This window comes from Thamnophis elegans, chromosome 3, assembly GCF_009769535.1.
Source record: "Thamnophis elegans isolate rThaEle1 chromosome 3, rThaEle1.pri, whole genome shotgun sequence".
Lineage (NCBI taxonomy): Eukaryota > Metazoa > Chordata > Lepidosauria > Squamata > Colubridae > Thamnophis > Thamnophis elegans.
This window is the reverse complement of record NC_045543.1, coordinates 125,928,196-126,031,924: the sequence shown is the minus strand read 5'-3', so window position 1 is coordinate 126,031,924 and position 103,729 is coordinate 125,928,196. Positions and strand designations below refer to the sequence as shown.

Genomic DNA, 103,729 nt, shown 5'->3' with positions numbered 1-103,729 from the left:
GAACTGTGAACTGTTGTAAGTTAAGGATTACTTGTATTAGTCACCCCTCTCAGCTTTATGTCTAGTATAAGGAAGCTGCCAAGCGTCTGAATTTTGATCATGTGACCCTGGGGATGTTGCAACGGTCATAAGTGTGAAAAACCAGGCATAAGTCACTTTTCTCAGTGCTAATGTAACTGTAAACGGTCACTAAATGAACTGTTGTAAGTTGAGGATTACTTGTATTAGTCACCCCTCTCAGCTTTATGTCTAGTATAAGGAAGAACTCCTGCAGTAGCCTTTGGTTAAGGGCTTACAAATTAAGGCTATTTTCTCCCTAGTGGAAGGAATATTCAGCTATCACTGAACAGAGGTATCAGGCGTTCTAGTTCCAACATGAGGATTGGGTCAGGTCCTACCAGCTGATCCTGTAAACCACTAGTGAGGAAATGGGCAAAAAAAGAGAGAAAGAAACAATGTAGTTTCACTTAGCATATTACTTGTTACAGCGATTGGAATTTGTAATTCACGGTTGATGGCATGTGTAAAAAGCAAAATAATGTGGTTTATATGAACTGTTTTTGTTTTTCATTTTGGGTTCATTTTATCAGTTCCATGGCTGACAGTTTTAGAGGCTTTTTATTTTTAGTTCTTAACTAAAGCTAGGACTTCATAATGTCAATTCCTGAACACATTAACATAGGAAAGGGAGGGACTCATCGAATGGGATCGTACCCATCATAGGAAAATGATTTTTTTTTTTAAAAAAGAGACTTTCAACTCGGGTTTCACTTTCAGGTGAGGGAAGCTTCTTGGGTGAGAAACGAAACTTCTTCAAGCTTCTTGGGTGAGAAACGAAACTTCTTCAAAACAAAGATGTGTCCTGTAACATGAGATCTGGAAGCTTTCAAGAAGAGACTGGACTGCCCTCTGTCAGGAACAGGGTCTCCTGCTTGGGCGGGGTTGGACTAGATGACCTACAAGGTCCCTTCTAACTCTTGTTATTCTGTTAAAAACCTGAAAGTCCAGTTGCCTCTTGGGGAAAAAAAAAGCACCTTTGGGACAACCCTGACTGGCTGGCTGGGAATCTCCATAGACATCCATGAATTTTTGATACTCTTTTTCGAAGAGTATTATTTTTTACGCGGGGGTGGCGGTTCTGTCCTAAATCAACTCTTTTCCAACCTGCATCCCTCAGTAGCCGGGTAAACGAACGGAACGATCCCCCCCCCGTTCCCAAGGAGGGGTGTTCCCGGTTCCCACACAGCCCTTCCTGCTAAACTAGAAAACAAGCCCCATTGAAAAGCGCTGGAGCGAAAAAACACAAACCTCAAGGATTTCAAATCCAGCCGGGTTTGCAGGAAGGGGAGTGATTGTTTTCCCGCCCCCTCCACTCCCTGCCTTACCCGGAGAAGTCTTCCTCCTTTAAAGTCTCCCCCGGAGAAGCCACCTCCTCCTCTTCCCCTCCCGCAAAGAGACGGTGACAGAACCTAAAAGGCTCCCCTTCTTCCCGTTTTGCAGAGGGGAAAGCATATGCGCACTCGGGCGGGTGCAAAAAAAAGAGAGCGAGAGAGAGATAGAGCAGTGTTTCTCAACCTTGGCAACTTGAAGACGTCTGGACTTCAACTCCCAGAATTCCCCAGCCAGCATTCGCTGGCTGGGGAATTCTGGGAGTTGAAGTCCAGACGTCTTCAAGTTGCCAAGGTTGAGAAACACTGAGATAGAGCAAGCCGCGCCATCACGTGCCCTCAGAGACCCTTCGCCCCCCCCTCGCTTTGAAAAAAAGCGTGACGTCGCCTCCCGCCCTTCCTTGCTAGCTCGCCCGCTCGGCCGGCAGAGGTTGGGCTCCCCCGCTCCTTTCACAGCCTTTGAGTTGCCGAAGCCCGGGAGGCTCGCGCTCGCCCGGCCGCCCCGCCCTCTTGGCCCTGGACCTCGCGCTGGCGCGCGGCTCTCCGGCTTTCCCGTCTCGAGCCGGCTAGGAGATCGTCGGCGCAGCTGCCGCCGCCGCGTTTTGCAAGGCTGGGCGCGGAGGCGGTAGGTCGCTTTGCTCTGGTCTCTTGTCTGCTTTTCTGCCTCCGGGAATGGAGGGGAGAGGAGGGAAGGGGAGGGGAAGGCGGCCTGGGGCAAACCGGGGCTCGCTGCGGATGCCCCACGGCTGCAGGAGTGGGGTGGGGAGGCGAAAGCGGGACGATTCCGCCCTTTCGTTCCCTTTCGCGCGAGGGCCATCCCTGTTAGCAAAGCAGCCGCGAGGCTTTCCAGAGGCTTTCTCTGCTTGCATCTCCCACCCGTGCAGCCCAGCGCCCACGAGAGAGGTAACGGGCCGGGTGAGTGGGGAGGAATTGGGGGATCGTGCAGGAAAAAAAAAATCCCATCCATCTCCTGGCTGTGACGAAGCGCAGGACAAAGAGGTTAGTTGTCCCGTTGCCGGCCAGTCGTCGTTCATGCGCATAGCAACGCGGGTTTGGGGAAAGGAGGGGTCGCAACCTGCGGTGACTCTGCCTTCCCTCCCCCCCCCCCCCCCCAAGTTGCAGACGGAGGTAAAACGGCTTCTTCCCCCAACGCTTGTTGGATGCTGCGGGCCCTGAGTCGGGGATCGGTCTTCTCTCGAGGAGGTGCAAGAAGCGGAACTTGTCCTGCCTGCTAAGAAGCCCTGTGGAAAAAAACAATCTCGGTGGGGATCTCTGGGGCGCGTCTGGCTTCGTAGCTGGGCTGGAGGGTGGAAAGGTCTGGCATCCCAACGACGCCTGCAAGAAACTAGGAACGTGCGCGGGTAGCCACTATAGGAATATATCTATAAAAACAGCGTGCCTTCTAAGGAGAGAAAAGTTATTTTTTTATGGGAAGCGGGAGAAGAAAACCAAAGGTAGCAGACGAATGCTGCAGGTGGCAAACCAACAACAACCACCCACCCTCGAGAAAGTCGTGAGAAAGTCACGAGTTTTTCTCCCTGACAGAGGGCAACTAAAGTCAAACGCGGTTGTGTTTGGTGGAGGTCAAACATGCAGTGGGAATGGTGGTAATGACCTTGGTTGAGTTTCCAGACTCTGCCAAACCAATATTTACCTTTACCTATTTAGTGAGTAGAAGAGGCCGTGTAGGAAGAGGCTTTGAAAGGACAACTTGGGGATTCTTCAAGAACTTTTGAGTTTAGGGAGTTCACACCCTTTAATGTTTTGAGATGAATGCTGGAGGGTGGCCATTACATATATTAGGAGGACCTCTTTTGAAATCTTGCTTTAATGAATGCTGTCTGTGAATCTGTCCTGACTTCAAAAGTGGGACAACTTTCAAAGTGTCTTGGAAGGTCTTGAAAGGTTTTAGTTGGGCTTGTACCTCCATGCATAATACTTGGGTGGATGCTTTTGTAGAGGTGTGTGTGTGTATCTTGGATTGAATGTAGATACTATATCTACATTTCTACATGTAAATATAGGTACTCCGAGCTAGTGCAGACAGCCCTGTGTACCCCAATAAAACAGGAAAAGGAAATATGTGCCTTCATGCTATCAGAAATGCAAACCAGGAAAGTGTAATAGGGTATATTTCTGCCAGTACTTCTTTGTGGATAACCAGGAATTTGTGATATAAAAATTTACACTAATTGCTGTCTCCATTCCTATCTCTTAATTGCAATGTTCAGAACTGACTTTAAAAATACAACATATAAAAATGTTGCCCTAAAGCCTTTAGATAGTCGTTGTGAAATCTACTTGTCAACTTTTTAAAAATACTGTTCACAAATTCATGAAGATGAGCTTTAGATGGTATTCTTAACTAGGCTTTTGAAGTAAACACAATGCTTTACATATTTAGGCCCCATAAATGGAAGACTAATTTTAAATTTGCAAGTGCATTCCAAATAATCCCCCAAAATAGTGATAGAATCATTGTTTTTTTAAAATAAAAAAAATCATTGGATGGTTTAAAGATTAAAGCAGGCTGAAACTTCTGTTTCAAGCTTCTGTTTAAAAAATTGGGGAAAATTGAATGAGATTAGACAATGAATGACTGCAAATGGTGTAAGTTAATAGTTCGCAAGCTAAGGCAGCTTTTACAAGTCAATGAATGAACTTGACACCAGTTGGGGATTGACAGGAGCTGTATCCAATCATCTGTGCCTAGGCAGATTATGCACATCCTTGTCTTTAGCAACCAGCCCCCGTGGAGTTTCCTTTGAATGAAGAATTTAGCTTCCTGCATTTGCTGAAGATTTGGTAATGCCTCGTTAGTCAGGACACTAATGTAGGTTATTGATTTAAGAGAATTCTTTTATCTGCCAGCATGTCACTCTTGAGGGCATAGAGGACCACAAATGATCTTAGTTTTCTCTTTGCTGGCAAGAATATCTGTTCTGAATGTGTGAGTACGTGGCAGAAGTCTGTTTCACAGTGTTAGTGTTTTCTATTTATAGCAGTTTCCTTAGAAACTGTTCGTGTTGGTGTTGGAAATGGTTACACATGTATTTCTAGTTGAAATACTATTACTGTCTCTCATTGTTGGGTAGCTATATAATAGCCAGCTTACAATGAATTTATTTCTTAAATAGAAATGTTGTCCATGATTTGATTTGTTTTGAAAGTTTAGAATAATCATGCATTTTCAATGCACAAGCATTTTTATTAGGATTTTTAATAAATTTGAAAATAGATGTGGTAAGTGCATGTTGTATATTGCTAAATATGCAGTATTGTTGATATATAAGTTATCAAGTTATTCTATTCACTATTGTGCTGGCTTTTTATTGCTTGAATTTCTTGTGGGTATGAATACACTGGAATGCTAGATTCCCCTTTAAATCTTTTGAATGTTTATATGGTTAGATTTATGTATTAACCATGCCAACAGTGAAGATTATAATTAGTTTATCTATTATAAAATGCTTGCATTGGCAGTTGTGTAATCGTACTTTAGAATAGCTCAACAGATCTGTACCATTGGCTACCAGCTATGTATGGTTTGTGGTTGTTTTTTTTTTTTTTAAAATTCTTCCTTGCTGTTTGTTTTCACTGTTGTAATTTGTTTAATCTAGCTAACTTGTTTTGGGTTATATACAGTCCAAGTAGATAACCAGAAATATACAGCTGAAGGTTAATAAAGGGATGAAATTTTATCCCTTTTCTAACACAAATAAAATACAGTTTGAAATACATATGTCATGTATTGATAATGTACTATTCCATTTTATCCATACTGTATTTGTTTATTTCAACTAAACCAACAAATACCGTAGTCTTTTGATACTTTAAATTATTGCACTTGCTTTTGAGGAGCAGCTGTTTAAGTAATTTAAATATGAAAATTCAGTCCTAATCTCTGAAATAGTACTATTTCATACACATGCTTATATTTAAATTATCATGAACAACTCTTGGTTTATCTACTGAAAATTAGGAGGAAATCCCAAAGGGCTCAGATACTCTTTTCTACTTTTATTTGACAATGGTACTTTGTACTTTGTACTTGGAATATGTCCTCTATCAACTCTCCTATTGGAATTAGATGGAATTATAGTTACATAATTTTGTATGTTAGCTTACATTTTAACATTGCATCAAAGTAATGATGAAATGCAGTCTTCGTTGTGCTTTGGCGGTCATGTTCTGCACACTTTCTCAAGGTGTGTATTTAAAACAATTGCTAAACTACGTATTCATGGAGAAAAGATCATTTATTTGTCTTGTAAAATTTGCCAAACACATTTTAAAGTCTAAGTCTATTTTGTAACCTTAACCTGGGCTTCTTTATAGCAATGGCACATACTTTTCAAGTTTCATGTGTTATTATTTGCTAGATTGAAAATGGTGTTTTTTTTTTATATAGAGCAGAGCAGCTGTGTGGCATCCTAACGTGTGATCTCCTTGCTGGATTTGGGCAATATGGCAGGCATCCTGCGTACAGTTAGTAATTTCTCCGTTCCCCTTTTCAACAATGTGATATGCCACAAGGTGAAGACTGTGAAGACGCCAAGGGTGAGGCCATTCCTTACCCACCAGGTTCTCTGGTGTAAAGCAGCTACCAAATCAGGTATGTAAACTGGTTCACATGATTTCGGTTCAATTCTGTCTGGTGTTAAAATGTATAAAGGCCAGTCCCAATTTGTTTTTTCTGGTCTCCCAGCATTTATCACGCTAATAATATAAGAAAAAGAATCCAGGATACCGCTGTATTCTGCAAGAATCATAGTTCTTTATCTAAAGATAAGCAGCAGACTTTGACTATGTTCTAATAGAGTTTTTGAAACTTGGTTCACTCATTACAGTAGAGTAGTAGGATGTGAAAGGCCTAGACATTTACGCCTTAAAGAGAACATTTCTGTGTTCCATTTGCGTAAGCCAACTATAGACATTTCTTTAGTATCACACCTTTATTATTTTTACAAATAACTCAAGGCAGTGAACATATCCAACACATCTTCCTCCTTCTATTTTCTTCACAAGAACAACCCTGTGAAGTGGATTGGACAGAGAGTAAACGACTGGCCCAAGATCATCCAGCTGGCTTTCGGGACCTGAACTCAAATAATTGAATAATAGGCATTAGTAATCTGCAGTGCACCATATCTCAGAAAGTTATCGTGTAGCAAGGGGGGAGGAATTAATTTTCCCAAGGGGCCCTGAGAAATTAGGACTGTTGTGGAGGGCCGAACCAATAGGGCTGTGAAGGTCCATAGATATGCATGCACGTAAACCCTGTTTCCCTGAAAATAAGACCTCCCGGATAATAAGCCCAATCAGGCTTTTGAGTGCGTGCGCCAAAAAATAAGCCCTCCCCAAAAGTATTGCAACACAGCAGCAGCCATGAGGTGACCACGCTTGCCACCACCTGCACCTCAAAATCAATAAGATTTCCCCAAAAATAAGGCCAAGTGCTTATTTCAAGGATCAAAAGAAAACAAGACCCTGTCTTATTTTTGGAGAAACACGGCATATATGAATTGAAAACAGTCTCCTTCAAAATAAAAGCAATGCAGTTGCTCACCGATTTCTAATTTGTGATTGACCTCTCACAGGCTGGATAGGAACAAAGGGCCAGATGTGATCCCAGGGCTGTCAAATGCCTAAGTCTGGCTTGATAGTGATGTACTTTCAAAGGAAAACAAAAGACTGCATTTCAGAATTAGCATGTTGAACTTATTCAAGAGCTCCAGTCCACATTATGTCCTTCAGATGTTCTTTGTACTACATTAGCCCTTGTTCTTTGATTGTAACAACTAATACTTTGTTAACAAAGACAATGGTTCTCCTTGAAAGTATGGAATTGTGCTTTAGAAATGTCTTTGTGAATTAACTGATCTGTTAGTTATCCAATTATCTAGAACAGTTCCTAGATGAATGGGTTGTTAGATACATTACACAATGCAGTTTTATTACAAACTGGAGAAATGATAGACTGATAAGACTATCTCCTGAATTAATGTAATGGGTATATGTCGGTGCATGTTTTATAATTTAGCCTGCAGTGGCGGAATTTCCAGAGCGCATTTTTCCACACGTGTGTTTTGAAATGATTTACACAGTTTGGCGTGGGACCTAGAAAAGCATTCATTCATTTTTCTACTCTCGTTTTGTTGCTTCTGCAATTTATTATACTAGATGTATTGCAACTGTATCTCTCACTGTTTGGTTGGGATTCAAAGGGAAATGGCACCATAGATAGTCCTCGATTTAAAAGCATTCATTTAGCAACTGTTTGATATTATAACAGCACTGGAAAAGAGAAGCTGGCCTTAGCATTTATGATGGTTGCAGCCTCCCAAGGTCGGCAATTGCTTTCCCAGCTTACAAGCAAAATCAATGCGGGAAGCCAGATTTGGTTATGATTCACATAACCATGTCAAAAGTCATAAAATTGGGCACAATTCACGTAACCATGTTGATTAGCAACAAAAACTCTGGTCTAAATTGTGGTCATATGTCGAGAACTACCTATACAATCAACACGTGTCTCTTTGACCTTTCTCCCATCCTTATTTTGCAATAGGAGGTATGAAACTTGTATTAGTATATTCTGCAAGTGCTCTTATAGTGTTGTTAATGAAACAGTACAGGGCAGGGGTGTCAAACTCAAGGCCTGTGGGCCAGATCCGGCCTGGAAAAAGCAAAGGACTAGCCTCTGGCAGGCAAAACAGGGTTTGGGGGGCCATGCGCACGCTCCCCACACCCCATTTTTGTCCTGGATCCTGCAGCACTCTGCCAGCCAAAATTGGGCACGTTGGCGATGTGTGACACTCCCCACATTCCAATTTGGCCAGCAGGGTGCTGCAGGAGGCTGTCCAGGCTGAAAACGGGGCACCCCGATGCCCCATTTTGGCCAGCAGGGTGCTGCATCCATCCCATTTCCCCTACCCTGGCTGGCCTGTGGAGGAGAACAACAATGCTGATTTGGCTCTCGAAAAAATCAAGTTTGACACCCCTGGTATAGGGATACACTAATACATCCAGTCTGAATGCACATAAGAAAAATTATATGTTATTTCTTTTATTGTGTTATTTTTTGAGAAAGTAAATTGGAAGGAATCTGAAAACTGTCTTGAATGAGAAGGATTGCCTCTTGGCTATGAAAACTCCATGCTAACTAAATTGCAAGCTGTCAACATGTTTATTAAATCAGTGATGCCTTAAGAGATTACATTTTTCCCCAATACAGAATATATTCAGTTAGGTACTAAGAAGTCTTTCCTTGGTATTTTTAAAATAATAGTAGCTCCATCTGAAATATAACAAGAGCCTTGATTAATATGACTATACCAGCCTGCTTTTAAAAATTCATTAAGTTACATAAGTGGGACAAAAAAAATTACAGTCCTACCTATCAACATTTTTGTAGAATTTATAGGAGCTTTGCAAACTTGAATCTACAAAGTTAAAGCATATTAGTGAATATTTTAGATCTTATCTGAGTAATGTGATTCTCTTGAAGATATTGCATGAAAGAGAACTGTATGGAAATGAATGTTCTTAATGTGACTATATAACTTATTACTTAGAATGGACTTCTAAGTACCATAAAGTTGCATCTTACTACCAGTTTTCTTCCAATCAGATATATATTTGATTATTTTTGATAGTCCAATATTGGTGTTGGGTTTGGTGGCAGAAATTGATGATGAGTATCATCATATTTTGTGTATTTAAGTGTTTATTAAATTTATATATTGCCCTTTACACTGAGGAGACTCTGGGAAGACTTTTGATATAATATAGTTATAATTCATTTTTAAAGGAAGCCAGAGGTTTTAGGGATCAGGGTTAACTAAGGAATTTTGGTCATTGTTTTGGTTTCAAAATCTTTTTTCAGTCTATAAGAATGATTTTGTTTTGGCCATGGTGACCAAACCAAAACTTATCCCACCAAAATTTTGAAGCCTCTGTTAATGTGAATCTGTGTAGACCTGTGTGTTTGTTTCATTCATGGGGATTAAAGGATAGTGATAAGTATTTGTATCTTAAAGAACTTTACCTCTGTATTTTGTCTCTTACTATAAAATGCATAAGAAATAATAGCATGAGTGAAAATCAGTTGGTTTGCCATAAGTTGGCAACATAACCTAGAAATAGAAGGAACAAGAAATTGTAGTATTTCTTATGCAAACTGCAAAAAAGAGAGACTCCCCTCCCCCAAGCTGAGACATTGGTGATGTTTTCTGCAGAAAATAATGGTGAGAAATTTTGGCAGATTGATAAAGAGTGTGCCTAAAAATGATGTTTTAATGAGAAAAAGAATTCTGAAGAAACCCTATTACTGAAGAGTCAGCATGTTTTCCTAGTTATAGTGCATTGAGGAATGCAACTTGTAGTCCTAAAAAAAGCTGAGCTGGTGAAATTGCTGGGGAATAATTTGGTATTGACTACCAGCAGGTAAATACAGAATTCCAGAAAACAATTCAGCAAAACCCACTTTTAATTACTCAGTACATAATTTTATAACTATAATAGCAACTTCAGTCGCTGGAGCTTTGTTAAAGGAAATTGTTTTCTTTGAAGAACATTTAGACTCAGTAGCCAGAAAAAAAAGAGTGGTATTTTCTTCTGATTAAATCACTGAAAGACATGTTTATACACATGCTTAGAACGCCTGGAAGCATGCCTGTCTGGAGATCTCTTGAAGTTTGACACATGGCAGGAGGAGGCGGGATGGTGGTTCTCATTGACTAAGGCTAGCTCTAATAAAAGACTTGGAGAATAAAATGAACATGAAAATTACTGGAATACTAGTATTTTGAAATGGATCCTCTGCTGCTGCTTCTTTTTTTAGTAAAAAAAAGGAGAAACTCAGGATTTTCATTAATTTAATGGTGAGAATTTAATTTAATTTAATGGTGAAAGATATTGAGCTTGTCGATCAGAAAGCTCGGCAGTTTGGTGGCTCGAATCCCTAGCGCCGGGTAATGGAGTGAACTCCTGTTACTTGTCCCTGCTTCTGCCAACCTAGCAGTTCGAAAGCATGTAAAATTGCAAGTAGAAAAATAGGGACCGCCTTTGGTGGGAAGGTAACAACGTTCTGTGCGCCTTCAGCATTTAGTCATGCCGGCCATATGACCACGGAGATGTCTTTGGACAGCGCTGGCTCTTTGGCTTTGAAACGGAGATGAGCACCTCCCTCTAGAGTTGGGAACGACTAGCACATATATGCAAGGAAAACCTTTACCTTTACCTTAATGGTGCAGGAAATATGGATCCTTCACTTTTGCCAGTGGCTAATATGAAAAACTTAAGATCAGGAAAGTGAATTATTCACATGCTAAAAAAAAACCTTTGTACACTAAAAGTTTAATTTAGAATTAATTACCTTTTACACTAAAAAGTTTAATTCGGAATTTTGAGACCATTTAGTGGGTACAGGTAATCCTTGACTGACCACCACAATTGGGATTGCGACTTCCATCAGTAAGCAGTGTGGTTAAATGAGTCACACCAGATTTTATTACTTTTTTTTACCATGGTCTTTAAGCGAATCACATAGTTGCTAAGCAAATCATATTGACTTTGCTTGTTGGAAGCCCTCCAGGAAGATTATAATGGCAATCAACTGAACCCAAGGTGCTGCAAGTGTTGTGAATATATGCTGGTTGCCAAGTGCCTGAATTTTGATAACATGACACTGGGGAATGCTGCAATGGTTGTAAATGTGAGGACTGGTCATAAGTCACTTTAGATAACACTGTTTTCAAAACTTTGAACATTTAATGAATAATTTTGAACATTTAATGAATGTTTGTAAATCTAGAATAGGGTGTCAAACTCAAAGCCTAGCAGCTGAATACAGCCCTTGGGGTGCTTAGATCTGGCCTGTGGGGCTGCCCTGAAAATAATGAAGGATTGGCCCGCAGAGCCTCTGCCAGTGAAAACGGAGCTGTGTTTTTATTGGCAGCGGGTTGTAGGAGGCTGGCGCAGCCGAAAACGGAGCTCAGGAGCCTATTTTCACTGGCAGAGCACTCGGGCCAACACGAGTGATGTCAAGCTGACCACGTCCATCCTGGCCACACCCAGCCCAGTCCCCCAAGGTCAAACACAACCCTGATGTGGCCCTCAATGAAATTTCGATTGACACCCCTGATCTAGGACTACCTGTACAGTAATCAAAATGACTTCTTGGAAGACTTACATCTTAAACTAGATCTCCTGAATTTTTTGTCCTTTTCCTTAAGGGTATTTTACAAATAAATATGTTGTTAGTAATTAGTGTTTTTTTTTAGAATGCTAGCTTTTACGTATGTACATACGTATGTATGTATGTACGTACGTACGTACATACATACATACATACATACATACATGCACAGACATTCAATTATGAGATTACAGGTAGTCCTCAATTTACAACAGTTCATTTAGTGACCAACTTATAATGTCACTGAAAAAAGTGACTTATCACCATTTTCACATGACCGTTAGGATTATCCCCGTGGTCACGTGATCAAAATTCATATTTATGATAGCTGCAGTGTTCTGGGATCATGCGATAACCTTTGGCGACCTTCTGACAAGCAGTCAATGGGGAAGCCAGATTCACTTAACAATTGCAGTGATTCACTTAACAACTGTGGCAAGAAAGCTCATCAAATGGGGAAAAATTCACTTAATTGTGCCACTTAGCAACATAAATTTTGGATTCAATTGTAAGTTGAATCAGAATAATCAATGGTTCTATTGCCTGGCATAATGAGAGTTACATTCTGGCTCATCTTAAAGTTATTGTGTTGGAGGAACTGTGGTTAAAATTAGTGTTCTAATTAACCAATGCATGAAATCCATATTTTTATTTGTTACTAGCTGATAACCGGTTACTGCATGTTTATTTATTTATCCCAATCTTCCTTCCATGAACATTGCTGCAATTTCTAATATTAGATTCCCCCCCCCCCCCTTACCAGAGGGAACTTCCTAGTGGAGTACTGTGAAGCCGCGTGGCAACTTCACAGCGCTGTACAGTAGAAGCCATTTTAAGGCAATACAGTAGAATCCGTTTTAAGCCACAACAAGGCTCTTAACAGAACTCCCTCCCCCCAGCGTGTTAGGGGTGTCTTACCCCCAGAGTATTTGTTTCCAGAGGTTAAGTCATCTGTGTACCAAGTTTGGTTGAAATTTAGCCTTCAGGATCTACGATTACTTTTGGAATTTCTCTAAGCCTCCCACTCATCTAATGGTTGATTACCAGCTTTCACATCTTAAATTTTCTTCTCTCTTTTGTTTCATTTTTGTATTTCTTTTCTTTTCTGTTGCTTCATCTCTCTAATGTAATATGCACTGTATTGAAAGTTGTGTGCTTGTGCATTTTTTATAAGTCTGTTTCCTTTGAAATACAGGTAAATTTGATTGCAAGGATTTCTGTTTTCTCCGTGTTATTCATTGCATTCTTTTGTCTTCATTTCATTTTGCCCTATTAGGCTCTTTGCTCCTCTTCCTGCAGAACTCTGAATAAAGGTGAGCAGCTTCTAGAGCTGTTGATAGAGTAAACCAGTCACGAGGTACCAATTTTGCAGTTTTATACCCCACCTTAGCTTTAGCGAGTAATCTCTGCAACAATTTCTTTTGTAGAGCTCTTAGTTTAGAATGTCCATCACTGATATAAGTGATTATGTGATTTGGTTAGTCTGTCTGCTTTTCTCTTGTGGAAGACCACTAAGGGTCTCACAATGAAGGGCCAACAAAGCCACCTACAGGTAGTCCTCAACTTACGACCACAATTGACCCCAGAAATTCTGTTGTTAAGTGAGTTTTGCCCCATTTTATGATCTTTCTTGCCACGGTTGTTAACTGCACTTGATAAGTTGGTAACCCGGTTGTAAAGTGAATCTGGCTTCCCCATTGATTTTGCTTGTCCAAAGGTTGCAAAAGGGGATCGCATGAGCTTACAACAGTGCCATGGTCATAAAGTAGGAGCCAAGCAACCCTGCTAAACACCTGAATTTTGATAACATGATCATGGGGATGTGACAAAGGTTGTAACTGAAAAATGATTATACATCACTTTTTTTCAGTGCCGTTGTAACTTTGAATGGTCGCTAAATGAACTGTTGTAAGTTGAGAACTACTTGTATTTGCCTGCCTTCAGTTCTGTATTTCTGCTTAATTGTGGGATTTTTTAAGAGTACCTGAAGCTTATTAATTGGGCTGATTCCCAGAAAAAAATGTTTTCATCTTTATTTTTAATAGCTGTGGTTTTTATATCACTTTAATAATACCGTATATACTCGAGTATAACCCGAGTTTTTCAGCCCACTTTTTGGGCTGAAAAAAGCCGCCTCGGCTTATACTCGAGTCTACAACTGGATCCGGCAGTGCTGTTGCCTGTTGGAGGAGGAGGAGGCGAAGCAGCCTGCCATCGCCAGCCACCGCTAGCCCTGCTGCTCTTCCCACCCCCTTCCAAGCCCCACAGTCCAGCGGATGGAGCAGCGAAGCCCCGGGGCTTCGCTACTGCTCCCCGCATTTTCTGCACGGGGATCCCTTGGAGAGGGGATTCCAGCCTGCCATCGCCAGCCACCGCTAGCCCTGCCGCTCTTCCCACCCCCTTCCAAGCCCCACAGTCCAGCGGATGGAGCAGCGAAGCACCGGGGCTTCGCTACTGTTCCCCGCATTTTCTGCACGGGGATCCCTTGGAGAGGGGATTCCAGCCTGCCATCGCCAGCCACCGCTAGCCCCGCCGCTCTTCCCACCCCCTTCCAAGCCCCACAGTCCAGCGGATGGAGCAGAAGCAGCTCCGGGGCTTCGCTGCTCCATCCGCTGGACTGTGGGGCTTGGAAGGGGGTGGGAAGAGCGGCGGGGCTAGCGGTGGCTGGCGATGGCAGGCTGGAATCCCCTCTCCAAGGGATCCCCGTGCAGCAAATGCGGGGAGCAGCAGCGAAGCCCCCGAGCTGCTTCTGCTCCATCCGCTGGACTGTGGGGCTTGGAAGGGGGTGGGAAGAGCGGCGGGGCTAGCGGTGGCCGGCGATGGCAGGCTGGTACGCCTCCTCCTCCTCCAACAGCACTGCCGGATATCCGCCCAACGCTGCGGGGGCGCCAGCGGGAGCTTTGGCGGCTTCACCTCAGCCGCAGCGCTGGGCAGCAAATGTGCTGGTGCTGTTGGAGGAGGAGGAGGCGGCGGCAGCAATAGCACCTGAGGACAGGACAAGAAGCAATGGAAACTTGTCAGAAGGAGACTCAAGCTGGAAATAACGAGAAATCTGACAGTAAGAACAATTAAAATCCTAGGAAAATGTCCTTTCATGAAAAATTACTTTTTCAGTTAACTCTGCCTGACATTAGTTGGGTGAACAGAAATATTAGTTGGCCAATTCTAAAAGGGAGCACCAGAAAGAACTTAAAATATTTTTTAAGAGAGCTGGGTTTTTCATTTATATTATATGTATGAACAGAATTAACACAAATTGCAGATACCAATCAAACATAAAGAAAAAAAGGATGAAATAATGCTCATTTTAAAAAACTCAGTGAAAATAAAAACAATATACCAAGAAGGTGGCATACTGGTTGTGATTTGATCTCTTCGGGGGATCCCGGGGATCCCCTATACAAGTATTTTAATATTGCAGACTTGCAGTATTATAAGTCATACTGATATTATAGAACACTTTAATTAAGCGGGTCCCTTGAATAAACATAACTTTGAGTTTCAAATAACACTGATTTTTTATTTTTGAAATTTACCGTAGCTGCTGCATTTCCCACCCTAGGCTTATACTCAAGTCAATAACTTTTCCAGCTTTTTGGGGTAAAATTAGGTGCCTCGGCTTATATTCGGGTCGGCTTATACTCGAGTATATACGGTAGTTAGCTTTGTAAATAATGCTACACAGTTAAAGGGTTTTCCTGATGAAACAAATGGGAATAACTTCCCATATCTTTTTTTTTTTGACTTGTTATATATCAGAATTATTGCCTTTGTTGCTTGTTTTGCCTTCAGAGAAATAAATTTCAGGTTGTTTTTCTTTCTTTTCCTGATAGGACAGAAGAAGTTAACTATGTGGTTGAATAGAAAGTTTGAGTGATTATAAAATATTGTATGAGTTCCATTTTTTTTTGTTTTCAGGACTGTAACTAATTCTTTATTATGCACAAATGGGAATGGATTACAATAGAAAAGACTAATAAAAGTATGCATCAGCCATATTTTGAGAAAATATTAATGAAGATGGCATACTTAAAAGTTCATTATCTACACAGAACACTTGTATTACAGTAGTTGTCTTCTCCAACAGGTGTCTTCCAGAAATTTTGCCATACTAAGAAAAATATCCATAGGGAAGATGTAGTATTAAGAATCTACATAGTAACATCTTTAGTATGTATAATATTGCTGCTTGAATTTTGGAATGAACTTAAATTGTGTGGGAAAGTGAACTTGTGTGTGCTTTTTCAACTAATAAATGCATGGTTGAACTTCTTCCTAAGAGGTAGTCAATTCTTCTTGTTTAATTACAGGTCCTCCTTGACTTACAACTAGTTAGTTAGTGACCCTTCAAAATTATGATAGACTTCCGCAGAGGTACTTATGACCCAGTTCTGTATTTCCGATGGTTGCTGCCCACCCATATGCCCCCACAGTCAGATGACCCCCTTTACAACTGTAACTGCAGATTCCATTACAGTTGTAAGTGGAGGACTGCCTATGGCTAGTAATGCTTAATGTATCAACATGTGATTAAAAAAAAGTATAATAGCAGTATTAGTAGGGTTTGGGTGCTTCTATGGATACAGAAAGGGACATTGTGGCTCAGTGGCTAAGACGTTGAACTTGTTGATCAGAAGGTTAGCAATTCAGTGGTTCGAATTCCTAGCGCCACGTAATGGACTCAACTCCCGTTACTTGTTCCAGTTTCTGCCCACCTAGAAGTTTAAAAGCACCTAAAAAAATGCAAGTAGATAATTAGGGACCACCTTTGGTGGGAAGTAACAGTGTTCCGTGCATTTAGTCATGCCGGCCACATGACCATGGAGACGTCTTCAGACAGTGCTGGTTCTTCAGCTTGGAAGCAGAGAGGAGTACCGCTCCCTAGAATCGAGAATGACTAGCACATATGTATCTTTACCTTATGGATATAGACTGATGGTTGTTTCAGCAAAGTGAATGCTAAATAGTTAGTATAGGTATTGAGTAAGTTCTGTCCCATGATATGTCATTTTTTTGCCCCAGCTGTTAAAAGCAAATCACTGCAAGTTGCTAAGTGAATCATGCAGTGGTTAAGTGACTCATGCGGTATTTAAGTGAGTTACATGATTGTTAAGTGAATCTGGTTTCCCCCATTGACTTTGCTTGTGGGAAGCCAGTTGGGAAGATTATAAACGTGATCAGATAACCCCAGGACAGTGCATCCATCATAAATACAAACCAGTTGCCAATGGTAGCAAATGGTACTCTGCGATGGCACCATTATTATAGGCTGGATCCCTACATATGTGATAGCCGCAGTTCCCACTATTGTTTTCTATTCTGCTTATGCTTATCCAACACAGAATTTGTGCTGGAACTTTCCTTTTGAGGAAAGATAAAGGAATGAGGGGAACTATGCAATTGGCTTCTTCAATAGAAACGGCTATTGTTAAGCATCCGCCTTTTGAAAGGTGGCAGAGTAGAAATTAGTGTTCTGTCAGCAGTGCTGATAAGTAGATATTGATTCACAACCATTCCTCCCTCACCTCTAATCATGGGTATGTAGTTGGATTGTCTGATGCCTCTGTTGTCTTCAAGGCATGCTTAACCTTTCTCATACTCATAGAAGGTTATTTCCACAGTATGTATACAGAAGAATTTTAATATGTGTCATTCGTATTGCTAGAAGTTAACTTGAACCTTCACAGAGTTGTACATAAAACAGAATCTTTATCGCCAGCAGGGAACTAATGCCTCTCAAGCCCCATTTTTTGTGGTTTCCAGAACCTCTTGACTTTATGCTGAAAACTGACCTCTTGAGATGGAAACATGGAATATTTAGTGTAAACTAAAAAACCCCAAACTGTCAATGCCAGTTATAAACCACTATTCTGGCTTTTGCTCAAAGCACGCATTATGGATCTCCCCCCTCTCTCCCTCCCTCCCCCCCTCCCTCAAATGAATGAACCTCTCAGCTACTAAATAATTGTCTATGCTTGCCTGGGATATTATATTACCTATGTGAATCCAGAATAGCTTTCACATATTGGGGCTACATTGATATTGATGGAATCTCAGATGAACTATGACAACACTTTTAGGCCTTTTAGTCTTCTAGAGCAGTGGTCCCCAACCTTTTTATCGCCGCGGACCAGTCAGACGAGCCTCCCTCGGCCTTCCGGACCGGCGGGTGGGAAGGCGGCCATCCTGGGCGCGCGTTCCGCAGGGCTTCCTTCACGCCAAGGCCGACAGCCCGCGAGGCCGCCCCGCCTCCTCCTCCTCGGCTGCCGGGGGAAGGGAGGGGGAACCGACCCCGCGATCCGCTCGCTCGGGCAGCCCTTTTTCCTCGCTGCAGTTCGGCGGGGGAAAAAGATGGCCCTGTGTCCTACTTCGGGCGGGCGGGCGGCTGGCGCGGCGGAGGCCGGCTGCTTCCGAGGGGGTGGGCCTCCGTGCCGCGCTCCATGAAGGGAAGAGGGGGAGAAGGCGGGCTGCGGCCGAAGGGCCCCCGAGAGCCCCGCCGGCCTGACACAAAAAGCGCTTCGGCGGAGCGGCGGGGGGGAGGGGCGGGAGGCAGGTGACACTCCAGGAGGGGGGGCAGAGCTGCGCCGCGAGTCTTACGTAAAGCCCCCCCTCCCCGGCGGAGGAAAACATCTCCCACCTGGGTGGGGCTGCGCGCGAAGTGCCTCTCGGAACGGCGAAGCTCCCCAAGTTCCCCCGAAACGGCCGCGCTACGCCCCTCCCCCCCGCAACCTTAGTTTCTCCTTGGGAGGAAAATGCAGCGCCGCCGCCCCCTCCTGCCCCCCCCTCGTCATTCCACGGGGCAGGCAGGCCGGGTGAGTCTGCGGACAAAGTTTCGTCTCCCAGGCAGCCTCCGCCAGCAGCATCCCAAGTTCGGGCCGAGGCCGCCGCCGCCCCCTCCCTCCCGGGGCGAGCAGAGCAAGAGGGCGGGGGAGAGATCGGGCCTCCCCTCGCCCCCCCAGCCCCGCACATCTGGGGCGGCGGGGGGGGGCAGAGAAAGGGCGCGTTCATGAGGACTACAAAGTTGCAAATATGGCCCCCGGCCGCTGCAGCGATCATGGCCCCCGGCCGCTGCGCGGCCCGGTGCCAGGTACTCCACGGCCCGGCACCGGTCCGCGGACCGGGGGTTGGGGACCACTGTTCTAGAGGGCTGGGAAGACCTGGTTCTTCCCTCAAGCATTGGGCTAGGATGGGGGTTGAGCCAGGAAGTAATTGGAAGTAGTTGGATCAGTCCAGCCCTTGGTGGGAAAGGATGTCCTGTTTTTATAGATTTTTGTCAGCTATCTAGGATCACTGGGCAGTCATAAAAATCATGCAAATAAATAAATAAATAAACAATAAATAAACAATAAACAAACAAACAAACAAATACTGGTAGTGAATTATGGCTTCAGATGTACTTTATACAGTGATGCACTAATTTGGCCTTAGAAGATGAACTGTGATATTTGTGTTCGTGGAATAAGAGAATAGCCCAAGAAATGGAGATTATAAATGCCATCAAACTTAAATTGCTATGCTGGTGGACGCAAAATAATGCAAATTCACTCTTACACAATATCCACTTGGCTGTGGTCTCTCACAATTATGGGAGTTAGAGACCCAATACATTTGAATTTGCCAGGTAGGGGAAGGCTGGAATAATAAAATTGTACCATGTTATTTTGTGCATGACTTCTGGGCTGTGTTCCTAAAATTTACCATGTTTGAAATAAGAATGCTTTAAATGCTTTTTAAAAATTGATTTACGGTACGTGCAAATAATACTTTGCATAGGATATTATGATATATGTTCAGGCTTTTAACTGTTAGTTCCGACATTGTTTGTATTTCTGCCTTTATAGGTATTCCATATAAGGAATTGACTATAGGTGTTCCAAAGGAGATCTTTCAAAATGAGAAAAGGATTGCCTTGTCACCAGCTGGAGTTCAAGCACTGGTTAAGCAGGGTTTTAATGTTATTGTGGAGTCAAGTGCAGGAGAAGCTGCTAAGTTCTCTGATGACCATTATAGAGAGGCCGGAGCACAGATCCAGGGCACCAAGGAAGTATTGGCCTCTGACATAGTCCTCAAGGTAATAATTATCTGTTTACTATTACTCCTCTGAGATCAGTTTTTCTTAAAAAATAAAGTGTTTTTCCACTTTGTTGTTCCTGATGTGTTGGGGGTTATTGCTCTTTTATTATTATTATTTTTTGTTTAATCCTTGTAAGCAGCCTGGAGTCACTGAAAATGAGTTAGGCAGTCATGTAAGTTTTCTGAAATAAATAAATAAAATTTGAAGACTAAATAATAAGGGTGCACAAAGTGTTTCAAATTCAAAAAGGTAAAATGTATGGATGAAGTCTGTCTTAATGTAAAAGAGTTGCAGGGATCCCAGAAACAAAATCTTAGCATAATTTAAAATCATGATGGTCAGGTATTGCTTATCTACAAGAGACTCGTTTAAGGAAATGGGATAAATCTCTATGAATGAAGGATTAGATGGGACAGATTTGTTTCATAGATATTTCGACTGCATTTTTGGAATTGATAGGAACGCACAGGCACTGGTAGGAGACAAAGCAGCATCAGCTTCCTAAAGGTAAAAAGATAGAAGTCTACAGATGTTTAATGTAAAAAACCAGATATGTGAAAGAGGAATTTCAAGAAAATTCAGTTGAACTCAGAGAGCCTACATATGTAGTAGACCTGGGATAAAGAATACTGTGTTTCCCTGAAATTTGACCCCTGAAATAAGCTCTTGGCCTTATTTTTGGGGAGGTCTTATTATTTTTAAGGTGCAGGAGGCTCCTTAACCTCAACCCGCGGCCCGCGGATCAGCTGACCCAGAGAGAGCTGAACTTCTGTCTCTATTTCTGGCACACTCTTGCCATCCCTAGCGTCGTGGGGCCTACAGCTCTTTGTGGCCGCCAAGAAGAGAAGGGGCGTGGTGGTTAGGGTTTGCAGGAACAGCCTCTGTGAGGCCGTTTCGCATGGATGGCAGGTGCATGTGGGGCGCGTGGGACATGTTTCCCCCTTCCCCCAGGAAATGGTGGGGACCGGCTGCCACATGCGTTCAAATATTTTAGGGGAGGGCTTATTTTAGTGCATGTGCTCAAAAGCCGATTGGGGTTATTATTTGGGGAGGTCTTATTTTTGGGGAAACAGGGTATTAAAGGAAGCCACTGCCACTTTGTCATCAGTTTAGGTGACCCTCACTTTATTGAACATTCAGAGTTATGATGGCACTGAAAAGGTAAAGGTATAATTGGTCCTCACACTTACAACCATTGTAATGTTCCCATAGTCAAGGCATTGCCATTGCCATTCACGGTTGGCTTCCAATGTGCAAAGTTAGTGGAGAAGCAAACAGTAAAATCACAGATCATGATCACATGATGTTTCACTTAACGATGTGATCTAGTTGTGGTTGTTAAGTGAGGACTACCTGTATATGCATTATGGAAAACATTTTGAATTCAAATTGTTTAAACAAAATTAAGGTTAAAGCAAATGGTTTGCATTTGAAATGAATCGTTCTGATCATTTTGGAAGCATTTCAAGCTCAAAGCACCTCCCAAGTGGTGGAAACAGTCATTTCAAATGTGAAGCAACTGTTTCAGGCGTCCAAAGCCATTTTGAACTCAGGAAGCAGGCATGTTGAATTCAAAAGTTTTATTTTGAGAAATTTTCACATACCATATACCATTCAAGGTGGCAAGCATACCTAATGCTCCTGCTTCTTATTTTCCTCATAACAACCCAGTGAGGTAGATTGGGTGGAGAAAGAGGGATTGGGCCACAGTCAGCTTTCACACTTAAGGTAGGACTAGAACTCAGAATCTCCTGGTTTCTAGGTCAACACCTTAACCACAACGCCTTATTGGCTTTCTGTGTAAGAGAATTTCTACCAGTACATAATTGCTGTGGATCTTCATGTAGGACTTACTATGCTGCTAGCTATCAGGAATTGTGGGCCTATCCTAATTCTTCAAACATCAGCTTAAAATACTATTTGCATAGTACACAGTATATATTTGATCTATGGTGGTACTTTGAATATGAATCATAGTGTCTGAGTTACCAAATTCAATCACTTTTACTAGCTAGCTTCATTATTTGGAATCTTTCACAGGCAATGCATTTTAAAAACACACACAGCATTATAAATTTTAACACAGGTTTCTTTGGAACTAGGACAAAGCACATCTGATAAAGTTTTGTCTTGCAGAGAGAGCAAACTTCAGTTGCTGTAGAGCAGATGCAGTTTATCAGGCAAACTGTTGACTGAGCAAAGTCCATTTTGCTGTTACTTTTCAAGGGCAACATTGTACCAACATTTTACTTCCACAAACTGAATCTTTAATGATAATTGTTTGTCCTTTCCCACCCTTCTGTCTACATTTACAGCAGAAATGCTGGTTTTGAGTGAAAATAAATGCTTCAGAACGAGGAATCAAGTTGGTGAAAGCTTTTTTATCTAATAAAATTATTTTATTTGATATATCTAGTCTATGTTTCTCAAGCAACTTGTAAGATAGGTGGATATAAACACATAGATTTCCCTAGCCAGCATGGGTGGCTGGAAAATTCTGGGAGTTGAAGTGTACCCATCTTAAATTTGCTTAAGTTGAGAAACACTAAATAACATCAAATACAATAATAAATTATCTAACTAGGTAGCTTTCGTAAACTTGATTCTTCCCTAATAATCTATTTTCACTCAAAACAGTTTAACCCTGCTTGAGAAATACTGAACAGTATTCTTCTTAAAGTAGGGGTAATTACCCAAAGGATAATTTGAGCCTATCCTAGTAGTAATGGAGCAATTTGTAATTTGCTTGTTGGTGAGTTGAGGATCCAGTTTGCAAGTTGCTTTTATAAAAAAACAGTGTGTGTTAGTGTGATTTTTTTGGCTGTGTGTGTGTGAGGTTTATGATGTTATTCAAGATTGGGAGAAGTGTACGAATTATGCAGCTAGGATGCCCCAACTTAAAAAGTATGTAAGTCATTCATGTCCTCCAAAACAATACAAGGTCATTTCTGAAATATTTTGTGTGAGAGTTATAGCTCTAAGGGGAGAGTTCAGTACGAATCATGAATTATTCACTAAAATGTTATGTTCCATTAACTAAAGGAATTTCCTATTGTAAAGACAATAAATTAAATCTTCCACACCATTAGCAAGGGTATAGATTCTGGATTCTTCTTTTTCAATACCTTTTTGCATTGGAAAAATATTTCTAGATAACCAAATTAGGCTCCTCCTCCCTCTCAGTACAATTATCAAATGCCACTTCTTGTGTTGCTTCTTTTTTAGACAAGAAATTGAGGCATTTGCCAATTGCTATTTTGAATGTCAGTCTTATTTATGTGTTAATATAATAATTTATACATTGCAAATGTTAATAAACTCTATATAATAATGTAACTTTTAAGTACAAAATTATTAAATGGCATTTCATTTATTAATTTTCCATGTTTGTGAAGCTATTCTACTTAAAGTTCACAAAATAAACACACCAAATAAAGCAAAAGCATGACATGCTTTTAAAAATTAATATGATTAGAATATTGTTTGTTTTGCTTCATTTCCACTCTTGCCTTATGAATTTTTGTGATTTACTCTTTTTCTACTCCTCTCTAGGTGAGGGCTCCAATGTTTAATTCTGTACTTGGCATCCACGAGATTGAGCTTTTTAAACCACATGGTACTCTGATCAGTTTTATCTATCCAGCTCAAAACCCAGATCTGCTGAACAAACTAGCAGAAAAAAACACCACTGTCTTGGCTATGGATCAGGTTCCCCGTGTGACCATTGCTCAGGGATATGATGCTCTCAGCTCTATGGCCAACATTGCTGGGTATGATACCACATACTGTTTTTACTCATTTGCAGAATTCTAAAAAATTGAATTTGATATAGTGTAGAAGTCATATTTCAGACCAATCCTTGCTTTCCTCTTTAGTGAGCAGAACAAATTCATTGCCCTTAAGCTGGTCCAGACAGAGAACAAAAAAATTCCAGTTTCTAACAAGTTCTCAGAATGCAGTGCCTACAGATAATCCTCAACGTATGACCATGGTTGAGCCCAAAATTTCTGTTGCTAAGCAAGGCAGTTAAGAAAGTTTAGCCCCATTTTATGACCCTTCTTGCCACAGTTGTTAAGTGAATCATTGCAGTTGTTAAGTGAGTCTGGGTCCTCCATTGACTCTGCTTTTCGGAAGATCACAAAAAGTGATCCTATGATCCCAGGACATTGAAATTGTCATGAATACATCCAGTTGCCAAGCATCTGAATTTTGATCACCTGACCCTGGGGATGCTATAACAGGGATAAATGTGATAAATGGTCATAAATCACTTTTTTCAGTGCTGTTGTAACTTTGAATGGTTATCATATAATGGTTGTAAGTGAGGACTACCTGTATGAGCCATGGTGGTACAGTGGTTAGAATGCAGTACTGCAGGCTACTTCTGCTGACTGCCGGCTGCCTGCAGTTTGGCAGTTCAAATCTCACCAGGCTCAAGGTTGACTCAGCCTTTCATCCTTCTGAGGTGGGTGAAATGAGGACACAAATTGTTGGGGGCAATATGCTGACTCTGTAAACTACTTAGAGAGGGCTGTAAAGCGGTATATAAGTTTAAGTGCTATTGCAAACACTACGCCCCTCAGACAGGGTCCGCAACTTGGGAGTCCTCCTGGATCCACAGCTGACTTTCGAACATCACTTGTCAGCTGTGACCAGGGGGGCATTTGCCCAGGTTCGCCTGGTTCACCAGTTGCGCCCCTACCTGAACCGGGAGGCTCTCACAACAGTCACTCGTGCCCTTGTGACCTCTAGGCTGGAATACTGCAATGTGCTCTACATGGGGCTGCCCTTGAAGAGTATTCGGCGACTTCAGCTAGTCCAGAATGCGGCCGCGCGAGCGATTGTGGGTGCACCTCGCTTCACCCACATAACACCTATCCTCCGCGAGCTGCACTGGCTACCTGTCGATCTCCGGGTACGCTTCAAGGTGCTACTTGCCACCCATAAAGCCCTCCATGGTAGTGGATCTGGGTACTTGAGAGACTGCCTACTGCCAATTACCTCCACACGACCTATTAGATCTCACCGACTAGGCCTCCTCCGAGTTCCATCTGCCGGTCAATGTCAACTGGCAACTACGCGGAGGAGAGCCTTCTCGGTGGCAGCTCTGACCATGTGGAACGATCTCCCCGTGGAAATTCGTACCCTCACCACCCTCCAGACCTTCCGCACAGCCCTTAGAACCTGGCTATCCCGTCAGGCCTGGGGTTAAGACTACAACCCGCCCGAATAGTATGAATGTTGTGTTTTAATTATGTATTGTTTTATATGTCAAAAGTTTGTCTCCCCCCCCCCTTTTTAAGTTGTGAGCCGCCCTGAGTCCCCCCAGGGAAAAGGGCGGCATATAAATAAACTTTAAACTAAACTAAAACTAAACTAAACTATTTTAGTTAAAGGAAAGAACAAAAATTTGAACCTAACATTTATTATTCATTAATCAAATTTATATAATGTCCCATCTCAGAAGATGCTCATATTCATTAATTGAAGAAGGAATTCTCTGTGATCAGGAAATCTGAAACAGAAGAAAGAGACATGCTATAAGAGAAGCAGAAAAATAAAAACCGCATAGTAACTATAAACAAATCGGTTTATGTTAGATTAACATCCATCTTGTCCTCCAGGCGTTCAAGGTGGCTTCTCAGCATTTCCTCAAAGCTACCATCTGAGGCTGAGCTCAAAATAGTAGTTATCTTGAAGTTTTGCTGTGAACTTCTGTAGCTGATGGTGTGTTTCCATGGACGTGTATGGGAATTGCTTTGTCAGGCTGACTGAAGCAGTACTCGTATTTTGATATTGGGAGCAACTGAAGCATACAAAATTGATGGCAAACAGATTGATACAATAGTGCCGATGACAACTTATTGTTCACAGTTAGTAGCTGTGCTTTAGCATGATTCTCTCATTCCATGATTTGTATTGTGTCCAGCTTTCTGATGACCAGTTGTGACTCATTGTTACTTTCAGTTATCACATTCATTTGAACTATGCTTTATACTATGTTGGTTACATGAATGGGAACAGAAGATAGATGGGTGGATCAGCAAAAGCTACTCTCTGAAGCCACACACAGAAACCATACTGTATCTATGGAAAAATGTAAATGCAATTATACTGATGACTGCTTTTCTTTCTTTTAACAGTTACAAGGCAGTTATACTCGCAGCTAATAATTTTGGTCGTTTTTTCACTGGTCAGATCACGGCAGCTGGCAAAGTTCCTCCAGCTAAGGTATGTGTGGGAAAAAGCTGGGATGAATCAATCATAAGCAGGTTAGCAATGCTCTTTGTGCCTTCATGTGTTGATTACAATCTCTTCTAGTGAGTTTTCTTCTCCAGAGACTTTCTAGCCTTTCCCTAGTAAATCAAATGTAATTTATTTTGATGTTGGCAGTATTTGTTAAATTGTAACGAATACTGAGTAATTTACAAATTAATGTCTCTCAAACTAAAGCTTAAGATACGCAGATTATAAAATTAATATAAAATCTGGCTTACTGTTGCTGGCAAACAGTAAAATGTCTGTCACTTCTACGTGTTAACAACTTTATTCTGATGACCTGCTATTACGGAGAGGGTAATCCTGTAATTTTAATCTTGACTTCAGGCTAAATAACATGATTATTCCAGTCATTAGTATCATAACTGAAATAACTTTCTAAAATGATATGTTTCATTGCAGTCCTGTATAGAGTCATGCAATCTTTTGCAACATTTGTGTTCTATTACTACAACACAAAACATAATCTGCTAATACAGTTTGGTGGATTTCTTACATTACCTCTTACAAAGTGGAAAACTATTACATCCATTCCACACCACACTTTTTAAAAATATTAAATGATTTTCTCATGTGTTGCAGCATTTTCAGTATTACTATAAAAGTTCAGGCAGTAGCACCAAATTCTTCTGAAGGAGGAAGAGTAAATTCCGTTCTTCCCAGCTAACAGAGAAACTAGTACCCTGGCACTTAGAAATGAACTGATGTCTGTTAATGATAACAGAATTCTTGCCAAGAATGCTGAAAATTCTTCTCCAGGTTATACAAACAGTTCCTTGCAAAACATGTATTGAAAGCATGACTCGGTATCTGAAAGAATCTTTTGAAGGCAAGCTTTCATTCTTTATAGTGTTGATAAATAAACTTGAGATTTGTGAGCAAAGTCTGGCAAAATCTCATTAGTCTAAAGCTAAGCCCAATCAAAGTGATGTTTTCTCTCTGTGTCAAGCAGGAGGATAAATTATGCAAACAGAGCTACAATGAAACATAGCATGATGTGATGTTCTATAGAATTAAAGCAATTTTCCTTCTGTTTTCTTTTTTTCTCCTAATTATTGCTTAGTGTTCCACAATTGCTAAGTGCAATCAAACTGCACTGGGCTTTTAAAAAGGTTTTCCTTCATGAAATTCTTTTCTAAATACATGTTTGTAGTTTTGAAAACATCGTGGTTCCTATGAGTATGCTTGCATTTCTTATTGTGTAACCCAGGAATGCTGTGTTTATAATGGCACTGACATAGTCATGCTGTTTGTCTTTCAAGCAAAGTTGTGTAGGGGAAGAAACAGAACCTGGAGATGGAGTTAAGAGACAACTCAGCGTAGAATTGTTACGTGTCCACAAATGCTCCAATTCCATTGACACTTGCCTAGTGCCAATTTAGCGCTGAGAATTAGTTGACTAGATTCTGGTATAGAGGTGTGAGCAATAAAATCTACTTAACTGGAAGTTAACATGTGATCCTGATTCCTTGCACTTGACAAGTGCAGTCTGGAAATTGTTTTGGCTGTTTCTGCATGTGACTGAACAAAATTAGATTTTTAAACCACTGCTATTTACTGCTCTTGTATGGAATCTGGAAATCAGACATTCCACTATGGAAGAATTCAACAGTACTTGCAGTGATTGCTAATTCCATTGATTGGTTAATATTTTCCTTTTCAAGAAGCTTTATGTTCTTAGACAAACAACTGCTGTTGGGTGCTACTTAAAACCATCCTATATCTTCACTTTATGTTGATTCATATTGGTCATTTAGTGTTTACAGTTTAGATTGATAAAAGTTATTATAATTCTTTGCTTGGATGTAGGTTCTGATCATTGGAGGTGGAGTTGCTGGATTAGCATCTGCAGGAGCAGCTAAATCAATGGGAGCTGTAGTTCGTGGATTTGATACCAGGTAGACATATATGGATCTTTAAAATTTATTTATTTTGTTTCTTCCTGTCACTGTTGGCTCCTGGCAATGGTCAGGACTAATCCCTGCAATGTTCTTGACAAAGTTTTTCAGAAGTGTTTGTGGTTGATAACTTCCTGGGTCTGTCACTGGCCAAAGATTACCCAGATGCTTTTGGGACCAACGGCAGAAGTAGAACTCCCACTCCCCCAGTTTCTAACCTGGTTTATTAATCACTACATCAAAGTGGTTCTCAAAATTTATTACTTAATAATTCATTTGTATTCTATTGTTCCTTAAGAATAAACAGAACAGCTTGCAAAGAGTTTATTTCCTTTTCTTCTTAAAAATAACCAGAATTATTGAATAGCCCAAGTAGGCTGCATGACAGAACACCACTATTATACTACATAGTGTAAGGAATAATTCAGTTTTTTACATTTTTCTGTAAGATGGATTACTACAAGAGCCAAGGTGGCGCAGTGGTTAAATGCAGCACTGCAGGCTACTTCAGCTGACTGCAGTTCAGCAGTTCGGCTGTTCAAATCTCACTGGCTCAGGGTTGACTCAGCCTTCCATCCTTCCGAGGTGGGTAAAATGAAGACCCGGATTGTTGGGGGCAATATGCTGACTCTGTAAACTGCTTAGAGAGGGCTGAAAGCCCTATGAAGCGGTATATAAGTCTAACTGCTATTGCTATTGCTAATTCACCTTAGTAATTCACATAAGATTTTGGAGTAAAGGAAAGCACCTTGACTTACTTTTGAAATACAAACACATTCATGTAGTTGGTTGCTACTATTTTCTTTAATTATTATTATTATTTTTCCACTTCACAAAGTTGCCTATAATTCTGGGGATTCCTGAGGGCTTCTCCTTAAGGTATTAATTAGCTCTAACCATTTTTAACTCCTTTTGAGAAGAGTGAAGATTGGCTAAGCGGTGCCACCTGCTTAGACAAGACAGACTTGGACTTCTTGCCGTCGTCTGGTGGCTCCTCGGGGGAGGGCCTTCTCTGTAGCTGCCCCGGGCCTATGGAATGATCTACCCCCAGAGATCCGGATCCTCCCCACTCTCTCAGCCTTCCGAAAGTCTACTAAGACCTGGCTGTTCCGGCAGGCCTGGGGCTGTTGACCTTGTAACGAGGTCCAGCCACACTAAGGTTGAGTGCATGATGTGTTTTTTTAATTTGCTTTCTCTCTATTTTAAATGTTTTAGTACTCTTTTAGAATTGTTTTATGTAAGCCGCCCGGAGTCCTTCGGGATTGGGCGGCATATAAATTTAATAAACCTTGAAACCTTGAAACTTTCTTTGATTTTTTTTATTATAGTATTTCTCTCAAAGAAATAAAGCCATTTTAATATTTGTTTATAAACGTAAGGTATTGCATTGTTGTTATAGAGGTAGTCCTTACCAGCTACTTGTTCAGCAACTCCTGAAGGTGCAATGGCACTGAGCAATGTGGTATTTACAACCAATCCTTGATGTTTCAGTTGTCTCAGAGCTCCATGGTCACATCATCCTGATTTGGGCTGTTAGCAACCAGTTTGCAATTATGATGGTTGCAGTAATTGCCATGTAATTGCCATTTAGCCAGCCTTCCCTGATGGCATCCCGTGATCAAAGTCACAAGTTTCTCCCAATGGCTCTTTTGAGCCATTTCCCTTTATGTATTCAGGAATAGGCAGGATGAGCAGAATGCATTTTAGCCATTCATTCATCGGGAAGATGAAGAAATGAACAGGGATCTGTAAAGCTTGAACATAATAGTAGTTGTCAGGCCGGGAAGCCATCTTTTACATTGGGCCTTCGGGAGAGGGAATTATAGGGAGTAAAGGAGATATATAGTCAAAATAACATTCCTTTCTCAGAGAGTCAAGGACATCCTGCTTTGTACCTGGAGAGGTAGGACTGGGAGGCATCTCCAGTTCGGACGCTAACTGATTGGACCATGTGATGGACATGTGGGTGCTGGGCAGGGGCTTGGACTTTCATTTGGGTGGGGAAAACCTGGAAGCTTTCAGATTCGGATTTTCCTAGAGGTGCCAATAGGAAATGTCTAATAAAATGGAACTTTGAAGAACTTCAGGCCTCGGAGTCTTCTTTCATTGGGAGTGTTACTTGGAAACCTGATAGTTGTTCTCAATTAAGTGTGGTAATTGGGTCCGGCAACTCCATCTCTAACTGATTGTGGTCATAAAGCATGCCACCATGCAACCATGCTGGCTTACAATGGCCCCTTCTAGTCATTAGGCAAAGATCGCCATTTGTAGCCTCTTGCTGGCTTCCCTATTGACTTTGCTTGTTGGAAGCCAATGAAGGTCACAAACAGCAGTCATGATTGTGACACATTCCAATGTAATGGGCCAAATGCCAGGCACCCAAATCACTATCACATGACTGTGGGACTACTGAAATGGCTGCAACTATGATGACTATTTGTAACTCTCCTTGTTTGCTGCTGTCGCAACTTTGAATAGTTGCTGAACAGGTAGTCAGTGAATGAGGACTATCGGTATTTGAAATTGTAGTCTCAAATTCGATTGATTCCCTTCTTATATTCTGGCCATTCAGTGCGATAACCCTATCCCCATCACTACCTTGCATGTTTATATTATTATTTTGTTCTTATGCTGCTTCTCCTCATAAACAAGGCCACAGTGATACAACATAAATTACGATGAGAGTTATCAACAATAAAACAAGAGGGTAGAACAAGAAGCAATGATTGAAAATTAATCAAGGAGAGAAGCAACTTAGAAATATTGGGGAAATTTCCTTACAATTAGAACAAACAATTAATTAGTGGAACAACTTGCTTCCAGAAGTTGTGAATGCTCCAATGCTGGATGTTTTAAAGAAGAGATTAGATAACCATTTGTCTGAAGTGGTGTAGGGTTTCCTGCCTAAGCAGGGAGTTGGACTAGAAGACCTCCAAGGTCCCTTCCAACTCTGTTAAATTAAAAAAAAATTAAAACCTTTTATCATAATATCAAGTCAGTAAAAACAATAAAATAACACAAAATAAAATAAAGTTTCTTTAGTAAACAGGTAGGGATATTCATTCATTCATTCATTTGTTCATCTCATAGAAAAGGGAAGGATATTTATGTGAACGTCCTTTTATCTTACTGTTTTCACATGGTGACTACCACTTTTGTTCAACCTCCAGGCTTCCTGAAAATTTCAATTTTTAGTACATCCCTGCAAGATTAAGAATGCAAGTAATTGCAGACATTATTTCTATACTGAAATAATTCTTATTTGACAAACTCATCACTTTAGTAACACATCTGAATTCATTCTACGCTTCTATTGGAGGTCATTTTTAAGGGGAGAATATCATTTTCTGGTTTGAAGACTCCTGCAGAAACTTATTTTCTGGTATTAGGTTCTGTATATTATTTGCTCTTTTCCTTGTTATTAAGAGTTTGCTTTATTTTCTACTTGGTAGAGCTGCTGCATTAGAACAATTTAAATCATTAGGTGCTGAGCCTTTGGAAGTTGACCTAAAGGAATCTGGAGAAGGCCAAGGAGGGTATGCAAAGGAGATGTCGAAAGAGTTTATTGAAGCTGAAATGAAACTCTTTGCTAAACAATGTCAAGAAGTTGATATCATTATTACAACAGCACTTATTCCCGGTAAGTATTCCGTAGAATATACATGAGTTTTTCACTAGAATGTTTGGAGTAATAATCTTTGCTTCAACTCATATTGTGACCTTGGTCTGAGGGGTAACGACATCATACCCCTGTCGTGGTCAGACCACTGCCTACTGAGGCTCGACTTCCGGAGACCAAACCCCCACTGTAGGGAGGAGGAACCGACCAGGTGGTTCCGCCCCAGGCGACTTATGGAACCGTTAAGGTTCCAGACGGAGCTTGGGGTCATTCCTGATACTTTCGCCCACAGTCCGGTAGAGACTCTGGTTGCTGCTTGGCACTCGGCAGCATCGGAGGCCCTCGACTGGATTGCGCCACTACGGCCCCTCCGAGGCGGCGGATCCCGGAGACCTCCTTGGTTCACCGAGGAACTCCGGGAGATGAAGCGCCGGAGGAGATGCCTACAGCACCGATGGAGGTCCGATAAGTCCGAATCGAACCGAGCAATGGTAACCACCAGCACCAAGGAATACACCAGGGCACTTAGGGCAGCGAAAAGATCTCACATAGCCACCTTGGTTGCGTCCGCTGAGTCTCGCCCAGCCGCCCTGTTTAAGATAACCCGCTCCCTACTAAATAAAAGGGAAGCGGGGGAACCCTTGCAGGGCAGAGCTGAGGATTATGCCCAATTCTTAGCGGACAAAATTGCTCGGTTTCGGTCGGACTTGGACTCCATCCCCGCAGTTCCAGCCGAGGCACAAGAGGATCAAGTAGACCATCTCTGGGTTGAGTTTTAAGATGTTACCCCCGGGGATGTGGACAAGGCCATGAGGGCTGTAAGTGCCTCCACCTGCGTACTGGACCCGTGTCCCTCATGGCTGGTTACTAACAGCAGTGAGGTGACACGAGGCTGGATCCAGGTGGTTGTTACCACCTCTCTTCGGGAGGGGAACTTCCCCGCCGCACTGAAAGCGGCGGTGGTGAGACCCCTCCTAAAGAAGCCATCTCTGGATCCAGCTGTTCTTAATAACTATCGCCCAGTCTCCAACCTTCCCTTCCTTGGGAAGGTTGTTGAGAAGGTGGTGGCCTTCCAGCTCCAACGGTCCTTGGAGGAAGCAAACTATCTTGACCCCTTCCAGTCAGGCTTCAGACCCGGTTACAGCACAGAAACTGCTTTGGTCGCATTGACCGATGATCTCTGGAGAGCCAGAGATGGAGGACATTCCTCCATCCTGGTCCTCCTTGACCTCTCAGCGGCTTTCGATACCATCGACCATGGTATCCTTCTGTGACGACTGCGGGAGGTGGGAGTGGGAGGCACCGTGTTGTGGTGGTTCTCCTCCTACCTCTCGGACAGGTCGCAGTCGGTGTTAGTGGGGGGGCAGAGATCGTCCCCTAGGCCCCTAACATATGGGGTGCCTCAGGGCTCAGTCTTATCCCCCCTACTATTCAACATCTACATGAAACCGCTGGGAGAGATCATCCGCAGGCACGGGATCAGATACCATCAATATGCGGACGATACCCAGTTGTATCTGTCCGCCCCGTGCCAACTCAATGAAGCAGCAGACGTGATGAACCGAGGCCTTGAGGCCGTTATGGACTGGATGAGGGTTAACAAGCTTGTACTCAACCCAGAAAAGACCGAGTGGCTGTTGTGCTTCCCTCCCAAAGATTCGACCAATATTCCATCACTCAGGCTGGGGGGTCAAATTTTATACCCCTCAGAGAGGGTTCGCAACTTGGGAGTCCTCCTGGATCCACAGCTATCGTTTGACCACCACCTGACGGCTGTGACCAGGGGGGCATTCGCCCAGGTTCGCCTGGTGCGCCAGTTGCGACCCTACCTGAATCGGGAGGCTCTCACAACAGTCACTCGGGCCCTTGTGACCTCTAGGCTGGAATACTGCAATGTGCTCTACATGGGGCTGCCCTTGAAGAGCATCCGGCGACTTCAGCTAGTGCAGAACGCGGCCGTGCGAGTGATTGTGGGTGCACCTCGGTTCACCCACATAACACCTATCCTCCGCGAGCTGCGCTGGCTACCTGTCGATCTCCGGATGCGCTTCAAGGTGCTATTAGTCACCCATAAAGCCCTGCATGGTAGTGGATCTGGGTACTTGAGAGACCGCCTTCTGCCAATTACCTCCCTGCGACCAATTAGATCTCATAGATTGGGCCTCCTCCGTATTCCATCGGCCAGCCAGTGCCGGCTGGCAACTACAAGGAGGAGGGCCTTCTCAGTAGTAGCCCCGACCCTTTGGAACGAGCTCCCCGTGGAGATTCGTACCCTCACCACCGTCCAGGCCTTCCGCACAGCCCTTAAGAACTGGCTAGCCCGTCAGGCCTGGGGACAAGGATAGCCGCCCCTCCCGAATGATGAATGAATGTTGCTTATTACTTTTATTATATGTGTCTACGTCATTGTTTGTATTCCCCCTTCCTGATTTTATGTGAGCTGCCCTGAGTCCCCTCAGGGAAAATGGCGGCCTACAAATGTTAATAAACATTTAAACATTTAAACATATTGAGAAAGTAAGTTAAAGGCCAAGAATTTATTGTAGCTCTGGAGTGGTGACGTGAATTTGATATTCAACAACGTGGTGATTTTTGCACTGTGTAGCAGGTTTGTGGTCTAAATGGCCCCTTCCAAGTTTATACAGGTAGTCCATGAGTTACAACATAATGGAGCCTGCCCATCACAGTTGCACTCATGTCAGTTGCAAAATGAGTTTGTTTTTTTACAGTTGTTAATCCACACAGTCCTTAAGTGATTCCGCTAGCATTAACCAAACACTGTGGTTGTTAAGCAAACCAATGGTTCACTATGGGCACTTTATTACTGAAAAGCAGAACTATCGTATTTTTGGAGTATAAGACGCATATTTTTTGGAGTATAAGACGCATCTTTTTCCCTCAAAAAAAAAAAGGCTGATAATCTGGGTGTGTCTTATATACTGAATACAGCATTTTTTGCCTCTTGAAACTCCGTCCCTTCACCAAAATGGCTGTGCATAGCTTGTAGGAGGTTTTCAGAGAGCTCCTGGGGGTTGGGGAGGGCAGAAATGAGCCAAAAATGGGCTGTTTTTTTGCTCAATTTTGCCCTCCCCCCAGCCCCCAGGAGTACTCTATAAGCTTCCTAATGTGCTTTTTTGACAAGAAATGGCCTCGTTTTTGCCCCCTCCCAGGAACTAAGGGCTATTTATGCCCCCCCTTTTTAAAAAAAAACCAGGCCCATTTTTGCAAAAAATGGGCCATTTTTGGGAGGTTTGCAGTGTGCAAAAACTTTTTTTAAAAAATTTGCCCCTTCAAAACCTTGATGTGTCTTATACTCTGGTGTGTCTTATACTCTGAAAAATACGGTAAATACTGATTTTTTTCAGAAAACTGTGGTAAAATGCAGTGATTTACATGCAGCCTGGCTGCCCCATGTCCAAAATAAGGTCACGTAACTGACTGTTGACACTTTGAATCCATAAGTACATCTCAGGTAGGTTTGTCAAAGCTTGAAATAGTTACTAAATGACCAGTTCTAAGTCTAGGACTATCTATACGTTTATGTAAGACTGATTCTCTGGAAATTTACAGAACTGAAAAAGCTTAATTGTTCTTTTTTATCTAGAGAAAAATGAAAGAGCAGGTTATTTGTGTTAAGTACAGATTACAACTTTAGAATATTGTGGTGGCTTTCTTTTCCCCCCTTAGGTAAAAAAGCACCGATCCTCTTTCGAAAAGATATGATTGAATTGATGAAGGAAGGATCAGTGGTCGTAGATCTAGCTGCTGAAGCAGGGGGGAATATTGAAACTACAAAGCCAGGGGAACTCTATGTTCACAAGGTAGCTTCATCAGGTTCTTTATAGCTGTACTTTTTAAGTATAAAGTAAGACGTTTCTAGCCTAACTGCTCCTACCTAGTGCTCTATAAAGTGGTTATTTCCTAATATTTCTTGTCTCCAGATATTTAGGATTTTGAATATGGTAGGTATCTCATACTTAAACAATTTACACAGTAAGTTTCCTTACTTTGTTTACTCACAGTTAAGTGGAACAAATGTGCAGACAGACTTGTTTTAGTCAATATTGGCAAAATGCTGATCATTGATATATTTAGGGTTTTGTAGGCAGATATATGTGATATAACCACTTGGGTCTGCTAACAGGTCATCCTTATTCTATGACCATTACATTCAGCAACCTTTCAAAGTTATGACAATAAATGTTGGTTATGATCCCTTGAAGTTCCCGCTGTCCCAGCACACTATGGTCACCAGTTCACTCTTATGATTGGTTGCAGTGCCCTATGATCACCATTTGCAAACTTCCCTGCTGGCTTCCCCAGAACATCAATGGGAAAGACAGTGGGGAAGGTTGCAAGTCACTGGGCTAAGTCTCCACAACCTGTGCATCCTCCCCCAGCCCTCTGCATTTGCACCATGCTGGCCACTTGCATATCTCTGTGCACTCTCTTCAACCCGCCTCTCTCATAGCTTTGCACATTGTCCCTGACCCTTGCTGCACCCTTGTATGCCTTCTATGAGGCACAACTGTAGTGCACTCTTGGTCACCCTCCCCAACCCACACCACACTCTCCCTGATTCTCACCTCACACTCTGACCCACCCTGCATCGCTCCCCATCTCCGTGCACCATTCTGGTCCTCTGCTTGACCTGCATCACTTATCAGTCTGGGTCTTGCAGTTTCCTGCTGGTTTTCCTTCTCACTGACTGTGGGAACCCACCAGGAAATTGGCTCACCTAATGAACTGTGGGATTCAGTTAACAACAATTTAATAAATTAAATTGAAGCTGAATATATTGATAGATAGTAGAAATACACCGAAGGGAGGAGCAGAGGGAAAGAAGAAAGAGGGGTAGAGAGGGTGGGAGAGAGGATCGGAAGGAGGGTGAGATGGAAGGGAGGGAGTGTATTGGGAGAAAGGAGTGATAGAGGGGGAGGGGAAGTAGGAGAGGGGAATGTTGTAGGGGAGAAAGGAAAGTTGGAGGGGGGTGAAAGAAAGGGTGTATGGAGGGTTGAAGTGGTATATTGGGTTTGTATTTTGGGGAGTATTTTTGACAAGGATGGCTGTGTTTATTGCTCAATGTTATATGGCCCCGGTCATGCACAGTATATATGTGACTGTATGAAATGAAAATGAAAATGAAAATAAAACATATTTGAAACAACAATTTGGACTGCAGCAGTTGCCTTCACTAAGCGATATAGTCATCCTTAGCTATGGAACTTCTGGTCCCAATTGTCATTACGAGTTGAGGACTACCTTTATTTCCTTGTAATTCTCCCCCCCCCCCAATAAATTGTGCTATAAAAAAAATAGGCCCATGAAAATAGATAAATTTAGCCTTTTCTAATTTAATGAATAACACTTTAAACACAAAAAATAAACTCAAGGTTTCCTAACTGAGCTCCTAAACTAGGTTTGATAGAAGACTTTCAGACATGGCTAGATTACAATCTTGATTGTAAGCAAGAAAAAAGCCATTCACGACAGTTAATTGCCTGAAGATATAAATTCCTTTTATAGCTTCAGTATTTCAACTTAATAGCTGCTTCCTCCTGGGTTTTTTGAAATAATAGATACTTGTTGTTCTTGGAGGCCTTGAAACCAAGTTGCTCTGTGTTTACTTAACAGTCACCTTCATCCTAAGAATCACAGGTTCGCACTTTAACCCTTACATTTGTTAATCAAGGCAGGCCTATCGACATGGAAGATGCCCCATATAAACTCAGAAATTGCTTTCAAAAAAGTTAATATGTAGGAAAACACTTGCTTTATTTACTGCCATGACAAGATTTAGATTTTGAAAAATTGGATTTTTTCCCCTTTCCGCCCACAAATTATTTATTTATTTATTAAGTTTATTTAGTCATATGTACAAATGTATAACAAAGGACATATAGAACATTAGTATCTTTTGGAAAAGTTAGATAAGTTAGACCTGTAACCCTGAAAATTGGCAATGTTTGACAAGCTAAATAAATAATCTGACTTGCATAAAGCAGTTTCTTTTGTTCTTTCATCTATATTTTTGTTGTCTACAGGGGATCACACATATAGGTTACTCAGATCTGCCCAGCAGAATGGCGACCCAAGCTAGTACCTTGTATTCAAATAACATCACAAAGCTCCTGAAAGCCATCAGCCCAGACAAAGAAAACTTTTACTTTCACATAAAGGATGAATTTGATTATGGCACCCTTGACCATGTTGTTAGAGGAACAGTGGTAATGAAGGTAAAGGGTCTCTCTCCTCCATCCTAAAGCTTGAATATGTATATTTTATTTAAGTAATCATATTTATAGCTCTATATTTGAATTTCCTGTGAGTGAAATATACTCATAGCCATTTTGAAATGTATTTTGCAAGGAAAGTAACTTATTTCTCATTTATTATTTAAAATCAATAGTATTTCCCATTCAACATTTTTGGTTACATATTTCTCCTGTCCTTTTAATCCATTTGGATAAGAAAAAGAAAGCCCAAGGATATGATAGGCATAAAGAGTTAGGGCATGGAAGGAAAAGAAAATCTGTGTGCATCTGGGTATCAAACAAAATTAATGAGAAAAATATACGGCTATGATGAAAGTGGTTAAAGTTTAATTGGGAAATATAAATGCCACTCTGCCCATGGAGAGGAAGATCTCTAGGATGCCCAAGTATGAGACCGATAATATTGACAGTCTACTGAAATACTCATGAGTAGCTGCCACTAGTAGTGGTGGGGAAAATGTACTTTGAAGGCCCTGGATCAAAATATTGGTTCCTCTGACATCCTCATAGCATCAGCCTGAAATTGCTTCAACCTTGGAGTTGATTTACTTTCTGCCAACCAAATTCAGCAGAACAGGAGTCAGTGTATTGTCTTCTGCAATAAGAAAAAATTGTATGTGTATTAATTACTCTGGAATCCATTCCTAAAAGACAAATTGCCTTGTGCTATTGCTTTGTCTGTTATCTTAATTTATCCAGCCATGTGCTTCTTGATGTGTTAGGATTGCAAATCAGATTATTCTAGTCAGTAGTTTTGAAGAAGTATGAGAGTTGAAGCCTTTTCAGGGTGCTCTGTTACTAAAGGCTGCTCTAACTTAATCAAAAAGTAAAAAAAAAACCTGCTGTAGATATTAAAGTCACCGCTCCCTTTATATTTTCCTTTTTGTTTGTCTATTGCAATTTTGAAGATAACAGGGCCTCTGGAAGGTTTCGTTGATTCAGAGACTGTGGTTTTAGATTCATTAATGTAAACCACTTGATCTTTTAATTAAGCCCTTAGTTATTTTTTCTTAGGATGGGAAAGTGATTTTCCCAGCACCGCCTCCCAAGAACATTCCTCAGGCAGCGCCTGTGAAGCAGAAGACAGTGGCAGAGCTAGAAGCAGAGAAAGCTGCTACTATTACACCTTTCAGAAAAACAATGACCTCTGCGTCTGCCTATTCAGCAGGTGAGAAATGAGTACCACTCTTCAGCTTCTTCTCTGGAATTTGCTGACACAGTTAAGGGTTGGCTTTGCCCAATCCAAGAAAATGCAACCTTCTCCATTCTTGGCATCGTTCAGATGTGTGGATATCAATTCCTGGAATTTTCTTCAGAGATCATGTTGGCTGGAGAATTCTTGGAGTTAGACAATCCGAGATGATAGACTCAGTCATTCAAATCCAGTAGCATGACCTTAAAGCTGGCAGACTGTCAAGTGGGGCATCTGTTGAGCAAGATAGAATTCCCGTAGACCACATTCTTTACCATCTAATCTTGTCAGACAGAAGCAGGCAGAGAGTTTGACTCTTCTCCTCTCTGTTAGTTCAGCCAAGACTTAGTGATTTATAGCATGTCAGCATTTTCATGCAAAATTAACTCCTAGATCATAGGTGTTTTCCAACAATTTACATGGGCGTATACAACAGGAATTTTAGATACAAGGGATTGTCACTGCTACCATTTTCTGACTATACTGCAAACTGTATTTTTTCCCCTTGCAATTGCTAATTTGCACCATAGTGTAGTATTTATTGTCATTGTACAAAATAAATACAACGAAATTGGTTGTATCCGTATCCCCCTCTGCTCTTCATTGCATCAGTATTTGCCCCCTGGCCATTTTTTAAATTTTCCATTCACCTACATCAGGGATGTCAAACTTGTGGTCCACGGGCTGGATGTGTCATGTGCTGGCTACGCCCATTCCCAGTTCAGCAAAGGGGGGAAAATATGCAATATGTCACGTGACGACACAATGATGATGCAAGTTCAATACCCCTGAGCTACATTTTCCTGGGACAATTCTTAACATCATGCCGTCGTAGTTCAGACTTCTTCTAGCATCAGTAAAAATTAAAATGGGGTGCCCTTTACCTGGACCAGGGGTGTCAAACTCAAGGCCTGGGGGCCGGATCCTGCCTGCAGGGTGCTTAGATCTGGCCTGTCGGGCCGCCCTGGAGACAGTGAAGGGCTGGCCTGTGGGACCTCTGCCAGAGCTCTGTTTTTGCTGGAAGAGAGTTGCAGGAGGCTGTCGCAGCCAAAAACGGAGCTTGCATGGGGCACACGTGGCCCTCCCGAGCTCCGTTTTCTCTGGCAGAGGTTTGTAGGAGGCTGTTTTTGCTGGCAGAGCATTCAGGCCACCACAAGTGCCCCCCAATATGAGTGACTTTGAGGCCCACCCCAGCCACACCCACTGCGGCCCCTCGAAGTCAAACACAACCCTGATGCGGCCCTCAATGAAATTGAGTTTGACACCCCTGACCTAGACGCTTTCCTAAGTGTATATTAAGTGATATACCCCTTTAGAGTCATGCCTTTGGCACGTTTGCTTGGGGTGGTGACCTCATTTATTCAGGGCACTTTAGACAAGGCCGTGGAAACTGATGCAAAACTGAGTGGACTCAACAATCAACGGTTTAAGGGAGCTGTTTTCCATAGATAGCCAGCCTGTTAGTTAATATATACTTTCTGCCTCTAGCACCCCTACCTGAGACAAGCAATGGTCATCTTAGCCTCCTCCATTCACAGGAAGGCGATTGCAGTATTCCAAAAGGCTGAATATGTTTTCTTTTGTTTTACAGGAATTGCTAGCTTGCTTGGGCTGGGTATTGCCTCTCCAAATTCAGCTTTCACTCAGATGGTGACAACCTTTGGCTTGGCTGGGATTGTTGGATATCATACTGTGTGGGGTGTGACTCCTGCCCTTCATTCACCACTCATGTCAGTGACGAATGCCATCTCAGGTATGACGATTAATTTATTGATTTGATTTGATTTGGTACTGAGGTGATTTTGGGTGGCTAGAATAAAAAACAGACCTACTGTGTAACAAAAACGAGAACTAGCAAAGAAGAAGTTAGCAAATTCAGTAATAATGCAAACATTCCACAACTTCCAGCAGTTCACAGGCCAAGGTCTGGGATATCAATCAGGTCATTATGGCCCTGCAGAATGGCAGCAGGGTGGGAGCCACATGGATACCAGAGAGAACCTTCTTCCAGAGGGCAGGCACTGCTTCCTGAGTCTTCTTTGATTGAAAGAACCTGGTATACCCCAACTCCTGTCAGCTGAAATCAATTGAACACACTCTGTAGCAGATAGTAAAGGTAAAGGTTCCCCTGCACATGTGTGCTACTTATTTCCAGCTCTAGAGCCAGTGCTCATCTCCATTTCTAAACTGAAGAGACAGCGCTGTCTGAAGACTTTCCCGTGGTCATGTGGGCAGCATAACTAAAAAGCGAAGGTAACAGCATGGAGTGCTGTCACCTTTCCACCAAGGTGGCCCCTATTTTTTTACTTGCATTTTTTATGTGCTTTCGAACTGTCAGGGTGGCAGAAGCTGGGACAAGTAACGGGAGCTCTTTCCGTTACATGGTGCTAGGGATTCGAACTGCTGAATTGTTGACTTTCTGATCGACACTGAGCCACTGCGTCCCTATAGCAGATAGGCAGTCCCTCAAATAAGAAGCCCTATGCCATTTAGGGAGACTCTCTGCCGGAAGACTCTGTGTCTGGAAGACTCTCTGTCCAGCAGCTGGCCCACAACCATAGAGCTCACTCCTAGAGTGGCCGCTGCTGGAAGACTCGGCAGCCGAGTTTTGGAGTTTGGAAGCTGGAGAAGAAGTTATGCTTGGAGCGTGGTGGCAGCGGTGCTGGCACCCTGGCCCTGCAGGGAGAGCTGGGTCAGGGCATGGTGAGGCTGGGAGGCATGCTTGCTGGGGGTGGAACAAGCACTTGTGCAACCCCCTTCTCCAGCTGGGCAGAGCTCCATGCACTGACCTAGGAGAGATCGCTAATGGGCCAAGCCACGGAAGCTGGGGAGCAGGCAGAGCGCCATGCGCATTGGTGCCTTAGGGATACCCCCTAGGTCAGTGAATGGCGCTCTGCCTGGCTGGAGAGGGGGTTTGCTGGGTGGTTGCTCGTGAGCGTGGTCACCTCATGGCTCCTTCGCCCCTGAGGCTGTTCCTGGTTCTTCGGGAGCCCGCTCACAAGGGAGCAGCTGCCCGGCAATCCCAAAACAATAAGCCCCCCCCCCCTATAATAAGCCCAAGACCATATTTTGTGGGGCAAAAGAAAATAAGACCCTGTCTTATTTTCAGGGAAACACAGTACTGAAGAACTTTCAATTCTTATCTCCTAGAAGCCTAACTCTCCTAATTCTTTCAATTCTTATCTCCTAAAAGCCTAATTTTTGCACTGTTTGTGGCAAGGGTTATCACTTGAGAAGCAGACTAAGTAGGCTAAAATCTTTGTACCAATCCTTAATTTGGTCCAAAGGATGGATTGCCATATTTACTAATAAGTTTCTAACTCTGCATTCCACCCATGGTTGCTCTTCAGGTATATTTAATGTTACAGGACTATGCCACGTTCCAACTACTGATTGGCCAAGATGTTGCCAAAACATCATGGCGATCTTTGAATCATCAACTCTTTGAGTAGACCAGGCATGGAAATGGACTGCAAGTTCTAGTTCTTGACTTAGATATGAAAGCTGGCTGGGTGACTTGGGGCCAGTCACGCTCAGCTCAACCCATTGATGTGTGGAAAATAGGTAGAGGAAGGAATTGTAGATATGTTTGCTGATTATTTATAGATTGTATTTTTTGGAGTATAAGACGCACCGGAGTATAAGTCGCACCAAGATTTTGAAGAGGTAAATGAAAAAAAAGTTTTTGCACTCTGCAGACCTCCCAAAAATGGCCCGTTTTTTGTCAAAAAAAAAAAGGCCTGTATAGCTTTTAGGAGGCTTGCAGAGGGGAGGGGGGGGCAAAATTGAGCAAAAAACAACCCATTTTTCGCTCATTTCTGCCCTCCCCAGCCCCCAGGAGCACTCTGCAAGCCTCCTAAAAGCTATGCACGGGCATTTTGGTGAAGGGGGTGGGATTTCAGGTTGCAGAAAATGCTGTTTTCAGTGTATAAGACTCACCCAGATTTTCAGCCTCTTTTCTGAGGGAAAAAGATATGTCTTATACTCTGAAAAATACGGTATATATAAAAATAAAGACAGAATAAGAACTGGCTAATAGTGTAACAGAATCTTGAAAAACTGACAATATTTCCCCTTCTCTCCCTCCTAAAAGCCGAACAGTTTTAAGTTCTTTCTCATTTTGTTTGACTTTCCTGGACTGAGTTCATCTTTTGCTAATAGCCTCTGCATATTCTCTTTGCTTTGCTCTCTAGCAATACAGCATAGATTTTCATAATACAATAATACAGTACAATACAATAGCAGAGTTGAAAGGGACCTTGGTGGTCTTCTAATCCAACCCCCTGCCTAGGCAGGAAACCCTATACCATTTCAGACAAATGGCTATCCATATCTTCTTAAAGACTTCCAGTGTTGGAGCATTCACAACTTCTGGAGGCAAGCTGTTCCACTGATTTATTGTTCTAACTGTCAGGAAATTTCTCCTCAGTTCTATAAGAAGGAATACGAAGGAATGCTTTGGGTAGATGTTTATAGGCAACACATTTCTTAATATGATAACCTTTTGTTGACTAACTGCAGGCATATGATGTTCTTAAAACAAAGGTGTGGTAGAGAAACATTAGTTGCATGTTGCTAATCCATGAAAAGATCTGAAGGTACAAAATCAAGCCTTTAAGACTATGTATAGCAAAGGCCTTTGAACTGTGGTGCTGGAGAAGACTCCTGTGAGTCCCTTGGACTACAAGGTGATCAAACAGAGGAGATCAATCCTGGCTGCTCTTTAGAAGTTCAGATCCTGAAGATGAAACTCAAATACTTTGGCCACCAAATGAGAAGGAAGGACTCACTGGAGAAGAGCCTAATCCTGGGAAAGATTGAGGGCAAAAGAAGAAGGGGACGATAGAGAATGAGGTGGCTGGCTGGAGTCACCGAAGCAGTAGGCATGAGGCAGTGTGGGATTCAACCAGTTCGCACCTATTCGGGAGAACCGGTTGTGTTAAGTTTGAATCCAGCTGAATAGTTCAGAGAACCGGTTGTTGGAAGAAATCTCCTTTTGTTTTTTCCCACTTTACAGGGCTACTTCTGTAAGGAAGGCAGGAAGGGAGCATTCTGGTGTTGTTTCTAGCCTAATCTTTATTACCCTGCTTACAAAAACTGCCTCTCCCGTTAACCCTCATTACATTGTAACAGCTAAGGCGAAGCGCCCATTGACCTGAGTGATGTTGAGTTGGCCACGCCCACACGGTCACATGACCACCGAGGCACGTCTACCCAGCTGATCATTAGGGCAGAGAACCGGTTGTTAAATTATTTGAATCCCAACACTGGCGTGAGGTTAAATGGACTCCGGAGGATGGTAGAGGACGGGAAGGCCTGGAGGAACCTTGTCTATGGGGTTGTGATGAGTCAGACAACTTCACAACTAACAACAACAATAGCAAATAGCTACAGGTAGTCCTTGATCTATGACCAGAATTGGCATCAGTATTTCTGTTGCCAACCAATAAGGTTGTTAAGTGAGTCATGTCTGATTTTACAACCTTTTTGCTAGAGGAAGGTTTATTTAGTGAATCACTGCAGTTAAGTGGATCTGGATACTTGAGAGACCGCCTCCTGCCAATCACCTCCCTGCGACCAATTAGATCACACAGATTGGGCCTCCTCCGTATTCCATCAGCCAGCCAGTGCCGGCTGGCAACTACAAGGAGGAGGGCCTTCTCAGTAGTTGCCCCGACCCTTTGGAACGAACTCCCCGTGGAGATTCGTACCCTCACCACCGTCCAGGCCTTCCGCACAGCCCTCAAGAACTGGCTAGCCCGTCAGGCCTGGGGACAAGGATAGTTGCCCCTCCCGAATGATGAATGTATATTGCTTATTACTTTTATTATATGTGTCTATGTTACTGTTTGTACTTCCCCTCCCTGATTTTATGTGAGCCGCCCTGAGTCCCCTCAGGGAAAAGGGCGGCCTACAAATGTTAATAAAATCTAAATCTAAATCTAAAGTGAATTGTGCAGTTGTTAAGCAAATACGGCTTCCCCCATTGGCTTTGCTTGCCATTTGGGAACATTGCAGATGATGATCCGATGACCCCAGGATGCTGCAAACATCCTAAGACCTGGTTCTGCCAGTGGGCCTGGGGAACGCAGAGCGGGATGGCGCCCATTAAATAGCTCATGTGATGTGTTGTCTCCGGGGCAGGGGGTTATTTTATTCAATGATTTTATTAATTTGTTATACGATTCTCTTATTAGTTTTATTGGTTTTTATATCAGGTTTTTATATTCTTGTAAGCCGCCTTGGGTCGCCATGTGCAAATAGGCGGCACTATAAATTTCCTAAATAAAAAAAAAAAACTGGTTGTCAAGCAACCAAATTTTGATCATGGGACTGAGGGAGATGCTGTGACGGATGAAGGATTGCCTGTCAGTCACTTTTTTCATTGTCACTGTAATTTTGAACAGTCTGTCAATGAATGATTGTAAGTTGATGGCCACCTGAACTTACAGATAATCCTTGATTTACAACAATTCATTTAGTGACCATTTGAAGTTACAACAGCCCTGAAAAAAATGACTTATGACCATTTTTTTCATATTGGTGAGCATTGGAATATTTCCATGGTCGTGTGATTTACATTTGGATGCTTGACAGCTGACTCACATTTATGATGGTTGCAGCGTCCTGGAGTCATGTGATCCCCTTTTGTTGACCTGACAAAGTCAATGGGGAAACCAGACTCACTTAACAACCGTGGTACTAATTTAAGAATTGCAGCGATTTTACTTAAACAAATCTGGCAAGAAGAGTCGTAAAATGGGACAAAGCTCACCCAACAAATTTCTCACCTAACAACATAAATTTTGGGCTCAATTGTAGTCATAATTTGAGGACTACCTGAGTACCAAATAATTGCACACAGTGAAATAATTTTGATCTAGGCATTCTTTGTTCAATTGCATTGCATTTTATATAGTCTTTATAAGGGATAGGGTTAAAGGGAGGTTAAGGCTAAAGTTAGTAATGCTTTGGAGAAGGTTCTTTTGATCAGTCAGCACCAGTGGTGGATTCTGGATTCCGTTCCAACTGGTACGGTTGGAACGGCCCAGCATCACTCACATGCATGCGCACGGTGTGCGCATGCATTGTAGCTGGAAACGATGCTTCCGCAAGCCTCCGTGATGTTCCAGCTGCTCAGCGGAGCATCGTGCAGATGCTGTACATGCCATGCCCGTGCGCGGAAACGCCAACAGCTTTAAAACACAGTAAGGAGCGCAGGCGGGCGGGTGGGTCCTCTGGAGCACTGTATCGGAACGGTACCTGGTGCTCCGGGCAGACTCCGGTATGCCTGTACCGGGGTGTACCAGCTGCAACCCACCACTGCCGTACACCCACAAAGCTCCCTTGAAAAGTACAAGAGCTACTTTTATAACAGGAATAGAAAGTGAAGGAAAGCAAAAAAATTCTGGACAAAAATGCATATTTTGTTACAAAGAAGACTGCATCTAGATTTAAGTCAGAACTAATTTTGTTAGCTATAGTACCAGAAAAATATGATAAAGGGAATGTATATTTGATGTTGCATGTTTTAACAGCAGCAAGAATTGTATTTGCACAACACTGGAAAAACAAGGAAACACCTAGGGAAGAAGATTATAATTTAAAAAATATTGAACTATGCAGAAATGGACAGATTAACACTGAAGATGAAAGAAGACACATAATATTTTTGAACTCGGAACTTGTTTTATTAATGGTTGGATAAAAGGGATAGAAATTAGGAAATTAATAAGTATTATTAATTTATTGTTTATTAATTAATTATTAATTAATAAATGAATTGAACCAGACAGTATGCTATTCACTAAGCACTGATTGTATGTAAAGAGAAAACAAACTTTACATACATACATACATACGGAATGGAAAGCAAAGGAGAGTTCAACAGACAGAAGGACTGAGGAAATGAAAGAACATACTTTGGCATCAGTACCGTGAGGAGTCCACCTATGTAATTAAAGACTTAAAATGCATTTTGTGAAGGATATGTTGGTACTAATTAGTCAGGATAATCAGAATTATGTCCTGCAAACAGAAGCACTTCTCTTTTGCTACAAGGATTTCAGTGCTGTTGATGTTTTCTTTTTGAACAGGACTGACTGCTGTTGGCGGATTAGCGCTGATGGGAGGGGAATACTTACCTGGAACTCTGCCTCAGGGCCTTGCTGTCCTTGCTGCTTTTATTTCCTCTGTCAACATTGCAGGTACCAAACAGTTCCTAGCTTTCCTACTTCCTATCTTCAGGAAACCTGTGCCTTCAAAAGTGGTGCTGAATAGAATAGAATAGAATAGAATAGAATAGAATAGAATAGCTCAAAAGGTCCAATTTTCTTGAGCGGTAGGAGAGCTTGAGAGATTCTAGCCAAAAAAGTGTGTTTAAAGCTTTTGGGCAACAGCCACAAAATACATCACATGTTGTAAATGGACTGTCTTCCATTCTAGATCTGACCTGGCTTCTTTGCATGTTTTTTGGTATAATTTATAGCCAGTGCTTCAAGGTTTTCCAATAATCTTCAGCTTAAAGGTTTCTTGAGCTACTCCATTGTTTTCATGTAATTGATGGTATATGTCAAATGTTCCAATAATAATAATTGGTCTGAATTATTCCTTGCTTTTCTTGCCTGCATCGAAATGTTGCATAGCCAGATAATAGTCCTTCATAGGGAAGACTTGACAATTTCCTATTTGGAAATTGGACAGTTTCAAGGTTGACTCAGCCTTCCATCCTTCCGAGGTGGGTAAAATGAGGACCCAAATTTTTGGGGGCAATATGTTGACTCTGTAAACCGCTTAAAGAGGGCTGTAAAAGCATTATGAAGTGGTATATAAGTCTAAGTGCTATTTAATTGAATTTAAATTAGCCCATGTTTTAAAGCACTTCTTACTTTTCAGAACCTAATTATTATTTATTTATTTATTTATTTATTGGTATGTGAAATAGGTGGTTTCCTGGTCACTCAGAGAATGCTGGATATGTTCAAGCGGCCTACTGACCCTCCTGAATTCAACTATTTATATTTGTTGCCTGCTGCTTTGTTTATAGGAGGTTATGGAACAGCACTGCAAAGTGGTTATAACATTGAACAGGTACGAAAGTTGCTCAGGCATCCATAGATCCATTTTGTATACACGCCTACAGTCTTGTGAACAGGTTTTTAAAAGATCATCTGATGTTGATTTGCTAAGATGTAGTCAATCTTATCCTTGTCTGATGTCTTTCTATGCTTGCTAAGATGAAAAGGGAGCCCAGCACATGTAGGATAAGGTTTATAGTACCTCATATATAAGTACTGATCGTCCTTGACTTACAACCATTTTTTTAGTAAACATTCAAAGTTACAATGGTGCTGAAACAAGCGACTTGCAACCTGTCCTCACACTTCTGACCACTGCAGCACCTCCAATATCACATTATAAAAATTCGGTCATTTGGCAACTGGCATGTATTTATGATGGTTGCAATGTCCTGTGCAGTCGCATGTTTGCTATTTGCAAACTTCCCAGACAATTTTGCTAGCAATCAGTGGGGAAAATCCAGAATAGCTTAATGATCATGTGATTTACTTCATGTCTATAACAAAAAGCTTGCAAAAACCACACAATCAATTTAATGATCACCTTGCTTAGTGACAGAAGTCCTGGTTCCAATTGTGGTTGTAAGTTGAGGACTTGCAAGAACTGTAGCCTTGCAAATGGATCGGAGGCTGATGATAATTTGTGTTTCTTGTTTTGATGTGTGTTTTAAGTTAATTGTTTAAGTAAAACACTAAATAGATCAGCTATAGTTTCCTTTACTGAGATGAAATTGGAATTGGCAGTGCCCAATATAATACTTACAAAATTAGCAGCTGTGCCACAATGATATAGCTAGCGAAATATAACTCCTTGGTATTATCTTGGTAGGAAGAAAGAAGAAAGCTATTTAAGAATATCTTTACTTTCAAAACTTAATTTTCTATGTTAATACAATCCTTTAGATTGGAATGATAGTGACCTCAGTGGACAGAATTGGAAGTTGGTAGCCTCAAAAGTTCTTACCATATTTTTTTGGAGCATAAGACGGACCTTTTTCCCTCAAGAAAGAGGCTGAAAATCTGGATGCATCTTATACACTGAATACAGCATTTTTTCCTCCTGAAAACCCGCCCCCTTCGCCAAAATGCCTGTGCAGAGCCTGTAGAAGGCTTTCAGAGAGCCCCTGTGGCTGGGGAGGGCAGAAATGAGTGAAAAACGGGCTGTTTTTTTGCTCAATTTTGCCCCCCCCCCAGGCCCCAGGAGCACTCTATAAGTCTCCGAAAGGCTATGCATGCAATTTTTTTGACAAAAGACAGGCCCATTTTTTGCTCATTTGCGGGGGGGCACCCCCCAGGAGCACTCTACAAGACTCCTAAAGGCTATTCGTGCCTTTTTTTTAAAAGGGCCCATTTTTGTGAAAAATGGGCTGTTTTTGGGAGGTTTGCAGAGTGCAAAAAGTTTTTTTTTTAATTTGCTTCTTCAAAACCTTGGTGTGTTTTATACTCTGGTGCATCTTATACTCCGAAAAATATGGTATACTCTTTGTAGCAATTTCAGAAGTCTGTTGTTACTATGCTTGAATATAAGAAGCCATCTTCAGAAAAGGCTTTCAGGTTACAAGGAAGTCTTGGTTACCTTTAACTGTGGTTTGTGTTTTTTCAGATAGGGATTTGGCTTCAAGGTGAAGTTGTACAGAAGAAAGTACACATTTCTTAGAATATTTCTTTGTCCCCAAATCAAATTAGTACCAGCATTATCCTAATGACAACTTCCATTGAGTAGAACACATTCTTTTTCAGTTGCATTGGATGACAAAGCTTGATCTAGCAAAGGCAAAAAAACTGTATTGATACTAAAAAAAAAGCTGTGATCACTAATGAGCATGTTTCTTTTCCTTTGCAGCCAATCGTTATGTAAAATGTATTATGTTGAGAATTAATTTGATTGTCCAGAGGTCTTCTGTATAAATTTTATAATCAGCTCTGCCTTTTCTTGGCATTGATAATATTGGAATAATTTTGAACAAGCAGAACGAACTTCCTTCGGGCATTAGTCCACTCCATTGCAAACTGGCAGATTTGCTTAAAATCTCAGTTGGGCAGAAATATATTTGAAGAGAAAGCAGCACGAGCGCAGTATCTGCTGTGAGGATTTTGAAACCCAACTAAGCAGTGCTTTTGTACCCCAGTCAAATCTACAATTTTAAGTCCTTTCTAAAAAAAATATGTCTATATTATTTTCATCTTTTAAAGATGATGTACCTGGGTTCAGGATTGTGCTGTGTTGGTGCCCTGGCTGGCCTTTCTACCCAAGGAACAGCTCGACTTGGCAATGCTTTGGGTATGATAGGTGTTGCTGGAGGTTTGGCAGCTACCCTGGGAAGTCTAAAACCATCAGTTGAGCTTCTGGCCCAGATGTCGGGTGCGATGGCCCTTGGTGGCACCATAGGTAAGTGCAAAGCAAAAGGATTTGCATTATTTGGAAGAGTTACCTAATTCAGTCGTGGCATTTGCAGTTAGGTGATGGGAAAGGAGGTCCCCTTGAAAAGGTTGTAGGACTGTTAGAATGTGATAGAAACCTGCTACTTAGCTTTTTGTGTTTAGACCCTCAGATTCCTCAGAATATATTTCTGATTAAATATAATTAAAGGACAAAATACCAATCGCAGAGATTAAAAATCATGCTGAGGTTGAACCAGTATTTGCTCCTGTGATCTGAATTATTGATCTTAATTATTGAGCGGTGTTATCCCCTTTCACAGTTAACATGCAGCTGTTTTTTTGTTTCTGCAGGTCTGACAATTGCTAAACGTATCCAGATTTCAGATTTACCTCAGCTAGTGGCTGCTTTCCATAGCTTGGTTGGCTTGGCTGCTGTTCTCACTTGTGTCGCAGAATACATGATTGAGTTTCCCCATTTTGCAACTGATCCAGCTGCAGGCCTCACAATGATTGTGGCCTATCTTGGCACATACATAGGAGGTGTAACCTTCAGTGGCTCTCTTGTTGCTTATGGAAAACTACAGGGTAAATTCCCCTTTCTCTTCCATAGTGTGCTCTCTTTTTAGAAGAGTGTGTGTGCGTGCGTATGTGTGACATATATTCACTATCTATTTTCTTTGGCTTAAATTACACTAAGATGCTAAACAATATTTCACAGATTGGTGACTTTAGAGACATTATATTTCAGATACCATAATTATCATTAGAGTGTGTATGAAGATCGTTACATTGAAAATCTGTAATTGATCCAGGGGTGGGCCTCCTGCACTATGATGGGGGTGGTGGGGCTTTTTTACCCTCCCCAGCAGTGGTGGGATATGACCGTACACCCCTGTACAGGCGTACCAGTGCCTGCTGGGAGCACCAGGTACCCGTTCCGGTACGGTACTCTGGAGGGCCCACCTGCCTGCCTGCTCTCCTTACCTCTATTTGAGCCACTGGGGCATTCGCGCACGCGCACGGAGCATACGGCACCTGCGTGACGCTCCGTTGAGCAGCTGGAGCATCACAGGCAGTGGGTATGCTTGTGCATGCTGCGCATGTGTGCAAGGTGGACGCCCAGCCCCATTGTAGCAGACTGGTTGCAACGGGATCCGGAACTCACCACTACTCCCCAGGCTCTGGAGGCTTTCCTCAAGCCTCGGGGGGGGGGGAACAGCCTCCCCAAACTCCGAATACCATCTGGAAGCCGCAAATGAACTTCTGATAGGCCTATTTATCGCCTTCCCCAAGCCTCCACACGTGCCCTGCACTTACCTGCATTCACAATGGGGACTCCTGGGAGGGGTGGGGTGGACGGGGCCAGCCAGGAGTGGGATTTGGGAATCTTAGCTAGAGGTTCTCCTGAATGGCTGTTTTTGTGCTGTCGCAGCAGTGCAACACAACAGCCATGAAGTGACCACGGTCATGAGCAACCACCCGGCAAACCCCCTTTCCAGCCGGGCACAGCGCCATTCACTGACCTAGGGGTATCGCCAAGCCGTGTGAGCGTCTGTTCGCCGCTGCCCGGTTCCCGCGGCTTGGCGCCATCGAAATGCCAGTGAATGGCGCTCTGCATGGCTGGAAAGGGGGGGTTGTGTGAGCGGGTATTCCGCTCCCGCTTACGCACCTCCAAGCCTCATGATGCCCTGGCCCAACTCTCCCTGCAGAGCCAGGGCACCTTTGCTGCCACCGCCACCACCATCCCAGCATGCCTTTTTTGGCAGCTTCCAAACCGAATCTTCCAGCAGTGGCCACTCTGGGCGTATGCTCTATGGTTGTACGCTCAGCTGGAAGCTGGCCCAGGAGCATACTTGAGCTCCTGTAAGGATATAAATGTATTAAATAAAGGTTTGTTATACGTTCAGGTACTTTTGTGTTGAGTTTACGTTTACCGACAAAGAAATAAAGTATGTAAACGTAAATGCAACACAAAAATAGTTTGTTGCAAAAGTGACTGCCTGAGAAGGCTCCTAGATTGGGGGTGAAAGGCAAAAACGGAAGCAGTATGTTTCTGTCCCACAATTGGGTAAACCAGGATGCCCTGATAGACTGGTCTCATGAGAAAAACATTTCAGGTGTTTTGGTTGACTCTCTTGACCGCTTTGCATTCTGTTTCATATGGCCGATCTCACTGAAATAACGGTATGATAAATAGTAGAAAAACAATGTTTAGCTAAGTATCTGGTCCATGTGGACAACCTATAGTAATTGTTAAAGTATAGGATGTAGTTTTGTTAATATGACAGAGGGAAAAAAAGAGAGCCGATATTGGATTGTGGGATTCAACCTCACCTTTTTTGTTGTGTCTGATTAGTTCCAGAACTTAAATTAAATTGTTTTCACATTTATAGGTATCCTGAATTCTGCCCCACTCCTCTTACCAGGACGACACTTACTGAATGCTAGTTTGTTAACATTAAGCATAGGTGGAATGGTTCCGTACATGATGGATCCAAGTTACACAACAGGGTTGACTTGCTTAGGATCTGTATCTGCCCTGTCTGCCGTAATGGTAAGTGTGAATCTATAATAAATTATGAATAGATATTCCAAATTTTAACCAGATGTGGTAAATAACCTGATCAGTCCTTCCTTCTGAGTACAGAGGATTCTAAAGAGCTTTTTAATTTGGTATGAATTCTTAAGCCTATCATTGTGAGCATCAAGAAACATAGAACTGGTCTGATGATTGCAAGTGGTGTTAAGAACCTCTTCACGTCTCCGAACTGTTGATGCAATTTAAGTGGGGGGAAAAATAGAGACTTTAAGAGCAGGAGTGGCTGATCGTAGCCATGAGGGCTGCAGTGTGGCTTTCAAAACGCTTTGGGTGGACAAATAAATACCAACCAAGATAATATATGTAGTGGAGGCATTTTTGAAGTCTTTTGGGTTAACACATATTTTTAATGAGGATATAAATTCAGAAATCGTTTCGGAGAAAGATAGCAAAAATGCTCAATAGTATGGGAAGCAAAGCTATGGAAAAGAAAGCTTGCATTACAAGGACTAAATAGAGATAGAGAAAGAATATGAGAGTCGTCTTTAAAGAATTGTTTGTTTTTTAAAAAGGCCAGACTAGAATTCATGGGATGGATATATTTTCAGTCACTGATTAAGAAAAACTTGTTCCTGATAAGAGCAAAACAACAGTGGAAACAATGATTTAAACAATTTAAAAACACGACAATCCAAAACTTTATATTAAAGCTGGGGATTTATTGGGAATGTTCCAGTTCCAGATGCACCTGCAAATTTACATACAAAAATTCTCTTTAATTTCAACTTATGACTTAAGCGGCTTTCTCTAGCCTTGTTTGATCAGAATTCCCAGGAATCCTGGCTAGATATCTAGGAATTCCAGGAATTACAATCCAACATATCTGGAGATTTCTTTTTGAGGTTAAGTCTGATTTCAAGGATATGCAGAGTTTTTGAAATTACTGTATTTTTTGGAGTCTAAGATGCACCGGAGTATAAGACACACCAAGATTTTGAAGAGGCAAATTAAAAAAAAAGTTTTTGGGCTCTGCAGACCTCCCAAAACGGCCCGTTTTTTTGTGAAAACTGGCCTGTTTCCCCTCTCCCCAAAGTCATGAATTTAAGAGGCTTGTAGAGTGCTCCTGGGGACTGGAGGGGGGGGGCAAAAACGAGTTAAAAATGGTCTATTTTTCACAAAAATGGGCCCATTTTTTGTCCAAAAAAGGGCATGCATAGCCTTTAGGAGGCTTATAGAGTGCTCCTGGGGGCTGGGGACCTGTTTTTCACTCATTTATGCCCTCCCCAGCCCCCAGGAGCACTCTGGAAATCTCCTAAAGACAATGCATGAACATTTTGGTGAAGGGGTGGGGTTTTGGGAGGCAAAAAAATCCTGTATTCAGTTTATAAGACGCACCTAGATTTTCAGCCTCGTTTTTGAGGGAAAAAGGTGCGTCTTATACTCCAAAAATATGGTAAGTTGGTTCTTTATAAAGAAAGAAGTATCTGAGTAATGCTTTGTGGGATTCTTTTAGGCTGTCCTCATGGACATATTAAAAACTCAATTATGAATTCAAGTAGTTCTTGATTTATGACCATTTGTTTAGTGACAAATTTACAGGAGCACTGAAAACAGTGACTTACAAGCAATCCTCACACTTAATGACCGTTGCAGCATCCCTGTGGTCATGTGATTGTAATTCAGGCACTTGACAATCATTGTGCATTTAGGATGGTTGCAGTATCCCACACTTCGCGACTTTCTCAACTGGCTTCCAACAAGCAAAGACAATGGGAAAACCGACAGGGAAGGTCACAAGTTGCAGTCATACGAAGTTTTGCTTAATGACTGCACTGCTTTATGATGGTTTTTCTGGTCCTTACTGAGTTCATAAGTCAAGAAATCTCTGAAAAATACACTCAGAGATATACTACATTACTTTAAAACTTCCAAGTTGCAAACTTTTTCCGTTTTGAACAAATCTGTCCATATGTCTAACCTAGAAGTCCCCAGAAGTCAGTAGGAAGTGGAAAGGGTTTCTGGCACCCCACTTATGTAAGCAGTGTGCTGGGACCTAATCTTTTCCTGTCTTCTCCAGATTTCACTGTCTTCAGATCCCCTTGCATACTGTAAAGTAATAATTTTACTGTGCAAGTTTTTTTTTATACTTCATGGACTTACAGTCTCTTGGAATGCCACTTGTTCATAAGCAGAGCATTGTCTGTGTAATCATCTAAATTTTGTTTTATTTTGATGCTATATTTAGTATATTTAAAAGTTTCTACGAGTTTTGTTTTAAAGTAAGAGAGAATGTCTGTCACCTCTGGATTCTAGTTACAAATGTTTTGACTTAGTGATAACTGCCTGCATTAATATTTCAATTTTGGCTCCCCCCCCCCCCCCGCTTTCCACAGGGAGTTACTTTGACAGCCGCCATTGGGGGTGCCGACATGCCTGTTGTTATTACTGTCTTGAACAGCTATTCCGGCTGGGCACTCTGTGCTGAAGGATTCCTGCTTAACAACAATTTATTGACCATTGTGGGTGCCTTGATTGGTTCTTCTGGGGCCATCCTGTCTCACATCATGTGTGTGGTAAGGAGATTTTGGAGATGTCCATTCCAACACTATCTGTTTCATTACATTTTCTCTGCCTGTGGGAAAAGCTTTTTATTGTATATTTTGTTCTCTTTCTGGGCATTTTCAGCCACTTCCTTTTCTCCTTTCTTCCCTCTCCTCATTTTTGCATGTACATATCTTTTGAGTAAAATTGGTATGTTCATGAATGTCGCAAACCAATTTAGATGGAGGACAAAATTATTTTTCTTGCCATGTGACTATTTAATGTTCAATGCTAACAATATCATATAAATAAAACTTCACAGGAGGTAATTTAATAAGATTTGAAAAAGAAGAGGAGGGAAATAGGAAGACTAGTGCAGTACAGAAACTTAAGTACTGGTAGATACTTTAAAAATATTCAATAGAATGAAAATACTCTAGGCAGTTTTTAAAGCTTTTAAAAGTTGAGAAAGACAGGTATCTGGAGGAAGAAGATTCTTTTGTGAGAGAAAGATTGCATTGTTCCTTCCTCAGCTGTAATTGGGCAGGGCCTTGCTTCAATTCAGCTCAACTCAACAGATGAAAGTATCAAAAAGTTTTAACTTTTGGAACCCAGTTAATTTGTTTTAATGCACCATATTTCATTTTTATTGTTACTATCATATGTTGCTTTGAGTGCTAGTTTACTCAGCTATGGAAAGTGGGGAGCAAGTACTTATAAAGATATTTTATTTGCTTTTTAAGATCATTTATGCCACAATTAATCATAAGAGCTGATTAATTTGTTTGCTTGCTGCCTTCAGCTTCTCCTCCACAAGATTTCAAGTTTTCAAATGAACTTTCCAATCCCGATCACAGTTAAAGTTATCATTCAACTTCAGCATACAGAATACTTTAAGCCAAATCTTGCCAAAATATAAATGAACATAAACCAAGCAATGGTTTAGGTATGTGAAAAAGAAATCTATTTTCAAAACAGAACATTTAGAGAACTCCAGAATGTTCCATTGTTCTTAGGAATCCCACTTGATCACTGAGGTCTATTTATCTCCCTTGGAAGCCTCTTTCATATCAGAAAACCAAGATAATATTAAGCAGCCTCTTGAAAGCACCTGTAATGCAACTTATGCAGAAAAGTATTTGTTTGTTGGTATAGTATTAGTATTTTGTGTTTTTTACATAGAGGGAAATCTCTACAGAAGAGAGAAACCTCATATCAATACTTGCGGCAATAAGCTACTAAAACTTTAAAAAGTGAATTAAAAAAAAAAAGGACAAAAATACATATTATCTCTCCTAGTTGAATACTTACAAAACTATTGCAACAATAATAGCTTCTCCCTTTGCAAAGTAGGCCCAAAATGTATGAGCTTGAACATCTATTTACAACCCATTTTTTGTCAAACATTACGTATATGAAAGAAAAAATAGTTAACAGGTTAAACAAAAGTTAAATTTCAAAGCCCTCTGTTAACAGACTGTTATTGTAATTTATTCATAAAATGTTTATATGGTTTTGCATTAAACACAAATATATGTCCACTACCAAATACTATCTGCCAGTTGAAAAATTGTATTGCCATTATCAAACAAATCATTCAATCATTTGCATTTGGTAAAGAAAACCCATTGCCCAGGCCTTTGAAAGTTTGGATGGAAATTTAGTCCAGACCCAAAAGTAGGTTCCAGGCCAACTCCAGGATGTGTTGATCTTGAAGGGGGGCACCAAATAATTTTGCCTTTTTGTGTTTTTCCGGTGAGACCAGTATATCAGGGCAACCTGGTCTACCCAAGTATGGGACAGGGCATACTGTTTCTGCTTTCACCTTTCAGCCCCAATCCAGGAGCTTTTGCCTTTCTGGTTTGTGCCTTTGAGAAGCAGTAAGGGCCAAAGGCCTCTCTCTTTTGCCTGGGTTTGGTGGTAGTGAGGATAGTGGTGCAATCCTTGGGTAAAAGTCTAGCATAGGTGGTAGGAATTCATGCTCAAAATGGGAATGGTAGGATGCAGTAATGGGTTCCGGATCCTGTTGCAACCGGTACGCTGCGATGGGGCCGGGCGTCTTTGGCGGGCATGTGCGCTGCACACGCATGTGCACGCCACCACCCAGTGACACTCAGCTGCTTGGCAGAGGTCGCACAGACATTACACGCACGCACAGGTACGGTGTGGCTGCTGCTCCCAGCTACCACCGGTATGCCCATACCAGGCTATACCGCCTGGAACCCACCACTGGTAGGATGGATTAATAGGACTGGGATGAGAAGCTAGCCAGAAGTTATATGCAATTGTCTAGTATGGGAAAAATAGTTTGCTTTAATAGTGTGATTGGCTGTGTTTTTAGTATTATAAGTGAGATTTAGGATACCTTGTTTCTTGTTATTTTGCTGCTTTTCATTTTTTGCATGGCAGGGTTTGTATGTGTTTTCTTTCTTTGTTTGGGCCATGTTTCTGCAGATGAGAAGAAGATATTTCAGGCATATTGTGGACATTCCATCAGAAGAAAGGGGCATCCAGACTAAATATATGGAACACCGAAGTCTCCTAAGTGCTTGAGATAGAAGTTCTCCCTGGCCCCGTATTGACACCAAAAGCACACAGTAGTTTAAGAAATGATTGCAAGCGATAAAGCACAAGAGCAGGAGCTTAAGCGACGATGGTGCAAGATCTTGAGTGAATATGAATGAGTATAAAAGCAGAAGTAGCAACCAGAAAGAAGCTGTATTAGGTCTATTCTTGATGGCATTTCCAGAAAACTACTTGTAGTGGTGCAGTGGCCTAAAGGTGGAGCTCTCGCCTCACAATCAGGAGGCTGTTCGATCCTCGGTAGCGGCAGATATTTCTCTCTCTGGGCACAAATATCAGCTGCGAATTCTGCATTGGCGATAGGAAGGGCATCCGGCCAGTAAACACTCAGTTCCATTCGGTTGCCCTGACTCCACCCAGATGCAAGGAATTACGGGATCATTAAAAGATTTTTTCCCCCACAGAAAATGACTGAACTGTTGGGCTGTTTGGCAGATGGCCAACAGTTTAGTACCCCTGACTAGTTTGACTTTACCTCATGTAAACTATTTGTGCAGTGGATCAGATCACGCGGCTCCAAGCAATACCATAGCACTCTAGTATTTCTATATTTGCTTAGAAAACATCTGATTGAAATGTTATTAGATAGCATATATGTCCATGACGGCAGTTTGGCGGTTCGAATCCTAGTGCCACATAACGGAGTGAGCTCCCGTTACTTGTCCCACTTCTGCCAATCTAGCAGTTCAAAAGCATGTAAAAATCAAAGTAGAAAATTAGGGACTTTGATGGGAAGGTAACAGCTTTCTGTGCACCTTCGGCGTTTAGTCATGCCGGTCACATGACCACAGAGACGTCTTCTGACAGCGCTGGCTCTTCGGCTTTGAAACGGAGCTGAGCACTGCCCCCTAGAGTCTAGCACGTATGTGCGAAGGGAACCTTTACCTTTATTTTATCTCCATGTCACTTCCTAATAAAATTCCGTTTCCTGAGTATAAAATTAAACTTGGCAGCAGCTTGATTAAATAACCATAACACCAGAAATTTGGCAAATGTTACTATAATATTGCTATTCCTCAGCTGCTGTACTTTTGTTTTCTTAACTGTCTAATACTGATGCCTTCATGCGAGTATCCAAAGAATCACTTTTCTATGTTCCTGCTAACATTTTCTGATTACATATTTGATAAGACACACATTGTTTCCAACACTGTTGGAAACATGGTATCTCTGAATTACACACACAGGCCATTTCTTGTAGGTAGACAAGTTGCTAAAACGTTTCACCTTTTAACTTCGTTTTCTTCGTTTTCTTTCAATCGATGGCCACTAGATGTCGATAAATCTACATAAATGAGTTCCTAGAAACAAAATACCTACTAAAATTGTGGAGATTTAATCTCTACCTGATGATGGTACTGCTCCTCCTTTTTAAACAAATATTTTTAAAGTTGTATTTTATTATTTTTATATCATGAAAACAGTAACTGCATTGACCTTAATGCTTTTTTCAGTAATCCTCTTAATTTTTTCATCTGTTCTACTCTGTTCTGCCTTCTTTTCTTTTTTCACATTTCTCCAAAGAAAGACCTTTGATATCTTCCAATGCCTTTAGGTAGAATTGTGTTTGGTATTTGCATAATTGCATCAACTTGAGGTTGGAATATTATGGGAAATCAAAACTTGGAGTGGGATGAAGGGAAGGACAATACCAAAAAAAAAAAAAAAAAACACTTTGCTGAAATAATTGCTTTGTGGAATTGTGTCCATTGTGCTTGGTTTTAAATGTCAATTTATTCAAAACACCCAGTTATGCTTTTCCCCCCCTTTCTTTTTGCTCCCTTAGGCTATGAATCGCTCTCTTGCTAATGTGATTCTTGGAGGATATGGTACTACTTCAACAGCTGGTGGGAAGCCAATGGAAATTACTGGCACTCATACAGAAGTGAATATGGACGGTGCAGTTGATATGATAAAGGAAGCCAATAACATCATAATCACTCCAGGTGAAATTGGGCTGCCTGTATTCTGTAACTGTTGAATGTAAACTCAGAATTTCCAAGTGTACAAATTGTTTGAAAGCCAGCAAGAGGATTTTTCATTAAATTAATTTTATGCCCTCAGTTTGTTAAAAATAGGCTACATTCGTGTGAGTTTTAAGCAGTTGCTGCTTTCCCTTCAGAGTTATCAGGAGCATACATCTCATACAAGAGCATGTAAAAATAAGATCATAGGGATTACACAAGAGGCAATTAGTCCAAGAGATAGGGAAAAAAATCCCTTAAACCCAAGTTGCTTAAACCCAAATTTCTTCTTTTTAAAGAGTATATGAAGATAGTCCAAAAGACTCCTTCTTTCCAATTTTAATGTAGAATGTACAGATCTCAAAAGGAGAACTACATCAGTGTGTGATGTTTGAGGACTGGGTTATTCATCATTGCTTTGCCTTGGCTTATGTGTTGAGCAACACTGTTGAATTCTACCTGCTCCTCTGGCATGCTGTAGAACTCAGGTTGAACTCTGCACTCAGCAGTGGAAGTTCACCATACCTTGTCTCTAACCCAAACTTATTTCCAGTGCTATTGTGATGAAAATGTGGATGGTAGGGTTCAGATATACCACCTGAAACTTCTATAGCATGCTAATCTAATAAATAAAACACAATATTAGAGAATCACAGCACAGCAAAGTTTAAATGAGTTAGTCTAAGGAATGAAAAAGGGAATGGTTCACCTATGCAGCCACATCTTTGTGTGGCTTTGTTAATGATGTAGCCCAGATTGTAAATGAAATGGATGCCCAGTTCTACTGCCTGATTCAAAAAAGACTAATTGAGATCCATGCATTTGTCAACAATGTAGAGAGCAGCTTTACCTAGAACAACTTATCCTACAATGATCGTCAAAGAATGATGATTGTAAATGATTTCTCCAAAGCACTTGAGGATATGACAAGAAGCAATGGGTGGAAACTAATCAAGGAGAGATGCAATTTAGGATTAATTAATCAGTGGAATAATTTGCCTCCAGAGGTTGGGAATGCTCCAACCCTGGAGGTTTTTAAAAAGAGATTGGATAATCATTTGTCTGAAGTGGTGTAGGGTTTCCTGCTTAAGCAGGGGGTTGGACTAGAAGACCTCCAAGGTCCCTTCCAACTCTGATATTCTATTCTAAAGAATAACAGCCTATCCCACATTCTCAGGAAAGACTCAGAGGGTGAGTAAAAATACCAAATACAATTCAAATATCTAGCTGACACTGCAACAAACCACAATAATAACGAACCATAATAATAACTTAAACCTGTATGCTGCTTGACTCCTAGTGTGCAATATAAATTATATGTTTGGAATTATATAACCCAAAGTCCTTATCTTGATTTTCTCCTACCTTAGTTTTGGCATTGCTTCTGATAATTGCATTCTATGTAGCAACAATTGTGTGTTCATAGAACTATTTCCTAAAAAAGTACTTTGTGGTAAGTTGACTGAATATAATACTTCAAGTTATAGCCAGGTTATATCCTAAGAGTAAACAATATAAAAGTAAAAATTATTTGCCGAAAATAACTTAATGGGGTATTGATTGATGGATTGTGGCCCCCAAAATCATCCACTGATCTCTTATGAGTGAGAGTAGATTTAAACCATTATGCCATGGGAAAATTGACCATGAGATTTATTTCATTTAGAAATTTTAGGCCACTTGACTCCCACTGACTCTGAGAAATACGAATTGATGAAAGAGAAAAAGAGATCATGAAATCTCCTAAAGCAATATATACACCCCCCCCCCAATCTATCAAGCAGGGTTCAACCTTCACTTTGCCCCCAAACCTGGGAGAATCACCATGATTTTAATAGATTCTTGAAAGCTATCAGGATGGGAATGATGTGGGTTCTTAGGGAGATATAATTTCAGCAGGCACGTATAGAGCAAACATATTTCCTGGGTTTCACAAGACAATACTAGATCTGGACCATGCTGTATTGCAATAGCAATAGCACTTAGACTTATATACTGCTTCACAGTGCTTTTACAGCCACCTCTAAACGGTTTACAGAGTCAGCATATTGCCCCCAACAATCTGGGTCCTCATTTTACCCACCTCGGAAGGATGGCAGGCTGAGTCAACCTTGAGCCTGATGAGATTCGATCTGTCAAATTGCAGGAAATTGCATAGAAAACAAAACCACATTAGGACAGAGGTTCCCAATCTCCCATCCATGGTCTGGTACCAGGCTGTGGCCCACCGGACCATGCAAATGGCAGATGAGCATGTGAAGCTCCATTTGTGTAAGCTGTGTGTGTGTGTGTGCATAACCACTCCCTTCCCCCTAATTGCTGCCACTGCTGCTACGCGGAGCTGGAAGTATTCCGAACCATTGTATAAGGGTACTCACCTGGAGGTGCTTAACTAAGAATATGCACTAATCATTTCTTGCATATTGAATCTTTATAGTCAGAACATAAAGGATTGAAAATCTGAAGAACCAGAGCTTTATTCAAATACATCATTTATCTTGGACCTTTTCCTCATTTCTGCAGGATATGGCCTGTGTGCAGCAAAGGCTCAGTATCCAATCGCTGATTTAGTGAAGATGCTGAGGGAAGGAGGCAAGAAAGTCAGGTCAGTGGAGGATGGTTTTTATAATGCACTTGTGTGTTTTAAGAGTTCACTGTTTTGGCAGAATGTCTCTCTTTCTTATTTTTGATTCCTGATAAATGTAAAATGTATATAATCTATTTGAGAGCTGTTCTAATGCTGGCATCTTTTAAATGCTGATATCTTTCAAGGTGGCTTGCTTACTTCCAGTAAAAAATCAGAAAAAAAGTTTCCTAAAAGCTGGTAAAAGCCACTTTCTTTAATTAATTCATGTATTTTGTTTATTAACCTCATCTTTTACCATAAATTGTCCAAGGTAACCAATGTGACCAAAAATTCTAATACAGATAGTCCTCGGCATTTAAGCCAGAAAAAAAATCTGTTTCCAAGTGACACAGTTGTTAAGTGAGTTTTGCCCCATTTTATGATCTTTCTTGTTAAGTGAATTGCTGCAGTTGTTAAATTAGTAACACAGTTGTTAAATGGATCGGGCTTCCTCATTGACTTAGCTTGTCAGAAGGTCACAAAAGATGATCACATGACTCCAGGACACTGCAACCATCATAAATATGAACCAATTTCCAACCATCTGAATTTTGATCACACAGCCAAGAATGCTGTAACACTCATAGATATAAAAAACAGTCATGGGTAACTTTTTTCAGTGCCATTGTAACATCTTTTAATGGTCATTAAACAAATGATTGTAAGTCAACGACTATCTGTAGACTCCTTCACACTCTGTTCTAAGAATACAAAACTGAATTAAGAACATACCATTTTTACATTATCCCCTTCCATTCTCTTTGATTTCCTTGTGTTAAGATTTGAAAAGGCATGGAGCAAGAAGCAGATTTTTTTTATAATGCACAGATAATGCTCAGTAAATTACTCTATATATTAAAAATGGCTGTGTGTGTGTGTGTGTTTCAGCATAACTCTGAAACACCTCAAACAATTTCAACCAAACTTGGTACACAGATGACTTACTCTCTGTAAAAAATATTGTGGGGGTAAGACACTCCTAAAACCACTCGGGGTTTGTATTCTGTTAAGATACAGCCTGTTGTGCATTAAAATAGTTTCTACTGTACTGCCCTAAAATGGCTTCTACTATGCAGCGCAGTGGAGTTGCCATGGTAACTGAATACTCCACAAGGGAGCTCCCTCTGGTAAGGGAGAAAATTCAACATTAGAAATTACTTGTGTTCCGGACATTTCCCCCCTATAAATAAATACCCGGGCAACTCCGGGGTTATCTGCTAGTAAGATAATACCAATGGGAGATGCAGTTGAAGTATGAAATGATCTGCTGGGTGTCTTGTTCAGTATGTTCTGCTGCCACACCTTGCCTATCCTTGCCTGAAAAGGAGAAGCAGCAATAGGCTCTAATTAACTGCAAACGGTTGTTTTGTGATCAGTTTTACACTTCATTCAGAACAGAGTTTCTTTGCCTGTTGTACTCCACCTTCCCTTTACCCACTTTAAAGCCAATATTGGATCTTTTGAACTACTTTTCTCCAACGTGGTTCTTCTTACCTCCCACTCAGCACATCTGGAGAACACCAGGTTGGGGGAAAGTTTGTTATGTACCCCATTCGAATGGGAGCATCTAAGGACATATTTCTTCCTTTCATGTGAACAGGCCTACTGGCTTGAAATGCCAGATCTGTTCATATTTCCTATTTAACACGCTGAGTCTTTGAACTGGTCTTAGGTCTTTCAACACGCGAATTGAGTTTTCTGCTACTGAAAATATGAATGCTGCTATTGTGTGACCTACTCGAGGATAATTCTATCAGTTAAATTCTAGTGTGAATATACTTGTGGTTGGATCTAAGAAACCATCACTTTGCTTCTTATAGCAGGAATTAACCCACCAGCTAAACAGAGTTTGACTGCCCTTTTCCTTGTCCCTCCCTTAATCTTTTCTTTTTTTTTAACTTTTTTTTCTTCTTGGCTCCTGTGTGGGCTAGTTTTTCTCTTTGATTTTATTTTTACTCAGTGACAGAAAGCATAAAAGCCTCAGCTTTTGTATATCAGCGCTTTGTGTGCAGGAGAGACTGGAACTTTTTGATGTAACTGCATTAGATCTTAAAGCCCGTTTTGGCAAGCGTTTGCCACAGCCATTACCTAGAGGGCTTTAATGAAAGAAATCTGTATTTTCTGTTTGTGGTAAGTTGGGTCTTTCATCATGGTGTTTATTGAGTGCAGCTGTTCACCCTCTCCTTCCTGTAGGCCCATGGAGCCCCAGGTCTCTGGCCCACTTTGCATCCAGATGTAATGACATATTTACATATTTGTGACAGATAAAATGTCATCCTGGACACACAGTTGTCATCCGAACATAATATCTGTGTGCTGGTAAGAAAGAGGTTTCTTTCACACCATCTGAGGAGGTCGCCTGATGGCAAGGCACTGCTTTTTTGGCAAATCTTCTCCACAGCCATAACATGTTCTGAATGGGTTACAGTTGTGTTGTATTAGTACTTGTGCCAGATTTTTCTGATTCAGAAGGACGCCACGGTAGAGGTATAGTCTGTCTGAATTTATTAAAATATTTCCTAACCTCACCATTTACCACAAAGTTCTCCTTCATAGCAGATTCAATCTTTGATGTGTTAATAAACTCAGTCAAAAATCTCACTCACTCACTCACACACACACGCTTTTCCTTCTATTTCTCTCTCTCTCTCTCTCTCTCTCTCTCTCTCTCTCTCTCTCTCTCTCTCATGCACACACACACACACACACACACACATTTTTCCTTCTATTTCTCTCACTTCCTCTCAGTTCCTACTGTCTTACTTCAAATAATAGGTGCTTTGTAAGCAGATGCTAAAAATATGATTTTTCCTTGAAGTCTCAGCTGAGTAACTTTCAGGTGAATGTAGGAAATTATGTTTGGTCCCCCTATAAATAAATACCTGGGCAACGTTGGGTTATCAACTAGTTGCTTATAAAGTCCAAAAGCTAACAATCTGCTGGATGAATCATTTCAGTCTGGGCTTTCAAATCAAGGAGACCATAAGTGGAGCATAAACTTGGATGGATAGTGGGTCCTCTGAGCTTGTTTTCTTTGTTTCATTACACGATTAAGTAACATCAGTGCTAGGAGGGAGAGGGGTTTGCTCGGTTTATATACAGGCAGCCTTTAGTTTACAGCCATTTAGTGGCCATTTGATGTTACAATGGCACTGAAAAAGTGATTTATAACCATTTTCACCTTTATGACTATTGCAGCATCCCCATGGACATGTGATTAAAATCTAGCAACTGGTTCATATTTACGATGATTGCAATGTCTCGGAATGATGTAGCATTCTGACAAGCAAAGTCAATGGAAAAGCCAGAATCCCTTTACAACTGCTGTTTAACAACTGCAGTGATTCACTTAACAACTGGCAAGACAGGCTGTAAAATGAGGCAAAACTCACATAACAACTATCTCTAGCCACAGCTTGCAACAGAAATTCTGGGTTCCATTGTGGTTGTAAATCAAGGACTACCTTTAGTGGCTTAGCCTTTGTCAGTGTTGTGGGAATGTTCTTGGTGGTTTCTTGATTAGGCTGTTGTTCATTGTTAATGTAATGTAATGAACATTGTCTGAGTTAAAACCTTGATTGGAACTTACTACTTTTGTCTGAAGTGTTTACATTTGTCTGAAGTGGTGAAGGGTTTCCTGCCTGAGCAGGGGGTTGGACTAGAAGACCTCCAAGGTCCCTTCCAACTCTTCTATTCTATTCTACCCTACCCTACCCTACCCTACCCTACCCTACCCTACCCTACCCTACTCTACTCTACTCTACTCTATTGTTGGTCTAGCTTTATTCTTCATGTTAATCTCTGATTATCTAGGTGTTGATTCCTGGTAAAAGAATGTTTTTGCTTCCTCCTTCCCCCTACCACCCTAATAAGTGTATAGAAATTGGTCATGAAATCAGGTTTCCCTGCCGTTACTTCAACTGCACTAATGCTCTTTTGATTTGTTAAAAACAATAGGAGGTTCTTTATAAAATGTTATTTTGAGCTATTTCAGTAATACACCATATTAAATAAAATCTAAAATGTTAGATTTCATGTAACAGTTTGAGAATACATAAACCAGTAATACAGAAAATGAATTTTCCCCCTGAGTTATTAACTATAAATATATCTCCACTTAATAAAAGATAAACACAGGCAACTGTAAATAATGTTTTTATTGTGTTTGAGAGCTAAAGTAAAGCCTAATACCATTTCTGTCTTTCTCATAGGTTGAGAAAGGATTTTTGCATCCTTACATATACTTTTGTGTTTTATAATTCATTGCAGGACTTACGTTTTAATGCTTTCACAAACATCTGCAAGCAAGGCACTGTAAATTTCTATTGCTATATGTTCATTCAAGGACTTGTAAAACTACATTTATTGGGGTAATGCTCTGTCCCTCCTCTCTTCTTTATCAGCCAAGAGTGACCTGGAGGCTATGACCACAACTGTATGCTTGTTTTTTTCAGAATTATATTGTAATCCCCCTTGAGCATAGGACATACTCAAGTTTGCTAAATTTCAATATATGGCTGCGTAATTTCCTTTTTGTCTATGCTCTGACGGCTATTTAAATTGAGATGTTCTAAAATCTGATAGTAATGATCTATATATTTTAATTTGAAAATAGGAAAAAAAACCATGCAGACATACGCTCTTACACAATAGCACTTTGGAATTATTTTAAAATGCCGATCATGTAATTATGTTGTTCGCTTCTTTCACTATATTTTTTTAGATTCAATACATTGTGACATTGTATATGAACTGCAAGCCTTTTTTAATTCATACTGCTTGCTCAGTATCTTTTCAATATCAGTACATCAGGAGGTCAGCGTGTGTACTACAAATGTTGTCTCAGCACAAAATTACTGGCAAGCTTCAATGCTCTTATACTGACGGTGCTTTTTCTGTAGTTTTCTATCGGTCTAAGAAAGTTATTTGTGGCTAACTTATAGTTGCTGCTGCTGCTGCTGCTGCTAATAATAATAATAATAATAATAATAACAACAACAACAGGTACATTAAAGAAAGAAACAGAGTCACTAATCCTGGCTGCGCAAGAACAAGCTATCCGCACAAATGCCATTAAGGCCAAAATCGAAAAATCCTCTGATGATGCCAAATGCAGACTTTGCAAAGAAGCTGCTGAAACTGTTGATCACATACTCAGCTGCTGTAAGAAAATCGCGCAGACTGATTATAAGTTGCGGCACAATTCAGTAGCACAAATGATCCATTGGAATTTGTGCAAAAATTATAATATTAAAACAGCAACAAACTGGTGGGAACATCAGCCTGAAAAAGTCACCGAAAATCAGATGGTCAAGATTTTGTGGGATTTTCGCATACAAACAGACAAAATACTGTCGCATAATACACCAGACATCACACTGGTTGAGAAAAATAAGGTCACAATCATAGACATCGCAATACCAGGTGATAGCAGGGTCGCTGAGAAGGAACATGAAAAAAATCACAAAATACCAGGACTTAAAAATTGAAATTCAACGACTATGGCACAAACCAGCAGTGGTAATTCCAGTGGTAATTGGCACACTAGGTGCTATTCCAAAAGCATTGGAATTACATTTAAAACAGTTAAAAATTGTCAAAATCACCATCAGTCAAATGCAAAAAGCCGCACTGCTTGGATCTGCACGTATATTACGAAAATACATTACGACGTCCTAGGCCCCTGGGTGGGGCCCGACTAGTAACCAATGCCAAATCCGGCGAAACAACTGGCCGCTGTGATACAATTGTATAATAATAATAATAGGCTAACTTGTATTTCCCAATTCCATGAAATTGGAGAAGTAACACTGGCCTGTTTTGGATGTAATGATAAACCATAGTTTAGCATTAAGGGAATAAGATTTTGAGTCTGTGGATTTATCATCCTTTCCAACCTTAGCATTACTATAAAATTCAGAGGATTCACTTACTTAAAATAATAGCAGTTTTAGTAACTGTGATTAATCTTTGCTAGTTTCACTAAACCATAATTTAAAATAAGCAGAACCTCTACTTTGGACATTAGTTTAACTATTGTTTAAAAACCTTTGCCACTTGAAGATGTGTGGACTTCAACTCCCAGAATTCCCCGGCCAGCCATGCTTGGGGAAGGTTGGGAAATATTTATTTCAACCAAGCTTACTTGACTCCTTGTGACTGCTTAGTTACAGCCTATCCCCCCCCCCCCCCCCCGAAACCTGACCATATTGCTGGTCAGAATGAGTTTTGCTGTGGCTTCCTTATCACTGGAAGTGGCTATTGTTCTTGATAACATCTAGCTGGCATAGTGGACTTTCCTCTATACTGAATAGAAGGAAAGCCCAGTTTGTGTGCACAAGTTTATCCTGTTGGCATGCAGCCAGATTCATTATTACATAAAGCTGGAAAAAATACGCAGTGATTATTGGCACAATGCAAGCTCATGTGTCTAACTTATCCCAGAACTTGTTTGCTATAATTTCATTAATAATCCATGTGCAAATAACTGTTGTAGCTTTTGCCAAATTTCTGGAGACACAAGTGATGCTAGTAAGCTACATCTGCTTGATGTCTAGGTTTTTTTTTCCCCATAACATTTTTGAGCTTTATGAAGAGTTTTATATGTTCGTTGCATCATATACTGTCACACTCCTGATCATCCCAGAATGCACTTTCTCTTTCCATTCTGTGTTTGAACTCTCTTGCCAGCTTTCCTGGAAACACTCTTTTTATGCTTTATCAGGAATACAATGTCTATTTAAAAAAAACCTAAGAACATACTATCCATGCAAGGCTTCTCTGGAAAACATGACTTCGAAGTCAAGGCATTGTAAAGAATGGATGGGCAGTCTCCAGGAGGACAATTTTAAAAGGCTTGTTTAAAATTATTTGGGCTTTTGTTGGAAATGATTGATCAAATGTTGTAACACCTGTTTCAGGCCTTAGTTTGTTGGGAAATCTTGCTGCCAAAGTTTGGCATACGTGGTTAGAAAGGCAAAAAAAAAAAAAAGGATGTTCAAGGGGTCACATATGATGATGTAACTTCAGTTTTTCCACCCTTGCTTTAAAGGGAAATATAAGAGTTGCGTATTTGTAATCTACAGTGCAGAGAACAGAATTGTGAAGGCAGTAGCGGTAGTCTTCATAAGTAGAAGTAGAACTTTGAAGAAACAATATTGACCCTTTTTGATTTTGGGAAGACTCCTGAGAACAATAATAATATAGCTAAGAAAAGAAACAAATGGATCATTGAACAAATACACTCATTGTTAACACTTGAGGCACAAATAATTGAGCTCAAATAATCCTACTTTGGACACATTATGTAAAGAGTTGAAAAGTCTAGCTCTCTTGAGAAATCTTTCATGCTAAGAAAGATAAAAGAATGATAGCGGCAAGGTGGATAGACTTGATTACAGTGGTCATTGGTGCAATGTTGAAAGATCTGAAGAGTGGGATTGGGGACAAATCAATTTGGAGATCTATGTTTATGGCTACTAAGAGTTGACACCACCTTGATGGCACAATTAAAAGCCGAAACTTTTAAAGACTTGATCCGGTCCTTGATAATAGAGGCAAATCTGAATGAAATATAATCTATTATAGATGACACTGTTACAGATGATACTGACAATCTCCTTGTTTCTCAAGACTAGTGTGGAAGCCCGATTTAGAAGCTTGCCATTGACCTATTGTTCAGGAATATCTTTATTGGACTCACTGGGTTTCTCTTGGCTGAACTTCAACAGTTCAAGTAAACAAAAACTCCTGTGCCCTGGAAAAAAAATGCAGTTACTTTTGAAAGCTTGATAGCTCTCAATTTGCAGATGTGTATATTCTTTCAAAATATTTGGCAGGGTTTCAAGAAAGAGTATGTTGCTTTCAGAATCGCTAATAGTGTATAAAATCCAAATATGCACCATAATTAAAAACTGTTTAAATATATAATGTTATTAGTTGCCTGAATTCTAATATAGTTCAGTGCAGAAATTCTGAAAACTCTTGCACTTCACTGTTTTCTGGAAAGAATCAGAATTGTTTCACATGGCTTGAGTTACTTAGTGGCTGGCTGAAACTTTAAGCTCCCTAATATTTTGCCCTATTTGTTCCGCTGTTGTATATCTGATTCTACATCTGGTCTTCGGTAGAATGATAGCAGATATTTCCTCTCCCCCCCCCCACCTTGGCCTTTCTCTCTCTCATGGTCTCTGTGCAGTTTTCAAATGGATTTTGGGTTTTTGGGGTAAGCAAAATGTCCATCATCCTTAGTGGCTGTTTTACTCCATTCAAAGTCTTAAGTGCTTATGAAGATAGTTGTGGCATCCGTACATTTTGATCCGTAAGGCAACTGAAAAAGGATCACAATTGGAAACATAACATAATAAATAAGGCATTCGTTTAACAAGGTCATGAACAATTAGAAAACAGAAAATACTCACAGAGGTAGGGCTCAGTCTGTGACTATAATGCAGTCTGCCCATTATGGTTGTAAATTCTGGTGGTCATTAAGTTAGACATCCATATGATCAACTTGCTTAAGGACCATAATCTCTGCTTTCTCCCTTGTGGTCATTAAGCAGAGCATGGGGGCCTCAGAAGATGGGGGTAGGCCTTGGGAGGCCTGGCAAAGGACCTGGCCATACTGCAGCACCTCTCCTCGCACCCCCAACCTGTGAGGCACCCCATGCTTCACTTCCTGTCCCACTGAAGCCCACACCCTTGGGTCTACCTCTCACCTGGCTGTGTCCCTGCAGACCTTGGATTTCCTTCCTGACTCACTGGATCGCACAACTCCTTCCTTGATCCACTAATCTTTTCCAAAGATCGCCTTCTGGAACAAGAAATGACCAATTTAACATGTGGTCTTCTTATACGGAGGCCATAGGGTGCCGTCCTGGAAGTGAGCATCATTTTTGGGAGCAGCTGCAATTCACAGATTGCGAGAATCAAAGCTACTTTCAAAATGGCAACCGCTTCCAGAAGGGCAGCATGCAGCCTCTGTATATAGGAAAGCTTGGCAGATCGGCAGCTTCTTTTTCCCAAAGACGATTTTCAGAAAAGGTAAATGAAGCGAGATGTGATGGGGGCATGGAGGAGGGAATGACATCCTGTGGAATAGGAAGCAACCCCAAGGCCTATAGGGACTCGGTTGGGTGAGGTGGTAGGCCCAAGAGACCCAAAGGGATGGGGTATTTGGGAAGATAAGTGGGAGAAGCTGGCTGCAGCATCCTTGTAAGGCCAGGCTGATTGCCAAATGCTCAAATTTTGTTAATGTGACCACGTGAACAGCTGCCATAACTTCAGGTACATGTCATAAGTCCCTTTGTTCTGCCTCATTATAATTTCAAACAGTCGCTGAATGAACACTTGTAAGACAAGAACTGCCTATACTTAAAACAACCTGGAAGCTTCATACTCGCATTAAAAAGCAAATCCCCTTTTCCCAAGTGACTCATTCTCGATGCCAATGTTTATTTATTCTAATATGATATTATATTCCGCTAACCAAAAGAGATATAATCTAACCAAAAGAGATACAATCTATACACAAAAATCCAAAGCCTTAGGCATATGTTTCTCTGAACTCCTTCAAAAGCTTTCTTTAAAATATAATTCTTTACACAACAGGAAAAGGTATACTAATTTCATTGAGAATAATATGACTTGTTTCTATTAATCGAATTTAAGCTTCATCAGATTTAATACTTGCTGTAATCTTGCACAGTTTTTGGATTATGCCCTTCTGTATACCATTCAAAGGCCAAATGAGAGAGAGGGAGGGAGAGGGAGTATGATCAATTAGATCTTTGGTAACTATATTGAACTATTGAACTCTACTTGGATGTGACATTGAATAAATAATTTTCTCATCTCTATAAACTGTGAATTTATACTGGGAAAATTTGCTGTGCTAATGATTAACAAACTGGTTAACACACGTATGATGTCTTTTACATATCCAGTAAATGAGTACACCAATTCTTTCACCATCTTAGGTTTGGCATTCATCCTGTGGCAGGTCGTATGCCTGGACAACTGAATGTACTGCTTGCAGAAGCTGGTGTACCATATGACATTGTTCTAGAAATGGATGAAATTAATGAAGATTTTCCAGGTGAGAGAAAGATGATAACTTGGTTGCATTTTTGCTCTAAATGATTTGTTTTTTTCTAAAAAGTAGTCGAATATTATACTAGTTAGTATACACTAACTAGTGTAATAATTCCAAAAGACGCTTTACTTGCAACAGCTTACATCCTGAGATGCTACTTTTAGCACCATTAAACAACATCTTTAAGAACCGTGATGGTGTGTAGTGCTTAGAATGCAGTATTGCAGGCTAACTCTGCCGACTGCCAGCAGTTTGATTTTCACCAGCTCATGGTTGACTAAGCCTTCCATCCTTCCGAGGTCGGTAAAATGAGGACCCAGATTGTTGGGGGCAATATGCTGATGCTATAAACCACATAGAGAGGTCTGTAAAGCACTGTGGAGCAGTATATAAGTCTAAGTGCTATTGCTATCTGCCTATCCCAGGTCTTGGGAAGGATGACTGTGTGACCAACCATAATATACTAATAGGGACCTTGAATCCAATCTCAAAACTTCTGGAGTGCTGCTTGAAAATCACCATGAGTCAATTGCAAGAGGCAGTTTTACTTGGAACTGATGTTAGGAGTGTAAACCTGCTACAGTCAAATTTGAATTCTGTTGACTTAATGAATAAATACATCTATGATGTCTTCTTAGGAACACTGCAAACAAATTTGCCTTTGCCTTTTTCTGGATTTTTGTGTGTTTAAATCTAACATAATGTTGAGATTTCCTGACAACTTCCCATCCAAATACAAGCCATACCTAAACTGCTTAGTTTTGTGGAATATGCCAAAGTCAATTAGGATTACAACCTAATAACAATACAAACATAAAAGAGAAATAAGAAACATTCATTAATCAGAACATTTTAAAACAAACCTAAACTCTGCCTAATTTAGTTTTCCAACCTCTGACAAATAGTGGTGTTGAAACTAGGTTAGCTCCCTTAGCAGAAAATTGCATTGGGAGCAATGATCAAGAAAGTTTGCTCCTCTAAACCCCAACAACTAACCTAAATAATAGTAGTTTGAAGGTAGTACACACTACTAAAACAGCTATTCTTTATATCAAAGTTTTGCAACTTGAAGAAACAACAAGTTTTAGGGTGTGCCAATAAAACTTGCCCACTTGTAGTTCTTAGTGGGGTGAGGGTTTCAGTTTAAGAGAGATCTAACCCAAAATTTGTTACTAATAATAACTGGAGTTCTAGTCATTAATTAATATGTGTTTTTTCCTTGTATTTTTATTGTAGAAACGGATCTGGTCCTTGTCATTGGAGCTAATGACACAGTTAATTCAGCTGCCCAAGAAGATCCAAATTCTATCATTGCTGGAATGCCTGTTCTTGAAGTTTGGAAGGCAAAGCAGGTGAGTGACAAAATATTGTAATAGAAATTGTTCTGTATGGAGAACTAGGCAGGCAGGTACTGAGACAAGGCAGGTTGAACAGTAACAAACAATTTTTATTCTAACAAGTTAACAAGGCAAGTGCAAGTCAACTCTTGAAATGGCAACAACAACATTTGCCATCTGACAGCTCTTTATATAGGAGCTGTCAGATAGCTGGGCCAATAGAAAGGCTGCATTCTCCCGCTCTCTGGCTGCTTGTGTCTTAGCCACTGAGGAGCATCCGGCAGCTGGCAATGTCTTTGGGCAGTGCAGTAGCCCCAAGGACTTAACAGAAATCCCATGCCTTATTGATTTCTTTAAAATCATTTACATATTTAGAAATCTGCTAATATCCCACAGCTCTTCTTCTTTTCTTTGAACAGCTTAAGTAAAAAATGCTAATAAGTGTAGACGAGTACCTAAGATGATAAGGAAAAGAACACAATTATTTGAAAATTATCTGCCGGAGGCAGCGCCATTAGCACCCCTCCCCCCTACCTATTTTCTAAACCCTTCTGGCCTTTTGGAAAGGCCTTAAAACCTGACTTTGCCAGTTGGCCTGGGGCTCTCATGGGTACATACCAGTGGTGGGTTGCAGGCAGTACAGTACCGGTATGGGTGTACAGGTACCCGGTATACGGGTACCGTTCCATTACGGTGCTCCGGAGGGCCCACCCACCTGCCCTAGCTCCTTACTGTCTTTTGAAGCTGTTGGCTCATCTGTGCACGTGCATGGCATGTACAGTGCCTGCACGACACTCCGCCGAGCAGCTGGAGCATAGCAGAGGCTTGCGGAAGCGTAGTTTCCAGCTACAATATATGCGCGCGTGTGCATGTGGGTGATGCCGGGGCCATTCCAACCGTACTGGTTGCAACGGAATCCAGAACACACCATTGGTGCATACTACACTGGAGATGGTTGGTGAAGTGATAGAAGGATAAAAGCCCACCCCTGCAACATTTTGTCCTCTTGGTTTTTTAGCCTTTGCTTAATTGTTGTTAATTTTAATATTTTTAATATTTATGTTTTTATGGCATTGTAAGACACCCCAGAGTCAGATTAGTTAGTGAAATGGACGGCATACAAATTTAATAAACAAATAACAGACTTCTACAATCCTGATATATTTATTTATCTCTTTCCTAATGTAGATTATATGAGTGTAAACTTTACAGTGCCTGTAAAGATGCTGTAAATATAACAGACAAGTTCTTGTTTCAGGTGATTGTTATGAAGAGATCTCTGGGTGTTGGATATGCAGCAGTGGACAACCCCATCTTTTACAAGCCCAACACTGCCATGCTTCTAGGAGATGCTAAGAAGACTTGCGATGGTCTGCAGGCCAAAATGAGGGAGTTCTGCCCAAATTAAATATTAAAATGTACTCTTCGGCCAGTATGAACAAAACAAAACAAAAACAAAAACTAAAAAGTGTTATGTATCAACTTTAAAAGATAAAGGTTAGCAAGTGTTCTTGAAATGAAGATCTTTTTTAAAAAAGGAACATTAAGGTCCAGAAAAGCAGTGATTTTTTTTACAAAAGAGCAGGAAAATCAAAGAAAAGAAAAGCATTGAAGTGAACATTCTTGAGCAATCAGAACCCGGAATACATACAGCTGAATGCAGTCTATTTTAGAGGAATTTTCCTTTGGCAACCACAATTTAACACAATGAGACTCAGGAATTTGGAGAATCTCTCTCTTTTATGTGACATAAGATATAAGGGAAACAACCATTAAAAGTTCTGTGGCTCCAGAATTTGTTAATGATTCCCAGTGAACAATTTGCTAATCAAACTGAACTGGATATTGGTCAACCCCACTACATAGACCAGACTTGGAAATCAGCTCCCCAGGAAGACTACTTTTATTGAGATTGGCTATAATAACAGAATCTTGTGTATCTGATTGTGCTGTACCTCCTCGTCCTTCTTTACTTCAGTGAATTAGGGAGGCATCTGCCTGAGCCACTTTTGAATGTTATCTTCTTGTTCTGGACTTAAAAAAATTGCATCAATCCCTTTTCTTAAGTAATGGTTTCTCCGTCAAAGCCATCTTCCTTATTTTCTACAGTATTTTATGAGCCTTTATTTACATTATTCTAAACAGAAATGATGATGATGGTGATGGTAGTTATGAAGATGATGATGGCCATTTTTGAAATTCATTTTGATACATTCATAGTGCATTTTAATGCATTTACAGAAACTGTCCAACATTTTCTGAGTGTATAAAATGAAATTTCCGACTCTTGGAAATACCTGTTAAATTCATAATTTATTTGGACAGATACGTTAAACCAGTCAGCTTTGAGAAACACACCCAGGTACACAATCTCTCACACAAAATTCAGATGACTGGTCTTCCTTTTATTTTAAATATGACAACTGTTGAAGCTTCAGTATAGTGGTAAATAGACTGTTTTTAGTGGCTTCCAGAGCAGTCTTGAAGATGTTTAGTGCACTTGAGTGAAACTCAGATGTTTAATTAAATGAAATGAATTTGTCATGTTTGCATAATGATGTAGCAAGCATCTGTAGTGACAGAGGCAAAATAAATAGCTGTAACTGTGTTAGAAAGCCTTAACATCTGGGCAAAACAGCTTACTATGAAGTGAGTGAAATTTAGCCCAACTTGACTGTTTATAAATCCTGATTTTTATCGTTGGGCTTATGACCTCTTAATTTAATAGCAGATGAAAATTATACCCATTTAGCTACCTCCTGTCTCCGTGTGTTGAGCTTCCTCTATCTGGAATATCAACTTAGAACAGTTAACTAAATCCAGTTTGAGCTTCCAGATCCATGGATCAAGAGAAAATAAATGTTTTTAATGAAATTCCATTTAGTAGGACTTTTTAGTAGGACTTTACAGAAAAAAGCACTCAGCTAGATGATGTTCAGTGTTTCTCTTTTTTTAATTCTGTCCTTTTTTAGCTGTTTAGCAAAAACGTAATACTGAAACACCAGTAGATTATTCTGCTGTATAAGGAAACTTGAGCCACAACAGGGCAGCTCTGTTTTAGCAAGATTTGTTTTTGGGACCTTAAATTTCCTTGCGTTGGTGCTATACATTTCTGTGTACAGCCTGCATGCAAATGTGACCAAGAAGAGGAGCAACGGTGAAGATAGCGTTGAATTGTTTAATCTGCCTTAAAGCTGTAGCCTTTGTCTTGTTTTAATATATTATTTTAATTTGAAGATACGCAAACCATTTCTAAGAAAATGCAAATGACAATTGCCAATGTTAGAATTGTGTTTATATTATGTAACAGGAGAGAATTATTTAAATAAAATAATAAAGTGAACAAAATATCTATTCTGCAAAATGTTCTGACTGCCTGATTATTTTCTCAAATAGAGGTGTAGATTTTAGTGGACATCAAGAGTTAATTTCTACACATTTATTTATCATACGGCACAATATACATGAACTTATAGTATATATTAACATTTCACCTAAATTAAAAACATAGTAAAAATGAATGTTAAAAAGATCTATATTCAGATACCAATGTCTAGGCCAAGGCTGTCAAATTTGTGGCCCGCAGGCCAGAGTTGCACTGGTCCAGTTTGGCGAAGGAAAAAAGTGATATGTGACAATGCCATAATAATGTGAGTTTGACACCCCTGGTCTAGGCCATTTAATCACTGAAGTACAGCATTATTTATTTGAAAGAAATCAAACAGGACCAGTATATGCCGTCACTTTATAGCCAGTCATGATGTGATCTACAGTTTTGATGTGGGACCCTGTAGTCACACTGAGGGAGGATACTACACCCCTTTCATACAGTGTACATTTATTGTATACAGTTTACTGATTTAAAACTAAAAGCTTTTTCCTGTGGTGACGTCATCGTGCTTAGAGTGGAGGAAAGGGAGCTCTCCTAACCTCTAACTCTAACTTCTTCATTTGGGCTCATTTTTGAGCGCTGTTGATCCTGAAGGGGCCAGCAGATTAAGGGGAATAATCTGTAGACACTGGGGTGATAAGGCAAATCCCCCAGCGGATAGGAGAAACCCTCTAAATGGACGAGGAAATATCCTGCCATTTGGTTAGGACCGGAGCGATGGCGACCGCATAAGAAGGAAGCAGAGAGAGAAAGCAGTTGAAATTGGGATATTTGTTACTATTGCTGACAATCCAAAGAGGAGGACAACGCGAAATTGGCAGAGCGGGTGAGCTGGAAAGAAGGAGGCGCTGGGAAGGAGACTGTTTCTGCAGTTCAATTTTGCCAAAAAGAAGTGAAGCAGAGATGCTGAGTTGGAAGGGACAGCCCAAATAAGCTGAAGGAATTGGCCACAGTGAGAACGAAAACCCGGCATGGACAACAGGAGTAGAAAATAATATCTGCCAAGAAGATTTGGAAAGCTCAGATTTTCTAACAGTCGGCTTGGTAGTTGAGTTGTTTTTTCTTTTTCTTCTCACTCTTCCTTCTGCTGTTTTGTTTTTCCCAAAGAATAGTTTAACTTATAAGTACTTGATATTTATTTGCCTCAGAACCTGGAACAGTGTCAAAAACAATAGACCTTTTCTCCACCTTTTTGCTGGAATCGTGGATATTAACAATGTCAGTGAGGAGAGGGTGACACCTAGTGGACTGTAAATTTGGACCGTGAAATCTGATGCAAGAAAACCAACGGTGACATAAGCTGATTTTATATATATATAAATATATATAATATATATTTAAAGTCACAACCCCTGTTGTCTTTGTTATCAGCACAAATACAACATATATATTGTATTTGTGCTGATAATATTTTTTTTTCAGCACAAATACAACACAAATGTAACAAAGGCAACAGTAAAAAAATATTGGGTTTCTGTCTGGATGGTCTCTTCTGACGAGCCGATAGACAGAGAATGGAAGCAGTTAACTTCCTCCCATATTTGGGCACACCAGGGGTTGTGACTCTAAATACATACCTATTTCCCTGGCTCAGCTGATAAGGATAAGAACCTTGTGGCTTAGTGGTTAACACATCTGCCTAAGATGCAATACAGCACAGGTTCTAATCCCAGTAAGGGTATGGCTAGCTGATGAGAGCTAAATAGCTTGAAATAGATCTATACTAGTCTCCCTTTATTTATTTATCAGCAGAAATACAACACACACACACACACACACATACATACATACATACATATATATATATAGAAACTAATTACTAGAATTGAATACCTGTATAAATGATAAAATTGAGAGACATCTATTGGTATAAGATAATAGTGTGGTTTATAAATCTATGAATTAAGGACCAAAAATAGAATTGAATACTACATAGGAATGTTTAGGTATTGAAACGTGATATTAAGGAAGGTTAATAGTTAAATATTGAAATATACAATTACTTATATCATTGATATTACTGATAAAGTAGAAGTAAAGTAAAATTTATATGCAATTGTGGGCAAGGATAAATAGGGGGATAAAAATGGCAACTGCAGTAAAATTAGTGAAAAAAACTACACCCAATGTGATTTTAGGAACACCTCCCCTCCTCAAATCAAAGATCAATTGAGAGTGCGTTGGGGTTGGAGAAAGGTGAAAAGATGGCAGGAACAATGGGGCCAGCTCCAACGATGCAGAGTATGCATCGATGATACAAGAGACATTGGTGAAAAGTCAAGAAGTGACAACTACTAATCATGAAGAGACAAGGAGGAATCATGAAGAAATGAAAAATGAAATGGGAGAATTGAAAGGAACTATCAAAAATGTAGATGACAAAATTGAAAGGTTACAAAATGCCTTAGCAATCAATGAACAGAAAATCCAATGTGTGGAAGAAAAAATAGAACAAGCAGATCAGAAGATGATAAAAGATGGAATTGGAATATAAACAACTTAATAAAGAATTAGAAATATCAATAACCCAACTTGAAAATGAAAGAGCTGCACTCTACCTAAGATTCCAAAACATACCGGAAGAGAAGGAGGAAGACCTGAAAGGAAAAATGATTGAAATCTTCACTGAAATTCTCCAAAGAAAAGAACAAGAGTTGAGAGGAGATGTCGATGAAACTTATTGGGTGCATACTAACTATGCCAGAAGACATAGACTCCTGAGAGAAGTGCATGTAAGATTTGCTAAAAACAACAACAAGAGATGAAGTGTACAAAAAAACCAGAGAAAAGACGATTACATTACAGGAAAAACAGATTCCACGGAGAATTCGGGAACAACGTAGGCAGTACCAATTTTTTACAAATCAATTAAATAAAAACAGAATAATGTACAGATGGTTGGTATCAGAAGGGGTTTTGGTATCTTGGCAAGGAAAAAGATATAAGATAGAGAATATAGAAGAAGCACAGAAATTCTATGAAGAATACTGTAAAGGGGAAGGAGAACAAAGAAGTTAAGAGGAACTAGAAAGTAGGGGTCGAGAGGAAGAACCATTAGGAGACAAGGAAAGAAACAGGAGAGAAGAACAGAGACAAGAAAGAGAGAGAGCAGAGAATGAAGGCATGAGAGGGAAAAGTCAGATACAAACTAGAAGTAAAAAACAAACAAACAACCCCAGCTAAAGATGGACCAAGAAATAACAATTATTTCAATAAAATTGAATGGACTGAACGCACCAAAAAAAAGAGCCCAGATGTTTAATAAACTTAAGAAATTGAAAGTAGATATAGCCTGTATACAGGAAGTAAGAATCGACAGGGCTTGGATTCCATCTGGGCTATGTAAACAAGTAGACGAAATTGAAATAGAACCAAATGAGTGGGCAGATCAATTTAATGACTCAAAAGGAATTAGCACAGAAAATTAAAGTAGGCATACAGAATTACTTTGAACAAGCCAACAAACCAGGACGACGGCTGGCATATAGACTGTAGAACGAAAGAGAAAAAAGGAAATGATATGAAACTATAACTGGGTTTGTGGAAATACCATCCACAAGAAAACATAAACTGAGATTTGAAAGAGACACCTATAACAACAGAAAAAGAAAGGGAAAGAGGAGGAGAGGAAGAGGAAGGAAGGAAGGAAGAAAGAGAGAAGGAGAGAGGAGGGTGGAAGGGAGAGGAAGGGGGTAGGAAGGGGAAGAAGAAGAGCAGGAGAGAGGTAAGGGAAGAAGGAAGGAGAAGGAGAGGAGGAAGGAAGTAGAGAAGGGAGGGAAGAAGGAAGGGAAAGGAGAGGAGGGTGGAAGGGAGAGGAGAAGGAGAGATAGTAGGAAGGGAAGAGTAAGAGTGGAGGAGATGCAAGGGAAGAAGAAAGAGGTAAGGAGAGGTGGGTGGAAGGGAAAGAAAGAGAAGGAGAGGAGGGTGGAAGGGAGAGAAAGAGAAGGAGAGAGGGCAGGAAGGGGAAGAGAGGGTAGGAGTAGGGGAGAGGTAAGGGAAGAAGGAAGGGGAAGAAGAGGAGGAAGGAAGGAAGTAGAGAAGAAAGGGAGGGAGAAAAGAAAGGGAAAATAAGGTGGTGTTACAACAGGCGCTAGGGATGGTAAACAAAGCAACCCAAACTGTATATTATAATCTTTTAAATGGAATAACAAAAGTATAAGAATGGCAAAGAAAAAGAATAACTATGTGAATGTATACCTATAATTGTATGTAAGAGAATAAATGATAGTAAGAATATAAAGCATAATATAGGTAAACAATATTTTGATATAAATACTTAAGTATAAATAAATATAGAATAGTACATAAAAATGGATAATGAATAAGGGGACCTGAATGCAAGATAGAAATATATAGAAGGGAAAACACTAACTGTAAAAAACCGATACGGAACTGCTGTATGATATATGATGGAACTTCTTGTTCCTCTGTTGTTTTAAGTCATGTGTTTGTTTTGATGTGTTTATGTGTTTAAAATAAAAATAAAAATAAAATAAAATAAAACAAAACTAAGAGCTTTTTGAACATTCTGTAGCCCTCAAACCATCAGTATTGTATACCAAAACAAATGTCTTTACTATGGAAATAATTACCTCTCGCATTTGAATACTTTATGTGCCATTTTTTCATTTATATTGCTTCCTTCAAATACTGTTCACTCCTTTACTAAATTAAAAACTAAAATTTATCAACTGAGTTCAATTGGCTTTTAAACATCAGATGCAAAACAAAACCAAAAACCCACCAACCTTTATTTCAGGCTTCACAATGACTTGGCCCAGTCCTTGACAGTTATAGAAGATATATGTAGATTGACCTCTCCACTATTGGGGAAAAGTCCTCAAACCCTTTAGTGAGTGGAGAACCTTAATGACAAGTTAAACTTTATTTACCTTACATAGAATACAAAATTCTATGTAATTTTGGGAGAATACAAAATTAGCATGCTATATTCCTAAAATGTATTTACGTGTTTAGCAATTTAAGCAATAAGCTGCCTGTGAAAGAGGAGTTCTGGAACTTGCAATCAGTGTAGGTTCCTTTTATCCAATATTTGTCCATTACATTCAGATATATTCTCTAAATGTTATCTGGAATGAAGTGCATGGTCAGCATGATAAATTCAGAACATCTGGAAGACATCAAGTGGATACATGTCTTGGGATCACTGCCATCTTTGGAAAGAGTTAAAAAGGCTTCCATGGGTAACAGATTCTGGATGAAAGGGAGAAAATTTTATTACTAATACTTTAGTCCACAAGATGCATAAATAAGATTTTTCTGCCTCAGGCACTAAAATGAGTTGATTAACCTGAGATAATAGGACCTTTTGTCATGGGGACTCAGGAGTAAACAAGAATTATGGAAACATGGCCATTTAGTGCAAACTCAACCAAGCCCATTTTTAAAATGGCAAAATTTCCATTCTAAGACTTGGTTGATTTTTGATTTGAGGAACATTAATGAGGTGCTTTCTGTGTGCCTTTTTCTATATCACAGATCTGCCATCATTCACAAATTCCCACAAATCCTCAAAAAGGTATTATGAATTTAGGGCATTGTGGATAATTAGAAATGGCCTCTGTGTGTCCATCCAGAGGCTAAACAAATATAAACACGAGGTTCTAATCTACTAAATCATCATGGAGAAGGTCTATATGGTCAGGTATGACATCAACTTGGTAGCACATAATCTGAAGCATAGCAAGATACGTATTTCTACTCTAGCATATACTCTCATTCTACTTACTTCACTACTGCCTTATGGTATTTTCAGAAAAGCATCTTAAGACAAAACTCTTGTCAAGCTTTTACACCAAACTAGGGTTTATTTAATAATTTACCCAGTTACCCAGTTTGTCCAAAATAAGCAAACCATTATTTACAAATCAATGGTTGAATTTATACAACACACTGCATTATATACTATGGTTCCTTAGGTTTGGGTTATTGAATTGGTCAAACCAGCTCAAATGCCAAGGTACAAATTGGCTTTCTAAGTGGAAACTCTCATATCAATAGAAGTCTAAACTCTTTCAGTCCTACAGGTTCTGCCAAATGCAGAGTTAATTGCATCCTTTGTGCTGTTTCTACTGCCAGGAAAACTTCTGCATTGTAGAATTTGAATGATGTGAGTGTCAGGGTACCCCTTGTTTAAATGTGCCGATCCCTTCTTACTGCTTGTTTTTTCACTGGCTGCTGTTCCAGCAATTGTAGACTAGTGACCAACAATCTGCTTCTTTAGCAGTGACTTGTATAATCCAGCTGGTCTGAAGTCTCTTAAGAGAAACAAATAATTCTGTTACTTTGAGCTTCAGTCCACAAACATGTGATCCTTGTTAAATGAGAAGGTAGAATGTACCACAACAGCTGGGTAATGAGGTTAATCAGCCATTTAGGTTATTTTACCACCCGTATACCCACAATTAGCTAAATTGCAAAAGAAAAAATATGTTTATACCAAAAATACTGTTGCAAATTTAGAGAATGGGCTATTTTTATGCTAATAATCACAGGTCTAAAATCCAGGCATGTATATGATGAAGAACAAGGAAGAGAAACTCTTTAAAACATTTAGCTTGCCATTTCTATTAATTTGTCTCTTTCCCCCTTCATTATTCCATTTTAGTTTTATCTACCAACAATTATTTTGGGTCCTGGATATTCTGTAACTTCCTTAAGGGTTGTCTGGAATGTTTGTCTTCAATTCTATAGGCCACCATTCTTGAGTCTGTCTCCAAGGAAAACTGCCTGGGGAAGGAGAAGGAATAAATAACAAGGTGTTTAGGTTAGATGAAGGGAGGGATCCTGAAAATAGACTGTTAAGAGTAGACCACATGTATTAAAGCAATACTATAGCACCTGAAAGACAAGGCTGTCCTTAAAATAAAGATTATCTTTAATATATTCAAAAGAAAAAAACAAGAAGCTGAAGAAACATCTTCAAAAGAAAAAAAAAGTCCAATTGCCTCCTGAAAAAGCTCCTTTGGGACATCCATGACCTGAATGACTGAGAATCTCTACAGATGTAAAGATGATCTATTTTTGTTTGGGGTGATCTTGGGCCAATTACTTCCTCTCAGCCCTAATCAGTGTCAGGCTCTGCAATGAGCAGGCTGAAAAACTAGCCCCTCTCATCGTATGGTAGATGCATGGTTAACAGATTATCAGAGTTGGAAGGAACCTTATAGGTCATCCAATCCAACCTCCCACCTAAACAGGAGACCCTACACAATATCAGACAGAGGGGAGTCCAGTCTCTTCATGAAAGCTTCAAGTGAAGAAGCTCCCACAACTTCCATAGGCAAGCTGTTCCATTGGTCGATTGCTCTCACTCTCAGAAAATTTATCCTTATTTCCAGGTTGAATCTCTCCTTGGTCATTTTCTATCCATTATTCCTTGTCTGGCCTTCAGGTGCTTTGGAAAATAGCTTGACCCCCCCCCTTCCTATCCATGGCAGACCCTCAAATATTGGGACACTGCTACCATGTCTCCCCTACTCCTCCTTTTTACTAGACTAGCCATACCCAGTTCCTGCAACTGGACATCATATGTTTTAGCCTCCAGTCCCCACATCATCTTGGTTGCTCTTCTCTGCACTCTTTCTAGAGTCTGAACATCTTTTTTATAGTGTGGTGACCAAAACTGGATGCAGTATTCTAGGTTTGGTCTTACTAAGGCTTTATAGAGTAGTATTAGTTCTTCACTTGAACTTGATTGTATTCCTCTGCTAATTCAATTTAGGATTCCATTGGCTTTTTTCGCTGCTGCCACACATTGTTGGCTCATATTTAATTGGTTGTCCACTAAGACTCCAAGATCCCTTTCACGGTTACTGCTATTAAATCTGATTTCACCCAAATGTGTGCTTTTGATTTTTCTTGCCTAAGTGTAAGACTACTTTTCTCTACATTGAATTTCATTTTTTACCTTAGATAGGGCCCAGCATTCAAGATCCATGTGGATCTTGAGCCTATCATCTAGGGCAGCGGTCCTCAACCTGTGGGCCGCGACCCCTTTGGGGGGGTCGAACGACCCTTTCAGAGAGGTTGCCTAAGACCATCGGAAAACACATATTTTCAAAAAAATATGGAAATATAAAATAATTTTATGGTTGGGGGGTCACCACAACATGAGGAACTGTATTAAAGGGTCGCGGCATTAGGAAGGTTGAGACCCACTGATCTAGGGTGTTGGCTATTCCTGCCAGTTTAGCGTCATCCAAAAACAAGGTTAAAAGGTAACCTTGTCTAACACTAGAACTGTACAATGCTTCAGGGATGGTCTGCAAGGTATGGAGCACCTGCCATGAACCAAACAGGTGTGGAGGACAGCTACCCAGTCCCAGGATAAGATGCAGCTGCCTTAAGGAATTGCCAACAGGTGTTATGCGAATGCCCTCAAGCATTCTGAATAACCTTTTCCCCTTTGAAACTTGAATGCTGCACAGCTGTATTAGATATCCTGCCACTTTCTTCCAAATTAAGGTGTGCGGTAAACAAAACAAAGTTACAGCAATATAGAACAGTCAAAGAGGGCAAATAAAACACTATCCAGGATATGCAATAACCCCAAAAGGTATTTTTAATAACATCTTAAATGTGAACAAAAGAGAATGGCTCAAACAGGGGTACAGTGAATATAATGAAGGAAAAAGAAAAACAAGTAATTCTGTTTGACATATGCCAGCACTGACGTAAATGGGGAAATGTTTGCTAAAAGTTGGATTCTGAGTGAAATGGCTGGATGTTATAAATGAAGTTTTTATTGAAGTTTACCTTATTTACCTTCCTCCCCAATTTTATATTTAATTAGAAATGGCAGTGAAGTTGGAAGCTGGTTTGGGATTGAAAGATGTTCAATAATAACTTTCAAGAGATTGAAAGGAATGAATGAATGAACCAATGAATCACAGTGTTGGAGCACAAATGTATCTGAGAATCTAAACGGGCTAAGATAAATATGCTTGCAAAGAATTTAGCAAAACACCAAAAGCTTTGCAATTCTTAGAGTTAAAACAGCCAAAGAAGCAAATACAATTCTTGGTTGTCTAAACAGAGGCATACAATCAAAATCACGTGAAGTATTATTACCACTTTATAAATCCTTAGTAAGACCACATCTGAAAAACTGCATACAGTTTTGGCCACCACATTACATGTTGAAATGTTAAGAGTTTGGGAAAAAAATGTAAAGAAGAGCAACTAAGATGATTAAAGGCCTGGAGACAAAAACATATTAACAGTTGCAGGCATTAGGTATGGCAAGTCTAGAGAAAAAAAAGGGTGACCTGATAGCTGTATTCCAGTATTTGAGGGGGCTATCACAAAGAAGAGGGATGGGGGTCAACTTATTTTCCAAAGCACCAGAAGGCAAGACAAGAAACAATGGGTGGAAATTAATCAAAGAGAGAAGCAACTTGGAATTAAGGAGAAACTTCCTAACCATGAGAACAATTATCCAGTGGAATAGCTTGCCTTCACAAGTTGTAGGTGATTCATCACTGGAGGTTTTTAAGAAAAGACTGGACAGCCATCTGTCTGAAATGGTATATGGTCTCCTGCTTGAGTAGTGGGTTGGACTAGAAGGCCTCCAAGATCCCTTTCATCTTTATTCTGATTAAGATTAAACTTTTATTCATTTTTTTGCATTAATGGATGTTCATTTTTCCAGAGGTTTCAAAATGAGCTTCGTGCAAAAACCAAAACACTGGGTTTTCCCAATCTAAGTGTTGGAGCCAAGTGAGGGCTTGCTAAGTTCATCTCCCTCCAAATTTACTGCAACAATGACTATGTTGAAAAAAGTGAATTGGGTCAAAGCCACCACAAATTTCCATGGATGATGGGATACTTAATGGGATGTGTGTGTGTCTCTTCACTTCAAATCCTCTACCTTAATCACTATACGATTGTGGTTTTCATTGATGGTATCTTACAACTATGCCTCTGTAAAAAGTGATGATGAATCCTATGGTCTGGGTAAATGATATACTTTGAACACACAGTATAATTCATATAGTTTGCAGATGCATGAATTCATATTTGCTATCAGAACAAATGCTAATTTGAGGAGCTTTTAGTTCTGAAAAATGGTATGGGAAAAAAAACTCTACCAGACAAATATGTAGACATACACATACTCGCATGTCTTCCACTGCTAGTGCAATTAAACTGGAACACCACAAGATAGATTTTAAGGAAAAAGAAAAGCACAGCTTGGCCTCTTATGTAATTTGATCCCATGAGAACAGCCTCAGAAGCTAGACTGAATCTTCATTTTAGTAGAGAAGAATAGATCAGATGTGAGAATAAACCTAGTTAGGAAAAGGTAACCATTTATTCAGCAGATAATTTAATGTTAATATGAAAAATAATTTTAGTTCAGATTAATAGTTTTACACATTTCAATGTATCCCCAAAGACATGTAAAATGCATATAATGTAATAAACTAAAGTGCATTTTATGGAAAAACATACATATATATTAGAAGAGCAAAATCCATTGATTTAAAAAAGGGTATGGAAATAATGGATGCAAAATAGGCATATTGGATGGCTTTTAAGAAAAGAAGTGCAAGCTGACACATTTAGGGGAAAAAGTAAATTTATGCTACGAAATAAAAATCAGAAACTGGAGAAAGTTTCATTAACCGTCAACTATAGCTCCATGGTCCTATCTATCAACATTAACATTCAGCATTAATGCATAAGGAGCTAACCCTATTCTTAATTTTTATAATAATTGCATGCATCAATGCGATTAAATGATTTTTGTAAAGCGCATCATTAGAAATATTAAAATGAACATTAGCTCCATTGATCAGCTGTAAATCTAAGTAACCAAATTGCAGGGCAGATGCAAATATCTTTGAAAATAATTTTATTTGATTTCTCCCAATATATGAGGAAGATCATATGTTGATTGTATCGTGTGTGAGACTCTGATCATTCTCTCTTGATCTCGTTTATGTCTAATTGTTATTAATATATTTTGAATAATGTTTTTATTATTGGTTTTATAGTACGCTGCTCAGAGTCACGCTTGTGAGATAGGCAGCCAGATGAATTTGAAACCGTTCTTCATATGTTTTAGTCTCCAGTCCCCTAATCATCTTTGTTGCTCTTCTCTGCATTCTTTCTAGAGTCTCCACATCGTTTATACGTCGTGGTGACCAAAACTGAATGCAGTATTCCAAGTGTGGCCTATTTAGCCACGTTTTAAAAGCTGTGTGCATGTGTGCAAGCCATGCGTGTGAACAAAATGCAGTTGTGGAAGGCCACACACATGTGCTGAAGGTGCACACATGGGGCAAACCAGTTGTAGACTTCTGTGAAACCCACCTCTGGTCATATACTTACCTGAATAGTCCTTAAACTTTGTCATAGGCTTTCCTGGAAATACTATAAGGCAGTCTGATGGGTTTGAGCCATCACTTCAATTTCCATAGTTCACTTATCAAAAGGTTTTGTGGCATCATTATAGGTAATTTAAACCACTAACTTTCAAACACAATTGCTTGGCTTCAGTCTTGCGGTGTTGTGCCAGGACACTTGGGGATTCAGTGCTTGATATTGCTCAGTCTGTAACTTTAGCACAACCGTTTGAATGTGAGTGATGGGGAACAAGAAGGGACGATTAATCCCCAGGTTTCCTACTTTGCAACTGTGTGTGATTCTAGGCAAGCAATGGAATGGTGCCATTGCTCACCACTGTTTCTTAGTAGTAGTGCAGACTTCAGATGCAGAAGGTAACAAAAAGCAACATTCCACCAAATTGAGAAATTTTTCCCAACTCAGAAAATGGTTGCTTAGAATATTTTCATTTGATGTGACATTAAAAAAATAATAATTCTATGCTGATTAAGCCATTTCTCGGGAAAGCGAAGGAGACGAGCTGCGATGTTGCCCTCTGAAGCAGAGTTGGGGGGCCTGAACAGGCAGCTATTTTTGTCCAATCCGCCTTCTTGCCGCTGACATTCAACACACTCCATCAGTTACACAATGAAAGCAGGGGCAGCTGAGGTTGAAAGTGTCAAGTGTGGATTTCCGGGGAAGAGGTGGATATGCGTGCTGGAGAAAGTGGGTGAGAGTGTCCTAACCTTTAGAGAAGCCTGCTTGTTTTACTTCTAATTTTACAGATGAAAAAACATTGTTTACACATTTTCCCAGCATGTTCGAGCTGTTGATCTGCCAAGGGGATGTCTTGCACCATAGTTCTTCCAGCTAAAGAAACAAAGGGCTTTTTCACAGTACAAATATGCAAAGTTTAAATGACCCTCCCACCCCATGAAAAAGCTCGGAAACATTTGTATCTTTCCTGCCCGCCCCCCCTTCTTGTAAGCAAATTCTGAGCTTTCCTATCAAGTTTCTGCCTCAATGTTCCAACTTCTGTCGAAAGCCCAAAATGTGACAATAATACACAGGTGGTTCCAGAACAACAACATCAGAAAAACTAAAGCAAAAAAAAAAACAACCTTTCCAAAATAGGAATAAAAAAATAAAAAAAGAGGATTGCTTAACAGCAACTGGAGCATAGACTTCAATTGACTTCGTAATGAGTCTAAAGAACTGTAGTTTGGGTTTGTACAACTTCTTCCAGACAGGGGGCTGCGCTCCAAAAAGTAGTGGGTGGGATCAGGACAAAATTTAATTTGATTTCATTTCCATTTAAATTGAATTAAAATTATAGTATATGTATATATTATATAGTATATGTTTATCTCCAGTCAAGCATTTAATACTTTTACTCTTCTGTCCCATTAACTTAACAAATTGATAGCAACGTTTTGAGGTTTCTAGGGGTCTGCATCCAAAACTTATGGGGACCATATGTGGTCTAGGAGCTTATATACTTCTGCTGCCATGGATTTCAGAATCCCATCTCTCTCTCTCTCTCTCTCTCTCTCTCTCTCTCTCTCTCTCTCTCTCTCTCTCTCTCTCTCTCTCTCTCTCTCTCTCTCTCTCTCTCTCTCTCTCTCTCTCTCTTTCTCTCTCTCTCATCATTTTCTTAAATTGCAATGAAGAACAGCTGTGATGGATCCTGGCTTCCTTTCCCCCACTTGCCAAACTGTTCGTGTTTCTCAACCTTCCTTGGCAAATGTAAGATGTGTGGATTTAGGTTGAGAAACACTGTTCTACACAAAGTCCCAGGCTTGAGTGCTATTGCTATATATGAGTGCACATCACAGGCTGATCTTCATGATGCTAAACAGGATCTCTTAAGTAGTATCTTGAAACCATCAGTCAGTTCAGCCAAGTCAATCTCCTTGAAAGCTACTCCCACCACCTGAAACAAACAAACAAACAAACAAACAAACAAACACACAGACAGACAGACAGACAGACACACACAAAAACACCTAGTAGGTAACTTTGCTTCAACTACCAAATTTATGCTGGAAACCCCATGTAACAGCTCAATAGATGAAAATAGTTAAGAGTTATATATATATAACTATATATAACTAATATAATATTATATATATATATATATATATATATATATATATATATATATATATATATATATATATATATGTGTGTGTGTGTGTGTGTGTGTGTGTGTGTGTGTGTGTGTGTGTGTGTGTTTTATTTGTGCTGATAAATAAATAAAGGGAGACTAGTATAGATCTATTTCAAGCTATTTAGCTCTCATCAGCTAGCCATACCCTTAATGGGTATAATTTATCAGCACAAATAAAACACAAATATAACAAAGGCAACAGTAAAAATATTGGGTTTCTGTCGTGATGGACTCTTGTGACGAGCCGATTGACAGATGATGGAAGCAGTTAGCTTCCTCCCATAATTGGGGCTTACCAGGGGTTGTGACACTATATATATATATATATATATATATATATATATATATATATATATATATATATATATATATATATATATATATATATATATATATATATATATATATATATATATATATATTTAAAGTCACAACTTTATTGTGACACAATATATATTGTGACACAATATATATATATTTTCTGAGTGTCTAATGTTATTCAGACATACAGCCCAGTTCTGAGAATGGCTGGCAAGGAAGTAAAGGTCAGACTTGATTGAGTAACCCCAGGAAATTGATATTTAAGTATCCTCAGACTTTAAGATTTGCACTCAGTTTGAGTAATTATATCCAATATATCCAAGTCCAATATCTCTCTTTCTGACACTGCTGTAGCAATCTTTTAATAAATATGCTGAATTAGAAATTGGATATGAGGTGTGGATTCTTAGCTTGGTAGTATGTGTGTTCTAGGCTTGGAAGTTAGGAGCCGAGGTGGCGCAGTGGTTAGGGTGCAGTACTGCAGGCCACTTCAGCTGACTGTTATCTGCAGTTCAGGGGTTCAAATCTCACCGGCTCAAGGTCGACTCAGCCTTCCATCCTTCCGAGGTGGGTGAAATGAAGACCCAGACTGTGGGGGCAATTTGCTGAATCAATTTGCTAAAAAAATTGTAAACCGCTTAGAGAGGGCTGAAAGCTCTATGAAGCGGTATATAAATCTAATAAATAAATAAAAATAAATAAATAAAATGATCCAGATACCATGTTGCTGGGCATATGGTTAGGATCCCCCCCCCAAAAAAAATACAGTAAGATTTTATGATTTGGAGAGGTGTTAAGTAATACAACCTTTTAATTATTACCGGAGAAAGATTGTTCCTGCTTTAAAGGTGCAACCTTCAGGCCTGGAGTTTTGTGTGTTGAGGATGAAGTATGTTCATTGCTGCACAATGCATGAGTGGTGGCTGTGTCTCTGTCTTTGAAAATATGGGACAGATTATCCCGCTTCTTAGGTTTAGAGCTGCATTTTGCTTTGTTATAGAAACCTTACGCAACCTGGTGCCTTCCGGATCTGCTATTACAGTGTTCAAACATTCATAGAGAGTACCAGAAAACAGGGGAAAGCTGATCAGGAAATTAATTAATTAATTAATTAATTAATTAATTAATTCTGATTGATTGCCCAGAGACCACACAATGAAATCCAGTCATGTTTATTTGCTTACAGCTGACAGACAGAATCTTGCCAAATTAAACCTATAATTCTATACTCTTATTAGATATATCCTGAGAGGTTCTAGGGTATAATTATCCTGAACCTTTTCCTTCCTCCCCCATCCATTATGAGAGTGTGTAGTTCCTCTCTGGGAAAGTTATATATTGCCAAAGTCCCTCTACTCCACCAGGGGCACATTCCATCACAATTGCATTTATAACTTGTATTCTGCAGAGATTGGAGCATACATGAATATCACCCCTAATGTTTCCTTGACAAAAAAGATTGGGCTGAAAGCTGAGTCAGCCAATGAGATCCATGATCATTTAGGGATACAGATCCTGGTTATCTAGTCCAAACCTCCTACTTTAACTCTTATAGTACAGTGGCTGTAAATCTGTTAAATCCCATCTTGGTAAATTTGATCAGTTTTAATTAGCAAAGTATCCATGAGTCACCATAATGTAATTGTATATATTTTATGATGATCAAATCTGTACAACATAAGATGCTTTTTAACGTCAAGGAGTTTGACATTTTATATAGCACAATCTACTCTAAATGTAATCTTTTTAATTTCAGTTGAAGAGATATAATTTGTACCTTGCTGAAATTAATGCATCTTAAATGAATTTTAGAGTTAGCTGAATTTTGCAGAAATTTTATATGTTCATATTCTTAAAATGTAAACATAGAATAAAATGTCATTTGCTATAAATGTATAGAACAAATATACAGGGCCATAGTTTGATTATGCCTGAGGTTTAATCCCTGGAATTGCTAGCTAAAGGTAGAAAAAAGACCTACTTGAAATTTTGGAAAGTTACTGTGTATTGAAGTAAACTATATAAATTAAACCAGGGTGCTGGTGCAGCAAAAATCAACCACCTATATTTGTCATACGTGCCTAAATAAAGGTTAACAAGTCATTGGGGGCATTTTATTATTTGTTGTTGTAAATTTTGGGGAGGGGAAGTTGAAAAATTCACAGCGAAAAATAAGTTCTAAAAATGTTAGTGCAATATTCAATTCTTAAGACAAACTTCTATCTTTGGCTTGAAATGAAGAATTTCAGAAATAAGAACTTTTCTGACAGTGAGAACAATCAACCAATGGAATAGAATTTGCCTTCAGAAGCTGTGGGACCTGCATCGGTGGAGGCTTTCAAGAAGAGACTGGACTGCCATCTGTCAGAAATGGTGTAGGGTCTCCTGCTTGGGTGGGGGTTGGACTAGATGACCTACAATGTCCCTTCCAACTCTATATAATCTGTAATCTGTAATTTCCTAACAACTGCTCCTGGAATTGGTAAACTTGAGCTCTAATATTTAGAAACAATGTGGTAATGTAGAACAGATACTTCGGACATCACAGGGAACCTTAGGTCTCGGTACTGCAAATAAATAATGCATTAAACAGTTCAACCTAATATAATTATATTATGGACAGAAAAATAATATTGCTGTTGGAAGCACACAGTGTAGTCAGAATATAATACTGCAGGTCAGGAGAAGAAAAACAGAACTGTCAGTGACAGTGTGATAACATCTGGAATTCATTGGATTTAGCATTTGTAAAATTAAAAGCAATTTTACTGGTAGAATTAATAATGTATTATTTTTTCACCATGAGCAAATGACCACTTCTCCCTTCCTCCCAGTTCATACAACCATCGTGACTAATCCCAGAATTGACAAACTTGATCACTGAGCCCTATCTAACAAAATGAAATTCAATGTAGAGAAAAGTATAGTCCTACCCTTAGGTAAGAAAAACCAAAAGTACAAATACAAACTGGGTGAGATCAGGCTTAATAGCAGTGACTGTGAGAGATATCTTGGAGTCTTAGTAGACAACCAGCTAAATATAAACCACCAGTGTGCAGCAGCAGCCAAAAAAGCCAATGCAATGCAATCCTAAATTGTATTAACAGAGGGATACAATCAAGATCAAGTGAAATACTAATACCACTCTATAAAGCCCTAGTAAGACCATACCTAGAGTACTGCATCCAGTTTTGGTCACCACACTATAAAAAAGATGTGGAGACTCTAGAAAAAGTGCAGAGGAGAGCAACCAGGATGATTAGGGGACTGGAGACTAAAACATATGAAGAACGGTTACAGGAAGTGGGCATAGCTAGTCTAGTGAAGAGAAGGACCGGGGAGACATGATAGCAGTGTTCCAATACTTGAGGATCTGTCATGAAGCTATTTCTAGAGCACCTGAAGGCCAGACAAGGAATAATGGATGGAAACTGACCAAGGAGAGATTCAACCTGGAAATGAGAATTTTTTTGTCAGTGAGAAGAAGCAATCAATGGAACAGAAGTTGCCTTCAGAAGTTGCAGGAGCTTCATCTCTTGAGACTTTCAAGAAGACATTGGACAGCCATTTGTCAGAAATGGTGTAGTGTCTCCTGCTTGAGCATGGGGTTGGACTAAATGACCTATAACAGTGATGGTGAACCTTTTCAACACCGAGTGCCCACACTGGAACATACGTGTATGTACGTGCGCCGGAGCTCCAGAAACCCAAAGGCTACCACATGCATACCTGTTTTTTTGGCCACTTTGGGGATGGTTTCCGGGCCATTTCCAGGTTGTTTTTGGCATGAAAAACAGTTCCAAAATGGCCAACAAACAGCCAGAAAACGGCTCAGAAAACAACTAGTTTTTGGGCCATTTTTCTGGCTGTTTTCAGCCCATTTTTTGGCTGTTTTTGACTGTTTTTTGGGCATTCAGGACATTTTCGGTGCTCCAGCACCCACAAAGACCAGCTGGTTGGAGCACACCAGAAACCAGAAAAGCAACTGGCAACAGCATGCATGCCCAAAGAGAGGACTCTGCATGCCACCTCTGGCAAGTGGGCCATAGGTTCGCCATCACGGATCTATAAGGTCACTTACAACTCTGTTAATTTGTTAATTTGAAAGAGAAGTTTGCAAAAAAAATAAACAACAATAGAGAAATAGTTTGCTGTTAAGGGTAAACTCATGAAAATTACAATGTAAGTCCTAAAATGAGTTTAATGTGTTTAAAGTAAATCCCAAGCCACCAAAAGTGTGTGTGTGTGTTTTACCGTAATTGTTGGTAGAACCAATCTTATCAATGCTGCAGAATTAATTTAGTTATTAACTTCCCTAAAAAGGCACCCGATTTCTAAAGGGTTGGAACAGGTATTCACAATGAATATATATTGGACTTCCTACTCCCTAATTCAAAGGCTATGTTGCCTGAGAGTTATGGGAACAAAAGACCAACACATTAGGAGAGCATCATTCTGAGAAACAGCTTCCTCTCCCTATTGCGTTTTATAACCAGGTTACAAAATATAAACCAGGCTGAGAAACATTGCCTTAAGTCATACCAAAATTTGTATAGGTGATAACCTACTGATTTAACCTATACATTATCTTAATTGCCTTCTCAAGCTACCTGACTCTGTGTTGCAAGTCTTCCCCATCTCCCTCCACCCCATTTCTGCTATAGACTCATTCACACTGGATTTAAGTTGGCTGTTTTGAATTGAGACATAGGTATCTACTACAAAGCAAACTCTTGTCTTACTGTATATTTCAGTTGAGTATTAAATTGAGTGCATGCCAATATGAAATGTCAGGTAGATGGAGAGCAGAAACTCCAAATGGTAAAAAACAGAAGTATCTGCTAAAAGTATCAAATATGTTATTATTGCCATAAAATATCCTTTCCCAGTCTAACTTTCTTTAAATGTATTGGCATGGCAATACCCGACTTTAGAAAGCTGCCCATATGGAGATGCCAGATTGGAACAAACTGTTGCATTGGCTAATCTCGAACTCAAAAATGTAGATTTAAATCCAACGTTTGTAACCTAAGTTAGATAAAAACTTGGTGTATTTCAGATCCTGGATCAACAGCATGGAAGTAAGAAATGTTAATGTAAGCATTACCTCTGTGGGAACCAGAGGTGGGTTCCTACCAGTTTGGACTGGTTCAGCCAAACTGGTAGTGGTTTGGTGGCCTGGGCCACTGGAACTGGAAGCAACCCAGGCCTGCCACGCCCTTGAACCGGTTCTCCCACGGGGCCGCCATCTTGATTTTCAGTTCTGCGCGCACTGAACTGGCAGTAATGCCAGGAGCAACCACCCCTGGTGGGAAACCACCAGATTTCCCAACCCAGCTGAATTTTTATAACCATTAAAAGAAGTTGGCATACAGGAAAGCCTTTAAACAGCATCTTTATTTTTTTAAAAATGCTTCTAGACTCCAAATATATCCCATTGATGGTGACTGCAGCCTGGTTCTATATAAAACAATAGCTTTGTTATTTTAAATATAAGAAAAGAGAATGTCCGGGGTATATACTGGCTTTTAGTATGCCTATATTAATGCAATGTGATGCTGTTTGATCATTGCCTGCCACCATCTGCCCACTTTGGCTGCCTTTGAGCAGTTTTCAATATCATTGACTAGTGTCTTTCTGGGCGGGGGTGGGTGGGTTAGGAGTGGCATGCTCAGAGGTATGGTTCTCTTTTCTGTATGGTTGGGTCCAACTGGTGTTGGTGAGAAGAGAGAGATTGAATCAGAGACTCAGGATGAATCACTGTTACAAGATCTCCCAACTGAGGAAGGGTTGCAGCTGGTATATCAGCTGGGCCTCGAGGCTTCCACCTGCTCATAAAGCAGCAGTCGTAAATCCAGGAAGACACCCCAAATTGTAGTCCTGCTCCTTCAGGGTTAGTGTCATCTTTCAAGAAATAATACCAGAATTGTCAGGGAGCTTCAATGTATGGAAAGCAACTCTGCCCCTAAAGGCACAACAGTGAATTAAGCCTTTCAGAAGACTAATGCACCTGTTTTAGCAAACTGTTCACAAAACCCTCGAATCCCCTTGGCATTTACAACCAAATTTCAGTTGTTCAATCAGCAGACCTCGGGAGCTGCAAATGTGAGGTTGCGATTGTATATGTGTCGTGCCTGCAGCCATCTTTTCTTTTGGTCTTTGACCTGCCACACTTTCTATCATTCTGCTATGCATTTTCTATTGTGGGAAAATGGGAGTGGGGTTCGTAAGGAATTCCATACTACTGTATGTAGCCATAACAAAATTCTTCTTAGAAAGCCAAGGTCATTCTTTGTCTCTGCGCCGCTGCACCTGACCGGAATTGGATGGGTGGAATTGCCACCTTGGCAGTGGGTGATTGGGCCATGTGATGGACTTGTGGTTGTGGGGGCAAGATCTTGAACTTTCAATTAGGTGGAGAAAACCAGGAAGCTTTCAGATTGGGGTTTTCCCAGATGTGCCAACATGGCTCTCTTAATAAATTGGAACTTTGAGCAATATTTTGCCTTAGACTCTGATTTACTTTTGGATGCAATTTGAATGCTGACAATATGATCTCAAGTAGTGGATTGCCCAATCTGGTAATAAAAATGGATGTATTAATTTAGCAGTGAATTAAATGGACTTTACTTTGAAACAAGAGTGTGTGTGGGGAGCCAGGGCACCTATCCTGTGGAACATAATTTCCCTTGTGGTAAAACTGATCCTTTCTTTCGTCTACTTCCAGAAATCTGTCAAAATATGATTGTGACAGCAGGCTTGGGGAACTCAAGAAAATAGTGAATTGATGAGGTGGCTATATTGCTTGCAGAACTGGATATGTTCTCTCTTAGTCTTTTAATAATATTGCTTTTTTAAATTGTAGAATGTTTCTAATGTTCATTTTATGGCTTGCTTTTTTATTGTATAATACACCCCTCAGAGACACATTTTGTGAAATGGGTAGCTGTATAATAGCACTAGCACTTAGACTTATATACCGCTTCATAGTGCTTTACAGCCCTCTCTAAGCAGTTTATATACATATTCAGTATATTGCCCCCAACAATCTGGTTCCTCATTTTACCCACCTTGGATGGATGGAAGGCTGAGCCAACCTTGAGCCTGGTGAGATTTGAATTGCCAAATTGCAGTTAGCTGGCAGTCAGGAGAAGTAGCCTGCAGTACTGCACTCTAACCACTGTGGCACTGTGGCTCATAAATATGATGAATGAAGGAATATATAAATGAATGAATGAATCTGCCCAGAGATGCTTGATAGTGAGCGAGGCAGCATCTAAGTTTAATAAAATAAAATAATAAACAAATTGATTAAAGTGATTGATAAGGAGTGGATCTAGCCTTTTTTAGGTAAGAAAGTCCCTAATTAGACCCCTAATCTTTGTCAGATCTGCAACAAGCTGGTGGCTAAACAAACTCCCTTATGACATGTACTGAGAGCGTTTCTGTAAGAACTAGGTAAGTGCAGTGGAAAAACAAGAAATTCTGCAACCATGCAGGACTAACACTACAGTAATAACAATAACTCTTCTCCAAGGCTAGGGTAAAAATAGCAGCCCTGTAAAGCAGCTTAAGATACTTGATGATACCATGGAGAAACAAGAAAGGGCAGGAAAATTTAATTTTATCTTCCTCTCAGACAAATCCATTGGTTTTCTTTTCTTTCTTCATTTTTGGGATCCTGAAGTGAAAATTTCCATAAATGTGAACATGTACTCTGATTTATTCTACTGAGTTTCCTTGCTCCCCCCAATCAGTCTGAATTTCAATATATTGTCCTCCTGTTAAGAACTGTATATCCCCTTCCATAATTAATATGCCCCTAATTTGTTAGGCCAAAATGGAGCACTTGTATTAGTATAATTTAGTTTCTGTTTACATTTTCCCAGGCTCTTCTGGTGCCAGAGGGAATCATTAAGGGCACTGTAATAATGTATACTATTATTAGGCTCTGCAAATGACTCCCTAGGCACCAGAAGGAGTGTGGGAAAATAGAAATACAAATAGTTGTGAATACCTGCAGCTTAGACAATAAGGGCCTGAAAATCTTTTCTCTTTGACCACTAGGTTTTGTATACTATAGAGAGAAATGAGACGTTGTAAAACATCGCCAGAAAGTATAAAAAAAGACCACACCCAATTTCAATTTGTGAAACTGTAATATTATCAGTGTTTATGTGTAATCAATGCTCACAATGGTCCTCTAATGAAGAAACTGCAGGTTCTATAAATTCAAAATACTAGCATTGTTCAGGATTTACTTTGCTGTTCAGTCCAACTTATAAAATATACAATCCAGTTCTTTTTCTTCTTTGAGGGACTGTCTCTTTCCGGTCACATCTACCTGACCCACTAAAGTGGGGAGGCAAAGAATGATGCAGGTCCCATCCCCTAAGGAGATACATCTGGTGCAGGAGTGGGTTCCGGCTGCTGCTACTGCCAGTTCGCTCAGGGACATGCCGCACTTGCTTGCTTCACATGCACACGCATGCACAGTACTAAAAAAAATGCTTCTGCACATGTGCAGAACAATGGTGGGTTTCAAAAATGTTTGGAACCTCTTCTGTAGGTGTGGCCTGCTTTCCGGGTCCACTGGTGGAACCTCCTCTAACCGGTTCGGTAGATTTGACGAACCGGTTCTATCGAATAGTTGCGAACTGGTAAGAACCCACCTCTGGTGCAGAAGCCAAAAACAAGATGGCTTGTTTTAAGGGGGTGCGGTAGGCCTGGGTCGCTGCCAGTTCCAGTGACCCACACCGCCAAGTTACTACCGGTTCAGCTGAACTGGGCTGAACTGGTAGGAACCCATTTCTGATCTGGTGGGACCCAGAAGAAGAGCCTTCTTCATGGTGGCTCTCTCTCTCTGGAACATCATCCCCCCAGAGATTAGAGTGGCCTCCAGTGTAACTCTCTTTTGGAAGGCCATGAAGACATGGTTCTGCTAGTGGCCTGGGGAAACCAGAGTGGAATGGAGCCCATTAAATGGCTAGTATGAATGTGTGTTGTCACTGAAGTGAGGGGTTATTATTTTATTATTTTTCTTTTAATTTCTTTTATATTGTTTTTATGTCTTTGTAATCTGCCTTGAGTTGTCATGTGTGAGTAGGTGGCAATATTATATTTTATAAATAAATAAATAAATAAATAAATAAATAAATAAATAAATAAATATAAATAAATAAAGGAAGACACAGACTCATGCTAACTGCACAATTTTCTGAGGCAAGGACATTACAGGGGTGTATGAGACCATTTCCAGTGAACTGGAACCCTGAATAACTCTTCAGTCTCATTATGGTATGACCTCCATTCATATCAGTGGTGGGATTCAAAAGGTTTTACTACTGGTTCTGTGGGCATGGCTTGGTGGGCATGGCATAGCTTGGTGGACATGGCAGGGGAAGGATACTATAAAATCCCCATTCTCTCCCCACTCCAGGTGAAGGTTATTGCAAAATCCCCATTCTCTCCCGATCAGTTGGGACTCGCAAGGCAGAGAATAGATGTGGGCGGACCAGAGGTGGCATTTACTGGTTCTCTGAACTACTCAAAATTTCTACTACCAGTTTTCCAGAATTGGTCAGAACCTGCTGAATACCACTTCTGATTCGTATGTATAAATAAAACATGGCATGATAAAATATTAATGAATAAATAAAATAGTATGAATAAAAATGTATGTAAATGTCATGAGTTCTTCAAAAGCAGATATGAAGATGAATGTTCATTTTCCCCCTTTTCTAGAGCGTCTATTGAAATATAAGCATCTACATCAAATTAATATTGTATGGATTTCTGTTCCCAGCAATTTTCTTTCTACTTCCTGTTTAAAGAATTGATGCAGAAATCTGGGTGTAGCATAATGCTTTTGCCTTGGATTTTCATGTCTACCTTGTGAGATATATATAGGATATTTCTGGCTGGATCATATGTAATTTAAATTGCTATAGTACTGTCAGCGCCGGGGAAATTAGGAGATTCAGGTAGGTTAAATGAGTGTAAAGATTTATTGCAAGCTTAAGCGTTCCACCAGAATCTGACCAACTAACAGTCAAGGGAAATGAGTGGGAGATAAGAGAGGCATTCAAACTGGGTTGGATTTAGACCTCTTGCAGGTGCGCAGGGACTCGTGACTTATGATGCATTTGATCCTTCCCTCCTGCTCAGCTTCATCATTTCCTACAGTTGTGTCCAAGTCTCATTTCGTCCCTCAAGGAAGATTTCCAAGCTCATCAATATGAGTGGGAGATTTCTTACAAATACCCACTTGCACTCTTGATGCAAAACAATAATGCAACAATAACAACAATAACATAAGTTGATATATTTGCTATATTTCTGTTGACATTTGCTAAGTGGGATATGTCTGAGAAAAAGTGAATGGTCTGAATGTCCAGTATTTAATGTGCTATAGATAAGTAGATCCTTCTACATGATTTTAAAAAATCCAAGCTTCTTTTTATGATTTTAACAAAAAAAAAGCCACCCTTGAAATAAATGGTCTTTATACTCTTGCTTAATCTATAGCAACAATTCTCAGCCGTGGCAGCTTTAAAATGTGTGGACTTTAATTCCCAGAATTCCCCAGCCAACATAGTGATTGGGGAATTCTGGGAGTTGAAGTCCACACATTTTAAAGCTGCCAAGGCTGAGAAATGTTGCTATTGACTAAACATTGCTTTAGATTAAATGAGAGTGTAAAAGTTGGCTTTTTAAAAAACATCTTTAAAAAAATTGTTGATTTTAAAAAATGAAGTCGAAAGACTGCCTCATTGTAAGGGTCTATCTACTGTCTTGGGAGAAATATACATATGGGGATATGAAAATCTAGATGATAGTAGTCACCATGTAGAAAGATGTTATCAAGCAGGGGCCAAGAGACAGAATGATTTGCTCCAAGAGATTTGGATAGACAAGAAATTGAGCAGATCCACATCCCATATTAAGTCAGAATACTGTATATTTTATTTAATTTTGGTTTAGCCCAGAATTTGAAACCATAAATCTGACTTTATATGATTTGTGGACTTAGATGCTACAAGTAATAAAGCAACGCTGCATTAAGAGAAATTTTTATTATTTACTGGTGTTTCTATAAGCATTGTTCTTTTCTCTTTTGGATTCTGACCATTGCAATACTCTGATTCCAAATTCTTATACACAAATATTTGGCAATGTTTCACTCTTGGCATTTTTTAGGTCTCAGAGTTTCTGGAAATTTGGGCATGGAGTTTAAGCAGGCTTAAGCAATATTTTTGCTTCCTCACCTCATGTTTTATTTTAAATTATGCTTCCTTAATAATTTTCCTGAGTACAAAATCCTTCCATAAAATTATCCATTTTCTATTCTACATGGATGCCTCAATGATGTCTTAAATTGAATAAATTATTATCAAGCTAACACATCTGCCTTCTTAGACCTAAATCTCCTGTATGGGATTGAGGGCACCACTGTGTCCATTGGCATATTTCTTTTGGTACCGGCCAAGCTATTTGCTAAAAAGGAACTGTTAGATATTAGCAACTGTTATAATGGTTTCCACCAAGGTCCTCTGTTCCGGTGGGAACAGAGATTCAATCTCATTGGTCGAAGGGTCTGACAGCTCCCTATAAAAGGGCTGCTGTCAGACTGAACCTTCACTGGATTGTACATAGTTGTTCTGTTACAATAAAGAGCTGTGGTTGCCTAAACCTGAGTGTACCTTTCCTTTACCCAATCTAACAGGAACAACAACAACAACAATCAAACAAACCATAAAAAAACTTTTTTAAAATTAAAAATGCAGATGAGGATAGTGTGCTACAATATCAGCATCAACCATAGGATGTACATTTCAAGCCATGCTTCTAGGTTTCTAGAAGGCATTCACAGTTTCTAGAGGCATTATGAGAAACTAATGGGGGTGGGGATAGGAAGTCCAGTTTTGCCTGCTTCTATTATAAGGGTAAATTTGGTCACACTCACTTTTTTCTTTTACAATCCTGTAGTTTATTAATTCAGGGTAAAGTCGGATACAGCTGGATGAAGGGTTGAGCTCTCAACCTTCTGAGTGGGAGGTGAGCAACTTTACCACTAGGCCACCACACTACTCTTTTGGCCATACCCACTGTAGAAGTCATTTTGTGAGAGTACCCATAACCATGCTCTCAATATAAAAAAGATGTGGAGACTCTAGAAAGAGTGCAGAGAAGAGCAACAAAGATGATTAGGGGACTGGAGACTAAAACATATGAAGAACGGTTGCAGGAACTGGGTATGTCTAGTTTAATGAAAAGAAGGACTAGGGGAGACATGATAGAGTGTTTCAACACAAAGTCAACCTCTTCTCCAAAGCACCTGAGGGCAGGACAAGAAGCAATGGATGGAAACTAATCAAGGAGAGAAGCAATTTAGAACTAAGGAGAAATTTCCTGACAGTGCCCAGTG

The 103,729-nt window shown here is 40.3% G+C and overlaps 1 protein-coding gene across 5 annotated transcripts; it reads left to right on the top strand.

Moving 5' to 3' along the window:
• Positions 1-1,790: 1,790 nt before the first annotated feature.
• Positions 1,791-77,327, top strand: NNT (nicotinamide nucleotide transhydrogenase). 5 transcript variants are annotated; one of them, XM_032214613.1, is made up of 22 exons: positions 1,791-2,013; positions 5,800-6,003; positions 19,431-19,660; positions 23,216-23,433; positions 25,807-25,894; positions 27,752-27,840; positions 31,293-31,480; positions 35,147-35,280; positions 37,504-37,695; positions 38,749-38,902; positions 40,518-40,679; positions 47,023-47,133; positions 47,871-48,016; positions 50,197-50,392; positions 50,737-50,970; positions 52,779-52,939; positions 55,318-55,497; positions 59,835-59,994; positions 62,536-62,617; positions 72,616-72,734; positions 73,968-74,083; positions 75,327-77,327. In XM_032214613.1, the coding sequence occupies exons 2-22, from the start codon at positions 5,856-5,858 to the stop codon at positions 75,474-75,476; spliced, it is 3,258 nt and encodes a 1,085-aa protein (XP_032070504.1). In that variant the 5' UTR covers positions 1,791-2,013; positions 5,800-5,855; the 3' UTR covers positions 75,477-77,327. The 5 variants fall into 5 exon arrangements, with proteins under 5 accessions (XP_032070504.1, XP_032070509.1, XP_032070505.1 ...); XM_032214618.1 differs by lacking the exon at positions 1,791-2,013 and adding an exon at positions 2,267-2,291; XM_032214614.1 differs by lacking the exon at positions 1,791-2,013 and adding an exon at positions 2,508-2,650.
• Positions 77,328-103,729: the final 26,402 nt, after the last annotated feature.

What these genes read in the sequence shown, in the direction of transcription:
- NNT (XM_032214613.1), top strand. Translation starts at nt 5,856, where the DNA reads ATGGCAGGCATCCTGCGTACAGTTAGTAATTTCTCCGTTCCCCTTTTC. An exon ending in CCTCTGACATAGTCCTCAAG is followed by an intron (nt 19,661 to 23,215) that starts GTAATAATTATC and finishes ACTCCTCTCTAG; the next exon opens with GTGAGGGCTCCAATGTTTAA. An exon ending in TGTCTCACATCATGTGTGTG is followed by an intron (nt 55,498 to 59,834) that starts GTAAGGAGATTT and finishes TTGCTCCCTTAG; the next exon opens with GCTATGAATCGCTCTCTTGC.